The sequence below is a fragment of the Nicotiana tomentosiformis genome, chromosome 9, assembly GCF_000390325.3.
Source record: "Nicotiana tomentosiformis chromosome 9, ASM39032v3, whole genome shotgun sequence".
Taxonomy (NCBI): Eukaryota; Viridiplantae; Streptophyta; class Magnoliopsida; order Solanales; family Solanaceae; genus Nicotiana; species Nicotiana tomentosiformis.
The window spans coordinates 35,236,778-35,380,956 of record NC_090820.1 but is presented as its reverse complement, the minus strand read 5'-3'; the positions used below and the strand labels follow the sequence as shown (position 1 = coordinate 35,380,956).

The 144,179-nt window shown below is 36.6% G+C and overlaps 9 protein-coding genes and 1 non-coding gene across 23 annotated transcripts; 5 read left to right on the top strand and 5 right to left on the bottom strand.

Annotated features, from left to right (window-relative positions):
- The first annotated feature begins 10,098 nt into the window (after positions 1 to 10,098).
- Positions 10,099 to 10,213, top strand: LOC117280167 (small nucleolar RNA snoR97). Its single transcript, XR_004510654.1, has one exon. It is a non-coding gene; the product is annotated as a small nucleolar RNA snoR97 (small nucleolar RNA).
- A 1,551-nt stretch (positions 10,214 to 11,764) lies between these two features.
- On the top strand, positions 11,765 to 15,636 carry LOC104110712 (mediator-associated protein 2). Of its 3 annotated transcripts, none has more exons than XM_070186133.1 (5): positions 11,765 to 11,887; positions 12,773 to 12,973; positions 13,811 to 13,890; positions 14,023 to 14,105; positions 15,053 to 15,636. In XM_070186133.1, the coding sequence occupies exons 2-5, from the start codon at positions 12,845 to 12,847 to the stop codon at positions 15,445 to 15,447; spliced, it is 687 nt and encodes a 228-aa protein (XP_070042234.1). In that variant the 5' UTR covers positions 11,765 to 11,887; positions 12,773 to 12,844; the 3' UTR covers positions 15,448 to 15,636. The 3 variants fall into 3 exon arrangements, with proteins under 3 accessions (XP_070042234.1, XP_070042235.1, XP_070042236.1); XM_070186134.1 differs by having other exon boundaries at positions 13,811 to 13,893; positions 14,022 to 14,105; XM_070186135.1 differs by lacking the exon at positions 13,811 to 13,890 and having other exon boundaries at positions 14,022 to 14,105.
- A 955-nt stretch (positions 15,637 to 16,591) lies between these two features.
- LOC104110713 (translocase of chloroplast 159, chloroplastic) lies at positions 16,592 to 21,219 on the top strand. The gene has a single exon (XM_009620253.4). The coding sequence runs from the start codon at positions 16,931 to 16,933 to the stop codon at positions 21,062 to 21,064; it is 4,134 nt and encodes a 1,377-aa protein (XP_009618548.1). The 5' UTR covers positions 16,592 to 16,930; the 3' UTR covers positions 21,065 to 21,219.
- A 24,396-nt stretch (positions 21,220 to 45,615) lies between these two features.
- On the bottom strand, positions 45,616 to 55,404 carry LOC104120491 (F-box/kelch-repeat protein At3g06240-like). 4 transcript variants are annotated; one of them, XM_070186130.1, is made up of 2 exons: positions 54,138 to 55,404; positions 45,616 to 46,436 (listed from the first exon to the last, which is right to left on the bottom strand). In XM_070186130.1, the coding sequence occupies exon 1, from the start codon at positions 55,283 to 55,285 to the stop codon at positions 54,191 to 54,193; it is 1,095 nt and encodes a 364-aa protein (XP_070042231.1). In that variant the 5' UTR covers positions 55,286 to 55,404; the 3' UTR covers positions 45,616 to 46,436; positions 54,138 to 54,190. The 4 variants fall into 4 exon arrangements, with proteins under 4 accessions (XP_070042231.1, XP_070042232.1, XP_009630550.1 ...); XM_070186131.1 differs by lacking the exon at positions 45,616 to 46,436 and adding an exon at positions 52,770 to 52,785; XM_009632255.4 differs by lacking the exon at positions 45,616 to 46,436 and adding an exon at positions 52,999 to 54,052.
- An 11,259-nt stretch (positions 55,405 to 66,663) lies between these two features.
- LOC138898592 (uncharacterized) lies at positions 66,664 to 69,125 on the top strand. The gene is made up of 6 exons (XM_070184668.1): positions 66,664 to 67,115; positions 67,278 to 67,650; positions 67,719 to 67,842; positions 67,906 to 68,246; positions 68,307 to 68,380; positions 68,516 to 69,125. Exons 1-6 carry the CDS (start codon positions 66,664 to 66,666, stop codon positions 69,123 to 69,125), a joined length of 1,974 nt encoding a protein of 657 aa, XP_070040769.1.
- Positions 69,126 to 75,679: 6,554 nt separating this feature from the next.
- Positions 75,680 to 79,609, bottom strand: LOC104120492 (F-box/kelch-repeat protein At3g06240-like). Of its 4 annotated transcripts, none has more exons than XM_070186132.1 (2): positions 78,335 to 79,609; positions 75,680 to 77,124 (listed from the first exon to the last, which is right to left on the bottom strand). In XM_070186132.1, the coding sequence occupies exon 1, from the start codon at positions 79,454 to 79,456 to the stop codon at positions 78,371 to 78,373; it is 1,086 nt and encodes a 361-aa protein (XP_070042233.1). In that variant the 5' UTR covers positions 79,457 to 79,609; the 3' UTR covers positions 75,680 to 77,124; positions 78,335 to 78,370. The 4 variants fall into 4 exon arrangements, with proteins under 4 accessions (XP_070042233.1, XP_009630553.1, XP_009630552.1 ...); XM_009632258.4 differs by having other exon boundaries at positions 75,680 to 76,058; XM_009632257.4 differs by having other exon boundaries at positions 75,680 to 75,996.
- LOC138898591 (uncharacterized) lies at positions 77,305 to 77,685 on the top strand. The gene has a single exon (XM_070184667.1). It carries the CDS (start codon positions 77,305 to 77,307, stop codon positions 77,683 to 77,685), a length of 381 nt encoding a protein of 126 aa, XP_070040768.1.
- Positions 79,610 to 80,700: 1,091 nt separating the features above from the next.
- On the bottom strand, positions 80,701 to 89,606 carry LOC104120494 (F-box/kelch-repeat protein At3g06240-like). 6 transcript variants are annotated; one of them, XR_011411285.1, is made up of 3 exons: positions 87,179 to 89,606; positions 84,289 to 84,673; positions 80,701 to 81,154 (listed from the first exon to the last, which is right to left on the bottom strand). XR_011411285.1 is itself a non-coding variant. In XM_009632261.4 (2 exons), the coding sequence occupies exon 1, from the start codon at positions 88,323 to 88,325 to the stop codon at positions 87,222 to 87,224; it is 1,104 nt and encodes a 367-aa protein (XP_009630556.1). In that variant the 5' UTR covers positions 88,326 to 89,605; the 3' UTR covers positions 80,701 to 81,154; positions 87,179 to 87,221. The 6 variants fall into 6 exon arrangements, 2 of the variants coding, with proteins under 2 accessions (XP_009630556.1, XP_009630557.1); XR_011411284.1 differs by having other exon boundaries at positions 84,289 to 89,341; positions 89,434 to 89,605; XR_691674.4 differs by having other exon boundaries at positions 84,289 to 89,605.
- A 2,413-nt stretch (positions 89,607 to 92,019) lies between these two features.
- LOC104120495 (F-box/kelch-repeat protein At3g06240-like) lies at positions 92,020 to 97,006 on the bottom strand. The gene is made up of 2 exons (XM_009632264.4): positions 95,720 to 97,006; positions 92,020 to 92,486 (listed from the first exon to the last, which is right to left on the bottom strand). The coding sequence occupies exon 1, from the start codon at positions 96,878 to 96,880 to the stop codon at positions 95,777 to 95,779; it is 1,104 nt and encodes a 367-aa protein (XP_009630559.1). The 5' UTR covers positions 96,881 to 97,006; the 3' UTR covers positions 92,020 to 92,486; positions 95,720 to 95,776.
- Positions 97,007 to 98,230: 1,224 nt separating this feature from the next.
- LOC104120496 (uncharacterized) lies at positions 98,231 to 102,701 on the bottom strand. The gene is made up of 5 exons (XM_009632265.4): positions 102,487 to 102,701; positions 101,283 to 101,901; positions 100,342 to 100,748; positions 100,106 to 100,204; positions 98,231 to 98,655 (listed from the first exon to the last, which is right to left on the bottom strand). The coding sequence occupies exons 1-5, from the start codon at positions 102,615 to 102,617 to the stop codon at positions 98,442 to 98,444; spliced, it is 1,470 nt and encodes a 489-aa protein (XP_009630560.1). The 5' UTR covers positions 102,618 to 102,701; the 3' UTR covers positions 98,231 to 98,441.
- Between the last annotated feature and the right edge of the window lie 41,478 nt (positions 102,702 to 144,179).

The window sequence follows — 144,179 nt, the reverse complement described above, 5'->3', positions numbered from 1 at the left end:
CCACATTTGCGCCATCGCAGATGCGGAAGAAGTCTCGCACCTACGGGCACTGCCCAGCTCACCCAAAACCGCTTCTACGACCCTCCTGGCCACTTCAGCAGCTCCGCACCTGTGGCCAAAACCTCGCAGGTGCGGTTACACCATATACTAGATGCCTTAGCATTTTCCTTAGTCAAAAAATCGATCCGTTAAGCATCCGAAACTCACCCGAGGTTCCCAGGACCCCATCCAATCACACCAACCAGTCCAATAACATAACACGGACCTGCTCGAGGTCTCAAATCACATCCTCCAACATCGAAATCATGAATCGCACCCCAATTGAAGCTTAATGAACTTTACAACTTCAAATTTATATATTCGATGGTGAAACCTATCAAATCACATCTGATTGACCTCAAATTTTGCACACAAGTCACATTCGATATTACATACCTGCTCCAACTTCCAGAATCGAAATCCGACCCCGATATCAAAAAGTCCACTCCCGATCAAACTTTCCAAAAACCTTCAAATTTTCATTTTCGCCAAAAGACCCTGAAACGACCTAAATCCTGGGGAGACAGATAGTGCCATACACTGCGAAACTCAAGCACAACTAAGGTGCAATAAATGACTTGTATCTTGAGAGCCTTCCTACTTTCACAACATCACAAATTTCCCAGGATCTCAATACGGGTGCGAGTAATCAAACCACCTCACAACCCACTTGGCATAATATAGATTACACGGAATAGCTGACGACAGAAATAACATCCAAGGCCCGAAGACCCCTCCGAAAACAACGCTATGCTGAAATGAACACATACGACCTGATATAGGGCCCATATTCACATTTATATCCATCCACGGACCTCAAACCAATTCTGATCATACCATGCTTGGCTAAATAGCCCTTCAAGGGCCCACAATGACCTATTCACGACACATAAGAACAACCGTCAAATTTGAAACAAACTCACATGGTCCACATCCCAAGGAATACAATGCCTCTCAAGCATAAACTCTCGTACTTGTGATATTACCATGACCTACATATTCGGTCTCAATCTTTAACAATCAAGTGACTGACATGTCACACTTATACAAATATCCCTGTGGAGCATGCTCCCACGACCATTCCACTCAGGTAATAAGTCTGCACCTTTATACTGGCGGCCAAATTAATGTTGTAAAGCAAATCAAGAATCCGCAAATCAGTACACAGAGCCTCTTACACAGGACACCGATTTCAGGTGACGCTAAAGACAATACCAGCTTACTCTAAACATCTGAATTCTTTCCTGTTCGTTCGAGCTCGTGACATTCTTGTCAACACCGAACTGCAACCTTGATCCTCAGCTTTCGATTTCCATACTGCTTACTGCATCTAACACGACAATACGTGAGAGTATAAGACTTTCATCATAACTCCTGAACCACTGGTAGGATACACACTTCATCGTATATCAACATTTCACTCAACTCATTTCGGGAGAACCATAACAACACATGACCGAGTGCTCATAGCCGTAGGAAATACAACCCCAAGTAGTGGTCTAAACCATAGTGTCCCTTCCGGGATCCATCTACACATAACAAGCCATAATACTCGAATGCCTCCAAATAAAATCAATTACGGTGGTCGTCAAGCCTAGCACGCACTGCCACAAATTACATGTATAACTTAACATGCTGAAGGAACTGATCATTGCCACCATCATGCCAATTCAACCATTGTTAACCAATCAGACTTCTAGTTTACTCTGAACTTGCCTTAGGAATAATGATAGCTCCATTCAAAGCATCATGAACCCAATTCCGCACTCATCCCGAGTGACTTTATTTCACGAGACCACGTTGTCTCAAAACTCACGAACCATCTCATACCCTCACGGTGCGCATATTCACATCTTCAACAGGTATACCTATTCCGATAATTCCTCTATGAATCCGAAGTTACTTTCCCCTATTCCTCCAATGCTACACCGCAGACCGAAGATAACGTAGAACATTCCCATCCCCTTTCATAATCCACTGCAAAACTCGATACTTAACCATACTACGGACTCGAAATCCTGAGGCACGGCACTTTAACTTTTGAATCCACTAGGACCGTTGTTGAGATTTACCCACTCTGGCTTGGTCCCGAATATAACCAACTCCAAGGCTCTGCTAGCACGTGTACACCCTCTCAAAGAAGCAACCGACTAAATTCCTTTTCCTTGTACATCATATCCCCACGAAGCATAAACTCTGAGTCTTCCCAAAACCTGAACATGAATTACAACACACATTCCTCAAATCCTTTGCTAAATTACCACTGATGTTCTCTTTTCTTAGTCATGATAACCCGCCGATACACCGATAACTAGAAACCGCACAAGTTAACAACTACGCAATCCAATCATAGACGGTGGGGCTCTCCCACTTAGCTTGAAGCTACCATTGCATAACTCTGGAACCCACCAAGATTCCTTATCCCCTATTGACATGATCTCGCACAACCAACCTCCCAAATTCCTCAAAATCCTTATGTTAAACATTTCATGAACATTCTGAATTACTAGCCACATTCACATATTCGACCTCTTACTGGATAGCCAGTAAAATACTTCGTAGAAGCTTCATAAACACCACACAACCGCTAACCTGCTCACAGGAGATAACCCATATGTGGAAATTACATGCCGACATCTTCCAACAATGCTGTACCGAGTACAATTACTATGAAATCATAAACCACCCTGAATCTGTGCTCATTCACCATCTGTACAAGTCCGTTCACTCCCCATTGACATCAACTAAAGGAGCGACGATACATTTCAATCAAAAGTCATGTTGCATCCCTCTTCATATTAAGCAAATCCCTCCCGTCGCACCCAATCTTCCTCAATATAGCAGCCAATATCCCAAATTAAGCACGCAGACCTAGTCACTGTCCACCATGAATCCCAAATCACTCTAACTTCCCCCAAGGCGTGTGGTTATCCTACCATAGAACTCGTATGCTACTCTGCCATTCTCCCACTTTGGTCAAATCCTCTTCTTTAAGCAACTACTCGACTTTTGTTTCCTTGTACTTGGCCTTCTGGAAGTTTAACCACCGCAAGACACCTCCCACATGTCCTTCCTCACCCTTCGCTACCCTAGTTGTTGCCTTAACTCAACATTCATCGCTGTAGCACCCGAACCAATAGATCACCGCCAACCCTAAACCTCCCCGAAGATCATCCTCCTTGAGCCACCAACAATAGGATTACCGATTCGATTCTGCACCATAACACACTGCGATATTTGACAGTCGCTTCCCCGACACCATTCATACTACTCTGCCCCAAAGGCGATTTGAAGAAGGCCATAACACCCGCGAACCTAAAACATTCAATCAAGGACGGCATCACCATATCTCGGATGAAGCTTCCACCACACTCGAAAATACCAAGCCTCGTTACTCCATCAATCCAACCTGAACATTCTTAGTCCGATTGCCTTTCCTCTGCTGAAAATAAAACACTGAACCTCTGAATCACGCATTGAGAAAAAACCTCATTTCAATTCATTCACTGCCCCTACATTTAGACAAATACCCTACCATTACCTAAGTACTGTGCGATAACAACTCATGAACATCATAGCAATTGGTGCATAGCCCCAAAACCATCAGAAATACAACTACTGAGCTGAGATGACAGAACATCCTTCCACAAGGCGACGACATTAGCCCAATCGAATACGCATGGAGAAACATCCTGCTCTACATCAGTAGTGCCATTAAAATTCCTCGATTCTAAATTTATAACAAGCGCTTCTCGTCGCATAAGATTGAATAGGAAGGAAACGAAGGCATAAGCCTCAAAGGAATCAAATCGCAAGATGAGGAATCAAGAAGAGAAGTGCTCCTATCAGCCGGTAGCCTCTCGAAGATAAGTACAGACGTCTGTGTACCGATCCGCAAGACTCTACTAGACTCGCTCATGACTCGTGAGACCTAAGTGAACCTCGTGCTCTGATACCATATTGTCACGACTCAAATTCTATTAGAGGTCGTGATGGCGTCTAACACCGCTGTCAGGCCAACCAACAATAATTGATTAACTTAATTACTTATTTTAGTATTTGAAATCACGATTTCCTTCAATTTAATAATAAAAGGTGGACTTTACAAAGTAAATAAAAATATTTTTACAATTTCAATACCAAACAACCCTTAATCACCCCAAAAACCGGTGTCATGAGCATCTGTCCGGAATACAAATTGGACAGGAAAAATATAAATACTCTGAAGGAGATTCTGCTGGCTGCGGATCGTGGTATAGAGTGCAGCTCTCCTAAGTCTCCGCAATAACCGTGTCTATATGCCCACAAGGCCACTAGACATATATGTACCTACACAAAGATGTGCAGCAAGTATAACATGGGTACGTAAATCAACGCGTACCCAGTAAGTATTCCGCCTAACCTCGAAGAAGTAGTGACGAGAGGTCGACTTCGATACTTACTATGGGCTATAAATAAAATACCAATGGTATAAATTAACTATGGATTACGTAGAACGGACGTAAGCTCAATATCATGAAATAAGTAAAAATATCTTTTGTTAATAAGAAATTTCTAAATTTATTTTTCATCGTTTAACAATTTCTTTTTTTGTATCTCAGGCCAATGAAGCAGTATCAATTATCATAAATTCCAAAGAAAACAGTTCAATCATGCGCAAATCATGCCGAAGTCATACGGTCCGATCCAACATAAATATTTAAACTGGGTACTGCCGAGGGTCGAACGACGCGAAGCATAGATGCATTTATCTGCTACTGAGGCGTTCAGTCCGCTCCACAAAAGTGAAAACACATTAAACAACCAATTCAAGATTTATTAAGGGGCAAATATTCCAAGAATTACAAATTCCCATTTAACGGTCAAGTAAATGAGGTTTAACCTTTCTACAATTCCGTTATCAACTTTCTAAATATTTTAAACAATTAAATTAACAAGTAGGGCGCAACATCGCAAGTATAACATGATATGGGTCCTAGACTACCCAGACATAAGTATATTAGTAGCTACGCACTGAATCTCGTCACTTCGTGCGTACGTAACCCCCACAAATAGAAGCACATAATGATTTGATTCACCTGTGGGGTTAATTCCCTCTTACAAGGTTAGAAAGGAGACTTACCTCGCTCCGAAATTCCATAACCGGCTCCCAAGCCCTTCCAATAACTCAAACTGACGCCATCGCTCCAAAACTAGTTAATAAATATGCAAATCCATAAATATACACTCTAATACTCATTATAATTCAATTTACAATAATTCCCAACTTCGCTCGAAAAGTCGATAAATTCACGGGCCCACGTGCCCGAATTCCAATTTTTTTTGAAGATAAACATTACCCATAACCCCACGAACTCAAATATATAATTTATTTTCAATTCACGTCCAAATTCGTGGTCAAAATCCAAAAATACCCATTTTTAGATTTTCTACCAAAATCTCAAATTTCTACAAATTTTCATGCCTAAATCCATGTATAAACCATGTATTTAACTCACAATATATGGGAATTACTTACCTCATGAAGTATGACTAAATGGCACTTCAAAATCGCACCTAAAACCGGCTCCAACGAGAGAAAAGAGGTGAAATGAGCCAAAACCCGATTTGGCTAACTTATACATTCTGCCCAGGCGACTTTCGCACATGCGAAGCCAAAGGCTGCTTCTGCGGTACCAAGACCGCTTCTGCGAAAAACATTGGAGGCCACCCCTTCGCACCTGCGGGCAATGTCCCGCTCCTGCGACATCGCAGGTGCGCAAATGCACCTCGCTCATGCGCTCCACTCCGCTTCTGCACTCCAAGAGGCCGCATCTGAGCCATCGCAGATGCGTAAGAAGTCTTGCACCTGCGGGCACTGCCCAGCTCGCCTAAAACCTCTTATGCGACCCTCTTGGCCGCTTCTGCGGCTCCGCACCTGCGGCCAAAACCTTGCAGGTGAAGTTACACCAGTTACCAGCTGCCTTAGCATTTTCCTTAGTCCAAAAACAATCCGTTAAGCATCCGAAACTCACCCGAGGCCCCTGGGACCCCGTCCATCACACCAACTAGTCCAATAACATAACACGGGCATGTTCGAGGACTCAAATCATATCCAACAACATCGAAATCATGAATCACACCCCAATTCAAGTTTAATAAACTTTAGAACTTCAAACTTTTATATTCGATGCCGAAACCTATCAAATCACGTCCGATTGACCTTAAATTTTGCACACAAGTCACATATGACATTATGAACCTATTCCAACTTCCGGAATCAAAATCCAATTCCGATATCAAAAAGTCCACTCTTGGTCAAACTTTCCAAAAACCTTCAAATTTTTATTTTCGCCAAAAGACCCCGAAAGGATCTACAAACCTCCAAATCCACTTCCGGACGCGCTCCCAAGTCCAGAATCACCATACGGAGCTATTCACATGCTCGGAATCCCAATCGGATATCGATAACATTGAAATGCACTTCAGCCCAAATTTATGAAATCCTTCCAAAATGCCAACTTTCCACAATAGGCGTCGAAACGCTCCCGGATCATCCAAAATCCGATCCGGACACAAGCTCAAGTCCAAAATCATTATACGAACCTGTTGGAACCTTCGAATCCTGATTCTGAGGTCGTTTACTAAAAAATCACGCCTTAGTAAATTCTTCCAACTTAAAGCTTCTGAAATGTGAATTTTCTTTCTAAATCAACTCCAGATTTCCCGAAATTCAATTCCGACCACACGTACAAGTCATAATACCTGAAGTGAAGCTACTCAAGGTTTCAAACCGCCGAACGATGTGCTAGGGATCAAAACGACCGGTTGGGTCGTTACATGTAGTAATAATATTATTTATATTAGTAAACAATAATTTGAATAAATAAAATATTAGGCATGTATTTACAATATAATTCCTTTGATATTGTTGTAAAAAAAATTATATTTACCAATATAAAAATATAAGTAGTTTAATTCAAGGTTCTAAAGTATTTTACTGTTAAAGAATATACAATCTCTTTTTCTTTCTTTTTTATAAAATTTTGTATACTTTTTTTTTCCTGCAAACTTTAATATCGTCTAAGCTAAAATAAAATCATAAAATTCACTATTAAAATTTTTTTGAGCCCCAAAATCTCGAGGACCTAAATCAAGGTTTTACTAGGCTCCCTCCTGAGCCACAATCCATTCTTAACATTCTCAATTAAATTTTATAAAGTTCCAATTAAGATAAGACAACAATGACAAGAACACTAAAGACAACGAATGTGCCATTCAGTTAACAAATGCGAATGAAGTTGGTTGAACAACATGTTCGTGCGACAATGGTCTCAATGAAATTAATGAAATTGGTGGCTAAAATTAAAATATATCAAAAGACCCTCGAACTGTTTTCATAAAATTCATAGAATAATAAGACTATAAAATGGCCTAATATGAGAGCGCAACGCATACGCATGATGTGTCGGATAGACGCACGTCATGATATTAAATTCTCCTTTATATAAAAATATGGTATTAAGTGAAAATAATAAAGAGGTGAGCGCATTACTCATCTAGTTTTTTTTAACATGGCGACACTTGCCTCGAAAATTACTTAGTTAAAAAAAGAGACACAAAAGAACTTGCTTTTTGACGTATGAATGTGCCCAAAAGGAATAGCTAATTTAGAGAATCTGAGGTAAAATTAGAAAGTAAAATCGGGAGAAATATGAAAAAAGTATACGTAGAAGAAAAGTAAATTGATAAAAAGGTAAATATATTGTTTAATTTAATGAGAGAAAAGATTTATCATATTACTTCCTCCGTCCACTTTATTTGATTTTTGACCATTTTTTTGTGGTTCAAAATATTTAATTTTTTCATATTTCAAGAGTGAATTTTTTTTCTTCAAAATTGCCCTTGGAGTAAATAGTGTTGGAGTATGTGTTATATTTATTTCATCCATCTCATATTGGCGTTTCACTTCTCTAGTAGTCCACAAACTACTTGTTATAAAATCTGATAATCATTTCATCTCCTACAATTCATGTTAATTATTTTTGTAAAATAAAACTGGAGAGGAAATGTTGAAATTTTTAATGAATTAAACCCACACTCAAAGGAGGACCACAAGCTCGGGGCTCGACAAAATAGAAAGTTTCAGCATGTTGAAACTTCTTAGGGTTAGCAGTGAAAGAAAGAGCCCGACATTCATTTCTTCATAAATATTCATAGTTGAGTCTACTAAAAGAGGAATCAGCCTCGCCGTGGTAATTAGAGGACACCTCTGATCGTTCCCTCTGATGTGACACGTTTCCTCCCGTTTATACGATTAACGGAATCAGTCGGCTAGAGAGCGGGGCTATTCTTCTTCCGGGTAGCCAAGCTTACTGCTAGCCTATCGGTTAGAGCCAAGCTTCGACCGTGGCTGACCGCCTTATTCCGTCACTCGAGATCCAATTCAGCACCAACAAAGATTTGCCCCATTTTATAGTTCGTTGACGTTTTTTAAATTGAAATTACATGACAAATTGAGATTTCTTATTGAAAATTTGAAATAGTCTTTGATGCTCACAAAGTTTTCAATGCGTTCTGCCGGTTGCTTCGAGTAGTGGGAGTTGCTAATCATCACATCCCAAATCTCAAAATGGTATTATGTCAAATATTTTAAAAAAAAAAAAAATGTAAAGAGATAGTATAGGTAAATATAGTCAATTTCATTGCTAATTTATCTATACTATATTAAAAGTACGAAAATACTTAACAAAATGTCGTTCGCCTTTTTTACCCTTTAAAAGTAGAGGTCACACTGGATAAAATAGTCCCTTGCTTATTTTTCTAATATTACAAAATAGTCATTTAATTAATTCCCTAACATTTAGGAGTTTGTATAATAAATTTTTTCCTTATTTGAACTGCATTAACTAATATGACATTTAGAACATTAATATCATTAATATTTTACCTTATATAAAATTTACACTTAAATTATTTATAAATAATAAATAAAATAAATAAAGCAGAGAATAAGAACATTAAAGAAAGAGGAAGTGCGTTTGGCTTTGGATAACATGGAAGTGGTCCAACTTTTTAAAAACCTTTATACGTTCTGATTTATATGAAATTCTTGTATATTAGAATATTTAAAAATATATAGAAGTCTATTCCACTAATAATAGTATTCTATATTATAATTTTAGTTTTCAAATCTTTTAAATTAGCAATTACAATTATTTGGAATATTGAACAGAAATCAATAACAAACTCCAAAATTATCAATTATTCTAACAAGATAATTTATGAGATCTTTTAACTTCTCTAGGTTGTATTAAATTTAGCTAAATATAAGCGACTTTCTTGACTATAATTATGGCTTCTAAAAGGGTATTTCAATTGTAGACTTCATTTATGATATAAAGTGATTCTTAAATTTTTTAGATTTACAAAGAATTTTCATTTGCTTTTTTTGGAACATGTCATGATTTTTCACCTAATCGATTTTTTACTATTTGAAAAAGAATTCTTATCGAATAAAAATATAATTGCAATTAAATACCTAAAATTTGGTATGAGATAGCTAGTTAATATTATTTAAATACTAATCTCACTTAAATAATAAAACTTCCAAATTAAATAAACACTTTCCATTCTAACTTTAGTCATTCTTTGAAAGCATTTAAAGCTGAATATTGAGTATTTTCGTGGAGCACTTTTATTTTTTATTAGTTATACAACATTCATTATTTTTAAGAGCTTATATTTTTATTTTATAACTCAACGATAAATCTTAAATAAATTTTTCATTGAGTTAGGTACGCGCGCAAAGCGCGTATACTAAGACTAGTACTATATTAAAAATACGAAACCCTTAGTGAAATGTCGTTCATTCTTTTTACCCTTTAAAAATAGAGTTCACACTAGATAAAATTATAATTATAATATAATTATTTTTCTAATATTTAGGACTTTAAAAGTAACTAAATTTTATTTATTAAATGATTCCTTATTTAAACTAGGCAAAAACTCCTAATACGTAGGAATCTAAAATTGAATAAGATTTTACTTATAAATTTTTCCTTATTAAAATTGTGTAACTATTTTTCTTTAGTCTTACTTTCATTAAATTTCATAAAGTTAGTGTTGTTAATTGTTATCAGCTTCTTCTCTTGAATACCCAACGAGATTGGAGTTAAATCATAGCATTACATGTAAAAGGAAAGAAAAAAGTTTTTGAGACGTTAGGAATTATTATGTAATGAAAACTATTTCCCAAGTTTTTGTCTTCATCTTAATTTTGTAGAATTAAACACCTAAGACCATTAAGAATGTTTTCAAATTCTAATTTGTTTTTTTTGGGACCATGTGAGTAATACAAATTCTAATTTTTCACGTATGCATAAAAAGCGTAAGGTGGCCAATTTATTTGCTATTTTAATATAAAACATTTAATCATTAATGATGGATAACACGAATCATCATTAAATAGTTTTTAATATTTTTAAAACTTTAAAATTAACTAAAAATATTTTATTAATATTTTCTTATTTGATCTATTTGTAGGAACTCCTACAAAGAATAAGTAAGAACTAATTGATACTAAAATCGATAATATTAGTCGACACTCCTTTTATATTCAAGGATATTTTAGGTTCTCAAACTCTATTTTTCTTTATTGATATATATGATGCTTAAATCTCATTTTAGATAATACTTTCACGGTACTAGCATTTTAAAATTCATTGTAATATTATTTAATAACCAAAAACATAAAAGAGAATATGCTTTTTCTGAAAGAAAAAGAAGAACACTTTTTCTGAAATTATTATATGAAGGGATACTTGAGGAAGAATTTAATTGTTTCAGAAAAAAAAAATGCTATATTGCAAGATAAGTTTGGGCAAATGTCAGATAAATATGAAAATTGTTTATTCTTTAAAATTTGGTTCAGCTAACAAACTCAAACACAAACTAAAGTTAGAACACTTTTTCGTGAATGGCGATAATAGTTCATTGACCATAACTAATAAAATGGTGTATTTAAAAAGCTCGATATAATTATTAGAAAAGAAAAATAACTAAGACAATCTTATTTTATTGTACTAATATTTAAGTTTTAGCTTATAATGATCTTTGAATTCAACTAGAGTTGTGTCCACTTAAGATTTTGATAAATTGATGATGAACTATATTTCTTGATATACAAATTGATTATCAATTTGATAAACTTGGCATTCTTGTGAGACGACGAAGAAGCTAGATCAAAGTATGGGTAAAATATATGTGTTATTTGAATTTATTTTTATATTAATATTTTATTATCAGTGTTCGCATTATATGTTTGAGGATTATATGGCACAATTTCTTCCTCTATTGACCTATCTAAATACAATCAACATTAATCATTTTCAAAAACTCATACTTTTTAATTTTATTTTGTAACTAAAATATACTCCTATTATTTAATAATATTCCTTTAATTGAATACTCATTGATATACATATACGCGCAAAGCGCATTGCTAAATGCCGTTCGCCTTTTAAATTGAAAAAAACAAAGTTAAATTAAATTTTTATATAATTTTAAAAATTTATAATTATCGAGATAGAATACACGCGCAACAAGTATATCCTATATATAGTTAATTAAAAAATAAATTTTTTAATATGTGTGAAAAAAATAAAAAAAATAAGGTGGATGGGATGGAGTAGCTCATTCAAACCTATCTCTATCAAATTTTAAAAAATATTTATATATTATTATAAATTATATATTATATATTTTTGGTCCTTAAATATTTGGGGGCCTAAGGCGGTTTCGCCTACCTTACCCTAGAGCCGCCCTTGCCTCGCTCCGCCACCCGGTTGCTCTCCAATCTCCGGCGCAGGTAATCTCTCTTTCTCTCTCTCTTTAATATATGTAATAGTGTACAAAGTGGAAACCATAAGCATGTTGCTCCAAAAGCATTTTAGTGTCTGCTTCTGCATATAATAGAAAAGCATTGCTTCTAAATTGTAGTGGCTGCTTTACTGGACTCCTCCTATTTGCTAGTTTTATCATTTCTATTTGTGAATGAGAGTACATCATTTGGGGAAAAGAAACAGTATGTGAATAGGGTAATAAATCATTGGCAGTACCTCTATTTGGATGATGATTTATTTCGCTATCCTGTTATTTAGAACAAGAATCATATTAAGGTAAATAGAAAAGCTGAACAATCCAAACCATGTAATGATTTTAACAAGGATTACCCCAGTGAGTCAAGGAAACTGAACTTAGTTAATCAGACAGAAAGTACAAAGTAGCCTGGGGCGTAGGTGACTTGGATTACCAGAGGCGGATTTCAGGATTTTAACTTGATGGGTTGTCCTTATGGTCTTATCAGTAAACCCGTTGCACTTTTAAAATTTATGGGTTCAAAACGTGATATTAATTGAAATTTTAAAGATTTTTACATATATATCTGAACTCTGTATAAAAATTACTGGGTTCATAGCTTGGTAGCTACATCCACCACTGGGGATTGCCCTCATCCAATATTCTAAAATTAATTAGTAGAAGTTTGTGTTTCGAAGTTCAAGTGATTGGAGCATCCGATAGGCTTGTGCCTGTGCAACTCTTTTCAAATTTAACCCGCTGCAGTTTTGATAGTCTTAGTAAGTTTACGATTGGATTGTTTATTTTATTGCTATGTTCAAAGATCTATTTCTCCAATTATTTTCCAATTCTGAGCTATCTTATGCTGAATTGCTGATTTTGCTTTTCTGTGCAGGCCTGTGGTTAAGGAGGTGCTTGGTCTGCAATCTTCGAGAATAAACGTTCTTATTGATTATATTTCATTATTATGGATCCTCCGAAAGAACTTAACTACAAACCTCCCCCAGAATTTGAGGAGGTCAAAAAGGATTCACTAATTAATCTTAACTTAGCAGACTCAACCGAGCTCTGGCTTATCCAATGGCCCTTAAATCAAGTAAGATTCACTAGGATGTAATAAGGTGCATGTTTTTTTTTTTAATCATTCAATTCATAATTGGATAATAGGAGATCAAGGTACTTTCAATATCTATATACATTTAGTCACATTATCATAGTCTAATGTACATTATTCGTCTCTGTTTCAATCTTAGTTCTCTTCTTCACCCATGTATGCATCTCCTTGATGCCTTTGCTCATCTATGAGGTCTTATTTTAATATGAAAAGGAAAAAAAAACAAAGAATTTCTTTCATCATCTAGAAGATAATTTTCTAATCCTTAAATTGATGTTTTGTCTGGAAATTGGGAAGGAAGGGGTAAAGAGTGGAAAATGATTAAGAAATTGAGACATTTTCTCTTCTTCGTGTGGTTAGGGAGCAAAGAAGAGATTTCAGGGAGGAAAATCAGCTGCTGAAGTCTCTAAGTGAATATTTGGTTGGCTAAAGATAAAAAAATTACTTTATCAGGATAAAGGAAAAAAGAAGATTATTCAAATTAATAATTTCCCTCACTTTAGTGAAAAATACCCAATGAATCGAGAGATTTTCTGTCTCTGTTTCTTCTCTGAACTAGCAACAACAAGGGATTCCCATCCTTCCCTAGTTTCCAAACAGAGTGAGCTTACTTGAGAGGATTGGTGATGGGACATAGTAGAACATGAATTTTGACTTTCATGCACTGAAGTTACCATGGTCTGTGAGTTGACTAATTATGATTTGCTTAGTAATTGAATTTGAACAGAATCACTCTTAATGTAGGACGTGTTAGTATATTTTCAGTCACTATCACTTATATCAGTTCTGTGTTATTGCATTTCCAATTGGCTATTCCAGCATCCAGATTTTGATGGGAGGGAAGTTTCGTTGAAGCTCCATCATGATGGGCATATGGGCAGCTTTGAGGAGTCATCTGGAAAGTATAGTCTTAAGAATAACATTTATATCTAATTGTGGTCATCTCCCCACCTCAGTGTCTAGCGTTCATATAGGCTTTTTAGGATAATGAAAGATTCTTTCCTAACATTTTGCTCAATGATTGTAACAGGTAAATCGTATGAAGTGGTCAGTTGTAGAGCGCTGGACCCAGATGCGACGGTCTTTCTATCTTCTGAGTCTGAGACAAAAATTGGTAACTCCTACTCGGCATTTTCTTTCATAATACAAAGTTCCTTTGCATATTGCTATACATATATCTGCTTATTCACTCGTATAATCTCACAACACTCGAAACGTGTAATGTCCCTTTGGATATGGCATCTCTATCTATATGTTCTTTTGTGATGTTGTTCAAGCCAAAGCTATTCTATTGACAGATGAGGCTTCATGCTTCATAATCTTATTTTTCTCTGTTACGGCGTGGAATTAATTTCTGAGTAGGGCGGACCATTATGTTCTGCCGCGCATTGTTGTCATGTGAGTACTGAAGCTAATGTGACTCAGTATCTTTGATGATTTCAATTTGCTGTACTATGTTAATATGACTTGCTCTTTTTGTTTCAAATTTTATTGCTCTCTCTTAATTGCGTGGAACTCGTACTGTCTTACACGATCCAACTACTTGTGCTCCGCTTTTGTTTAATTTTTGGTAAAACTTATTGTTGGTTCCGTAGTGTGAACCTCTACATGATCCAACCGCTGCTAATTCCCAGATAAACAGCGAAAAGGCTTTGAGCAGATTTTGATGGTGAATTTGTTTTTGAAGTAGTTTTGCGGACCAGTATAAAGAACTTCAACTGGTCAATTCTAAGATATTTGCTCCTAGATTGTACCTGTGACTCCAGTTTTTATTTGTCAAGGAAATTCTTCTTGGAAAGAGACTGCATAGTGTGGACTGCATTCAAATAGTATAATCTAGTCAATTAGTGCCCACTTCTTCAAGACCGTCTCTGATGTTAAGTATAACGCTTTTTCTGTGCATGACTACATCTTTTATATGAAACTATTGTATGATCTTTTTACTTGGGGAATAAACTATTTGTCTCATATGCACATGAGGTTCCTTCAGATGCATCTTTTCCCCCCTCACTGTGAATTGGTTAGGCACACCAATTCTGATGCTTTTGCATGTTTTGGCAGCTGGGAAAATTTCACGGCGTGTTTCCCTTATCCGTTACCCAGAGCCAAGTGAGCTTAAACAGAACAGCATAAACTTGAAGCAGATGGCTCAGAGGTCGTCTGCTACTACATTGACCAATTCATCTCGTCGCTTTGCAACTCCTACTCAAAGTAACAGGACCCGAAGTATGCGAACAGCGAGTGGCTATACTCCTTCCAATAGCAGAAACAGAAGTTCTCTGTCTGAGGCAGGGGAACCATCAAAGTCTACCAAGAGGAAACACCGTGATGGCCCTGCGAAATCCAATGACCAATCTGCTCAAGATTCAGGAAGGGATCATAGTGCATTGACTTCAGGGTCCTTGGATCAATCTCAAGAACAAAAATCAAAGAAGAAAAGGAAAATTGATGGTTGAAGTGTTGGCTTATGGTTTTTCTGTGACGTTGATTTCTCTCTGGCATTAGTTGTAAAACAAATATGAGGTTCTTGCCCCACAAATGGTGTCCCGTGTAATGATTTTTAGGTTTCACATTTTGTGCTGCTCATTTTATGAGGTGAATCCCCACTGAATTTCCATTGACAAGAAAGCTTTTTGTTTACCAAACACAGGAAACTAGAAATTCTGTGCAAGTTCATATAAAGGAACAAATACTACATCGAACGTCGAAAAGAGCTCTTTTCGTTTTTAGGCTTTTTGTGTCTTCGTTCCAAATATGTAGTGGTCTCTGATCAGGTTAGGAACCAATTTGAATTTGAGCTTTAATACATCGGTAGTTTTTTACTGTAAATTTAATGCAAATCGTTTTAACTATAGACATTTTGCCAAGAACTGTATTATCAATTAGGTTGGGGTGGTTTGTTCTTGTGCATTCTTTGGATTAAGGTAAATTTGAAACTTTGTCCTTCTACCTTTATGGAATTCCTAGCTTTCTTTCTTACTGCTAGTGTATTATTCTTACCGTGGGAATATCTCATCTTTTTTACATGAGATCTAAGTGGTGATTATTCTTTCACACTTTTTTCTTTAACAGCTAGCATATAAAGGGCAGGAAAGCTTCATACGAGGGAGAGAAAATGAGAAATTCTCACAGTAGTACCCTACATGTGCAACACATTTGCCATGCCATATTCATTGATTGTTTTAATCAATTTACAAAATTTTCAAGAATTAACATCTAAAATCAAAATCATTAATGATTCTTTCTTTTTCTTTTCCTTTCTGTCAGTTAACTATATATCGAGAAGTCAAAATTATACAACCTCATAACTTGTTATCGGTTAATTCATTCATCACTAATAAAAATAACAACAAAAACAATGTTACCATTTTCGAACAAATAGCAACAATGACAACTTAAAATCTATTAAAAAGGAAGTGACAAATAATATAAGAAGAACTTGCACAAAATTTAGCAATTGAAGTAGAGAAAAGAAGTTACAATCCACGTTCGTTTTTTAGAAAGTTTTGGAAGGAAATTAAAGGAGACACGTGACCCGCACGTGTATGATTATTATACAATATACGCATGCAATAAAACACAAAAAGAAGGTTTCAACTTTCAAATGAGCCGAAAAGACCTCCAAGAAAATTACAACCCCCAGCCTTATCTATGTTCATGTGTAAGCTTCTCCTCTAACCACTATACCTACCAAATACCCCAAAAAACCAATTATGAGCCCCAAAAACACCAACAACAACAAACACAAAACACCAATCTTGAAATACCCCAAAAAACAAACCCTAACCTAACCCCATATATCACCATCTTTTCCAAAGCCCCAAGATTCAATCTTTTTCAAATTTTCTTGATACTCCTTTTCTACTTTTTTGTGTTCTTGTGTATGTTTTTATATAAAGAAAGGTAGGGACTAAAGAAAAGAAAATATTGTTTGTGACAATGGACTCAAAGATTTATGGTGTTCCACTTTCCACAATACAAGGGACCCCACCTCCTGCAAAGGTCCCTCTTTTTACAGGTATTAGAGCTCCTCTTACTGTTGATGATTCTGACTTTGAATACTCTAATGGACAAAAGAATACTAGTTCCACAAGCAGTTATTATGGTAGTGACACTGGTTTTGAGTCTGAAGGTTTTGTTAGCGGTGAGGATGATTTTGAGACTGCTTCTGAGAGGCTATTTTTGTCTGACCCTGATGAGCAAAATCTTGAAAAAACTCATTTTGTTAACCAATTTGTTGTTTCTAGACCATTTGTGAAAACCCCAGATGAAGGAACTGGTAGCAGTGTGGGTGAATATGATGACTCTAGGTCTTCTTTAACTGACCCTTATGCAGAAACCATTGAGGGACTAGATAGTAATGGCGAATATATTGATAGACCTTTTGTAAAAGATAGGGAAATTGTTGAAGGACTTGATAGTATTGATGAATATAGTGATAGGCCTTTTGTTGTGGATGGGGAGAATGAGGTGGTAGCTACAGGAACATCATTGGAGGGGTCTGATAAAGATGTTTCCTTTGCTGGAACTGCTGTTGTTGATAGTGCGATTCCTTTGATTCCAACTCGAGGCATTCGTGCACAGTTGTCTTGGGACAGTGAAGATGAGTACTTGAGCACCGGTTTGCCGGAAGAGAATGATGTTCTTGGTGCCATTAGAATTCCAAATGCTTTGGTGTTGGAGAGGTTAGATTGTGCCCCTAAAGTTAGAATCTCAGATGTTTCGGATGGCGAGGAGGGTGAATTAGAGCTTGCAAATGTGATAAAATCTGGAATGGCAGAGGACTTGATCTTGACTAAAGCAGAGGATAAAGCTGAAAGTGACACTGTTCAGAATCTTATAACGGAGGGAGGTGATGCCGATGGTACTTTTGAAGGAGGAGAAGTTGTGTATCAGGTTGCAAGTAAAGTATCTATTTTGTTGGAACAAGAGTTAGACAATGACGAAAAGCTTTTGACAGAAGCAAGTCAAATTCTTGATAGTAATGCAGAGCCAAAAAGTGCAGATTTGTTTCGTGATGTTAAGCCTTTTGATACTACTTACAACAGCCCAAGGGAAGAAAATAGAGTATCAAACTTTGAAGCTGATGAATTGAACTGTGGAAACAGCGTTGTCTTGCTTACTGGAGCTTCGGGGAACAGTCAGAATTTAGCGAGTAAGGAGGAAGAGATTTATCAAGGAAGTGATCGTCAGGATATTGCCACTAAAACTGAAACTGAAGCTGAATCTTATCATAAACCCACTGAGAATAGTGAAGTAGAGAGCTTGGAATGCACTGAAACTTCTGTACCACCGGCACCTGAAGAACAGGTATATTCTAGTCCTAGCTCTTCATCAGATGTAACTTGGTCCTCCACAGTGGAAGATGACGTGACAAAGTTATCAGATAAAGCACAGCACACAGAGGATTGTTTAAATCCAGACTACTTAGAAACCAGCTGCAAAGACTTTGATCCTGTCAAATTGTTCAAAAATGAAGAAGTCTCACTCTTACGTGAAAATGATGAATGTTTGACCTTTGAACGATCAGATGATATGAAACTTATCATTGATCAGTTGGACCAACGAATAGCCACGGCCGACTATGATGGAGAGGTGTCTCGGGGTCATTTACCAAAGGTTGATGGTGAGATTGTGACAGACTCAGATGAGGAGGTAGACACAGGCAGAGAAAGTGAAGGGAAAGAGATGTTTGATGCAGAAGCACTGGCAGCGCTGCTGATGGCTGCTGCCGGTGTTGGACCTGAAGGTAGAAATGTTACAATTCCATCTGCTGATGGTACACGGGTTTTTTCTCTGGAGCTACCTAGGAGCTCGGGATCCACATTTCACTCATCTCGACCTGCTCAGCCAACCAATGCAGATAGTCTCACCCTATCCGAGAATAAGACTGAAGGTATATCAGAAGAAATTTTGAGTGAAGAAGAAACAAAGAAACTTGAGAAATTACAACAGTTAAGAGTGAAATATTTGCGGCTCATCCACAAGCTAAACCGGTCTCCTGAAGATTCTGTATCTGCACAGGTCTTATACCAGTTAGTTCATGCGGCAGGGAAGTCAGCCTCTCAAGCATATAGCCTTGCCTCGGCCGAGAAGGTAGCAATGGAGTTAGAAGCAGAGGATCCAGACAGTTTGAACTTTTCTCTGAATATCCTTGTTATTGGTAAAACTGGAGTTGGTAAGAGTTCTACAATAAACTCTATCTTTGGTGAAGCCAAAGCAATAGTAGATGCATTTGTGCCTGCAACTACAAATGTGAAGGAGATAATTGGACAACTGAATGGAGTTACATTGAACATCTTAGATACTCCTGGTCTCAGTTCTTCCCTGCCGGAACAATCCATTAACCGTAGAACTTTGCTGTCCATAAAGAAATATATGAAGAAACGCAGTCCTGATGTAGTCCTTTATGTTGACCGCATTGACACACAATCTAGAGATCTTGGTGATGTACCATTATTGAAGTCCGTCAGTAATTATCTTGGTCCATCAATATGGCGTAATGCCATAGTTACCCTTACACATGCTGCTTCAAGTCCTCCAGATGGACCCGCGGGGTATCCTGTAAGCTATGAATTATTTGTTGCTCAGCGCTCACGTATCATTAAACAGTTAATTAATCACTCCATTGGTGATTCACACACGATGGATGCTGGGTTGACGAGCCGTCCATTTTCACTTGTTGAAAACCACCCACTCAGTCCAAAGAATGAAAAAGGAGAAATATTGCTCCCAAATGGAGAAAACTGGAGATCACAGCTACTGCTTTTGTGTTACTCGATGAAGATTTTGTCAGAGGTAGATTCTATCATGAAAGATCAGGATTTTCCTGACCACAGAAAGCTTTTTGGCTTCCGCATGCGTTCACTTCCTTTACCTTACTTTTTATCTTCACTGTTACAATCAAATGTTCATCCTAAAATGTCTAGCAATCAAGGTGGTGACGATATGGACTCAGACATTGAGCTGGAATATACATCTGATACCGACCAAGAAGTTGAAGAAGAGTATGATAACCTTCCACCTTTCAGACCTTTGAGGAAATCTCAGATTGCAAAGCTAAGCAAGGAGCAAAAGAGAGCATATTTTGACGAGTATGATTACCGTGTGAAGCTACTTCAGAAGAAGCAATGGAGGGAGGAGTTAAAAAGGCTTAGGGACAGGAAGAAGAAAGGCAAAACAGAGATAGGTGATTACATGGAAGAAGGTGCTGACCAGGAAACAGGGAGCGTGGCAGGAGTAGCAATCCCATTACCTGACATGGCGCTCCCATATTCTTTTGATGGGGACAATCCGGCTTATAGATACCGGTCTTTAGAACCTTCGTCTCAACTTCTTGCTAGGCCTGTTATGGACTCCCAGGGCTGGGACCACGATTGTGGATATGATGGCGTGAGCATTGAGGATCACCTCGCCATTGCAGGTCAGTTTCCTGCAGTAATAGCTCTTCAGCTCACAAAAGACAAGAAAGAGTTCAACATCCACTTGGATTCATCTGTTTCAGCAAAGACTTGGGAGAAAGGATCAACTATGGTGGGGTTCGATATTCAAACTGTAGGAAAGCAACTTGCCTACATTTTGAAGGGAGAAACAAAAGTGAAAAATCTGAAAACAAATAAAACAGCTGCGGGGGTATCCGTTACTTTATTGGACGATAATTTGGTGACCGGGTTGAAGTTGGAGGACCAGTTCGCCATTGGTAAGCAGTTAGTTGTGGTGGGAAGTACGGGCACCATCAGGTCTCAGGGTAATTCAGCGTATGGAGCTAACTTAGAGTTGCGTCTGAGAGAGAAAGATTACCCCGTCGGCCAGGACCAAAGTTCACTTGGCCTTTCTTTGATGAAATGGAGAAATGACATCATATGGGGATGCAACTTGCAATCTCAGTTCTCCATAGGAAGGAATTCCAAGATGGCTGTTAGGGCTGGATTAAACAGCAAAAAAAGCGGGCAAATAACAGTTAGGACAAGCACCTCAGATCAGCAACAGATTTCTATTTTAGGACTTCTGCCAATTGCTATAGCGACAGTGAGGGCGCTCTTCCCGCAGACAAGTGAAAATAACTTAATATAGTTGTTGTATCTTAGACGAAGTGCCAGTTTGCACCTCAACTTTTTAATGTTTTTAGTGCCAGTTTTCTTCTATTTTGTCCAAGCCATTCTCAGAAGTTATTAGTACAATTGTGGTACTTGTCATCATATATTATGAGTTCTTTTTGGTTCATTCAACTCTATTTGCAATCTGTATGTGAATTGAGAGTTTGACTCAACATAATTAGTTTGCCCAATTCCTTGCTAAAATAAGTCTTGAATCCATTCTAAGTTGGATAGCCAGACTTTGATGGACCTAAAATTCTACTCTATAGAAATGTGTTAATATATAATCCGACATGCTGTCTAATATAATGTCAAAAGCATGAACAAAATACAAAATGCTACATAGACCAAACATTAAGATAAAGAATTCCCACTTCGAAAATTTGAGCCTAGTTTTTCACCCTCTGAGCCGAGGGTCTCCCGGAAACAACTTCTCTACCTCTTCAGGGTAGGGGTAAGGTCTGCGTACACTCTACCCTCCCCAGACCTCACTAGTGGGATTCTACTGGGTGATTGTTGTTGTTGTTGCCTGCTTCGAAAATTTGAACCTAGTTTTTCACCCTCTGAGCGAGAGTCTCCCGGAAATAACCTCTCTACAAAATGCTAAGATAAAGAATTCCCGCTTCGAAAATTTGAGCCTAGTTTTTCACCCTCTGAACCGAGGGTCTCCCGAAACAGCCTCTCTATCCCTCTGGGGTAGGGGTAAGGTCTGCGTACACTCTACCCTCCCCATACCTCACTAGCTCAAGTGAGATTCTACTAGGTTGTTGTTATTGTTGCAGCTATTGGGGTCATTCCAATTCAAAGAATTAAAAAACTTAGAAATGTTAATACAAAGTTAGAACGACAATGAACCGAAGACATAAAGAAGCATAGTGGAACAGAACGCCTTCTTTCAGGGAGCAGACTTAGAAGAAGCTGGACAAAGAATAACTTGAACTAAGAAGAGGTGAAGTAATACTTGGCCAATAGATACTCCCAAAATCATTGACCTTACATGCACTTAGCTTGTCGCCATGCACAGAGTTCAATAGACTTCTTCCCTTAGAATTAAACAAGGTTTCAAATGAGAAATCCCATTGCAAGAACCAGCTATTTCTTTCTTGGATGAGACTAAGAATATTCTTTAAAAATACTTTTATTCTTCGGGTAATAAAAATTCCTTAAATCAGATCAAACCATAGACAAATATTTTATAAATTTGATTACATACTACAGTTAACATGATATGTGTTTACCCGTAAAATCATACAATTGAATTTGTAACGTGGTTTATAAACACGTAAATTAAATTGATATGAGAAAATAAAATAATGAAGAGAAAATTGAATAAAATAAGAATAATTAAAGAAAAGACGAATCTGGGCCTTGAATTGAACTTCTCCGGAAACAAGAACAATATCAAAAACTAAATTGTAGCAGAACATGTTTAGCAGAATAAGAGAGTAATAATAGCCATTTTCATACAAGTATTTCAAGTCCTTCAACGAGTACAAATTTCTTTATTTATAGTTAAATACGGGAGACAAGATCCCCAAATCAAGCTCATTTTTAAAGTGAATAAAGACCCCTCTTGATAGCAATTGAGTGTAAATGCTAGGATTCTTTACAACAACTGCTCCTTTAATGTTGCCTTCTTTAACCGGTATTTTACTTTCAAATTCTCCCCTCCAGTTTCAATGTCTTCGGAACTCATACAAATTGTCTGGTGTCAGCTATTTGCAGACTCATATTCTACATGTCTTTACTGTCATGTGTCAACTCGACGAACGTCCATCTGTCATTCCTTAATTTTACCCCATACAGATAGTCATCTACTTTCCAATGACTCAACTTGATGTGACCGAGAAATAGATTAGTCCTCTTTTCTTGGCGGAAAAGTTCTTGAATGGTTTATGACACTTGAAAAGACGCACGTCTCTTTGCATTTAATAAGACGAGCACGTGTTGTCCCGTGATTCGACAAGTATTTTCTCTAATTACCTAGGTAATGATGTCCTTGCATTCTGTCGCCTATAAACTTCTTCCATTTTCACCACTTTCATCTTTCACTTTCATAATTTTCTTCTCCGAGTCTTCCTAAAGCTTTAATGCAACTCTCCTTTTCTCAGTAAAAACTTTACAAATTCATACTTTCCATCATTATATTTTCTGCTTTTTCTTCCTTCGATTACACAAGGACTTGCATCGGTGGCGGTCCATCCAAGAAGAAAAAGTCTAAGAAACCCAAAGTCGGTTCTCCCTCTACTAACACGATCATCCCTTCTCAGTTGTCTTGCAAAATGAATCTCCATATTCAAAAGGAATCTTCTGACCCCGACAACGACAGAAACAAAGCTGTTGGTGAATATCCATCTTTTATTCGTCTGACCAGTATTCCTGTCGTAAAAAAAGATTGTGGCTGGAAGAATATTCGGGTTTTAGCTCCCCAGTGAAGTGGAGAGAATTACGTTCAGCAAACCAGGGTACATTTACGTTTACACGTAACCTTTCACAGTAAGACTTGGCAATAAAATATACCCAATCATCTTGGAGTCTTGCTGCAACTACCGAGTTTGTTTGGTTCAAGTAGGATAAGCAATATGGCACACAGTGGCTTGTCTTCAGTTCCTATGTTTTCGGGCTCAGGAAAACCTTACTCTTGCTCATATGATCAACCTCTATGCGCCTAAGATTTTCCGTGGAGGCATGATCAAACACAATAAACGCGGTCACCATACCACCGTCATCAGTATTGATGACGATAATGACCGTGATTGAATGGAGAGGTTTATTGTTGTCTCTCCGAGGACATTTTACCGGTGTCAGCATCTCCTATCCCCGAATCTTAGAACTACACTTGTAAGCTTTCTTAATATCCTTCTTTATTGTGTTAAAGAAATTTTCCCTCTTAATTAAACTTTCTTTTCTCTCATTTTAGCCACCATTTGGGTTCCTCCAGCAGTTGAGAACCTAACCCAACGGGTTCAGAAAATTCTAGATACTTCCACACCGGACTCCCGTACGTGGAAGAAAATTTCAATTAAGTTTATCTGGAAGGCCTTGAACCATGGTGAGAAAAAACTTTCCCTTTCCTTTCTTAACTTTTAACTTTATGTAATAAATAATTTTTTACTTCTTTTAACAACATGTAGGCCTTCCGAAAGGATCTTCTGTCTGTCCCACTATTGTAGTTTCACATGACCCGAAGATGGCCCAACAACAGATTCAAGAAGGTCTTGACCTGAAGAGGGATCGTGATACCGCTCTTGCTTCTGTTGAAGGCACATCTTCCCTAAGTCCCCAGACTAAGGGGAAAAAATAAAAAAAGAAAGCATATCTCTAAGGCTTAGGCAAAGGAGAAGCCTCAGGTCACAGAAGAGATCCCAGAAGGACCGTCCAATGTGGTCCTTGATGAAGATGAAACCGAGGATGATGATGAAGTTGTTTCTCTTCAGAGAAGAAGAAAAAGAAGAGCTCCATCAGGTCAACCGGAGGATGTAGAAGAACTCTTTACAGAGCTTGACTTGGTTAAAAATGCTGAATCCCGCTTCCGGTCTCTAGTTGTTGCCTTCGTTCAGAAGGGTTCTGCTTCTGATGCTCCTCCAACATCTATTTCATCACCAGATCCTTCCTCACCGCCAATCCTAACTAAACAAGAGGAAGATATGAGTTCCTCCGATCATACGATCAAGGGAACATAGAAAACGCCTTCTTGGCATCCGTCCGGAACCCTAACAACGCAATGTTACCTTTTTGATGTCGGATGAATGCCATTTGCCTTTTAAACCGGTGGGAGTAGCCAACTTTGTGAAGCATTTGGCTTTGGATAAGGACTGGAGAAAAATGGATGGTCTCTCTGCAGAATGTTTAATCAAAAACAACATGCATCTTGCTACTCATGTATCATCTCATTCTTCTCTTTTTCCTATACACTTGCTAACCATCATCTTTGGCAACTCTAATCTTTGACTTCACAAGCTAACCTCCTTTCCTTCGAGGGCTTAAAGAAGTTGATCCTGGATAAAGATGCACTTTCTGCTGAGCAGGACCAAATTATTGTTGAACATGATCAACCCGCTGAGCGCCTCCCAGCTTTAGAGGCAAGTCTTGCTCATATGGGCGAACACAAAGCCCGGTTGGAGCAAACTGAGCAAGAAAAAATAGCCTATATCTAAGAGGCTACTTAGTTGCATGCTGAGCTTGCTGAGTTGAAGGTCAAGTGGGCTGAGTTACAGGATGTTGCGACTTTGGAAAATGAATGTGAGTCTCCTTCCATGGAAAAAAATCAACAATCTAAAGTAAACTTACATTCCAAAACCGAGGAAGCTTCTGCGGTCGAGGAGAAGAGGACAAGAATGAAGGAAAGGCTCAAAAGGGTCACGGAGAAAAATCACAAACATGTGAAGACCAATATTGACCTTTCCCAGATCTATGACATTTTGAAGGTTGATAACGAGCGATTGCAGTCAAAAATCCAAAGGCTCTAAGCCAAACTCCGAGATCAAGAGGATTCTTTCTTACTTGAAAAAACTCATGCAGTTTATCACGTAAGAAGGAAAAAAAATGAGAAGATGCCAAAGAAGGCATTTCAAACATAGATGAGTGCATTGCTGAAGCCCTTGACTTGGAGACAACTGCCTTCGTGAACATTCCTGCGTGACCTACTGCTTCACGATCCTCGAGCATTTGCTCTGATTCCTCGGAGATCGAGGCCGAAAATGAAGATGACGATGAAGATAAGGGTGAAGGTGCCGAACCCGATGCTGATCTATCTTCATCTATGAAAGATGCAGCGAAGACTTCTCATCCTCCGAACTCTGCTGATAAAGCAAATTAATATATTTTATTTTTTTTCTTTTTTGAAATTATGCCGCAACCTCTATGGGACGGGCGTTTTTGGAATAAAAGACATCTTTTTCACTTAACTTCTGTGCAAAATACATCTTTTAATTTTCTATTGATAAAGCCCACAAATTTTTACATCCGATTAAATTTAATACCAGGTATTCATACTTTTGGTTTATACCCTTTAATTATGAGGGTTTCATAATAGATACCCTTATGTTTACGGTATTCTTGAAAATGACGTCTCATGTTCGTTCCGCCACTTGCATTTGAAGTTTAAGTAGTATTCAAATGAAGGGAAAAACTATTTTATTTGGACAAGAAATAAGATATAACAATAAAAAGACTTTATTTATTCCTTATCTTTCAAAAGTGCATTTACATAAGCCAAAAACTTTGTACACTCACTTAAGTAAATAAAGTTGTCAATATATGTGGCTAACTTGTACTACTTATTTTTACGGGACTGGTCATATAGTCCCCGGTCCTGACTCGAGGTTTTTCATAGCAACTGAATTTTTAAGTTCAAGATATTGTTCCCGGTTCTAGCGCTCCTTGATTTCATTGACACTTTTAGTGCTTTAATATACAATAGTTTTCTCTTTCCCAGTATTCAGATGCAAAGTATAAGAATTCGAACACTGGAGTTTTTATTGTTGTTGATGATCCTTCTTTGGAGTACACTTTACGTTGTTGCCTCATAAAAAATCTTGCTAGAAAAATCCATTTTAGACAAAAACTAGACGAAAGAAAAAAGAGTGCAGCGCATACTTTCAGTACCATCAAGGATCTTCAACAGTAATACCTTTTGAGGTGAGTCTTGTTCTAGTTGCTTGATAATTTTACTCCATCTTGATTTTCCAGTTGATATGAACCTTTACCGATTATTGCTTAAATCTGATAAGGTCTTTCGCAGGTAAGTACCAACTTCCTAGCATTGACTTCCCGGGTATTATGAGTTACCTTTCGTAAAACCAAGTCTCTGATTTTGAAATAGTGAAGATTTGCTTTGCGATTGTAGTATCTTTCCATCCTTTGCTTTTGTGACACAATTCTTACATAAGCCAAGTTCTGATGCTCTTTAAGCAAGTCCAACTTAATCAACATTTCTTTATCATTCTCCTACTTGCTTTCTAGGGAATATCTCATGGTCGGTTCACCTATATCCACCGGAATTAAAATCTTCTGCATTGTACATACGGAAAAAAGGCATTTCTCCAATGTTCAACTTTTCTGTTGTTCGATACGCCCAAAATACTCCTGACAACACTTTTGGCACCTGCCTTTAGCATCCTTTTTTTTGAGGTATTGAATTATCACTTTGCTAGTTGACTCTTCTTGACCGTTAGCACTTGGGTGGTATGGAGAGGACGCGATCTTTTTAATCTTCAATCCTTTTAGGAATTTTGAAATCTTAAAACCTATAAATTGTGGCTCATTGTCATAAAATATTTCTTTTGGTACTCCAAACCGGCAAATGATATGATCCCAAATGAAAGCAATCACTTCTCATTCTCCAACCTTTTTGAAAGCACCTACGCCAACCCATTTAGTGAAATAATCAGTCAAAACTAAAAGAAATTTTACCTGCCTCGGCCCTTGAGGCAGAGGACCAACTATATTTATCCCCTATTTCATGAATGGACACGGTGACGCTACAGAATGCAAAAGTTTTGCTGGCTAATGTATCGGTGGAGCATGACGTTGGCTTATCACACTTTTGTATAAACGGCTTTGCATCTTGCTCCATCCGGGGCCAATAATAACTGCATCTCAATAATTTGAGCATCAATGTATCCACACGGGAGTGATTTTCACAAACTCATTCGTGAACTTCCCTTATCACACAATTATCTTTTGATGGTCCTAAACACCGAGCCAACAGATATTGAAAGACCTTCGGTATAATTTTTCAATGCAACTTTTGTTCGTAATACTCGGGAGTCTTTACAATCACGAGGAAATTTTTCATGCCTTAAATATTTTAAAAAACTTGTTTCTTTAATTCCAAATTAGGTTGGTTCATTTAAATTTGTAATAGTCATCCACGTGTAGGATCAAATGCAATAGATGAACAACTGCATCGGAATTAGTTCCTTTCATTTCCGTGGATGAACCAAAGTTGGCCAACGCGTCTGCTTCCATATTTTCTTCTCTTGGAATATGGATGTCACTCCCCAATCTCGGGGAGCACGACCGGCACTCAACCGAGTGAACCCGGTCGAGCAAGCCTATTAAACCTTTCCTGCCCGACTCATTCATAATCCAAAAAGGGATCGCATCACCATTTATAAAACAGGGGAGAGATTAGTTATATAAATATATAAACGTTGCTAGTTCATTTTTCCTTATATACATTATGCCATAGTTGAGTTCCCAAAATACAACTTGATCCAACGACCACCCCAACATACATACATAACCCACATAAATATCTACGGAGCCTCTAAGAGTACAAAAGAACAACATGACAATGCCGGCAACAAGATCCCGGCTATACCTCAAAATATGAAAACTTATACAAAAGAAGAACTACATGACCCCTGGGAGAAATGGGGCTTACCAAGACTGCTGTGAGGAGAGAAAGAGAGCACCCCTATCTGCGATTGATTCTATTTGCGATGGAACCACCTACATCCATTTAAAGATGTAGCGCCCCCGACAAAATGGATGTTAGTACTGTCGAATAGTACTGGTATGTAAGGTAAACACCAATCTTAGTAGAATGAACAATGAAATAAAGAGAAGACAATCATAATAATCAATAAGAGCTTCATAGAAATACAAAGAAAACACCAAGTAAGGGTCACATAATTTCCAATTCAATCTTTCCATCTTTTTAGATTAATAATCTTTAGTGCCAAAGCCACAACTCACAATGCCACCGTATTTTTACACGGAGTCCGGTCTCGGCCCGATCAGCTAAGCCATCTCAAGTGAGACATATTCATATCCACAATGTAAATCAATAATTCCAACACAAATTCCACCATGTGTACAACATGGAGTCCGATCTCGGCCCGATCGGCTAAGCTATCTCACTTGAGACATAACCTCTTTTAATTGTTCACTAGATTCACATTTCTTTCCCATCTTTCGTTACATGGCACAAACAGCCTCATTTATTAAGTAGTTCTTGGCACTTGGGAATATTTTACAATTCAAGTCTTTCCCTTTTTATTCGTCCAAATAATATCATCATTCATGTCGATAAGTACCATCGCATAAGGCATTTCACACATAAGGGAAAGAGCTTGGAAAAAAACATAATTACGTTCTTAAATAACATGATGACATGGTAACCATCTAAAATAATTAGGGAACATGAATCTTTCAATCAAACACACTAAGGCAAACAATTCTAGTATAATCAAGTTGGAACTTACACCAATTATTCGGACACCAAGAGTTCGATTCTAAGAAGAAGAGAGTTAGCCTTACATACTTCAATTGCGCTTCTTTAGACTCTATAATTATCCGGAACCTTTAGCAATCTCAATTTATTTTAGCAATATCCAAATTGAACCCAGAATTAGGAAAACATTCATGGTTCTAGCTCACTTTTTTCACACTCTTTATCATACATGCATGCAAGATAAACCACCCTTATTCCCATGAAGTATCACACTAGTACCCCATTATAGCTATGTTTGAAATTAAGAGTTGGGGTGACAAAGTCTTACCCTTTTGGATGAAGAATTTGGTGCTCTACTTGAATATTTCCAAATCTTTAAGTGATGATTGAAGATCAATTTGATGAAAACTTAGGCCCTCCCTCTTAAACCCTCTCTCTCACACTCTAAAAATATCAGAAAATGAACTCAAAATAGACCTAAGGGGTATTTTAACGGAATGAGGGTCGGGTTTTAAATTAAGAAAAATGGTGCCCCGACAAAATGGCCCTCAGGGGCCTAAACTTTCGGCTCAGGTATGCGACCAGTATGCGGTCTGCATACTGGTTCTGCGGTCGCATAATGCACCACAAAACTCCCTTCGCAGAAACCCAAGAGGAAATATGCGTTCGATATGCGGTCTGCATATCGATTATGCGGTCGCATAATCGACCGCAAAATTGACCTCAAGTTGTCCAAACTTACTGCTTCACTCTGCGGCCATTATGCGGTCCGCATAGCGATTATGTGGCCGCATAATGGGCCGCAAAAACGTGTTCTTCTGCGAAACATTTTCCTCTCAGTTCGTAGGGTATTGTTCAATCCAAAAAGTCCGAACCGCAGCTCGCAAGCTCGCCGCGAAGAATTTCTAATATAATAACGCAGGAATCTATCTTGGCACCACGAAAACCCGAGTTTTTTTTTTGGTTAAAATTTTTACGGGTCCTTACAATGGATCACTAACTACTCCCTGAACCGAGATAGTATATTTTGTACTTCGTTCAAATATTGTGCATGCACTCTTCCTTGGCATCAAAGATCCCATATATCTTATTTACCGCTAGCTGGGAATCACACTTTACTTCGATCACTTCGAAGTCAAGTCTCCGAACTAATTCAAGTCCTGTAACCATAGCTTCATACCCGACTTCGTTATTAGTCAACAAAATAGTCCGAGTGACTTGTCTCAGGATTTTTTCCGAAGGAGTGATTAATACTATCCCAAGACCGGAACCTTTTACTTTGGATGCGCTATCTGTATACAAGGTTCACACACTGAAGGCAATTCATGATACCAGAATCGTTTCCTTTGTAGCTAAAGACATTATCCCCGGCTAAAATTAGCCAAAAAGTCGACCAAAACTTGTGACTTAATCGCAATCCGAGGTTTATGTTTAATATCAAATTCACTAATTTTAACTGTCCATTTGGCCAATTGACCCGATAATTTAGGTTTATGAAGGAAGTTCCTCAGGGAAAAAGTCGTCACAACGGCTATTGGGTGACGTTGAAAGTAATGTCTAAGTTTTCGAGAGGCGACTACGAGAGCTAGAACCAACTTCTCCGTATGCGGATAACGTGTTTCCGCACCTGACAGTATCTTACTAACAAAATGTATAGAAAATTACGTACCTTCTTCCTTCCAGACTAGAACTGCACTCACCGCAACTTCCGATACAGTTAAATAAAAATAATAATATAGTATTTAATAGATCAAATATATTGTGATTGTCATTTAATATACCAGTTTTACAATATACAATGATTCAATAGTATTCACGGTATATTAAATATATATCAATATACTATTGACATATTATGAATATCATTTATTATACCAGTAAGCACAATATAACATGACCTTATTTAAGATATACTAAATAGTGTACTATTGAATAAACATAAATCAAAAGTATATTGGTATATTAAATAGTATAATATTTATTAAATTTAATAACATATTTTTTTTTCTTCTTGTAATACTAACATTATATTCTTTGTTAAATATACTATATATTCTTAAAATATTTCCTGATTATAAAAATAAAAAATAAAAAATTGAACAAGCGCAAGAATAAAAAGGAGAGGTGAAACGATAAGGACATAACAAGCATAGCATTTCCACTATGCACCACCAAATGAGACTAAATTTCATGGATGGTCATTCAACTTTGGGTTCATTAAGTAAAAGTTACATTTCTTTTTCTTGTTACGTAAAAGTCATTCAAATTTACGTTTATCACCTAAAAGTCACTTTTCTTTGTTTAGTTACACAAAATTTATTTTACTATGCTCTAGTAATCACGATAATCACTTTGACAAGCTTTTATCTACCTGAAAAGTCTATTATACTCTTGACATTATAAATCCTCCAATTTACAATTTATAATATTCTATATTCTATATTATATTATATATTTTTACCTAGGTATTTTACTTATAATTATTTTATGTTATTTTATTTATTATTTTAATAATATATTAGTACGTTTAATTTTTCCATGATACTGAATTTGTTTAATCATATTCGAGGATGAACATATTTTCAAATATGAAAATGACAAAAAAATAGTTATTTGAAATAGAAAAACAAATTTGTTTAACAAATGATAGTTTTTTATAGTCAATAAAACTTTTAATTTTTTAAAAAGATATTTGAGTTTAATATAAAATTTGTAGGTTTTATCTGTTGAAATTATTTATTTAAAAGTGTTAATATGTTGTGTGAGTTTACTAAATATGAGTATTTTATTTATTGGATCAACGAATATGGCTTGACTGATAAATTTTTGAGCTTTGATTTTATAATTCTTATTAAAAATATTTCATTAGGCAATTTAAGAATGTTGACTTGAGATTTGTTCATAGTAAAGTTACTGACAAATTTAATAACGCTACCAATATATCTTGAAAATTACGTTAAAAAGGTTTTAATATATTATAAAAATAATAAATAAAATAATATTAAGCTATTTTAGTTATAAATAAAATATATAGGTAAAAGTATATTATATAGTATATAATATAGAAGGTATTACATAAATAGGAGGATTTATATAATATGAAGGACATCATTGAGTTTTCAAGTAAAAATATTTTAAAATCTGATCAAGATGACTTTTATAATAACTAGAGCAAAGTAAAATATTTTTTGTGTAACAAAAGAAAGAAAAATGACTTTTGAGTAATGAACACAAAATTAAATAATTTTTACGTAAAAAAAAAAAATTAGGTAAGGATCACAAAATTAAATGACTATCAATAAAATTTAGTCATCAAATCGTAACAAGTGTTTGCTTCTTCTACCCAAGCTATTTTTTGTCGCTTACCGCAACTGTTACTAACTACAGTCCTTGAAAGTATCACTATCGACATCATACATATATATTTTTCTTGAAAAATGTACTGATACGGTCACACCTGAATTTAAGATTTGACACCTAAAGTTCGCGATTTATCACAACTAATGTTATTTTGGGTAATAGAGAGGGTACTAAAATTATCTTTGAATATGAGTTTAATAAATAAATAAAAATAGTAAAAGTTAAAAATTCTAAGTGAAAGTCGGTATTTCACATAAAATACACCTTCAAGCTTATATTCAATATCTTATTTAAAGATGAAATAAGTTCAAAATTTAATATACTGAATTAGTAAGTAGTTTAACATTTTTATGTCCAATTATTATATAGTATTTACTTATTTCTCTTCCTGTTTTGTTCCCTAGCTACCGAGAAAAATGCAAAAGAAAAAGAACAAAAGAGCGCACATGGGTTGAATTAAGGGACATGCTAGAAAGTAACCCTTATGTAGTAGACAAAGGAATATGAGGTAATTTGGGAGTAGCAAAATATGGGACAACGACGGAGCAGCGGTTGGAATTTGAGTATTTGGGGGTAGGTCGGGTAATTAAGTGGGTGTTTGGCTAAACTTATAAGCTGATTTAATTGGCTTATAAATACATTTTGGCTTACCTACAAGTTTGATAAATATTCAAAGTGCTTGGCTTATAAGCGAGAATCAGCCATAAGTAATAAGTTGGTCACCCTCATCTTATGGTTTTTTAGCTTATAAGAACTTTTAATTTGACCAGAACTTTTACTAGGTTATCCTTAGTAATATTTTTTAATTCACAAAAGATTTTTTCCAAAATAAATTTTTTAACTTTCCCTTCATTTCATATCCGTTGTTCATTCTTTTTTTTTACAAAGAAACTTTTTAATTTATAATCTTTTGTAAAGTATTTAAGGGTAGTTTAGTCATTTTAACAAACTAATAGTTTATCTTCACTTTTTACCAAACACATCAACTACTTATTATCAGTTTCAGGACGTCTATCCAAATATATAAATGCTTATTTAAAAAAATCAGTTTCAGCACTAAAAAATATTTTTCAACACTTCAATCTTATCAACTATTTATAATTAGCTGCTCCAAACGGGCTCTGACTATCCAAATATTGCAGGTCCAGATTGTGAAGCCCATGCTAAAATTAACAAATGACATCATGTTGCTAAGATTATGAAATGCAAATTCAAATTCTCATCTATTAATTTTTCCAAGATTTAATCAGCCATGTACAGACTACAGCGAAGCAAGTGAAAAACTATAAGAGTGTCAGAAACTGAAAGGTTATTATTTCCTTCACTAACTTCTTCACAAATAGGAACAATTTTAACCCAAATTATAACTCTAATACAAAAGGTAAACCTTATTCTCTACTACAACCAGGGGCGGGTTCCGCTTTGTCTAAAAATAGTACTGCATTCATGAGTAATTTATGTTTAAAACAGGAATTTAGGTCGAATTTGAACCTGCATAACTCAATCGCTACGTCTGTAAACGCCGTCATGTGGATTCAAAGCATCTGAGTGGTCATGTGCTCGAATCTCATGTTCCCTCTGAGCCTATTTTGTTGCCTATCTATTAATCAAGTCAAACTAACCACAACTAGCCTAGTAAATTTACGAATAATTAACCCAAATAGTCGTTCACCCAGTTGCTTAAGTAATTATATGAATAATTTATGTATTATATGTATATAACTATATATAATCACTGTATAATTTATGTATATGACTAAAACCATTTCAATACATTTTCTATGTAGGCAGATTAATGAACAAAAATCTCGTTTGCCAAATGTTCAATTTGCAAACCGAAACATAATTTTGTCTTTCTGAGATCTTTCATCTCGAATTCCTTGTTTAAATAATCAATCGCCTTTTGGAGTTTTATAGTAATTCCAATAAGGTTTATGTCATCAACATATTCGGCAGGTACAACAAACTCCGATGTTGTTTTCTTTATAAAAATACATGAACAAATGACATCATATAACCTTCATTTAATAAATACTCACTAAGGTGGTTATACCACATTCGTCCTGATTGCTTTAGACTATATAAAGATCTTTGCAATTTGATTAAAAATATTTTTCGGCACTTTGAATTATGTGCGTCACGAATTTTAAATCATTCGGGAATTTTCATGCGTATCTCATTATCAAGTGAGCCATAAAGGTAGGTTGTAATTACATCCATTAAATGCATGTCAAGCTTTTCATGGACAACAAAACTAATAAGATAATGGAACGTTATTGCATCCATAACATGAGAATATGTCTCTTCATAATCGATCAGGCCTTTGTGAAAAACCTTGTGCAACAAGGCGTGCCTTATATCTTTAAACCACATTTTTCACATTCCTCTTATGTACAAAGACTTATTTATAGCCAATAGGCTTAACACCACTAGGTGTTTGAACTACATGCCCAAAAATTTCACGTTTCGCAAGTGAATTCAACTCTGATTGAATTGCTTCTTGCCATTTTGGCCAATCACGTCTTTGTCGACATTCTCCAACAGATTGAGGTTCAAGGTCTTCAATATCTTGTATAATGCTAGATGCAATATTATATGCAAAAACATAATCCACCACTATATCCAATCGATTTAAATTTGTCTCAATATTGATTGGATATATTGATAGCTCCTTATTTTCTTGAGTCTCGGGATCAGTGAGTTCCTCATGAATCTAAGGATTGGTTAAATCATGAATTTCTTTATGAGACTCTTTCGTAATATCATCTTGATCATTTCTTTTTCTTTTTTTAGGATTTCGATCCTTAGAATCCAATGGTCTACCACGCTTCAGGCGTGCTTTCGACTCGTTAACTATGACATTAGACGATTGCCCAACATAAACATCAATAGGGATTGGAAAATTCTCTATAGAGATATGTGATTTTGTTATCCTTTTCAGATCCGTAAATGCGCTTGGTATTTGATTTATTTTTTCTGTAAATGAATAATCTTTTGCACCTCTTTTTCACAAATAGAGGCACTTGGATCAAGATGAGACAATGATGGATGTTTTCACAAAGTTTCCCGTTTGGTTTCACTATTTTCTTCCCCTAATTTGGGGAAAAATATCTCATCGAATCGACAATCTACAAATCGAATAGTGAACAAATCTCTCATTAATGTTTCGAGATAGTGAATAATGGAGGGCGATTCAAACCCAACATATATTCTTAACCTTCTTCGGAGACCCATCTTGGTGCGATATGTCTGTGCTACGGGCACATATGCTGCGCACTCAAAAATTCTTAAATGAGATATATTTTGTTCATGACCCAAAACTAATTACAATGGATAATATTTATGATAATTTGCTGGTCTTAAACGAACTAGCATTGTTGCATGCAATAATACATAAAGTTGGGAAGAGTGGCATTGGTTGTAAGGCCCTGTAAAATTTCACAAAGGAATTTAAGGTTTCGTGATGCAGAGGTAGGCTTACGTATTTGAGGATTGTAGGCTCGGACTTTTTGGGTTGAACAATGCGCTGGAGAGTAAAGGAAAGAATTTTGGCAGAAAAAGACATTTCTGCGGCCTACTATGCGGTAGCAGAATCACTCTACGGACTGCAGAAATGGCCGCATAGTGAAGCAGTGATGGGGCAAGTTTGGAGAAAGGTCTGCGGTGCATTATGCAACCGCAGAATAGGTTTGCGGGCTGCAGAACCGCTACAGACCCAACCTGTATTTTCCAGTTCAGGGGCACCAAATTGTGCGGCCGGTTTGCGGACCGCATACCCATTTTGCGGGTCACTCTGCGATCGCAGATTGTGTTTCAGAGCTTCATTTTTCTGATTTTTGTAACCCGGCCCCATTTTGATAAATATCCTTTGAGAGTTATTTTTAAGGGTTTCATCTGATATTTTTAGAGAGAGGTAAGAGCATCTTAGAGAGAGAAAGAGAATACCTAGTCATTTGTTCATCAATTCTTGCTCAAGGCTTGAAAATTTCACAAAGATCTTGTTAGGGCTTCAAAGAGGTAAGAATTTCTTTCCCCAATTCTTCAATTTCGAGTTTGGAGTAAAAGATGAGTGATTAGGAGTATGATTCTTAGGTGTAAAAGTATTAATTATACATGTTTGTACTAATAAGGTTTGTGGAAAGATTGTTGAGCTCAAATAAGTAAAGATTGGGTTGTGGAATGAAGGAAATCTTGTAGAAGAACCTTGTAGCCAAATTTGCACACCTAGTGTTTGATAAAATACTCAAATAGGCTGAAACTATGAATATCCTCCTAATTTGTATTCAATTTTATTATGTCTCAAAATAGATTGGGATTGCCAGAATTTTCGGAACGTTGTAGTAATTTAAGAAAAGTTTAAATCGAGGTATGTTGGCTAAACTCCTCTTCTAGAATTGAATCCCATGATATTCATGTAATTTATGTAAGTCCCGAGTGGTTCATTATACTATTCCGAATAAGTTTGTGTTTAAAGATATATGTATACCAAATGCTATTATTATGTTATGTTATCATATGAGAATGTACTCAAAGTATGGGTTGTGCTTTAACAATGTTTCGACTTCAAGACAAGTTCAAACGAAGGCTATTATGCCAAATTTTGTGAAAAATCTCTATGTGCCTAAAACTCTTAATTGCTCACATGTGTACTAAAAATCTTGATTTGTAATGCCTTATTGTTGTTGATGATGATAATGTTTGAAATTGAAAAAGATGAGCATGGAATACTAATTACGGTCGAAATGCCAAGAATGATTTTATAATTATGGCCACTAGTGCCAATAGAATGAAAAAATGTGAAAGAAGCATAAAACGAGATGATTGGTATAAAAGGATGATGTGTCGAATGAGGCAGCCTAGCTGATCAGGTCGTGATCGGACGTCATACCTCACACATGGTGGTGATTGTGCTGGAAATTATAATTGAAATTGTGATTATAGTTGATGTCTCGAATGAGACGGCCTAACCAATTGGGTCGTGATCGGACTCCATGCTAAAAGTATGGTGGTATTGATATTGTAAACGGTGGCATATTGGTACTAAAGATCTCCCAACTTAAAATATAAAAATCTATTTGATTATTGTCTTGGTCCTAACTTGAGGTTTGATGTTGTTTGAGGCTTCCACTGATATTATGATTGTTCTTGCTTGTATTATTTATCATTTTATTGGGAGGGTATTTTGTCATTCATACTAGTACTATTCCATATGTACTAATGTCCCTTTTGCCGGGGCGTTGCATCTTCAATGGATGCAGGTAGTTCCACAGTAGGAGACATTGATTAGTGATAGTGGTACACCCTCTTCCCGGTTGACTTGGTGAGCCCCAGTTTATTGCGAGGTCATGTATCTTTTGTTCCTTGTGTATTGTGTTTGAGGTATAGTCGAGGCTAGGGTGTTAGTTGGTCGGTACGGTACGGTATTTAGACATTTCGATTCGGTATTTTCGGTATTCGGATTCTTAAAATGCTATACCAATATCGTACCTAATTAAATTCGGTATGATTCGGTTTTCTCCTTTCGGTTTATTCGGTTCGATAACTTCAGTTTATTCGGTTTGAATACTAACTGGTATGTAGAGTCAAAGACCGTAATATTCTTAATTAAAGTACTCAAAATTACAAAACTAAAAATGTTCGTTGACAAAAAATTTGTCCAAAATCAACAAATGTCAACCCAGAGAGAGAAATCTGTACATAAAAGAATAAATTTGATCATTAGAAATGTCTTGTTACTTCCTTAGAGTTAATTGATGAACTTATAGAATAAAGGAAAGCAAAATTTTAGATTTTTTTATATTTATGTTATAATTAAAAATATGTGTATTGTGCAATATAATATATATTTTGATTAATTATCGGTATTTCGGTATTTTATTTTAAAATACCAAATACCATACCTAATACCAATTATTTTAAAATTAAACCAAATACCATACCGAATACCAAAATATCGAATACCAAATACTAAAATTTTTGATTTCGGTACGGTAATTCGATATTTACCAAATTATGCATAGCCCTAGTCAGGGCCTTGTTGCCTGCATTATCATAATACTCTTTTGTATCTATTAGAGGCTTCGTAGACATAGTGTGGGTTGTATTGGTATTGGAAAAGTCAAGATAGTAATGTTATATGTGTGTTACATCTTCCGCTTAAAACTATGAAAGTGTGTGTAATTTGAGATTTTAAAATAAAGTAACTACTGGTAATGAACTGGTATTGTACACATGATCTCTTTATGATCTAATTAACGAAAAGATGCATTATCTTTATTCATAAGTGAGTTTGGGTAGAAAGTATCTAACATGCTTGCTTGACCGGGTTCACTCAGTTGAGCGTCGGTCTCATGAATGATCATAAGGAGTTCGGGGCATGACATTAGTAGAGTTAGATTTAGATGTGATGTTGAATATCATTTTGTGTGTTTGATATCAAAGGATATAAGAGCAAAAGATTTTAAAATCAAGACTATGAAAGATGATCATAATTGTGTTCCAGCATATAAGAATAGAAGAGCTACTCCACAAATATTGGTACACCATTTCAAGAACAGAGTCCAAAATAATTCTAAGTATAAAGTCAAATACATGAGAGTGGACCTGGAGAATAAATTCAGACTTAATATTAGTTATTCAAAGATGAAGAGGGTTAAGAGACTTGTCTTAGAGAAATTGGAGGGTAGCTACATTGATGATTACAATAGGCTAAAGGCATATGCTCAAGAATTAAAGGACAGTAACCCAAGCTCTGATATGATTATAAATATATCTAAAAATGATTTCACGGAAGGAAAAAATAAATTTCTTAGAATGTATGTGTGCTTCCAAAATTTGAAGAGTGGATGTAAAACTAATTTGAGACTAATAAGTTTGGATGGCACATTTTTGAAAGGAAGTGCAGGGAAATTTTACTGGTTGCTATAGCTCAAAATTCAGTAAAATACTTTTACCCACTTGCTTGGACAGTGATGGATAAAGAAACATGTAGAACTTGAAAGTGGTTTATGGAACTATTGAGATCTTCTTTAGACCTAGGAGGTGGTAAATGAGTGACATTTATGTCATATATGCAGAAGGTACAAGATATATAATTTTGATTTTTACTGTTAGCTTACATTATGTACTAATAAACTTTCTTTAATATTGCAGGGTTTGCTGGATGTTGTATTTACTGTGGTGCCTAAATCAAATCATAGATGGTGTGTTAACCATATTGAAGCTAACTGGAGTAAGAATTGGAGAGTTGTAAAGATGAAAAAATTGGTATGGTAGTGTGCTTGGAGATCTTATGAAGATGAATTCAAGGATCATTTGAAGACAATGGGTGATATTTCTATAAATGCTACTAAAGGTATCATGTGGTACCCACCACAAAACTGACGTAGGACTTATTTTGACACCACATGCAAGAACTACATGGTTGATAATAACTTTACGGAATTATTCAACAAATGGATTCTAGAGCCTGGACAAAAGCCCATTATCAATGTTGGAAGATATTAGAGTCAAGGTAAATTTGAAAGAGTTTTTTATATGTTTTGTCACTGTTTTTATACACTGTTTGACTATGATTTTTTCCTTATTTGGAAGGTAATGACTATGTTGAAAGATCGTGGAAAGGAATGTAGAACTTGGAGAGTAGAATTCAGTCCATAACTCCATATGCCATGGAGTTGCTGAATAATTTTACAAAGAATGTACAAGGATGTGAAGTTATTTTTAATGGAGACCATAAATATGAAGTTGTTGAAGGTGCAGGCAAGCATACAATCAATCTTCTACAAAAGAAGTGTGTATGTAGGACATGTGACTTGTCATGAATACCACGTCCTCATGCCATCAAAGCTTTAAATTATAACAAAGAAGATCCATTGAGTGAAGTGCATTGGTGATATTCAAAAGAAGCTTACATATTAGTGTGTATGCATAAAATACAACAAGTAAGAAGTGATAAATTTTAGAAAGTTGAGCCATCCCATGCAATGAATCCACCAGAAGTACATAGGATGGTTGGTAGGCCAAGAGTAAAGAAAAAGAGAAAAAGGGATGAGGCAAGGAAGAGAGATGGAGTTTGGTAAGCGCCAAGAAAGGGGCTTGTGATGACATGTGGGTACTATGGCAACAAAGATCACAATATCACAAAATGTTATTTGATAAGTATAATTTTCTCTCTGTTTCTTAACTGAAAACATACATGAATAAAAAATTTCATAACTGAAAAAATATCATTACTGCTATTGTAGGTTGGAGGATCTTCTCAACAAGTACGGGATGTGCCTCTAACAGCACCTCAGGACAGTCAAATTCAGAGTATGCATTTATGCCTACTCCTGAAATGAGGAGGTTTACCGGTCAAGAAAACAATACACATGAAGCATCTCAAGAAAGATCTTCCATTTTACCAGGAAACTAGCACACACAAAAATTTGTTGCACCTCAAATTAAACTTCAACAACCTGCTCCACCTCAAAGCAAACATCAACAATCTGCTCCATGTTCAAACATTATTGATAATGAAAGTGAATATGAAGATGATGAAGATCCACTTCTGAGGTCTAAAGTAATATCTGAAGCTAAGACTAGACTTCAATATAAGAAGTTGTTACAAAAAACAACTAAACTGGGAAGATTAACTTCAAAAGAGATGAAACTGGTGTCAATATGTGTGATGACACAAAAGGTCATCTTTAAATTTAATAATTAATTCTGTATTTTAAGACATCAAAAAGTATTATTTATCATTTCTCGACTTGCGTGCGCAGTTCGTATAGTTTTTCAGAAATTTTATATGTGAAAAATTGATTAAAATGTGAAATAGAGCTTTAAAACTCAAGTGGGTTGACTTTCGATTCTGGGCATACGCCCAATTTCCAAATTATGATACGGGTAGGATCAGTGTTTTAATAGTTCAGATAGGTCCGCATCGTGATTTAGGACTTGGGCGTATCCCCGGAATCGAATTCGGAGGTCCCTAGCTCGAGTTATCGCATGTTGTCGAAATTTTTAAGTTTAAATGTTTAATGACTTAGAGATTTGACTAATGTTTGACTTTGTTGATACGGGTCCGTATTTAGTTCTGAAACTCGGTATAGCTCCATTACTATATTTATGACTTGTCTGCCAAATTTGGTAAAAACGAAGCTGGTTTGACTTGATTCGGACGTCCGGTTGTTAAAATAGAAATTTTAAAATTTTCTTAGAAATCTCACTTGATTTGGCATCCGATTCGTAATTCTAGGCGTTAAATTGGTGTTTTGATCGCGTGAGCGAGTTCGTATGGTATTTTTGGATTTGTGTGCATGTTTGGTTTGGAGCCCCGAGGGCTCGGGTGAGTTTCGGACGAGCCTTGGACCATTTTTGTTCAAGAACAGATGGCTGGAAATCTGGTATTTCCCAGTTCTGGTTTCCTACTATGCGATCGCGTGGCTTCATCCGCGATCGCAAAGGTTTATTGAGCACTGATGAAAATTTATACTATGCAATCGCATAGTATTATCCGCGATCGCACAATTGGAGAAGCTAAGGCATCGCGAATGCGTAGGCAAAGCCGCGTTCACGAAGAAGGAGTGAGGCACAAGCTGTAGCACGCGATTTGTGCTATGCGATCGCATTCAGCCGTCCGCAATCGCATAAGGCTGGGAAATGGTTCTTCGCGTTCATATAAGCTCTTCTGTGTTCGCGAAGATCAAAATTTGGCATATGTGCAATTGTGTTATGCGATCGTGAAGGAATTTCTGCGATCGCATAGGGTAAAAACCTGGGCAAACAGAACTTAAGTTCTGTAAATGGGATCTCGCCCCATTTTCTACCATTTTCGATTTTGAGCTCGGGTAAGACGATTTTTGGGGGATTGTTACGGAAAAACATTGGGGAAGTGTTCCTTATCCTATATTGATTATATTTCATGATTCCATACTCATTTCCATTATGAATCCGTGAATTTAGGGAGGAAAAATCAGATTTCATAAAATTTTCTAAAAATGTAAAATTAAGATTTGAAGGTTAATCCGATGTAGGAATTCGATAATTTTTGTATGGTTGAACTCGTATCGGAACGGGTGTTCGGATTTTGTGAGTTTTTTCGGGATTCGAGATGTGGGTCCCACTGTCGATTCTTTAGATAAATTTCGGATTTTAATCCGAAAAATTAGTAAATTCATATGGAATTAATTCCTACGATTTGTATTGAGTATATTGAATTGTTTATGACTAGATTTGAGGATTTCGGACACGAATTCGCAAGGCAAAGGTTTATTGGAATCTTGAGTTGGCTGCAAAGCGAGGTAAGTGTCGTGGTTAACCTTGACTTGAGGGAGTAAGACTTATTTGTCTATTTGCTACGTAACTTAATGTGCGGGTACAATGTATATGTGAGGTGACGAGTACTTATGCGTTGTGGTTGAGTCAAAGCATGCGCGTGGAATTTGTTTATCAAGAATAATTGCCTATTTAATTAAGATATTCCTGCTTGGGTTTATTATTGATTATTTGATCATTATTCATGAAATTATTATTCATTTAATTATTGTTAAATATTTTAGAAGGTGAAGTCGGTATTCTGGTACTGAATTGATTGATGAGTATATATCCCCGTATTTAAATACTCTTCCGAATTTATATTATTATTTTCATGGTAAGGAAGAGTGTAAAAGCACGAAGGGTGATGCCGTGCTATTTTTATTATTTATACTATCATTGTCATGGTGAGAAAGAGGAAATTTTGGCACGTGACAATGTGCCTATCAACTTGCCCTATTCACCAAAGAAAATCACTTGGAAAGGCAAATCAGCAATGACCTCTAATCACTTGGTGGTAGAAAAGGAAAAAAGTTGGTAAACTAAAGGCTAAGAGGGGCAAAGTTTAGGGAAGATGATAATTACTTGGGAAAAAGACTGTTTTTTGTAATGAATGATTCAAGACTATTGGTTTTTTGTTGTTTTTGTGGTGAATAAGTTGTGAAAATTGTTATATTGCTTCGCTCCAAAAATCTTTTGGTGTGCTTAATGTAGGGTGAAACACTATATTGACAGCTTACTTATGTTTATGGTTGGCTATATATGACAATGCTCAACTTAATTATCTATGATAATTTGTTAGCTAAGCATATTTGAATTGTAGAACTTAACAAGCATTCAACCAAAACAATACATATTTGAATTGCAAAATTTAACAAGCATTTAACAAAAACTACATATTTTGTTCATTAAAAGTTAAAACCCCAACTAATATGGAGTACATTACATAGAACCTGCAGATTAGGTAGATTCTTGGAATTACATTAGATAAAAATTACGCATTAAAATAGTCGACATATACAGAATAATACCCGAAGCACTAGAACACTAATCTGCAAATTACCTAGAAACTACTAAAACTAGATCAACCAACACTAATAACCAAAACAAATACCACTACATCTACTATTAAAACACTAATCTTCTCTTCTCTTCACTTAACAACTCATCCAACATCGACACAAATAACCAAAATAATAACTACTTGACATAAAAAAAAATAGAAATATACAGAATCTTGTAATACTTCATCAACAGTTGCCACCAACTTCTCAATCCATCATCTTAACCGCGGCAAAAAATACAATAGTAGCCCATAACCATAGCAGTAATTTTCTCAATCAATTCACCTTTAATTCCGAATTGGAACCTTTCTCCTCCAAGGTAGATACTTTGTCATATCAGCTACAATATGCTTCAACTTGTTCCTTTCTTGACGAAGGGCATCCAACGAATGTTTTTGATTATGGATAAACATTGACACATGAGGTAGAAATTTTTTATCGCGCCATTCCCAATAACGATTTTTCTCAGAATGACAATATTTTGTAGAATCTACGACCATCATTCATAGGTGTTATAGCAGTAAAATGGTTGGCAATTAATCTACAATAACATATACGAGACTCACTTTGGTCAAGAGAAGAAGCAGAAGAGGATTTCAGACTTTTGAAGCTAAAGGAAGAATAATTATTAATGTAAATTTTAGAAGAAGATACAAAGTTGGGAGGTAGGAGATGGGAGATGGAGATGGAGAATTTGAAGAACCCTAATGAAAAGAAGAAAAAAAAAAAAGAAGTTGTTGCGTCTTTAAAGAATAAAGGATTTGGGTTAAAACGATTAAAGGTTAGGGGCGGGTCGGTAATGGGGCTGGTTACGGGTGGGTTAGTATATTAGGGCTGGTCTTTAAGTTCAGCCAATAAAAAGCTGACACGTGAAATATACATAAAAAAAATTAAATAAAGGGTCGTTAGAGATAGGGGCATGGCTGTGCCAAAATATAAATAGTAGGTGCACTTTTATTTGAAAAGGTGGAAGAAGGATATTATTGTACCAAATCCGATACTTCAGGGGTAGGTTTAGCCCTTTTTCGATAAAAAGTATTACATAGAAATTTAATCTATTGCACATGATACTCACCTTTTTTATTTTGGATTTTCAACTTACACATAATATATAATAGTTATTTCTTTCTTTTAAATAACCTTATAGTGTATAAATTTTTAAACTTTAAGCATACATAAGTTAAATCGGCTTATTGCATAGTTTACTCTTTCCAATTTGATTGCACTTCACATTATGTAAAGAAAGGTATATGTGTTAGGTATGTGCTAATATATATATATATATAAATTGTAGGTTCATTGAAGTTCAATAGTATCTAATAAGTTGAGCTTTATGATGGTCATATAGAACACTAGCATTTTGAAAAGGCTTGAAATCAGTTATTTTATTTGGGGGGCGAGAGTGGGGTTGATAATTGATATGTTCAGTGAAAGGAAATTAAGGATTGATATGTTCAGTGAAAGGAAATTAAGGAATGAAACACGCATCTAAATAGTTGGCTTAACTTAAGTTGCTACGTTTTAAATATTTTTTACTAAGTGGTAGCCCCTTAAATGACACTGTGCAAATAGGTAATCCCATGAAATTTCTACCTCAAAATTTAAACTACATACTCTATATCATTAAGTGCGCTACTATCCTGCTCCCATTTATTTCTCAAATTTTATGTTCAGTTAAACAACATTACTATATAAATGAAACAAAGATCTGCCATGAAACCTCATTAATTATATCCTTGCTTTTCTAGCTATCCAAGACACAGCTGAAACTAGTATTTTGTCCAAAAAATGGAGAAAAATTTGGGCCATGCTTTTAAATCTGGTGTTGAACAAGCTCTTTTGCAATAAATTAGCAGTAAACTATTTCTATATTATATTAGTAGTACTTACACTCTACCACCTTACAATGGAAGAAAATACACCTATTCACCTTAACTGTGAACTTTGTAGATGCGATGCAGGTCATTACCAACTGAATAGAAGAGTCAAATCTCACTCTGAACTGTCTTGTTTTCGGCACGGAGTATATATATATATGTGTGGGTGGAGGGGGAGGGTGAAAATTACTAAAATTTCAAAAAGAATATAATTTTGAACTTATAATTATAAAAGCAGTGGGGTCATGGTAAGAGATTAAAGTTAAACCAGTCAAATATAAATTCTAGATCCACCTCTTCACAATAGTGCACCCGTCCTCTTAAAATTCTGGATCCGCCTCTGAATTTGTAATGTCTTAGCAGATCATGGCAAATCAGAACATTATGCACCAGTGATCTCCCCTCCAAAAAAGTTGCCTGGTTCTCTGCTACTATTGTAATTGCTTTCTTCAATCTCTTACAAATCATCTTAGAAATGTATTTATAGATAACATTACAACATACGATAGGTCTGAATTGAGCTGCTTTCTGAGGCACAACCATATACCACACTTGGAAAGCAAGAAACTGGAAACAGTTTAAGGAGACAACTGTTAATACAGAGTTAGTTATACCACAGATTCAACAGGAGATCAAAGAAAGGATAGATCATTTCAAGTATTCAAAGAAAGCTTGTAGGAGTAATTTTTTGATTCAGAAATTTTGTTACTAGTATGTTCTGTTGGAGGCTTGAAAGATGTCAAGACCCTTCCTAGAAGGTGGTTACATGTTTTAAGTGCTCTTTAGGTGTATTATTTTGGTTTTTTGCTGGTAATATCTTCACAGTTTATTAAACTAAAGAAATCTTAGGTTCCTTCTCAATATAGGAGGAAGTTGTTGAAAACGGTTAGTTGTTGGGGAAGCCATCATTGCTTTCAAGCTTCTTTTTTTCACACATTCGCATGAATCTTTAATTTATCAAGAATCTGAGGAGTCATTTATTGAGAAAATATATGAATTTGAAGTGGACAGCATAATGTCAACATCAATGTATTTTTCTTTTCCTGTCAATGCAGATAAAATTCATTAATTATATGTTATCATTCCATCATATAATGTAACTAAAATGCTAGCCATTGTCATCCAGTATTATCCAAGATTCAAGGTAGCCAATTGCATGTTAAGTCTTTACCCTGTTCTAGTGCTCTGTAACATTAGACAGTTATTTCTGATAAACTAAAACATAGCAAAAATTTAACTTTTGGTACTCAGTACAAAGGGCAATATTGCTGCTTTCATAAACTAAAACTGGGAAATTTCAAACTCAAGCCACCTGTGCTGCCTCAAACATAGCAAAAATACAACTTTTGATACTCAGTACAAAGGGCAATATTGCTGCTTTCATAACATAAAACTGGGAAATTTCAAAGTAACTAGGATCCCCTGCTTAAACAAATGCTGCAATCCCACAATCACAACTAAAACTACGAATCGAACACTAACAAGCATGAATTTCAAAATATAGTTCAAGAATTTCTAAAGTTACAACTAAACATCCGAATCCTATCAAATCTAACTCCAAACGACACCAAATTTTGCATACAAGTTCTAAATACCATATCAGACCTATTCCAAGTCCCAAAATCAAATTCCGAGCTCGAGAGCTAAAAGTCAACCTACTGTCACACTTTTCAACTTCAAATTGCCAAATTTCGGCAAATCAATACAATTCAACCTACGGACTTCCAAAATCAATTCCGGGCATACGTCCAAGTCTGAAATCACGATAAGAAGCTATCGGGGCCATAAAAACACAATTCCGGGATCGTTTTCACAAAAGTCAAAGTTTGGTCAATATTTTCTAATTTAAACTTCTAAGTCAAGAATCAAGAGTCCCAATCAACCCGAAAATCTACGTTATAATAGAAAAACATAACGTAAACCCTCTCGTAAAATGAGCCTACAAATAGCTACTCAGATCATTCGAATGTTGAGAAACTCAACTGAGGTTAAACAGTCAACAAATAAATCTCAAGTATGAGGGTTTGCTCAAAAGGAAACTTTTCTCCTGCCGGTGCAGCAGTACTGTGTACTTCACCATATACAAACCACAAATGCAAGTCTACTGTGGAAGCAAATTTTGTTCCTATGCAAGCATAAGAACAGTGTCAATTCGGTTATATGTGGCATAACAAGAAAGTGATATAAAGCCATGAAATGCTTCCCTTTACCCTTGACGATTAATTCTAATTAATTAAACCAATTTTTCAGGGGAGTTGGGAGGAGGCAGGGGAATTCTTCAGGCCAAAGGTTCATACACTATGTTTTATAAAATATGATAGCAGCTTGAGAAAGAGGACAAAGGTGCATCATTGATACTACTGCAGAAATAGTTACTTATCAGAATTGCAAGCATAGTTTCTCTAGACGAACCAAATACAGCGGCTTTTGAATAATCTACAGGAGAAAGAGGACAAAGGTGCATCATTGATACTACTGCAGAAATAGTTACTTATCAGAATTGCAAGCATAGTTTCTCTAGACGAACCAACTACAGCGGCTTTTGAATAATCTACAGGAGAAAGAGGACAAAGGTGCATCATTGATACTACTGCAGAAATAGTTACTTATCAGAATTGCAAGCATAGTTTCTCTAGACGAACCAAATACAGCGGCTTTTGAATAATCTACAGGAGAAAGAGGACAAAGGTGCATCATTGATACTACTGCAGAAATAGTTACTTATCAGAATTGCAAGCATAGTTTCTCTAGACGAACCAACTACAGCGGCTTTTGAATAATCTACAGGAGAAAGAGGACAAAGGTGCATCATTGATACTACTGCAGAAATAGTTACTTATCAGAATTGCAAGCATAGTTTCTCTAGACGAACCAAATACAGCGGCTTTTGAATAATCTACAGGAGAAAGAGGACAAAGGTGCATCATTGATACTACTGCAGAAATAGTTACTTATCAGAATTGCAAGCATAGTTTCTCTAGACGAACCAACTACAGCGGCTTTTGAATAATCTACAGGAGAAAGAGGACAAAGGTGCATCATTGATACTACTGCAGAAATAGTTACTTATCAGAATTGCAAGCATAGTTTCTCTAGACGAACCAACTACAGCGGCTTTTGAATAATCTACAGGAGAAAGAGGACAAAGGTGCATCATTGATACTACTGCAGAAATAGTTACTTATCAGAATTGCAAGCATAGTTTCTCTAGACGAACCAACTACAGCGGCTTTTGAATAATCTACAGGAGAAAGAGGATAAAGGTGGATAATACAGCAGACAATTCACTCCTACTGTAGCAAATAAGTTAAAACCTGAAATTAACAGCATATTTCTGCATCAAGAGACAAGAATTCAGTAAGTATACTCTGTAATAGTTACCTTCTTAAATACCAAATCCTGATCTATAAAGTCTTTAGAGTCAAAATCAAGGAGATAGACAATATAAACTTCTTCTCCAGAATTTAAAGTAGCTAGATAGCAGTTTTACCCCCTCACATTGCTTAAAATGTAAAGCACAGAAGATGAGCAAATAATAATTCTAGATGAGTTACTTTATTCTCGGATTAGCTCATGATTCAGAGAAGAGATGAAACATTTAACACTTCCTTTCGAGACAGCATATGCTCAAAGTTAAATTACTCTTCTTATACTTCTCATTACAAATCTAATAAACTGGAAAACAAGGATTATTTTGCGAACCACTGTATATTTTCAGATAAAGTAATCAATGTATATTTTCTCCAGGAAGGAAGAATTTTCATTCACAAAACACTACGGGCCAGTAGCATTCATTTTACTGAATCATACATATGGGGGACCAAATTCAAAAATCACACTAAAGATTATCAAAAATGAACAAGAAAACGTGAAAATGTTTTTGTAATAACTGGATGCAGACAAGCATTATCCAGACAATCATTTCGCGCATCAAGCATTATATTGACCCTGAGTTCCATTACAAAGGAAGGACAGAAAAGACTTTCTATGAAGGTTCGAGCTTTATTCAAAGCAAAACTTACATCAACCATCAGATCCCACAACTCATTCTCTTTCATATTGTAGAGAAGTAACTTTTCTTCGACATCCATTACTATATCATCATCGGTCATTGAACACAATGGTGTCCAAAAAGAATCATGTAAATTCGGTGCCGTAAGCCTAAATGTGGTCCAAGACTCCTTAACCCCATAGTCTTCCATCAAACAGATTGTGATTGTGTCTACGGTTAAATTGGGGAACATACAAAGACACCCTCTAAGAGCCACAAGTTCAAACAAAGAGTAATTGTAATCCATGGCAGGTACTGGCACCTACAAGAATGTCTCATCACTTAAATGAAAAGCAGCAATTACACACGACGCATCAGAAGTTTTCTTACTAGCGAACCAATGCAAAGCCCCATTTACCAAAACCCCAGAAGCAAGGTCAGTTACTGAATGATCATAAGGAGAAATCTCAACTCTCCTCCAAAGACCCTTTCTCACAGAGTAGATATCCACAAAAAAGTGTCAACTATAACAGTTTCATCCACATCATTATAATAAGAAATCACAACCACCTTATAATCAACACTAATAACATCGTATCCCAAACCATACATGCTAAAGCTACAAGGCACGGGAAGAGCCAAATCAAAATTTGGAATTTTATGGTACTTTAAGGTAGTGGGGTTGATCAAATATTTAACCCCTTCTCTATTTAATCGCCAAGACCAAGCCATTACATGAGCCATCATCACTTACCCAGTTGTCTGAGAGCTGCTGAAAATCAAGCTTTCTTGATATGGCATCAAAATTATCTCGGGGATTGTGGGTAAAGGTGATAGTGTGAAGAGAGCAATCAACAACAATGAGCTTATCTTCTTCATGTTTATGGGAATGGAGAGCGAGGTGAGCTTTGATGAATTGTGGGTCTGAGAGAAACTTGCGCCATTGCTTTGACACGCACCTACATTGGCCTATGAACTTTGCAGGCAGCCACAAAAATATGTCAAACATGATTTTTTCAGGTATTTTTGCAGCGTTGTTCCTTGCCATAGTTGGGTGAATATGGAGGAGAAACTACGGAGTCTCTGAAGTTTGGACTAGGGTTTTTGTCTATATGGTTTTGCTCCAGGGCTGACTTCATTAGGAAGTGTTCGGCCCTCGATTTGTGATTGCAAGAGTAAACTTACTTTCAAAATTTTGGAAACGCCAGATATCTAAATTGACAATTTTACTTGTCCCAATTTTTAAAGTCGCCACTCAAATATTTTTATTTTATTTAAAAATAGTTGAAGGAGACTTAAATAAAATGCATTTTTCTTTTTCTTTATTTATGAGAATCATGAGATAGTATCAGCAACAGTCAATGGGAACATTGTGGCAAACATTGGTTATACGCCATATTGACATGTTTTCCCAAATCAATTCTCTTCATAGTCATCACTTGTAAATGATAAACTAGTCTATGGGTATAGAAAATACATTATAATAAAATCCTTCTATGTGTGTCAGGTTCTAGTGGTGGTGATGGTGCATAGAGACAAACACATACCCAGTGTATTTTCACCGGTCGGAAGGTAGTATGTATGTAGACCTTACCCCTATTTTGTGAAGGTAGATATGATATTTTCGGTAGACCTTCGGCTTAATAAAAACAAAATCACAACAGTTATGACAAAGAATTACAGAAAGAGAAGCATTAACAAAAACGACAACAAAAATTACATAGCCAAAAGCAAAAAAAACACAAGGTAGCAGTAGAGATCTAAAAAATAGGGAATACGAGGATAACACTAGTACTAAAAAAAGTATAGGTTTGAAAAAGAAATACACCCGACTACTTACTAAATTACTACCTCAATCCTAGACCTCCACACCCTGCTATCAAGGGTCATATCCTCGGTAAGCTAAAGATGTGTCATGTTCTGCCCGATCACCTCTCCCTAATACTTCTTCGGCCTACCTCTATCTTTCCTTGGATCAGCCATAGCCAACCTCTCACACCTCCTCACTAGGACATCTGTGTCTTTCCTTTTCACATGACCGAACCATTTCAGCCTCGCTTCCTACTTCTTGTCCACCACACAGGCTACTCCCACCTTGTCCCAGATATCTTCATTCCTTTAACTTATCTCTTCTAGTATGCTCACACATCCATCTCAGCATCCTCATTTTCGCTACTTTCATCTTTTGAATATGAGAGGTCTTGACTGGACAACACTCAGCTCCGTATAACATAGCCGGTCTAACCACCACTCTGTAGAACTTACCTTTAAGTCTTGGTGGTACATTCTTGTTGCACAAGACGCCGGAGAGAATGACTCGAATTATATAGAGTAGTTAGACTTATGGGACGAGAACTTGCTCGTTTTATATCCCGTTGTTGACCAAACAAGGTTGCTTTAAGACTGAGAACACTAATAAAAGACTTTCTTACCCCCATTGACCAGCTAATGTGCACTTACGCCCTGTCTCCACATTGGATCAAGAATAAGATCAGAAATATCAAAATACCTAATTCATACAAAGCTGTTGAATCAGTCAGACCCGCAATTAAAGATGTATGCATTATATGAATATAAAGCAACCAATCAGGATCATTCAATATAATGGTATAAAGCACAATACTAAGGCAAACTCATTGAAAGACTTAGTCGGACATTAAAAATAAAAATACACCAAAGGTGCATAATGGAAGCATAATGGCTACAGGTTCATAGACAATGTTTTGTAACATGATAGCAACTTGAGAAAGAGGACAAAGGTGCATCCTTGATACTATAGCAGAAATAGTTACTTCTCAGAATTGCAAGCATAGTTTCTCTAGACGAAGCAAATACAGCGGCTTTTGAATAATTTATAGGAGAAAGAGGATAAAGGTGGATAATACAAAAGACAATTCACTCATAATGTAGCAAATAAGTTAAAACCTGAAATTAACAGCATATTTCTGCATCAAGAATCCAGCAAGTATTTGCTTCATAGTTACCTTCTTAAACGATAAGTACTACCAAATCCTGATCTATAAAGTCTTTAGAGTCAAAATCAAGGAGATAGACAATATAAACTTCTTCTCCAGAATTTAAAGTAGCTAGATAGCAGTTTTACCCCCTCACATTGCTTAAAATGTAAAGCACAGAAGATGAGCAAATAATAATTCTAGATGAGTTACTTTATTCTCGGATTAGCTCATGATTCAGAGAAGAGATGAAACATTTAACACTTCCTTTCGAGACAGCATATGCTCAAAGTTAAATTACTCTTCTTATACTTCTCATTAAAAATCTAATAAACCGGAAAAAAAAATGGATTATTTTGAGAACCAGTGTATATTTTCAGATAAAGTAATCACTGTATATTTTCTCCATGAAGGAAGAATTTCCATTCACAAAAATCTATGGGCCAGTAGCATTCATTTTATTGAATCAAATATGGGGACCAATAGGTCACGAGTTCCGTGTGACCTATAGGTCACGGGTTTGAAGGGGAACCTTCGAGCTTGTTTCCGTTCAGAGTCATGGAAGCAACTACCTGCTGCTTGTGGCGCCGCAGATGAAGCCACGACTAGAAGAAAGAGATCTTTCTATTGATAGGAACGAAACTTCTTAGAAAAGCTGCGAAGACGGGACTAGTTTCAAGCAGAATCCGAATAAAGAAAAAGGCATTTGGGCTTGACTATTGTGGGATGTGCTCAGCCACCTCCAACTCTTACTGTGGGTTAGACAACTTCCTTAGGTCAGCAGACATCATATTGATCTCTACTGCTCCCGCAAACGGTGATGTCTCGATTCCCATTGGTCGGCCTGCTATCCGGAACAAACCTTTGTCAAAGTAATCTTGAATCAGATTCCTGAAATTTACACAATTATTTGTAGAGTGAGTCCATTTCTCGTGACATTTACAATAATGTTTTCCTTTTCTTTATTCTTCTTTAGGTATCGCACTATTTCTCCCCACTAAAAAGAGCGATTGAGAATCTCGAGAACCTTTCCAAACGTCTGTCTTCGCGGGGCGATTGGAAAAGAAAGGAGTATTTAATTCTTTTACTGCCTTCCATTCCACTATTCTGATCGAATTAATTGCTCCTTAGGGGAGACCATTCGAATGGTTGAATTGATGACAGGGTACCCCTTAGGGTGTGCCCTTTCCCTTACCCTAGGTGAATGCAGGATGCCTTGTACACCGGGCTGCCCTGCACTTTTAAAGACGGGTACCAAATTCAAAAATCACAACAAAGATTATCAAAAATGAACAAGAAAACGTGAAAATGTTTTTGTAGTACCTGGATACAGACAAGCATTATACAGACAAGCATTTCGCGCATCAAGCATCATATTAACCCTCGGTTCCATTGCCAAAGGAAGGACAGACAAGACTTTCTATCAAGGTTCGAGCTTTATCCAAAGCAGGACTTACATCAACCATCAGATCCCACAACTCATTCTCTTTCATATTGTAAAGAACCAACTTTTCTTCGACATCCATTACTATATCATCATCGGTCATTGAACACAATGGTGTCCAAAAATAATCATGTAAACTCGGTGCCATAAGCCTAAATATGGTCCAGGACTCCTTAACCCCATTGTCTTCCATCAAACAGATTGTTATTGTGTCTACAGTTAAATTGGTGAACATACAAAGACGCCCTCTAAGAGCCACAAGTTCAAACAAAGAGTAATTGTAATCCATAGAAGGTACTGGCACCTCCAAGAATTTCTCATCACTTAAATGAAAAGCAGCAATTACACATGACTCATCAGAAGTTTTACTACTAGCCAACCAATGCAAAGCCCCATTTACCAAAACCCCAGAAGCAAGGTCAGTTACTGAATGATCATAAGGAGAAATCTCAAGTCTCCTCCAAAGTCCCTTTCTTACAGAGTAGATATCCACAAAAGTGTCAACTATAACAGTCTCATCCACAGCATTATAATAAGAAAGAGCAACCACCTTATAATCATCACTAACAACATCGTACCCAAAACCATACATGCTAAAACTACCAGGCACAGGAAGAGCCAAATGAAAATTTGGAATTTTATGGTACTTTAAGGTAGTGGGGTTGATCAAATATTTAACCCTTTCCCTATTAATCGCCAAGATCAAGCCATTACATGAGCCATCAACACTTACCCAATTGTCTGAGAGATGCTGAAAATCAAGCTTTCTTGATATGGCATCAAAATCATCTTTGGGATTGTGGGTAAAGGTGATAGTGTGAAGAGAACAATCAACAACAATGAGCTTATCTTCTTCATGTTTGTGGGAACGGAGAGCGAGGTGAGCTTTGATGAATTGTGGGTCTGAGAGAAACTTGCGCCATTGCTTTGATACGCACCTACATTGGCCTATGAACTTTGCAGGCAGACACAAAAGTATGTCAAATATGATTTCTTCAGGTATTTTTGCAGCGTTGCTCCTTGCCATAGTTTGGTGAATTTGGAGGAGAAACTACGGAGTCTCTCAAGTTTGGACTAGGGTTTTGTCTATATGCTTTTGCTCATTCGACCCTCGATTTGTGACTCACTTTCAAAATTTTGGAAAGGCCAGAATATAAATTGCCAATTTTACTTGTTCAGATCTTTTAAGTCGCCACCCAAAATATTTTTGTTTTTATTTAAAAACTAGTGAAATTCTCGGCGCTTCCCGCGGGTATACTAATTTTATACTACCTCCGATCCACAATAAATAATTTTTTGGCCTTTTTTTGTGGTCCAAAATAAGTGATTTTTTCAGATTTTAAAAATAAATTAATTATTTTTTTCCTACACTGCCTTTGGAGTAAATAGTGTTGAAGTATGTATTAAGAGTGTTTATGTGAAGAGATAGTAAAGGTTAATATGGTCAATTTTATTGCTAATTAATGTTAAAAGGTGAATTTCTTAATGTGTTAAAACAATCAAAAAATCACTTATTGTGGACTGGAGTGAGTAAATATTATTTTTTGAATTTACTTATATATATATATATATATATATATATATATATATATATATATATATATTGATTATATCACAAATATATTATTTTATCATCATGAATAACTTCGGCAATTAGAGGATGTGTTACTACTTCCATTATTGTAAAACAATTGAGTATTGGCTTAGCAAATGAAGTTTCTAACCTCCTTAGTTGTCTTTTGTTTATAACTTTTCAATCAAATTCATATATGAAAACATTGGAGAAGAGAAGATGAGAAAAAGTATTTAGAGACTTCTGGAGAGAGAGAGAAAAAAATGTCACGTTAAATTCTCTTGCATTTCATTACGTCTAAATGTTGTTTATAAATAATATATATTATTTATTATATTATTATTATTATAATAATAGTAGTAGTAATAGTTATTATTAAATTTTTTATTTACTCTTGCGTTTTGATGAAGATAAAACTTTACATCACTTGTTAGACCTGCAATAAAAATCTCAGCTTCAACACAAGTTGGGGTTAAATATATCAATATTTTAGATGAATCAAAATCAGAAAATTACCTTGAGTAATAGACGTATATAGAAAACAAAATGAAGATAATAAAGTTTTTCCCTGAAATAAAGTACTCTAAAATTCAAGTGCAAGGAAAGATGAAACGACAATAATTTTCTTAGAATATATCCACTTTTTCCACGAGAGCTACATCAAGATGTTCTTCAAATTGAAAAATATGTTCTCACGATTCCGTAGACATATCATAAAAAGTTATATTACCATTTACAATGTTATTACAGAAAAAGGAAAAAAGAAGAAGAAGATTAATTAACTATAGAGAAAGTATTAATTCAATGTATAAGAACTACCGTGGCACAATCTTTACATCTCCAAATCGCCACAACTTTTCTGTTCATTGCGCAACTGCTCCTAATAATAATTAAATATTTAGAACCCAAGTATTTAAAGCAAAACCAAAAAAAAATTAAAATAGAGCAAAAGACAAAAAGGCATCCCCGATAGTATAAATCACATAATTGTACAGCTTTTATTTTATTCGAAAGCACCAAAAAACCATACCTTTCGAGAGAACTCATAGAAGTGTTTGCTATGCTAACCTTCATTCCTAAATTTGCTTGTGTAGGCTGGTAATGGGTGCCTAAATATATAATCCAAATAAGCACAAAACATCAGATGTTAATATATCAATTAATAAGCAATTATAGGGGAAGAGGAGAGGCTTGAAACGGTAGAATAAGGTTTAAGAAGTTGACTTTTGGAGTTTTTAAACGGGATGGTTTAAAGAGTACAATAAAAATGGGCAATCAAAGAGATTCAATTCATTGTTGAGCTAATTTACTTAAATAAAAATAAGAGAAAAAGGCAAAAAAAAAAGGAGAAAAAAGATAAATAGTATCTCGGCCAAAGAGAGGTGTTAAGTCACCTTATCTATTTTCACTTTTATATAGATATATAAATATACGAAGAAGATTTGCATTTTTCTTTATACGCCATATTGACATGTTTTCCCAGATCAATTCTCTTCATAGTCATAACATGTAAATGATAAACTAGTCAAGGGGTATAGAAAATACATTATAGTAAGGTCGTTCTAAGACTAAGAACACTAACAAATCACTCTCTTGACCCCACTGACTAGCTACTGTGCACCAAGTCTAGAGACGGATCCAAAATTTTGGCAGGATGTATGCACTATTAAAAAGAAGTGGATCCAGAATATAAATTTTACGGGTTTAACCTTTAGTTCTTACTATTGTGCACCCATTACACTTTTGGAATTATAAGTTTAAAATTAATTTTTTCTTTAAAAATAGTAATTTTCTTACATCTATTTCTATTTTCCATCTTGAAAATATTGGGATCAGTTGAACCCATTGATTATATGCTACATCATACACTATTGCTAGTTTTAAAATACATATTTTATTTAATCATATAAGATTTTACAACGACAAAAGAAAGAATAAGAATTTTAATGTTTGAAAATTTTGAAAGACAAAACCAAACAATTAAAGAAATAAAAAGAAAAAGTACTTAATTACTATCCAAAAAGAGACACCAGACACGTCCATCCCCGTGGGCATCTAGTTCTAGAGGAAAAAAAATAAGATTGACATAAGATTTAAAGTCACAACCTCACCTAGAGAGGTACGCCTAATAATCATCACATCATATAATACTTTGAGCATTGGTGCACACACATATATTTAAATATTTTTGAAAATATATAACATTACTATACATAATTTAGGGAGGGGAGCATGGGTTCACGTTTCCCATGGAAACCCCATAGATACGCCCCTAGCACTAAGGCCCTGTCTCCATATTGAATCAAGAATAAGACCAGAAGTATCAAAATAGCTAATTCAAACAGAGCCATCGAATCGGCCCAATCAACAATCAGAGATATATGTATTATATGAACTTAAAGCAACCGATCAAGTGTATTAGTGAAAAATAGACTCGTCATGTTGGTCTATTAAATGGCGACACGTGTCAACAAAATTATGAGAAAAATGAAGAATGACATGTAAAACACCCTCGGGACTAAACATACTTGTACCGTGCCTATTACTCTCGAAACTATTATAGTATAGCCCGAATCCAGGCACAGGATTGACTCAACGGGTATGGGATTGACTCAATAGGTACGGGATTGACTCGTCAGTTACGGAATTAACTCATTTAGTTACGGAATTAATTCATCAATTACGAAATTCTAGTATTTACTCAGTTGTTACAAGTCATCCAAAAGTAACGGATGAATTGAGTAAATGCTCATAATAGACCCATAATTCAAGAAGAATAGTTACTTAGATTTAGCCCTATAAATAGACACACTTTACCTCCATTATAATCATCTAATTTTCTTCTCTATAGTTCTATACATTGCAATTCATAGCAACTTGCTCCCAAGTTTACCGTAGTTTGGCTCCTCAAGCTCTGTTCGGCTCATCATCCTATGAAGGATCATCCAATGAGAATTATTTCCTCTCTGCTTTATTTTTATTCGTTGCCGTTGAATTTATTTTCACTTATCTATCACATTGTATTAACAAAAATTTATATCTTTCGGATCGAATCGATTGTCGGTGATCCGTCATATAAAATTAATTATTTTGACCTTAAAAATTATTATTATTTAGGTTAACAGTTTGGCTCAGTTACGGAAAACTAAAGAAAATTTGCTATTCATCCAAAGATACTAAATTTTTTATTAATCTTCGCTTGTTTTCAGTTTAAACCTTCTTCATCACCAAAATTTGTCAATCAACACAGTTGAGGACAACCGAGTCGGAGATGAGTTTACAAGGCAAAATGAAAATGGAAAAACAACTATGATAATGATAGGTAAGTAACAATCAGAGAAAAATAGAGAATGTACAATGGCATATTGGTAATGTAACTATTAGTACCGAAATTGATTATAACGGATCTGCGTCAAACAGTTTCGGAACAGGAGGTTCAGATACACCAGGGAATTTTAATTTGTAAAATTTATTTCCGTCACGGCCCGAAATTTCCCACCGACGGGACTGTGATGTCGCCTAATATTTCACTTGCTAGGCAAGCCAACGTCATAGAATTATTAAACCATTTCTTTATTCCCATTCAGTAATTAACAATAATTAACTAAGATAAAATATAGTGAGTGCGGAATAATATCAAAATTTTATTAACTACTATCACCCGGATCTTGAGTCGCAATTCACGAGCATTCTAGAATTCACTACAAGTAATAGTCTGAAAGAAATACAACTGTCTGAATGAAAGAAACAGTAGAACAGAAAAGATAGACGGGGACTTCAAGGTCTGTAAACGCCGACAGATCTACCTTGAGTCTCCGGATAGCGGTCCAATAGCAAAATCTTGATCAACACGAGTCGGTACCAAAATCTGCACAGAAAGTGCCGAGTGCAATATCAGTACAACCGACCCCATGTACTGGTAAGTGTCGAGCCTAACCTCGACGAAGTAGTGACGAGACTAATGCAAGGCACCTACAAATCAACTTGTACAATTTAAGAGTGTATATACAAATAACAGTAATGAAGAGCTAGACAGAAAATATTGGGACGGGAAAAATATGCTGGGGGAAATACAAGATAAGGAACTACTGCAAAATGAAAATCGGAACAACCAATATACTATGAATCAACAGAAACGACGAATACAATAAAGGAAAAGTACACGGCATCACCCTTCATACTTTTACTCTCAATCTCACCATTAAACAATAGAAACGATACGACATCACCCTTCGTGCATTAACTCTCATCTCATGGCACGGCATCACCCTTCGTGCATTAACACTCACAATATGGCACGGCATCACCCTTCGTGCATTAACACTCACAATATGGCACGCCATCACCCTTCGTGCATTAACACTCTCCATTACCATAATGCAACATTGAAGTACAAGCCTTACTTCAACATTTGGTTCCACAATATCAATCTCAACTTTGAAATAAATACTCAATTATCACTAGAGAATCCATAAGCATGATAAGAACGATCAATTTAACAACACTAGTCTAAACACGTAACAATTAGGCATAGGAAAGAGACAATATAAGAAAAATGGGAGAAAACATAGAAAACAGGTAAATTGGCGGCGCATAAGTACTCATCACCTCACATATACACCGCTCACATGAATTTCACATAGCAAATAATCTAAGGTTCCTAATTCCCTCAAGTCAGGGTTAGACACAACACTTACTTTGCTCCAAAGGCCACTTAATTCTCAATCACAACTTTTCCTCTATAATTCACCTCCAAACCACTCGTATCTATTCAAAAATGACTCAATAATATCAAATATTGCTAAAGAAATCAATTATATTGCATAAATTAAATTTCTCAAATTTTCCTCCAAAAAGTCAAAAAATCGACCCCGGACCCGCTTGGTCAAAACTCGAGGTTCGGACCAAAATCCATTTACCCATTCATCCCCGAGCCCGAATATATAATTGGTTTTGGAATCCAACATCAAATTGAGGTTTAAATCCCCAAATTTCCGAAATTTCTAGTTTCTACCCTAACCCCTAATTCTACCATGAAAACTCTAGATTTTAGGTTGAAAATTCAAGAAATGTAATGGGTAATTGAAAGAAAATGGTTTAGAATCACTTACCAACACTTTGGAGAAGAAATGACTCTTGAAAAATCGCCTCACACCGTTTGGTTTTTGAGAAAAATAAATTTTTGGCTAAATCCCGTGTTTGGATTCGGTTAAATGCTGAGCGACAGTGTTCATCGCATTCGCAAGAGCACTGTCGCTTTTGCAAAGAGTATAGGCTGCCAAGCCTTCACGTTCGCGAGACAGTGCTCGTGTTCACGTAGGCTACCCTTCCCTGGTCTTCGCGTTCGCGAGACAGTGTTCGCGTTCGCGATGAATAAAAGGTTGACTTCCCCTCCCTAGTGCCTAACACTACGCGTTCGCGATGGGCTTGTCGCGTTCGCGAAGGGTAACGCCACCATCGCTTCGCATTCGTGACCAAGCTTTCGCGTTCGCAAAGAAGAAATCCCTGCCTCATCAGTTTACACTTCGCATTCGCGAGAGGACCTTCGCGAACGCGAAGAAGGACATGCTAGAACCCAGACTCTGCAGATAATAACCAGATTTCCAAAGTTCAAAACATCCCGTGGCCTATCCGAAACTCACCCGAGCCCTCGGGGCCCCAAACCAAATATGCACACAAGTCTAAAAATATCATACGGACCTGCTCGCACGAGCAAATATCCAAAATAACACCTAGAACTCTAAATTTAGCACCAAATCAAATTAAATTCTCAAGAACACTTTAAAGTTACTATTTTCTCAAATGGACGTCCGAATCACGTCAAATCAACTCTGTTTCTCACCAAATTTCACAGATAAGTCTTAAATATCATAATGAACCTGTACCAAACTCCGAAACTAAAATACGGATCCGGTACTAACAATACCAAACATCAATTAATTCTTAAAAATAAATAATTTCCACACTTTTAATTTTTATCAAAAATTCATAACTTGAGTTAGGGACCTCCGAATTCGATTCCGGGCATACGCTCAGGTCCCATAATTCGATACGGACCCACCGGGGCCATCAAAAATGGATCCGGGCCTGTTTACCAAAACTATTGACCGAAATCAACTAAAATCAACTTTTAAGGCATAAATTCTTATTTTTATCAATTTTCAACATAAAAGCTTTTCGAAAATATGTCCGGACTGCGCACACAAATCGAGGAAGGTAAAAATAAGATTTTTAAGGCTTACGAGCGCAGATTCGAATTCTAAAACATAAGATGACCTTTTAGGTCATCACAATTTCTAACCTTACAGAAACAGATCAAGGAACAGAACAAGTGGATAGAACACCTCCGGGAATTCCCATATCTATCCTACAAGAATAATATGCATAAGTGTTACAGCACCCATTACAGCACATGGCTTCAAACAGAAGAATACACGATAAGTCGAATCGACACTAATAAGATGTCCAAAAAAAGGTTCGAAAACCAAACAGAGGTAATTCCAGATCTAATTGAAGGAGTTAGAAGAATAACGCCGGACCTTCCCGAAACTGAGGAATAAAATTTACTACTGAAATAATATGAAGCTCCGAATAGAGGAATGCATGAAGGTTCAATCGAAATTCAAAAATAGGTTCGGATACAAACAGAGGTGGTTCCTGGGAGATCCGAATCTGAATGCAAAAATCTAAAAATAGGTTTTAGCAAAGTGATACGAGATTGAGGTGGTTCCTGCGAGATCCGAATCTAAAAGCAAGAATCTAAAAAAATATGTCCGAGCAAAGAGATACAGAATTTCCTTCACGTGCTGGAAAATATCTGGACCTTCCCGAACATGTAAGGAATCACCTTGCTAAATTGTAAAATTTCACAGGGCCCTCAATTGAAGGAAGCTCGAACATAGATGAACAATTAGATAAATATTTTCGAAAATAATTATTGAACAGAAAAAATTAGAAGCCACGAGGTCAATTGATGAAGAACTAGAACTATCATTGACTTCCCAAATGGTAAGGTTTACATTGGCCAAGACTAGACACCAAACTTAAAGATAAGTTGATTGAATTTTTACGTGCTAACGTAAATTACTTTTCTTGACCTCATGCTAACATAACAAATATACCACATGAGTTAATGTCTTATATGCTCAATATTGACTCCTTTATAATCTGGTCAAGCAAAAGAAGAAATCAGAGTCAAATAAAAAAATAAAGTTATCAAACTTTGAAAGGTCGGTTTAGTCCGTGAGGTCGAATCATTCAGACTCACTAGCTAACATCAACCCATCATTGCTTTCAAAATTCCAAGGAGAAAGATGGTCTATATATCAAATTGTCTCGGAGGTCTTTGTAAATACAATCTTAATTCAAGAAGATAAAAGTACACAATATCTTATCTAGCATAAAATACTATTAGACATGAAAATTAGATATCTACGTTTAGAGAAGATGGCATTAATAGCAGTTACCCTAAATCTAAGGCTTTAGTTTGAATGTCACCCAATTTTCATAGTCACTATGTTTTCATTACATAATATTTTGCATCAACATGAACTGTCAGGAAGACTACCTAAATGGGTAGTCGAACTTAGTGAATATAATATTATTTATCAGCCACTATAAAATCTATTTCATGATGAATTTTAGTGAACATATTACGTGAAGCTGAAAAGAAAATACATGTTTCTTCTGGGATAGTTATCGGATTTGGACCTTCTACACAATTAGGTCCACAAGTATTAAAAGTTCCAAATTAGGGATAATGCTTAATGCATATATCGGAGAAGTAGTTAGACAATTCATAAAAGTTATATTATTACTAACAACGAAGCCGAATATGAAGCATATATTATAGGGCCCGAATTAGTCGGGGACTTAGAGCGAAAATGTTGATTTAACGATTGATCAAATTCGAAAAAACTATGTTGCCCGAGAAAATTGAGTCATATGTGCTAGTCTCAGGTCTAAAGCTGATATCACTGCCTCTGGAAACAACTTCAGGCTCTTATTAAAAAATATCATTTCTGGGTCAAACCGTTTAGGGATCGGGTCATTCCTTATTCGGGCGATCCTCGATCTATCATCAATTAGAATGAAAATAAAGTAAGCTCGACTAATTTAATTTAGAACTGGCATAATAAATTCATTGATTACTTGCAGAATGGGACTTTATCCAAAGACAAGTATGCATTGTCTCATCCCGTACTGCCTTTTGTTGAAGGTAGGGGTGGGCGTTTGGTACTTTGGTATAGTATTAAGAACTGCGATTCGATACTTCGATATTCGGTAAATCAATTGTACATATCAAATATTGTGCCAAAGTAGTTCGGTGCAGTTCGGTATTTCTTGTTTGGTTCAGTACGTTTTCGGTAGCCAACCCAGCTAAACTAAAATAATTTTTGCATTAGTATAAAACGTGAAACATAGCTTGCCTTAACAGTTTTCAACATTTCATTTTTTGTTTTTGCTAAAAACGTTTTCAAACATCAACACTTGAAATAGGAAAGCATTGTTATGGTCCTTAGGGAACAGTCTGTACTTTGCAACACTTGAAATAGGTTACTTTCTCCTTTGAACGTATCATGACTGCAGGAATGAAACGTATGAAGCCTAAGATGTAAAATCCGTGACAATTCGGAATAACAGTTAGAAAATTCTCAAAACTTGAGATTTTCTCCTTGTAATTGGATATATTGTTCATGGATTAGGTTCTATATATTGGAGGAGAGGTAGACATCCGAGTCTTTGTTTTGTCAAGAAAAGTAGAAAACTGTATTCATCACATGCTTAGTGTTTTGCTAGAGTACACTCATCAATCAAATAATTCGATTTTTCGGTATATCAAAATATCGAAACATCAATATTGAGGATCGTACTATCGAATTATACCGAAATACCAAATAAACCGATACCGAATAAATTCGGTCCAGTTCGAAATTTAATTTTTCGGATTTTTTGCCCACCCTTAGTTGAAGGAGAATTATATTTAAGAATATTCAAGGTCCCGAAAGGTAAAACTCCAAGGTCCCACACAAACAGAATATATGATTTACTCCGATAATAAGGCTTTAAATCGAAAACTCATCAAAGCGAGTATGACTAGCTCAAATCAAAATATGATATGATGCCTGATAAAATTTTGGAACCTCCGTAGTTCCCGGCTGATGGTAGGCTATAATCTTGTGTTTTAGTCGCTTATTACATTCCAATTTACTTAACTTAATTGAGTTTGAGCGTTAATTGCTATTGCTTTGTACTAATTGTGTATTTTATGCCTTGTAGGAGTGATTCCGAGCTATTTAGATGTTATGAAACTAATTCGAGCTAATTGGAGGTTTGAAATCTGAGTAAAAGGCCAAAGGAATAAGCCGGAGTCGTGTTCACGGGTCGAGGATCAATTCTGGGCGTCAAAATTCAAGGAAGAATAATCTGCTGAAAAAATACACTGGTGCAGTGCACTGGGAGACGCACAGTGTGATGCATCAGTGTAAAAATTTATCATAAAATAGCAAACTTCAGAGACTAGGTTTTTGGGGTCTATCGGGAAAAAGCACTAATGCTACGCACAGTGCAACGCATGAAAAGCAATAAGTTTGCAAGTTTTTCTATTTCGGCTAGAAAATAGTAATTTCGTTTGGGCCCGACCCTACTTGGAATAAATACATGAAAAATTATATTTTCTGGAATTTTGACACATATAAGACCTAAGGAGGCTAGAGAGAAGGTGGAGACGCCAAAGCACAAGGAATTCATCATTCAATCCTCACTCAAGACAAGAGTTTGAATTGTTTAATTCTTTTCTTTATATTTGTAATGAATTACTCCATATCTATGGAGTAGTTCTCTTTTGGGATTGATGGATTTGGTGTTTTGATGATTGTTTATGGATATTAACTCTAGTTTTTATGTATTGAATTATTTTGGGTGATTTAATTATTGCATCTATATTCACATGTTCATGTAATCGAGAGAGACATAACTTGTGATGTTTTTGCATCATCTTGTTGGTTGAATTCATTATTTTTTCTTAGTAATCGAAAGAGGTTAGTTGAATTATTGTTTAGACCTAGTTAGGAGGATAATCGAAAGAGGTTCTCCTAAAGACCAATCCACTACGAATTCGTGCATATCCTCACCGAGCATAAATTAGTTTATATTGTGAGATTGAGACTTAATCGAGAGAGGAGTTTTTACTAAACGTTTGAACTAATAATTGAGTAAATTCGAGAGACTCACTTGAATATTAGAAGTGAATTAACGAGATTTAAATCAAGACAATTATCTTGCACCTATCCAATCAACTTCTATTTTCTCCTATTGATATCTTTTTTGCTTAATTTTATTCAATTGTCATTAGTCAATTAGATCTAGAGTCTTAGTTAATTTTAGTTCTTAATCATATAATCTCAATTGTTGATCATCTTGGATAGCAATAAAACTATAAACTACGATAATAATTGTTTAACTCCAATCCCTGTGGATACGATATTTTAAATTACTATATTCGACTAGCGAGTATATTTTAGTGTGTGTTTTGCGCTCGTCAAATTTTGGCACCGTAGCCAGGGATTGGCAATCAATAGTGTTTGAAATAGTTTGTAGTGCTAATTCAGGAATTTTAATTTTTATTTTTATTTTTATTTTATTTTTCCCTTTTTACTGTTGGTGTTCTTTGAATGTGCATAGGTTGCAGGTTAGATTAGTGCATGACCCGATCTTCTGGGAAGGAATTGCTACCATACGAGCCGGAAATTGAAAAACAACTACGACAATTAAGGAAGGAAAGAAATCTTACCGAGACGTTAGAAAAGAATGAGCAATCCTTAACCAAAGATATGGCTGGAAACGGGGAAGATAATGTTGATTTGGCTGCGAGAGAGGCAACCCAACTTATCGGAAACACAACTCCCGATGCTGGGAGACCACTTGGTGATTACGCTAGACCGGTCTACAACCAAGGCTTATCAAGTGTGAGACCTACTCCAGTCGCAGCCAACAATTTTGAATTGAAGCAAGGGTTGCTCCAAACTCTCCAAAATAGTTGCGTCTTCAGAGAAAAGATGAATGAACATCCAAACAATCATCTAATGGACTTCGAGAAGATAATGAACACCTTTCAATACAATGGTGTGTCGCAAGATGCAGTTTATCTAAGGGCATTCCCCTTCACACTTAAAGATGATGCAAAGCACTGGCTTCAAAGCTTGCCTAATGGATCGATTAGAACATGGGATGAGATGTCCAGAAAATTTCTTGACAAATATTTCTCATCAGCTAAGACGGGAAAGTTTAGAAGGGAAATCCACAACTTATGTCAGAATGAGACCTAAACGGTATTTGAAGGTTGGGAGAGGTTCAAAGAAATAATGCATAAGTACCAGCATAGTGGAATAGAACTCTGAATTCAACTCTAGGATTTTTGGGATGGATTGACACCAACTTCACGCAGGACATTGAGCAATGCAGCTGGAGACACGTTGATGAAAAAGACTCCAGAGGAGATAGTTACAATTCTAGATGAGTTGTCTGAGGATGCAAATCAGTGGCCCTCTGAAGTTGCTGAAAGAAGAAGAACAATGGGTGTTTACCAAGTTGATGCTAACACATCTATGCAGGTACAACTTGATGCCATGGCAAAGGAAATAAGGAAGCTAACTTTATCTTCAACACACAGTGAGCCCCTTGCAACATGTGACATATGTGGAAGAGGACACCCTACTCATGAGTGTCAAGTCTCGATCGAGGAAGTTAATGTTGTTGGTAATTACAACTTCAATGCAATGGGTCAGAAGCACCCAGATTTTTCATGGAGTTCACCTGGGGTACAACAAATGCATGGCAACAAAATAACTCCATATTTCAAGGAGCTCCTGGTTTCGTAAATCAACAGAGGCCACAGTTTCAGCCTCAACAGCCAATTCAATCTGGGTTAGAAGGTTTGATGAAGTCATTCATTGTCAAGACATATGAGATATTAGATGCTCATAGTGCAGCTATTAAAGAACTTGGGACAGGTTTGTGAAGATTGGAGAGACAAGTGGGACAAATTATAACTATATTATTCGAGAGAATTCCAGGTACTCTGCCAGATGATACTGAAAAGAATCCCAAAGAAACGGTAAATGTTGTGACCTTGAGAAGCAGACAAGTGTTGAAAGATCCCACTCCAATTCGCAAAGAAGATGCGCCTGAAAAAGAAAGTGGTAAGGAGCTGAAAATTAAAGATGATGATAAAAAGACTGAGAAGAAGAAAAGCAAGAAGGGAGATGAGAAAAAGAAAAAGGAGGAAATTTCAAGAAGGGAGGAATCCAATGAAGAGAGCAAGCACATGCCTGCTTTACCTTTTCCCCAAAAGCTCTATAGAAAAAAGCTGGATAAGCGGTTTAAGAGATTTCTAGATATGCTGAGACATGTTAATGTAAATTTTTCATTCACGAAAGTTCTCTCACAAATGCCAGCTTAAACAAAATTCTTGAAGGAGATCCTTACAAAGAAAAGGAAGGTCGAGGAGACATCAATGGTCAAACTCACAGAGCATTGCAGTGCTATCTTGTAAAATAAACTCCCACAAAAACGTGAAGATCCAAGGAGTTTTACTATACCTTGCTCCTTAGGCACTCTTAACTTTGATAAATCTTTATGTGACTCTAGTGCCTCAATTAATCTAATGCCATTGTTTATTTACAGAAAACTGGAGAAGGAGATTGGAGAGATAAAGTCGGTGCCAATATCTTTGCAGCTGGCAGACCAAACGATTATAACACCCGAGGGGATAGTAGAAGATGTTTTGGTGCGGGTGGATAAGTTCGTGTTTCCTGTAGATTTTATAGTGGTGAATATGGAGGAGAACAAGGAGGTCCCCATCATCCTAGGAAGACCATTTTTAGCAATGGGTAGAGCTGTACTGGATATATATGATAGAAAACGCATGCTTAGAGTGGGTGAGGAAACGATGACTTTTGAGATGAATATAGCAACTGGAGTGAAAAGGGAGAAGACAACTGCAAGTGTTGAGTGGAAGCTGAAGAGTTCAAAAGAGAAGGCTCCAGTGATTGAGAAAGACAAGTGTGGGGTTTACCCCAAGAAGGCTGAGAAGAAGTTGTCTGCGTGGATGTGTGCACTAGTTCAGGCGTGTGGAATGGAGCCCGGCTTCAACTCAAACCTCGACTTAAAATTCAGGGAAGTTTTCTTTACCTTATGTTTTTTAATTGTGTATCATGGGGACACGCCACAACTTAAAGTGCGGGGTAGGGGGATATTTGTATGTTGTATGTATATGTATTTTAGTGTTTGTTAAATTTAGTAGTTAGAGATAGAAAAAATTGGGAAAAAACATAAAAAATTTAAACTTTTCGACTTTTACCGACGAATATATATCATTCGACAGGTTTCTTGAGAGATTTAAGTCGAAAGAAAAAGACAACAAGATTTTCTTTTGTTATATAGTGTAATAATCCTCCCTTGATTTTTCTTTGTGTCGCGGTTCTTTTCCAAGGGTATTGTTTGAACCGGTGTAGTTAGTTTTTGTTTATACAAGTAGGAAATCTTGTACTATGATTTGAATTGGAAGCAATATATCTTGACTTTATTATGCCTTGAGAATAGTGAGTGCTTTAGTTGTGACACTTAGGCTCAATTTTTTACTCTTGCATAAACACCTTATATTGTATAAGTTTAACTTTGCTTAACTGCTTTGACTAGAGTCTTGATCATCCAATCTTGAGTGAGTTATGTGCCATGTGTGTGTGAGGTTTTTGTATTATTTTGTGCATTACATTTGTTGTCTAGAACTTGCCCCCGTGTGTTTGCAAAGCGAAATAGTAGTTTTGTTCAGTCTAGGAAGTGATATACGCATTTCTTTGTTGAGCCAGTTATATGCTTTTTTTTACCTAATTTTTATGTATCTTAGTTAACCCCGTTGGGACTGCAATCCTGTTTCTTTTGGCAACCACATTACAAGCCTTACCCATTTATTTGAATTGACCATCTATTTGAACCATTTACCTCTTGTGAACACTTGGATTTGGTATGAACTTTGTAAAAGTTAAAGTGTGGGGTGTTGGTTGGGATTTCGAGTGGAACTATTGAAATAAGGAAAAAGGTGCACTGTTTTGAAAAAGTAAGAGCCACTTGAATTGAAAAAAAATAAAAAAAAGAAAGAGATTAATTGTGCTATCGTGAAAAATATTCCTTGATAGTGGTTACTTATGATGTAATTGTGCTTAAATAAGCTGAGAGTTAATGTATATTTATGTGAAAGTGGAGTTATGATTTGACATAAGTGTGAGATTTCGTACAATGAAATGTATGTATTAAAGTGCTTAAGGAGGTGTAGTCACTCTTATATCTAAATGTATCTTACCCGCCCCGCAGCTTACATTATAACCAATGAAAATCCTATTTGATCCTTGACTGAATGGGCTCTATTAGTTGAGTAGTACACTACGGACAAGCCTATGGTGCATTTTTTGTGGCATATGAATATTGTTTTTGAGAGTGAATAAATTCTTTCTATCTTGAGTTCCTAATTGTTCTTAACTTTTATTGTGTATGGAACTACTCTCTATTATTGTGAGGGCACTTGATTCATGAAGGAAAAGCAAGGTTGTTGACCTCTATATTAGAGTAAGTAAGTGAGTTGTAAATAGTGCATGGTGCTTTTGAGGCAATTCTTGAGGTGAAGATGTTACACTATTGTGCTTAGTCTATTTTAAATATTCTTGGTGTAATGAGTTAGGAGAGTTGCTTAGTAAGGTTGTGTCTATATAAAGTGTGGTGTGATTGCTCAAGGACGAGCAATGGTTTAAGTGTGGGGTGTTGATGGTCGGCTATAATCTTGTATTTTAGTTGCTTATTACATTCCAATTTACTGTACTTTAATTGAGTTTGAGCGTTAATTGCTAGTGTTTTGCACTAATTATGTGTTTTATACCTTGTAGGAGTAATTTCGAGCTATGTAGATGTTATGAAACTAATTCGAGCTAATTGGAGGTTTGAAGTCTGAGTAAAAGCCCAAAGGAATAAGCCGAAATCGTGTTCTGGGGTCGAGGATCATTTCTGGGCGTCAAAATTCAAGGAAGAATAATCTGCTAAAAAAATACACTGGTGCGGCGCACTGGGCGACGCACAGTGCGACACATCAATGTAAAAATCTGTCAGAAAATAGCAAACTTCAGAGACTGGGTTGTTGGGGTCTGTCAGGAAAAAGCACTAATGCTACGCACCCTGCTACGCATGAAAAGCAATAAGTTTACAAGTTTTTCTATTTCGACTAGAAAAAGGGTGATTTCATTTGGGCCCGACCCTACTTGGTATAAATACATGAAAAATAGTATTTTCTGGACTTTTGACACATATAAGACCTAAGGAGGCTAGAGAGAAGGTGGAGAAGCCAAAACACAATGAATTCATCATTCAATCCTAACTCAAGACAAGAGTTTGGATCATTTAATTCTTTTCTTTATATTTGTAATGAATTACTCCATATATATGGAGTAGTTCTCTTTTGGGATTGATGGATTTGGTGTTTTGATGATTGTTTATGGATATTAACTCTAGTTTTTATGTATTTAATTATTTTGGGTAATTTAATTATTGCATCTATATTCACATGTTCATATAATCGAGAGAGGCATAACTTGTGATATTTTTGCATCATCTTGTTGGTTGAATCCATTGATTTTTCTTAGTAATCGAAAGAGGCTAGTTGAATTATTGTTTAGACCTAGTTAGGGGGATAATCGAAAGAGGTTTTTCTAAAGACCAATCCACTACGAATTCGTGCATATCTTCACCGAGCATAAATTAGTTCATATTGTGAGGTTGAGACTTAATCGAGAGAGGAGTTTCTACTAAACATTTGAACTAATAATTGAGTGAATTTGAGAGACTCACTTAAACATTAGAAGTGAATTAATGAGAGTTAAATCCCAAATATTTATCTTGCACCTATCCAATCAACTCTTACTCTCTCCTATTGATATCTTCTTTGCTTAATTTTGTTCAGTTATTAGTCAATTAGATCTAGAGTCTTAGTTAATTTTAGCTCTTAATCATATAATCTCAATTGTTGATTATATTGGATAGCAATAAAACTATAAACTACGATAATAACTGTTTAACTTCAATCCATATAGATACGATATTTTAAATTACTATATTCGAATAGCGAGCATATTTTAATGTGTATTTTGCGCTCATCACCGGCCAGGGTAAAAAAGAACTTCGGTATCGTCCATATGTTAGAACTGGACCATTTGAAAGTCCATCAACATCGGAACTAAATATCCTACCAGAGACTATTAAACTAGGGACTATCAAATTATGATTCTAGTGTTTGAGTTTCTCATACCTCAAAACTCGAACACTATGGGGACTACTCATGCTGGAAGATTAGTCAATTTGACTTGACATTATAAGAAGTCATACAAACAGTCAATTGCCTTGGGGGATAAAATTTCTAAGAGTATTCCAACATCATTTACCACCATGTTAATTCAGTTAGTTGCCTTATTCATATCAAGCACATACACTTCAAATAGTGTTGCACCAATTCTTCTAAAATACATATACTACACGTGCACAAAAAGGATTGAGACTTTCATGTTAAAGTCAAAAACCCCACGATAATAAAAAGATGAAAGTTTTATGTCTGAGTCGAGAATGAAACTTTCCTAAGATTAATATACGCAAATATACCACCATAATAAAGTTCACTTTGAACAAACACGTGGCTTATATTCGGTCCAGCGACGATCATTCAAGTTAAACATATAAGCATTTCTTAAGGGCTCATTGTATTATGTCTCAGATATATTATCCCATTTCGTTAGTAAATGACTTACTATTTGGCATTATACTCGGATCACTTATCCCGTATATATTAATGAAAATGTCAATTATCATTTTCGGACATGTGTCCCCTTCTACTTGGAAGTATGTTCATATACTCCAATTCAGATCAACATCTAATCGGACTAAATGTCTATTTGAGATAAATTTACTGAGATATATATTTATCCGGGATCAATATTTCCTTAGACTCAATGTCTTACCGGGATCAATATTCCCCTAAATCTTATTGGGGTCAATATTTTCATAAATTCTATCAGGATTAATACCTCCTCAAACTAAAAGTCTACGCGGATCAATCGATCCAACTTTACTCCTAAGTGAAAAGGAGACGTCCTCTTCACAACACTTAAAATATATAAAATGGCCCTTTTTTATTTAAAAGTTAGACAACCAAAGGTGCAACTTTAAGACATTGCACATGAAATGATGCATCCAAATATATATATTTCAAGTCTATAAGACTAAATATGAGCACTCAAATAAATTTTTAAAGTGTCAAGAAAACTTAGCACTCGGATAATTCCCTACAGTACCAAATAATATCTAGACAAGAGTGATTACAGTACTTATATTTGTAGTACCTATATCTTTCTCAAATTAGAGAATTCTCTCTATCATTCGTCATGATAGTGGAAATATCATCTAGCTTGGAGACGAAAGTGAGTAGGCTCGGGATTGGTTTGGGGATTACCCTAACTATACTCGAAAAACTTTTTCCTTCCCCTGTCAAATCTTTTCTTTGGAAGGCATGCAAGGATACTCTCCAGATAAGTACCCATAGTACTCTTCTTCTAAAGCCATCCAATCAAATGGCTAATGGTCGAATGCTTTGTTTCTCGATCGTAAAATTGACCGGATGCATTAAATTTTTGGACTTTATCAAAACCAGAAGTATAAAATTCTTGGTTATTAACATCCATGGTCTCTAAGGATGTGAGATTATAAAAATTTAAAATTTTAAAAGTTTAAAAGAAGAGTCAAAACTCAAAGTTTAAAAGTTTCAGATGAACATTAAAAACCTGAGATCAAGCTTTCTGTGGTAGTGATACTTTTTCAGCACCTGCCGATCATTGACGAAAGAAAAATAAGTGGCAGGGTTTTCATCTAAATCCCTAAGTTCTCCATTATTTTTTCTTTGTCTGGTTTTTGTCCCTATTGGATTTTTCCGTCAAGGTTTTTAGTGAGGCAGAGGTGAGGGAGGAAAAGATAAAATCTTTCACTTCCCGGTCACATCACAGTGGGTAACCAGAAAGTGGGGGTACTATCTGTATTAGTGAAAAATAGACTCTTGGGTCTATTAAATGGCGAAACGTGTCAGAAAAATTATGAGAAAAGTGAAGAATGACATATAAAGATGATACGTGAAATACCCTCGGGACAAAACATACTCATATCGTGTCTGTTAGTCTAGGAACTGATATAGTATAGCCCTGGATCAGGTACGGGAGAATTGCTCATAATTACACATAAGAAAAAAATTAATTAATCTCGAATTACATGAGATTTATCATCATTACACCATAAGTTATAAATCAATTATGTAACGTACAATAAATGCAATAAAATGGTTGTAACGGGCAGAACAAGTTAACCAATTACGAAATTGACTCAACAGGCACGAGATTGGCTTAACAGGTACACGATTGACTCAACATGCACGGACTGACTCATCAGTTACGGAATTAACTCATCAGTTACAGAATTTCAACATTTACTCAGTTGTTACAAGTCTTCCAAAATTAACAGATGGATTGAGTAAATGCTTATAATGGACCCATAAAACAAGGAGAATGGTTACTTAGATTTAATCCTATAAATAAACACACGTTACCTTTATTATAATCATCTAATTTTCTTCTCTACAGTTCTGCACATTGTAATTCATAGCAATTTGCTCCCAAGTTTGCCATAGTTCGGCTCCTCAAGCTCTGTTCCGCTCATCATCCTATCAAGGATCATCCAATAAGAATTATTTATTTTCTGCTTTATTTTTATTATATTATCTGCCATTGAATTTATTTTTCACTTCTCTATCACATTGTATTAACAAAAAATTATATCTTTCGGATCTAATCGATTGTTTGTGCCCCGTCATATCAAATTAATTGTTTTGACCTTAAAAATTATTTTTGGGTTAAACATTAGGATCACTCAATACAACGGTACAGACATGATACCAAGCAAACTCATTAAAAGACTAAGTCGGACATTGAAAATAAAAACACAACAAAAGACTTTCGCAACTTTGTTATATTGAAATCAAGTGGCTTTTTCTTGTTGAACTCATTCCTTTTTGTTCCAAAGTAACTCTAACAAGTTAAGGTAAGGTAGATATGCCTGAAAGAGAGCTTGCTTGTAGTTTTGAGAATGTACCAAATTTCTTTCTCATCAAATGTTTTATCTACAGAATTTTCCGTTAGCCTCAATAAGTTGCCCCATTATTATTGATAATGATGTCATTTTATCAACATCTTTCAGTATGTGTTCAATTATGTTAAGCAGCGCCATGTCGTCGGCTGCCTATCATAGCTTCAAGTTTTGGGAAAGGCAAAATAGACGGAGAACATGTCTATTTTCGAAAGTTGGAGGAGAATTTTTTATTGTTAACACAAAGCTGGAGGGCGCAAATGATTTCACCCTTTAGATTTGGGTTTATAAACCTAAATAACCTCATACTCCCTCCTTTCTACTTCATATGACTCTCTCTTTATCGTTGGTTAAAAATGCCATCTGTTTATATTTGGAACTCAATAGTTTTAAACCTTTTATTTTACTTTAATTACTACATGATTCTATAGCTATACAAAAATTAATAATCTCACGACATATTTAAAACTACAAGTACTAACGCTAGTTTTGGTACGCATCATCCCCAAAAAAATGGGGAGTACTATCCAAGATTCAAGGTAGCCAATTGCATGTAAGTTTTTACTCTGATAGTGGCAACAGCAAACCAGAAAACAGGTGATTTGTAACATTTTGCACCAACAACAGAAAGAAAAGAATTAGACACAGTTATTTTTAATAAGCTAAAACATAACAAAGTTAGAAATTTTGGTCATGCAGATCATTCTAATGTAAAATCCTCGTCAGAGAAGCATACAAAAGTCGCGCAGATCATACTAATGTTGAGAAACTTAACGGAGATATAAACATTCAACAAACAAATCTCAAGTTTGCTCAACGTTTCTCCAGATGGTGCTGCGGTGCTTGTACTTCACCAGATACAAACCATAAATGCAAAGTCTTCCTTGAAAACTCTCCTACAGAAGAAGCAACACCCTTGAGATAAAATTATTTAGAGATTGTGGCCTCTGCACAAACACAACATTGCATTCAATAGAAGCACCAGGACATGTGCGCAGAAACTTAATTCCTATGCAAGCATCAAAACAGTGTCAATTCGGTTATATGTGTCAATTCAAGAAACCAATGTAAAGCCATGAAATGATGCCCTTTATCCTCGACTATTAATTCTAGTTAATTAAACCAATTTTTGCAGGGGGCATGGGGGTTTTGTTTGGGGGGGGGGGGGTGTTCTTTAGGCTACACGTTCATAAACTATGTTTTGTAACATGTAGCAGCTTGAGAAAAATATGAAAACCAGAAATGTATGGTAAGAGATTAGCTTTGTCATGTGTGGGTTAGGCACATGTCACTGGTTAGAACCCACCTGCAGACAAAAGCCTGATATTTAAGTGGAAAAAGGTAGAGGGACGGGCCTATTATCCACTAAGTTTTGGGCCATGAGGGCCACCCTCAAGGATTTCCCGGTTACCCAAAAAAGGCAATTGATTTCGCTCAAGGTGCATCCTTGATACTACTGCAGAAATAGTTTACTTATCAGAATTGCAAGCATAGTTTCTCTAGACAAAGCAAATACAAAGGCATTTGATTAATCTATAGAAGAAAGAGGATAAAGGTGGATAATACAGCGGACAATTAACTCCTATTGTAGCAAGTAAATTAAAACCTGAAATTAACAACATATTTCTGTATAAAGAGTTCAGCAAGTATTCACTTTGTCATAATTACCTTTATAAACGATAATTACTACCAAATCTCGATCTATAGTCTTTAGGGTCAAAATCAAGGAGATAGACTATATAAACTACTTCTCCAGAATTTAAAGCAGCTAGATAGCAGTTTTACCCTCACATTGCTTAAAAATGTAAAGCACAGAAGATGAGTTACTTTATTCTCAGATTAGCTCATGATTCAGAGAAGAGACGGAGCATTTAACACTTCCTTTCGAGGCAGCATATGTGCCACCAATAAGAGAGTGTTCCCTTGGTGTTCTCGTGCGACCTTGTGCTTGGTCAACAAGGGATCAAAATGAGTGAGTTCTCGTCCCATACTCAAGTCTGATTTTGATCATCGTCTCCCCTCTGCGCAAGATGGATTTGGCTTCGGCGATTCACCATTTGAAAGACAAGAGAACGCTATTGGCACAAAACCAACAAAGTCCGATTATGTTTCAACCGTAGGTTTTATTGAATGAATAAAGAAGGTAGGTGTATATAAATAAATTCATTAAGTCTTAATGCCAATGTCGGCCAATAGGCTTAAAAACAAAAAGAAAATGGAAATGGAAGTTCTATAGACAGGTTATTAAACTAATTATGTCATATGAGGCAGAGTATTGGCCAGTTAAGAACTCACACGTTCAGAAGATAAAAGTAACGGAAATGAGGATGCTTAGATGGATGTGCGTGCATACTAGGAGAGATAAGATTAGGAACAAAGATATACGGGACAAAGTGGGAGTGGTCTCCGTGGTGGACAAGATGCGGGAAGTGAGGCTGAAATGGTTCTGGCAAGTAAAGAGGAGAAGCACAAATATCCCAATGAGGAGGTGCGAGAGGTTGCCAGTGATAGATCTAAGAAGAGGTAGAGGTATACCGAGCAAAAATTGGAGAAAAGTGATTAGACAGAACATGACAGATCTTCAGCTCACCAAGGACAATAACCCTAAATATGAGAGCATAGACGTTGAAGATTAGCATAGAAGGTTAGTAGGTAGTCGAGCAATTTCTCTCTTTTCTATGGGAGAGCTTGGTCCTAGTTTAGAGCACCTTATATGCTCCCTATTCTCCTTATCAGTATTATTATTAATCAATTATTATCTTATTATTCAATTTTATTACTATTGTTGTTTCTTTTAATTTGGTTATCTTTACTATATTTACTATCAATATTTTTCTTTTCTTCAGTAATTTCATCATATACTTTTTACTCTTGCATTTTCAAACTTGTTTTGAAAACAGTTTTCTTGAGCCAAGGGTTTATTGGAAACAACTTTTATACCTCATACAAGGTAGGGGTAAGCCTCGCCAGACCCCACTCGTAAATCACATTGGGTATGTTGTTGTTGTTGTTTCGAGACAACATATACTCAAAGTTGAATTATTCTTCTTACACTTCTCATTACAAAATCTAAAAACCCGGAGAAAAGATGGATTATTTTGTGAACCATCATATTTTCAGATAAAGTAATCACTGTATATCTTCTCCGGGAAAGAAGAATTGCCATTCACAAAATTATATGGGCCAGTAGCATTCATTTTATTGAATCAAATATGGGGACCAAATTCAAAAATCTCTATAAAGACTAAAAATGAATAAGAAAACGGGAAAATGTTTTTGTAATACCTGTACAGACAACCATTTCGCGCATCAAGCATTATTTTAATCCTCGGTTCCATTGCCAAAGGAAGGACAGACAAGACTTTCTATGAAGGTTCGAGCTGTATTCATATCAGATCTAACATCAACCGCCATATCCCACAAATCATCCTCTTTCATATTGTAGACAACCAACTTTTCGTCAACCTCCATTATAATATCATCATCGGTCATTGAACACAATGGTGTACAAAGAGAATCATGTAAACTTGGTACCGTAAGCCTAAATACGGTCCAAGACATGTTAACCCCATAGTCTTCCATCAAACAGATTGTTATTGTGTCTATACTTCTGGTGAACATACAAAGACGCCCTCTAAGAGCCACAAGTTCAAAAAAAGAGTAATTGTAATCAGTAGGAGGTACTGGCACCTCCAAGAATGTCTCATCACTTAAATCAAAAGCAACAAGTACACATGGATGATCAGAAATTTTAGCCAACCAATGCAAAGCCCCATTTACCAAAACCCCAGACGCAGGGTCAGTAAGTGAATGATCATAAGGGGAACTCCCAAGTCTCTTCCAAAGACCCTTTCTCACAGAGTAAATATCCACAAAAGTGTCAACTATATCAGGCTCATCTATATCATAGTAAGAAAGAGCAACCACCTTATAATCATCAGTAACAACATCGTACCCAAAACCATACATGCTACAGCTATCTGATACAGGAAGAGCCAAATCAAAATTTGGAATTTTATGGTACTTTAAGGTAGTGGGGTTGATCAAATATTTAGCGTCTTCCCTACGAATCGCCAAGACCAAGCCATTACATGAGCCATCAACACTTACCCAGTGGTCTGAGAGCTGCTGAAAATCAAGCTTTCTTGATATGACATCAATTTCACCTTGGACGTCGTGGGTAAAGGTGATAGTGTGAAGAAAATGACCAGCAACAATGAGCTTATCTACTAAATGTTTGTGGGAATGGAGAGTGAGGTGAGTTTTGATGAATTTTGGTTCTGAGAGAAGAGAACACCACTGCTTTGATACACACCTAAATTGACCTATGGACTTAGCAGGCAGCCGGGTAAAGATGTCATATATGATTTCTTCAGGTATTTTTGCAGCAGCATTGCTGTTTGCCATAGTTGGGTTTGGAGGAGAAACTGTAGAGACACCTAAAGTGGCTTTCTTTGACGACTAGGGCATTTTTCTGCTCCTGGGCTGACATCAATGAAAATTGGGAGTGTTCGGCCCGCGATTTCTGATTGCAAGGGTACCCATTCAAAATTTAGGAAAGGCCAATTATCTAAATTGATACTAGTACTACTTGTTAGGTCTTGGGTTCCAGTGACGCGGAGGGGAAGCGTGAAACACTATACATACTCCTAATTTGGGAGGGTTTAAAAAAAAATACTACTACTTGTTCAAAGTCCGAAGATGAGTTTTATTTTTAAAGTAAATTTGAAAAATGTGAATGATTTTCTCCCTTTGAGAATTAAAATGATACAGTTTGGATTTCGAGAGTTAAGCTTTTTAATTTTGACCGTTAATTCGGACATAGAATTATTAAGTTTTTGAAATAAAATTTATAGAGTTAGAACTACATAAAAAGTATTACAAATCACAATAATTAACAATTCAAATTTTAATAATAAGAAACTTATTTGACTCCTGATATCCAAAAAGTATCATTCTTTTTGGGACAGACTGAACTCACGGAGCTCCCTTCGCTTTGTCTCGAGATCGACTCAATCAATGAGAACCACAGCGAAATGCTTCTGGCATGCCAAAGCAAGGTAAGCTATCGATTCTCTTTCCCAAAGTCAAATGTTATTGTACTGAGCCTAACACATTAGCGTCCACATCAAATAAGTGTCATATATTTTTATTTTATTTACAAATATACTCCAAAATCACACCGATCCCATCTCGATTTTTGACCGTCATCCTTCCTCCTATTTTAGCCATATCAGTGTGAAATCCACGCCTTTTAGCTATATCGCCTAAACAAATGTATGGATGATTAACGGTTAGAGATGTTTACAAATACTCATTTTGTCAAGTAAAGATGTTAAAATGGGAAAACGAGAGCTAAGAGTCGAACCAACTTTCCAGACATTTGCTTTGCATTCACGTCTCAATCTATGCAACTATTCTATTGACTTGCATTGATTTGAAATTGCTTGTCATTTTTGCTTTATCGAGCACAGTTATGTACAACAGCAACAACAAACCTAGTGTAATGCCACAAGTGGGGTGTGGGGAGGGTAGTGTGTACGCAGACCTTACCATTACCTTACAAAGATAGACAGGTTGTTTCCGGTAGACTCTCGGCTCAAGAAACAGTGAAACTAAAGCCAGAGCACAGTTATATCTGATAAGCAATAAAACATACAACAGAGCTAGAAATTTTGATACTGCCACACAAAGGACAATGTTGCTGCTTTAACATGTTTGGAAACATTAAAACACCTCTTGTCAAATGAGTATGCAAATACTTAGATCATCTACTCATCTAATGTCGAGAAACTCAACTGAGATATAGACAGTCAACAAAACAAAACTCAAGTATGAGGGGTTTTCTCAAAAGGGGACTTCTCTTTTCTGTAGTACTGCTTTTGTGTACTATACCAGATACAAATCATAAGTGCAAGTTTTCCTCGAATACTCTTCTTCTATCATGGTGATTTGTCTTCAGTTTTGAAATTGTAACGGTTGCAACAGCATAATGAAAGAGTAACACCCTTGGGATTAAAGTATATAGAGATTCCGGCCTCTGCACATACACAACATTCCAATCAATAGAAGCACCAGAACATGTCCATGGAAGCAGATTAATTCCTGTGCAAGCAACAGTAACAAAATCAATTTGGTATTAAGTGGCATTACAAGAAATCGATGTATGATAAGCTTGATTAAGAGTTCATTATAAACCCTTTTTATGCCAGACTCAGGTAATTTTTTCACTTGATAGTGCTAGTTTCCTTGCAAGTTTATGTTACTTTGATGACAGGCTGAAACAAAAAGAGAGAAAAGAAGAACAGGTTCAAGGTTCACGAAAGACTCACAAATTTGGGAGTTTCTCTTCAATGGTTTAAATTATCCTTGCCTTGTAACAATGAGTTTTTGTAGTTTAAATATTACTTTTATTGGATTAAAAAGGCCAATGATTTGGCTAAAGGTGCATCTTTGATACTTAGAATTGCAAGCATAGTTTTCCCTATAGTCCTAAACAAAGCCAAAAACAACAGCTTTTGAATAATCTTGAGGAGAAAGATGACAAAGGTGGATACTACTACCAACAATCCACTCCTACTGTAGCAAATAAATTAAAACCTGATATTTCTGCATGAAGAGTCCAGTAAGCATTCGCTCCGTCTATAGTTACCTTCTTAAGCGATAAGTACTGCCAAATCTCGATCTTTAGAGTCTCGGTATTCATAATCAAGGAGATAGATGATATAAACTCTTTTCCAGAATTTAGAGCAGCTACATAATAGTTTACCCTCACATTGCTTAAAATGTAAAGCACAGAAGATGAACCGAAAATAATTCAAGTTGAGTTCACTCTGAGAGATTAGCTTATGATTCAGAGAAGAGCCTAAACATTTAAAACTTTCTTTCAAGACTGCATATGCTCAAAGTTCACTATTTTTCTTCCTTAAAGCAGCAGCATCCTATATTGCTGAATTGACACCAATTCAAGTATGATATGCATGTGTGACTCCTTTTACGTAATACAGTTTACCACTGTATATTTTCTGATGAATTAATCACTGTATCTTCTTCAGGTTCACAAGACTCTATGGGTCAGTAGCAATCATTTTAGTGAATCAAATATGGGGACCAAATTCAAAAATCACTACAGAAAGAAAATTAAAAAGTTAACACTAAAACCCGAGAATGTTTAAAGATGAGGAAGTACTTGATGTCATTAACCAGTGTGCCTGGGATAAAGCTCCAGGCCGAGGTGGATACACCATGGGTTTCTTCCAAAAATGTTGGTCAATTGTGAAGAAGATATTCTGAAGGCGATTTAGTATTTCATAAACAAGAGAAGTTTGAATAGAGTTTTAAGGCTACATCATTGCTCTTATCCCCAAAAGGAAGGCAGCCAGGGAGTTGAAAGATTTTTTAGACCAATTGGCCTAGTAGGAAGCTTCTACAAAGTTGTGGCTAAGTTACGAGGCACAGGAAGAGGAAGAGCCAAATGAAAGTTTGGAACCGTATGGTGCTTTAAGGTTGTGGGTTTGATTAAAACATTAATAGTTTTGTTATTCACCACAAAGACCAAGCCATAACATGAGAGAGCAACACTTACCCAGTTGACACGAAGCTATATTGGCAGATGAACTTTGCAGGCAGTCGGCAAGTAAGTTATAATTTCTTGGGGTGCGATTTCAGCTTTGCTCATTGCCATATAGTTGGATTTAGAGGAGAAACTACTAGGATAATCCTGAAGTGGATTTGTTAAACTAGGGTATGTTCTTGAATCAATGAATCCAAAGGGTCCTTAGGTTTACAGGCTAGTTATACATAAATTACAATATAAATATATGGATTGTGTAATAATAACATAGGGATTGTTATGCCTTAGATTCTTGAAGGCCTTTTCTCATTGTTAGTTACTCTTATCAATGTATTGTTAACACAGATATCTATCTTGAGAGTCTTTATTGTAATAGAAAATACGATGAATAACTAACCAGCAGGGTGGTTAGCTTCTTAAGCTGTGATACTACCCAATAGATCTATTTTAAGAGTCTCTTTAGTGATAGATCTTGACAAATAACAATCAAGGAGGTAAACGGCTTACCAATATCCATCTTAAGAGTCTTTGTAGTGATAGATCTTGACAATTATAATCAAGGAGGTAGACAGCTACCAATATCTATCTTAAGAGTCTTTGTAGTAATAGATCTTAACAATTATAATCAAGAAGGTAGATAGCTACCAATATCTATTTTAAGAGTCTTTGTAGTGATAGATCTCGACAATTATAATCAAGGAGGTAGACAGCTACCAATATCTATCTTAGAGTCTTTGTAGTGATAGATCTTGACAATTATACAATCAAGAAGGTAGACAACTTAACTTTTTAATTTTTTTTTTTTGAGTTTCTAGAGCAGCTAGATCACAGTTTTACCGTCGGTATTGCTTAAAACAGTATCCAACAGAGTGGCCAACAATAATTTTAAATGAGTTAATCATGATTCAAAGAAGAGTCAAAACGTCTAAAACTATTACTTTTCAAGACTGCATGTGCTCAAAATTGAACTATTCTTTCCCCTTAAATAGCCCCCATTCTATGATGTTGAATTGAAGCAAGTTACAATTCCAAGCATTTCCATTTTTATATGATACAACCAATGAGCCAATCATTGTATATTTTCTTCAGGACATAAGAATTACCATCACAAAGCTCTATGCTAAGTTGCTTGGACTCGGGTGCGGGTATCCAATATGGGTGCGGATCTAGAGGTCGGATCCTTCATGATCTAAATTTAAGATTTAGGGGTACAGATACGGGTGCGGACTTGGCAATATCTAAAAGTAAAGCTACAAAAATATGCCTAAATATGAAACATTATGTTGAAAACTTATATTAGCTTGTAGAGTGCAATAACTCAATCTTTTGTTCTCAAGTTGTAGGTAATCATCTAGAAATCTACAGTAGCTTTTGTCTTGAGAAATCAAAATGCCAAATCTTATCTCTAATTTCTAAGTAGTTTGTGGTCAAAGTACTCAATGTTGATTGACCAGATCCGGAACGTATCCCACACCCATACTAGTGTCGGCGTCGTGTCGACACGGGTGCAACACCACAAATGAAGAGTCCACGCAATTTAGGCTTTATGAGGAAAGAATTACCATTCACGATACTCTATGGGGTTTATTATCGAATTAAATACGGGGACCAAATTAAATAAAATACACCAAATGAATGAGAGATCGTGAAAATGTCTGGGTAATACCTGAATACAACATCATCTCAGAATTTTGCATCAAGTAATGAAGTAACCTTCAATGTCCTTGTCAAACGTAGGAGAGACAAGACTTCCCATGAAGGTTCTAGTTCCTTCAAACATAGTAGTTATTCATATACCTCCATTGATCCTCTTTCGCATTGTAGACAATCAACTTGTCTCCATACACATCCAATACAACATCATCATCACTCGTTAAACACAAGGGACGGCAAAGACTCATACCATAATCTATATTAGGTCCTGTAATCTTAAATCTGGTCGAGGACTGGATACTCTCTCATCATTCAGATATCAATGTTGATTTATTGCGTCCAAGCGAACATACAAAGACAACCTCTAAGACCCACAAACTTAATCCACGCATAATTACCTTTATCAAGAGTAGTAGGTAATGGCAAATCCAATAATTTCTCATCAATTAAATTAAAAGCAACAATTATATATGAATGATTAGGAGTTTTTCTAGTCAACCAATGCAAAGCAACATTTACCAAAATCACAGAATAGCGGAAAGGAACTTCATGGTCATAAGTTAAACTCTGAGATCTCCTCCATACACCCATTCTTTTAGATATCCATAAAAGTGTCCAAATTTTCATGCTCAATATCAGTATAATAAAAAGAAAGAGTAACCACCTTATAATCATCACTAGCAAAATCATAGCCTAGACCAGACATGTTATAGCTACCAGGAATGGGAAGATCAAAATGAAAAATTGGAATTCTACGGTACTCTACGGTTGTGGGCTTGATTAAATTCTATGAAAAATTGCCAATTGCTAGAGCGATAATGAGGGCGCTCTTTCCAAAGACAAGTGAAAAGAACTTCATATGTTGGTTGTTTCTTAAGCAAGTGCTAGTTTTCAGTCCTGTTTTGGATGTTTTTAGTGGCAGTTCCTGTCAGTCTCTGAAGTTTATAATTTAGTGGCAGATAGATTTTAGAAGAAATTTGAGTGATTGGGAACTAGAGGATTTTTATCAGATACTCTAGCAGGTGAACTCAGTCCAGATCAATCAAAGTCAGGTGGATTCCTTGATTTGGACAGCTAGTAAAGATAAATTATTCTCAGTTAAAAGTTGTTACAGCATGTTGTTAGAGGAGTTAGGTCATTGGGATGATATTTGGCATTGGAAGATGATTTGGAAAACAAAAGCTCCAGTTAAGGTAGCATGTTTGGGAAGGACTGCAGCCTAGAGAGCATGTCTAACTCAAAATAACTTACAGAAGAGGGTTTTTTCTCTGTGCAATAGATGCTACTTATGTGAGGAAGATCAGGAAACAGTTGATCATCTATTCCTTCATTGCAAATTCTCTAAACACTGTTGGGAATTTTTTTCTGAACATGTGTGGTATCTTATTGGTAATGACTAATGCCTAAAGATGTAAGGGGATTATTAGAAAGTTGGCAGTATCAAAGGGTTTCCAAAGGCTGAAGCACATATGGAGGACCATCCCACTTTGCATCTTCTGGACCTTATGGATGGAGAGGAACAAAGCTTGCTTTGAAGGGCATAGATTTCATATTTCTAGAGTCAAAAATATATGTTTGCATTATCATTATTTTCTGGTGTAAACGCAATCTATTAGTTAGCCTGGACCAATACATGGATTTTTTAGAGTTGTTAGGAAGGAAAGAGTAGCAGCTTGTCTGGTTGGTCTTTGCATGAATTCTGTTTTCTTTTCTACCAGCTTGGTACAAATATTACCTTATCAGGGAAAAAGAGGTACTTCCTTTCAGCTCATGAGTTGTAATATATTTTGTGTTATCTGTCCTCAAATATTGTGGGATTTTTTGTTCATTTAACACTTTTTGGAACCTATCTGTGAATTCAGCATTTATCTCAACATAACTAGTTTGCTAAGTGCTCAACTAAAATGGGTCTTGAACCCACTCAAGCATAAAATGGCAAGATTCTAAAGGACTTAGACCTGGAAAAAGAGATGAACGACTCGACTCAATTCTCTTTTTTTTTTCAGGTAAAAGTAATTTAATTTATGACAGTACCAAGAAGCAATGACTTGACTCAACTCTTCTTTAGACAAATATGTCCTAATATATAATCTGACATGAAGCATAGAAAAATGCCAAAAGCAATGAACAAAAGACAAAAAGCTATATACACGCAACATTAAGACAAGAATTCTCACATCCAAATATTCTATCCATCACATCCCTTGCGGAAAATTAAGACATACTACCCTCAACAAAGTTCTCATATCCAAAAGTGACCTTAGTTTTTTACATTGTTTTCGTTGTAAGGTACTGAATTTACAATGACATTTCACTTCAAATAATTAACAAATCTTTGAATTCTCAATTCTCTACGACGTCAAAATGACAATGAACCAAGACATGAGGAAGTGCAATGCAAAAGAATGCCTTCTTTCTGGAGGCCTCAAACAGTGAATAATGAACAATCTTTAAGAAACAGCTTGAACTAAGAGGAAGCAGTTTAATTCCTGTGCATGCATCAGAACAATGTGAATTTGATTTATCAATATAAGAATCTAGATGATTACTAACTATTCAACAAATTTGATTGGTCGATACGAGTTGATATCCTGTTACGGCAAATTGATGAAAGGTATTATGCAGCATTACAATAAACTGATGTAAAGCCATGAAATGTTGTAATTTACACTTTAGGCTACATCCTATACGTTTATAGACTAATTTGTAACATGATAGCAGCTTGAGAAAAATAAAAAACTGGCAATACTCCTTAGAAAGACTGGCAATACTCCTTAGAAAGGCAACTTAGTTGGCTAAAGGTGCATCCTTGATAGTACTGTTGAAATACAACCGCTTTTGAATAATCTAATGGAGAAAGAGGATAAAGGTGGATAATACAGCGGAAAATGTTCTCGTAATACCTGTATACAGCATCATCTCGCGCATCAAACAATACATTAGACCTCAGTTTCCCTGGCTAAAGTAAGGAGAGACAAGACTATCCATAAAGGTTCGAGCTTCATACATAATAGGAGATGCATCAACCATCAGATCCCTACGTTGATTCTCTTTCATATTGTATACAACCAACTCTTCTTCAACATCCAATAGAACATCATCATCAGTCACTGAACACAATAGTGTACACATAAATCTATCTAAATTCGGTTCTGTAATCGTAAATTTGGTCCAAGACTCCTTAACCCCATACTCTTTCATCATCCAAAATGTAACTGTGTCCATGTCTTTACCTATACTGGTGAATATACAAAGACAACCTCTAAGAACCACAAGATTACACAGTGAGTAATTACTACCAAGACCAGTAGGTCCTGCTACCTCCAAGAATTTCTCATCACTTAAATGAAAAGCAGCAATTACAAATGAATACTGAGAAGTTTTACAGGCCAACCAATGCAAAACCCCATTCACCAAAACCCCAGAAGCACGGTCACTAAGTGGATGATCATAAGGAGAACTCTCAAGTCTCTTCCAAAGACCCTTTCTCAGAGAGTAAATATCCACAAAAGTCTCCGTAATTGCAGGATCATTTTCATCAAATGAATCATAATAAGAAAGAGTTACCACCTTATAATCATCGCTAAGAGTATCGTACCCAAAACCATACATGCTACAGCTACCTGGCACAGGAAGAGCCAAATCAAAATTTGGAATTCTATGGTACTCTAAGGTAGTGGGGTTGATCAAATATTTAGCCTCTTCCCTCTTAATCACCAAGACCAAGCCATTGCATGAGCCAGCAACACTTACCCAGCTGTTTGAAAGCTGCTGCAAATTAAGCGTCCTTGAGATGATATCGATTCCATTTTGGGGGTTGTGGTTAAACGTGATAGTTTGAAGTTCGCGATACCAAGAGACATAGATGAGTTTCTCTTCTCCTTTATGGGCATGGATGGTTTGGTGAGATTTGATGAATTGTGGGTCTGAGAGAAGGTTACACCACTGCTTTGACACGCACCTATATTGGCCTATAAACTTTGCAGGTAGGAGGGAAAGTATGTCAATTATGATTTCTTCGGGTAGTTTTGCAGCTTTGCTCATCGCCATAGTTGGATTTGGAGGAGAGATATCTTTGACTAGGGTATTTTCTATACGTCTTTGCTCTGGAGCTGATTTCAAATTTCAGAGGAAGTCTGGGAAAAGGGTCAAATTCTCCATTGTTCTTTCACAAATGGTTCAAATTCGCCTCCGTTAATATTTGGGTCAAATGTATTTTTTGTCTTATCTAAATATGTCACAATGGAGGCTGAGATGGTTCGAACGTGTGAATTGAAATGTCTGATGCCCCAGTGAGATTGATAATTGTGGGTATGAGGAGATATAGAATTAAACCGAACAAGTATTTGGATGTGGTAATTAGGCGGGACATGACAAGGTTAGTAGGCAATCGAGCATCTTTTTTCTCATACCAGTAATGGTAGTGTTAATCTTGTATTTCGGTGGGATTGATTATGGTTGGTATGAGGAGACATCCAAATAAACCGAACAAGTATTTGGATGAGGTAATTAGGCGGGATATGACAAGGTTAGTAGGCAATCGAGCATCTTTTCTCTCATACCAGTAATGGTAGTGTTAATCTTGTATTTCGGTGGGATTGATTATGGTGGGTATGAGGAGACATCCAAATAAACGGAACAAGTATTTGGATGAGGTAATTAGGCGGGATATGACAAGGTTAGTAGGCAATCGAGTATTTTTTCTCTCATACCAGTAATGGTAGTGTTAATCTTGTATTTCGGTGGAATTGATTATGGCGGGTATGAGGAGACATCCAAATAAACCGAACAAATATTTGGATGAGGTTATTTGCAAAAATCAATTTGCAAAAATTCACAAAAAGATGTTCAATTCATTCATCCAATTAAGTCAAAAAATACGCAAAATCCCAAATACGAAAAATATGTAACAAACAAAAAGCATAAAACCAAAAATCCAACAGAAGGAATTAAAGAAGAGAAGAAGAAGAAGAAGAAGAAAGAAGAAGAAGAAGAAGAGGAGACAAACACATCATATATATTAAACTACTGGTGATGAATTCTTCCAAAATCTTTCTCCAAAATACCTAAAAACAACACAAATACTCTCACTCATTAGCAAAAGTTATGAAAAAATCACATAAAATTGAATCTTAAACTAATTGAAAAAGAATCTAACTTGCTGAACTGGAAACAGAATCTCTTGTCAATCCGGAATGGGAGAAACTCGGAAGCTAAAGAACCAAAAAAAATGGATCTATGAGAGAAATGATTCAAAGGGGCTTTAATAATTTGAAGAGACTCTAAGAACTGCAGTGAAATTTCTGAAAAAGAATGAGAAAAAGAATTGATCAATGGGAATTAATAAGAGAAGGTAACGTGATCACCCGCCATGTCACCGTGCCATATAGTTACCATTTGGCATATATTAATACCATGTGGAAGCTTACATAGGAGGAAAGCTAATATTTGTGAGAAGATTGTAGAGAAGTATTGGAAGATCCTAAATGCTTATGGATTTACTAGGAAAGTCCTTGGAATCTTCTAGGTTTGTAGAAAATTCTAGAAAAAGCACTTATCTTGTAAATATTAAGAACTTGTGTAACAATTAATATTTACACTCTAACCCCTAGGAGACTAGTATATAAAGGGGGTCATTCATTTGTAATTTATCAAGCAAACAATTCAAGTTCTCTCTAATACAAAATATTCTTTAACAATTCTCTTGTGTTCATTCTACCATTCTCTTAGCGATCTTGAGTGTGGTAAGACTGACTTGGCATAGCAAGAACGTAAGCAAGTTGTGCAAGATGGTGAGCGAGTTATCACGTGTAGCACGTGTACTTAATTAACAACTAAGGACGTAACAGTACGCTGAAAAAGCTACAATTTATTACTAATAAAGAGTAAGATAAAATTCACACATTACATGAAAAGGCTACACGACATACTTGACATATCAAAAGGTTGGGAGTAATTATGAGAAGATGAAAAGCTCTTCCATTTAAGCAGCAAGAGCTCAAATTAATCATTTAATGGGAGGTAATTTTACTTTTAGATAGAGGGTAAATTAGTCGTTTAACTTTTGAAAGATATTTTAGTAAATTAACTTTACACTAAAGAGCTTTTCGCTTATAATATAGTGTATATATATATATATATATATATATATATATATATATATATATATATATATATATATATATATGATGATGTTCTAAAAAAATTATGAATGGAAACTTGGGGTGTGTTTGGTATGGAGGGAAATATTTTTTCAATTTTTCCATGTTTGATTGGTTTAAATGTTTTGGAAAATATTTTCCTCGCGAACTCATTTTCCTCCAATTGGATGAAAATATTTTTCTCCAATTGGAGAAAAATATTTTCCCTATCAAGAGAAGGAAAAACATTTTCCAAAATACTTTCAACCTTCCCCAATCTATTCCCCATCCCACCAACCCCCAACCCCACCTATCCACCCCACTCCATATTTACAGCCCCACTTGCACCCTAAATAGAAATATGGATAGAATACTTTTTTTTCATTTCAACAAATGAGTATTTTTTTTTATGATATAAAAAAGATTTTTTTTTTTATTTTAACAAAAAAAAAGTACTTTTTTTTCATGATGTAGAAAACGTATTTTCTTTGATTTCAACAAAATGATATAGTAAAAAGTATTTTCTTTCATTTCAACAAAAAGAGTATTTTTTTCATGATGTAGAAAAAGTATTTTCCTTCATTTCAACAAAATCAGTATTTTCTTTTCATGATGTAGAAAAAGTATTTTATTTTATTTCAATAAAATAAGTACTTTATTTTCATGTTGTAGAAAGAGTACTTTATTTTCAACCAAAAAAAGAGTATTTTCTTTTTAGTTATGGAGCACAAATTTCAACGTTGGTTTTGTGTAAAAACAAAGTAAAGCAGCACATTAGTTCCTTTGGGTTTGTGTGAATGTTTAGAAGAATAATTAAATTCTTGAAGAAAATACAATCCTGAAAATGTTAGTTTTTTTTTTTTAAAAATATTTTTTGAAAAAAGTTGCACATGAAATATGGAGAATTCAGGGAAGGGGATGAGTAGAGTAGCATAAAAAATTATTTTTCTAAAATATATTTTTTTACTCTCTAACCAAACACAAAAAAATATTTTTTGAAAAAAGTTGCACATGAAATATGGAGAATTCAGGGAAGGGGATGAGTAGAGTAGCATAAAAAATTATTTTCCTAAAATATATTTTTTTACTCTCTAACCAAACACAAAAAAATATTTTTTGAAAAAAGTTTTTCACTCACCAACCAAACAAGGGAAAATAAGTGATAATATCACTCATTTTCCATGAAAAATATTTTTCTTCCTATCAAACACACCCTTGAGATCGGTTATAATCAAAATTTGAAAAATGGTAAAGCAAAGACGTTATTAGATAAAATAGTTAGAGAACTTTACCTAGTCATGCGACATTATAAATCTATTTACACCCGCTAGACTGGTTTTCACTTAATTACTTTTAACTGCATAGGTTTCTTGCTACTTGGGGTTATGCATATAAACGATTCCAATCTCTAGTAAGTTGATGAAGTAAATCATACCCCCCCCCCCCCCCCTTATGTAGGTAACTTCATTTATTTCATGTTCATGTTCTATCATTGGATGTCATTAAAATGCTCAGCATCGATCATCTAGCCAATTGAATGGGCAACTTTTGACTCGATAGATTGTGCCAGCTTTAGTTGTTCAACCATATTTTAGCGGTGATACTGATAGGCAAATTTGTACTATATTTCCAGCCACATACTGAAAGGACAGTATAAGCACAGTGTTTCTTGTATATGCTAATAGAAGGCAAAGCTAGAATATTATACAAACTTAATGTATACCCTCTTGTTATATGGGCAAATAGAATAGTTAGTCAGATCATCTATATGATCTATTCACCTGAAAGTTGAGAAACTCAACTGAGATATAAACTCTCAACAAACAAAATCACATTAGTGGATTTGCTCAAAAGGCCCCCTTTCTCCTAGCACTGCAACAGTGATGTCTTTACATAACGGCAACGTACAAATCAAAGTGCAAGTGTCCATCAAAAACTCTCCCATCATAGTTTACCGAGTAGCACCATTGGGTTATAAATATATAAAGATCCATGCTTCTTGAAAACATGCAGTTCTCTTGACATTCCATTTCATAGGCACCGGGAAAATGTTCAAGAAGTAGATTAATTCCTGTGCAAGCATCAGAACAGTGTCAATTTGGCATTAATCGCATTACAATAAGACGTAAATCCATGAAATGCTACTCTGCACCATATACAATCTATTCTTCAATTAATGAAATCTCTTTTCCGTTTTTGAAGGGGAGCCTTGGCGTAGCTGGTAAAGTTGTTGCCATGTAACCAGGAGGTCACAGGTTCGAGTCGTGGAAATAACCTATTGCAGAAATGCAAGGTAAGGCTGTGTATAATAGATTCTTGTGGTACGACCCTTCCCTTCACCCCGCGCATAGCGGGAGCTTAGTGTGTTGGGCTGCCCTTTAGTTCTTTTCCATTTTTGGAAGGGGAGCGGGATTAGGGAGGTGGGAAGATTCTTTAGCCTGTCCATAGATTATATTTTATAACAGGACAGAAAACTTGAGAAAATTGAGAATAAATATGAAAAACAGCAATGTTTCTTAAAATTTACAAGGCACATTATCCTTCATAATACTGCTGAAATAGTTACTACTAGGCAAAGAAAATGCAGTGGTATAATCCATAAGAAAAAGAGGACAAACAAATAAATAACAACCAAAACGTAACAATCTTTTCGCATCAAGAGTTCATAGGAGCTTCTTAGAAATTTTGTATCTTATGGTCTTAGTGAAGATAGAAAATAAGCTGAACCAGTAACCAGCAAGTTGCCCATGTTCAGAGGCAGAACTACGTTGTGGGTTGAGGGGTCACGGGACCTCGTTAGCCTCGGCCAAAACCTTGTATATATATGTTATATATATTTGTACATATATATATGGAACCCTTAAATATTTTGCTTGTGCCCCCAAACACAAAAAGGCTGACAGGAGAAGTGGTTACGTTGGACGCACAAGTTCCCTTCCTTAATAGCAAATTGCTTTATTTTTTTATATTTTTTTTATAAGGTTAATAGCAAATTGCTTTATTTTTTACATTTATCTTTTTTTTAATTCAATTATAGTTTAGCGATGGAGGAAGACAAGGAGGATCTTATGGTTTGGACAGCAAGCAATGATTTGCGATATTCTATCAAAAGCTGTTATAATCTTCTCCAGGAACAAAATGATCAATATGAATCTAATTGGCCATGGAAAATGTTATGGAGAACCAAAGCACCTATTAAAGTGGCTTGTTTTGGGTGGGTTGCTACTAGAGAAGCCAATTTAACTCAAGATAATTTACAAAAAAGGGGATTCTGCCTAAGTAACAGATGCTACTTATGTGAAGAAGGGTTGGAAACTGTTAATCATCTATTTATCCATTGTAAAATTGCTAAACAGTGCTGGGAGCTTTTTTTGAATCTGTGTGGTGTTTCGTGGACTATGCCTCCAGACATAAGATCTTTACTGGTCAGCTGGCAAGGGCAGAAGGTATCAAGGAATCAGAAGCAACTATGGTGGACCATCCCTCTATGCATTTTCTGGACCATCTGGTAAGAAAGGAACAATGTTTGCTTTGAGGACAAGAGGAATAACATTGCTAGAATAAAAAATACTTGTCTTCAAAATCTATTTTTTTGGTGTAAGAAATGTTTTGTTGAAAGTCTAGATTAATATATGGAGTTTTTGGATGTGTTAAGCAACTTGTAACTGATAGTATGTTATTATAGGTGTTGTCTGATCCTGGTGTAATCTTATGTACCATCTTGGTACTTTTATCAATAAAACCTTTACCTTATCAAAAAATATAGTTTAGTACTAACACATAATAGTCAACTTAATTAATTTTTCTTTTTCAAATCCCTCCCTTATAATTAAAACGCCCAAATTGCAGCTTATCGCTCCACAAATAGAAAAATATAAATTCTTCTGCCAGAACCTTCTTCAACAATCACTTTGACTCCGACTCGACAATGGCAACTAAGAGTTTGAGACTCTTCTTACGTTCTTTGACTATTAACATACCATTAATCTTGATTTCTTGAGTAAGTTTGAGATAATTTAAAGTTTGAATGCCCATTTGATCACTAACCCCCTTTTTTATTGATAAACTAGAAATTTTAAAGTGTGAAACATGCTTAATCAAACACCTTCCTTTCCTATAGCATCTAGTTTGCGAAGAAATCTCTCTTTCTGTTTGGTGCTTTCATTTTCTTTAGAACTTCTTTTGTTTATACTTGGATGATAAGTCATCAAAATCATTAAGTTTTCAAAGAGTTGCACGCCGAATTTTATCGCTAGTGATTAGTATATAATGGTGCCCCGCCGTGCTCATATCCTGGGTCCGCCTCAGCCCATGTTTATGGTTGCCTTCTTAAGCTATGAGTACTACCCAATATCTATCTCCAAAGTCTTTGTAGTCATAGATCTTGAATCAAAAGATAGATTGGGAGGGAATGGCCTATTAATCATGACCTTCGCTTGAACCAGTCAGGGAGCTCTTCTCAACTGAGTTGTTTAGGTTCTCGAACTTCATCTCTAGTTGGGGGTGCCTAGAGGACGGGCGGGGACGCAGTAAAACGGAGACAGGGGAGAGGGTTCCCCACTGGAAGGGGGGAGGAGACGGCCATCTCAAGGTACATGACGACCTACATGTAACACCGGCAAGACTTGGAAAGGCAACACAATTGGGTGTTACTACATCCGTATGGACGAGATGCGACAAAGTGTTTAGATCATTGTGCAATGTCTTAATCAAATGCCTAGTGGCACGACGAAAGCCGGTGACTATAAGTTATGCCCTGCATCACGACCTTGAATGATTCCTTTCATTTAGAACGGACAACGGCATTTGGACAATCTCCAAGATTGCATCAAGTGATACAATAAAGGAGGTACACAACATAATAACTGTTTTTTCTGTAGTTCAGACTTCAGAGCAGCTAGATAGCAGCCAGTTTTATCCTCGGATTGCTTAAAATTATTATGCACAGAAATGGCGGGCAATTATTTTACATGAGTTCATTTGAGATTTACTCGTGATTCGAAGAAGAGTATAAACAACTACAACTATTCCATTCTAGAATGCATATACTCAAACTTGAATTATTCTTTTTTCCTTTAAAGCACCACCAATCTGTAATGAGCCTAGCTTTTCTTTTTCCTGTAATACAATTAATCATTATATATTTTCTTCAAGCAGGACGAATTACCACCACTAAACTCTATGAGGACCAAAGAATTACCATGTCAATACAATTCATTTTTAAGGAATCAAATATAGGACCAAATTAACAGTACAAGATATAATAAAAACTGAATAAGAAATTGTGAAAAAATCATTTAATACCTGTACGCAACATCATCTCAGAATAGTGCATCAAGAAATATAGTAACTCTGAGCTCCTTAGCCAAATGTAGGCGAAGCAAGACTCTCCCTAAAGATTGCAGTTCCGGCATTCTCACACATGGTAGGAATCCCATCAACCATCATATTCCTCCACCGATCCTCTCTCATACTGTAGACAATCAACTTTCCATCCGCATCTAGTAAAACATCATCCTCACTCATGAAACACAATGGTATCAGATCAGTCACCGAGTCCGGTCCTTTAACTACAAATTTGGTCCAAGACGCCTCAACCCCATAGTCTTTCATCATCCAAACATCAATTTCATCCTCATGTGTATTAGTGAACATACAAAGACACCCTCTAAGATCCACAAGCTTATTAAACACAAAATTACCTTTATCAAGAGTAGTAGGTGCTGGCACCTCCAAGAATTTATCATCACTTAAATCAAAAGCAACAATTACTGATGAATAACCGAAAGTTTTACTACTAGCTAACCAATGCAAAGCCCCATTTACCAAAACACCAGAAGCAAGTTGAGGAACTGCATGATCATAAGGAGAACTCTCAAGTCTCCTCCAAATATCCTTTCTCACATAGTAAACATCCACAAAAGTATAATCGATATCTGGCTCATATTCATTATCCGTATCGTAATAAGAAAGAGTAACCACCTTATAATCATCACTAACAACATCATACCCTAAACCATACATGCTAAAACTACCAGGCACAGGAAGAGCCAAATTAAATTTTGGAATTTCAAAGTACTCTAAGGTTGTGGGGTTGATCAAAAATTTGATTTCCTCATCATTTACCCCCAAGACCAAGCCACTACATGAGCCAGCAACACTTACCCAGTTGTCTTCAAGTTGCTGAAAATTAAGCTTTCTTGAAATGGCATCGATTGTTCCATTTTGGGGGTCGTGGTTAAAAGTGATAGTGTGAAGAGAGTGAGAATCAGAAACAAGAATGAGGTTTTCTTCTTCTTTGTGGGAATTTATAGTGAGGTGAGCTGAGATGAATTGGGGGTCTGATAGAAGAGAGCACCACTGCTTTGATATACACCTGAATTGACCTATGGACTTTGCAGGAAGACGGGATAGTATGTCAACTATGATTTCTTGGGGTAGTTTTTCAGCTTTGCTCAGTGCCATAGTTCGATTTGGCCTAGCGCTGACTTCAAATATAGCTAAAGATTCGTGTTTGATTCTTGATTCTAATTGTAAGGAACACTTCCTTTCTAAATCGAATAGACCCCAAATCTATCAATTATAAAAATGTTATTTTTCAGTTTTTTCTTTCAAAGTTTGAATTTCTTTTTTCTTTTTACCATTAAGGTTTATAGTGAAATGCATACATCTTGCCGCCTTAAATATGGAGCTTTTAAAGAGCATTACGCAACATGAATCGAATTAATCAGAGCTTCAATGTGGGGAAAAAAATTTCTTTGTTAAAGTTTGAAAATCTGAAAAAGTTTACAACCATAAAATTATGAGAAATGTTATGAATACAATGACCTAAAGTGGCTGTCCATTTAATTTTTACATCACATACATGAATAACTTGTATTCATATGTATCTATATTTTAGGATGAACCTTTGTAACTATAAATTAACTATAAATAGAACACTTTTGACTCATGGACGAGATACTTGAAATAAGAAGAAAAGTCCAACCAAACGTCAACGATCGTCTACTTTAAAAAAGAATGATTGTTTTTTACCTCAAAACATCTAATCTTAGCTGTAACTTTAGACAATAACTATTCAAAACTTTTAATAAAATTAACTGAATGGCGAAAATTTAAAAATCATAATTAATTAACAAACCTATTGTTTTTTTATTTTTAACAAAAAAATATTTGAGTATAAATAATAACAATGAATGGTACCTTTGAGCAACAATAAAATTATCTCCTTATTTTTTAATAATAATGATTTGTAAAAAGAGATACTGTATATGAAAAATATTGTAATATACTGACGCTTTCGAACTTGTATTTTTGGTATAAACGCCTTTGAACAATCTATGAAAAGATATGGGCTTCATTTTGAGAAAAAGAGGAAGAAAAAAGGAAAAAGGGGGAAAAGCAGAAGAAATCAAAATATCATTTTTCCTTCGTTTTCTTTTCTTTTCGTTTAAAGAGACAGTAATGTAAAAAAAAAGTAGAATCAGAAAAAAAAAAAATTAGTATCAGAAAAATTCAATGAAAATTTGTGATATATTGCCTTTTCAACATTTTCCTAGTTCGAATTCTTCTAATCGAAAGAGAACAATAATATACTGGTATACAAATTTTCGTGTGCTCCCCAATCTCTACTATATCGTTTCTCACATAGCAAAATAAAAATTCTACAAATTTCATCTCATTAGATATATGACAAGTTCTTTAGTCAAAATAATTTCCTACATTTTTTAGTGAATTGATGAAGGGCATCGCTGTAGAGAACATTCCACACATGACTCATGAGCTTGAATAATTGCAAACCAAGAAATAATAACCAATGTTGAAATGGGATACCGAATTGGTTATAGATTAAAAACCATATAGAAACAATGAAAAGCTACCAATGTGAACTACAACAAGATACACAAAAACCTGCAGATAAAAGATTCCTTGTCCTTGCACAAAATTCACATTAGCCTGATTGGTAAATGCAGCTCAGCCTCCATTATCACAAGTTTGCTAGGAATTAGGATCCATAGACACCAACTTAAGATGCTGTCCAGATATAGATCTGCCCACCGCTTGTAGCCCCTGCGAGCATTCCAACTTTTTCCTGGTGTGCATCAAACCGGCATGGAATAGCAGTCATGTGTTCGCTTCGTAAGGTAAAATCAAGTTTCTTGTCAGCTACTGAGATGACATCGACTCCTCTTTGCATATTGCCAATGTATATGTAGGAATCATCCCAACCCCATATTCCTCTGCTTCCCCAAGTGCACATAGAAATATTGTTAGTCTATGATGTCCAAGCATGCATAAGTGAGAAGTTGAATGTAAATAATAGCCACATTAACTTCTGGAAATATGCACACAGCCAACTGCCTATCTAACCAACACAAAATGTAACAGATTACGAGTAAACATCTGCTCTATTCGGAATAAAGTAAATAAATGTACATCTGTTCTAGTTAGCTACATGCACCTTAACCATTAAACATAAGTCCATTGGAGTCCCAACTATAATGTTTATAGCAATCCAACACTTGGAAAGTAGAACGGCAAAAAGAACAACAGGGAATACTTGCTCTTCTTTCGTTCCTACATGCTCATGAAAATATGAAAGACTTGGGCCTTCTCCACTACTTTCTTGGTATGGCAGTGTATCGGCAGGGGCACATTCTTATCCTTCGTCAGCAGAAATATGCCCTAGATCTCTTGACTCGCACCCACTAACTAACAACACATGTATACGAAAGTACCTTACCACTTAAAGTATGACAAGATGGAAACAGAGAAGAAAAAAAGCAAGACAAACAGGCAACGAGCTCTTAGGCCAATGACAATTAGACTCTTTTAAGCTTCTTATGGTTCCACTCCCACAGCCCCTACCTCATTTAGCAATATCCAAAAGAAAAAAGAACAAGAAAGTACCAATCAAGTGGAACTTAATATTTTGTGACTCAACAATCCTCTCATGGTTAATGTCAAAGACAGCATAGTCTGAATAAAAGATCGGGAGGAAAGATCAAAAGTAGCCCTCGTTGGTCATAGATAGAGAACCAAGCTGGCATGTAGTCAAATACCCGGGGGGGGGGGGGGTGAAGAATCAGGAGTAAAGAACAAAACTTATCTATGAGAGTCAAATGTGCTTAGGCTTGTAGTCAGATACTCAAATCGGAAATGTACATGGTTCAAGCTTAAAGCATGTTATAGAAGCTGTCAAATAACATGCTTCTACGTAAAGCTCAGAAAATAATTACTTCTTTATAGAGTTTGAGGTAAAGAATGTGCTTTCATCATTTCAGTAAGTTCAGGAAGTCTGTTGCTTCAGTCTTGTCCCTCAAAAGATACTGTTACTTGTATTTACGGTCTTCTGTAAAAAAAAGAATCCCGCTACAAGCAGGTCATATACAAGGGACTGATGCGAACCTATGCAATTAAACACAAGGTATTATCTCAACAAAAAAAAAGAATAAGCTTGTACTAATTCTGTCCCATAAACTAGATGCTCAAAGGCCAAGAACTTATATAGCTTCTCACAAATTATCTCAACTTCACACAAAGCTAAAAAAGAAACTAGAATAAATATGAACGATAGCTTCTGCATTTTCAAAATTAAAAAACAACAACATTTAATGCATAGAGGAGATGGTTATGAAATTCATAAGATAGAAGAAAATGTTAAATTGGCAATTAAGGGACTAGCTATACCTGAATGAGGAAATCCATCTGTTTGTGTGGTTATAATGAGAGATCATAGATGTATCTTCATAATTAGCGCCACTCAACAAACCAACTTTATCATCAATACTGCACGAACCGAAAGAAAAAGAAAAAGAAAAAGAATTAGCCATGCTAACATCGGAGAAATTAAGATATATTGAATGCTAAGCTTTCAATTTTCTCACACCATCCACAATATAATTTATAATTATGGCTTAAAGTACCTTGTTGTGGCAAGAAACCTTCCAGAAGGTGAGAAGTAAGCCGAGTGCACAGCTCTTTTGTGGAAGACAGTTTGCAAAGATTTTGGTTTATGTGCACTAACTTTTCTCAAATCCCAAATGCATGCACTACCATCTGTAGAACTTGTCGCCATAATATTACAGTTTTCTGAGGTAAAATCTATTGTGTTAATCCTTTCGTCATGCAGATTCCACGATGCTGAAGATTTTCCTGCCCTGAGATCCCAAATACCAAGTTCTCCACTGCCTTCGCCATAATATATAGATTTCATATCATGTGGCCGCTGTGATATGGAAAATATGGAATGCTCGCTCAAATATACTAAATCAAACATTTCCTTTTCAATATCCATCATCCTGATAAATCCATCATAGCAAGAAGTGAACATCTGCAAAAGAAAAAGAAAGTGTAACTTAAAAAGACATATCTAGATCTGTTCTTCACTCATTACAGCTTATCCAGACCTGTAAAACCAAAATGCCTAGTAGTCAAGAATCCTTTTCCATATTTATCCTCTTAAGGGTACTGGTTAGCATTGAAAGAAGCCCTGCCTAGCATAATGCAAGTAATGAATGCAAGACAGTAAAATGCATCATTGCATAAACCACACCATGGAATACAATCATAAACTTGTAAAGGTAATAAAGACAAATTAAACACCTAAGTAATTTTATAAGTCAGTTTGCTTTTTTACAGTATGCATTTCCACCAAAACACTTTGGCCCTCTACAAGTTTCCTTTTAACATGAAGGCGCTATGCCTAGCTATAAGAAAGAAAAGGTCAATATAAGAAACAAAGGTAAATCTGCTTTTTCGAGCACATATGTTCTAATTACTGTATCTGGAAAGAAATGGCTGTCCAAGTTAGAAAATTCCAAGATTAGTAGAAGTTTATCACTCTTGAAATGCAAATTAACCATACCTTTGACACAGAAAAAGGGTTCATAATTATTCCTGAAACTGGCCCTGAATGAGCATGGTACAAATAAATCCCATCTCCATCCTCTTGTGGAGCATCAACATTCCAGAAACCTATATTGCCAAATTTGTTCCCTACAGCAACCATTCGGACATTGTTGGTGGGGAAAAACCGCACATTTAATATTCTTCCTGGCACAACCCGTGCTATGTTGTCTGGTTCCAATCTCAGTGATTCCAAATGAACTGTACCAGAGGCCTTTCTTTTCTCTGTCCAGTCACCTAAAACAGTATCTTGATCCACGCCCTCATTTGCATCGTCAATTGTGCGAGAGAAACCCTTAATTGTTTCAATCAACTTCTGATTTGAGACATCAAAGTCGCCACTATATGCATCCCTCATACTTATTGGTGTAGGTTCTCGAGGCGACTTTTTGGTTGTGGGTTGTGAGCTCTTGTTAGGTGATATCCTACTTGGAAGATCATCAAAATCATCTTTTAGCCCACCAGCTGTAGAAGAATCCGGTGCCATACCTTGAGTCCTGAGAGACCGCCGCAACACAACTGGTGATTTAGACCTCTGTTTCTTCTGTGGACTCGCCTGATATGATTTACTTTGAGCTCTGCCACGTCGAACAAAATGGCTAATTTACTTGCGCACGCGAATAAAAACACACTCATTTGACATATGCATTAATACAAAGATAAGAAGAGTTATTATTATACACATACTTCCCTATACCTCATTCAGAAGGGTTAAAGAACCACATAAATTGCACCGGAACAGCATATAGACTACTCTAACAGATATAGAATCATACAAACAAACATGAATATTGTCTTCCTTCAATCCAGTTCAATGCCCCCACCCCTTTTCAATAAAAGTTGGAAACTTTTTCCTCTTGTCTCGAAAAGATACCATCTTACACTTACTATTATATACGAATAGACACACAGTATTATTTTTATATACGAATAGACACACACACACACACACACACATACACAGAGAGAGAGACCCAGAATAAAGCTTACAGTACTATACAAGTTGACAACTTTTTCCCTTTCAAAGTACAAGAAAAAGAAAACATGCCAGTAAAAATTTCAATAGTAAGTTGATTAAGAAAAGAGTCACACTTAGTAGGATAAAATTATTCAACTAGCACACCCCAGAAATACAGATTTAGAACAAAGAGAAGAGATATTACTTTGGACGCTTGGTGACGGCGGAAAGTTGAGAAAGTCGGGACTGAATCTTAAGGGAGGCGAGCATTTCTTCATTGCGCTTTATATTCTCAAGCCTCCGCCGCTCGTACTCTGTCATTTTCTCCGGCGCCATTCCAATTTCTGATTTATTCGGGTTGGTTATCAAATGGGTCGGAAATTGGGAAAGTGGTTTGGTTTTTGCATTGAAATGTGGGTTACCGACTTTACTTATATAGTGACGGTCTGATTTAGGCGGGAGAAATACAGTGGCGGGAAGTAATCTCGTAATCTACGTGGTGCATTTGTTGCCGTGGATTTCGTGTATATGTATACCAAAAACAAAGCAAAAAAATTACTACTATATAAATAAATTAAATTACAAATATAAAATTATTTTATTCAAATTAGAGTTTTAAAATGTGAGTTCACACTTATTTTAAGTGTGAACTAAAATAAAGTTACTAAGAAACAGCAAAAACAAACTTGTATTCGGTTTTATTTCAAACCAAACTAAGATTAAGTGTTAAAAATAATAATATATTTTAAGTAATTATAATTTAGTATAAAATATATTTATGAAGATATATGCCATGTATTTATTGAATATGCATAAATACCGAGTACGATTAATTTTTTTACCTTGAGAAACAGTCATATAATATATATACATCACTCAAAAACTAATTACCCAGTTAACTTGGAAAAATTTTGGTATAACACTTCAGTATGACCAATTTCACGTACAATCATGCTAAAACTACAATCACGTTTGTCATTCACCTTAAATCAAACATCTGTTATTTAGTAAATTGAAATTTATTGATCAAAATCTTTAACAATATCTTTAACCGTTTTTATAAATTAATTACCCCAAATAATATTCTAAATATAAAATATTACAAAATTTAAGATAATAGATTTTAAATTGTATTTAAATTTTTTAAAGTTAATTGAAGTTTATCAATCCATTATTTTCAAATTTCACCTTGAAGCCACGGAGAAGCATGTGAATGTGTCACGACCCAATTTTACCTATAGATCGTGATGACGCCCAACACTACAGCTAGGCAAGCCAACTAATAAATTAAACATATATTGATTAAACTTTGAATCCAGGAAAAATAATAAAATACCAAATTCTACCAATGTGTGTGTCAAGACCTGATGTCATAAGTGTATGAGTATCTACTAGATTATACAAAACTCTAAATATTGTCTGAAATGGAATAGACAGAATATAAATATAAGAAGAGACACTGGTAGCTGCAGAACGGCTCAGAAAGGCAGCTCACCACTATGCCTCGGGATGACGTGGATAAGTGATGATAGGTCCTCCACTAGTACATGTCTCAAATCCTGCACAAAAAGTGCAGCAAGTGTAGTATGAGTACGTAAACAACGTGTACCCAGTAAGTATCAAGTCTAATCTCGAAGTGGTAGAGATGAGATGGACGACTTTGACACTCACTATGGGTCAATAATAAAGCTTGAAATAAAACTAGAATATCTAAATCAGCATGATTCACAGAATTTACAATAATTTATTTAACCAGCAGAAATAATTAAATTCATTTAAATGCAACAATCCTCAATATATTAATTAAATTTCTTCAATTCCAATAAATTTTTAATTTATCAATTAGCGTCGCAAGCTGAAATAAACTATCAAAGTATCGTGTAATTATTATCATTAAGCACGATTTCTGTCGAGGTCGTTCGGCCCGATCTAGAGTATTGTGTACACTGCCGAGGGACGTGCGGCACAATCCATAGATGCATCTATCCTGCCGAGGCGTTCGGCCCGCTCCACAAGCAAGGAGGACATTTTCTTATGTACCTCGGGAATGAGAGTATATTTATTATAAGATAAATTCACGAGGAAGAACAATTTTTCTTAACAATTAATTAATTTAAACAGAAAATCAAGTATATGAGATTTCCATCCTTTAATATTTTTAGCTAACAATTCACAATATATATATATATATATATATATATATATATATATATATATATATATATATATATATATATATATATATATATTATATATATATCAAGTAATATTAATTAAACAAGGAATACAATTTAGTCAAGTAATTCATGCTTTGAGTCCTAAACTACTCGGACTTTAGCATTAATAGTAGCTACGCACGAACTCTCGTCACCTCGTGCGTACGTAGCCCCCCACAATTAGCAACAATTATTTAATTTTAATCACCTATGAGGTAATTTCCCCTCACAAGATTAGACAAGAGACTTACCTCGTCTTGCTCCAATTTAATCCACTAGAAGGCCTTTTCCATGATTATCCAACTATGTCTGGCTCGAATCTAGCCAAAATAATTCGATACAATCACTAAAAATTATAGGAATCAATTCTATAAGAAAATACTACATTTTTAATAAAAAATCCAAAATTAATTAAATTTTTGTCTGTGGGGCCCACGTCTCGGAATCCGGCGAAAGTTACGAAATCCGATAACCCATTCAATTACGAGTCCAACCATACCAGTTTCACTCAAATCTGACTCCGAATCGATACTGAAATCTCAAAAAATCGTTTTCTATGAGATTTCTAAATATTTCCCAAATTTCAATCTCAAAACACTAATTAAATGATGAGAACAATGATATATTTGTGTTTATAGACCAAATCCGAGTTAGAATCACTTACCCCAATGTCTTTTATTAAAAATCTATCCAAAATTGCCTCTGCTCAAGTTTCAATTTGTTAAAAATGGCGAATGAGACGAATGCCCTCTTTTTATAAAACTGCCTAGAGAGCCTTCGGAACTGGGCCTCGAATGGGGCCTCGATTGTGGCTTCGATCATGGCCCTCGAGCCTAGGCCTCGATCGTGGCTTCGATCACAGGCTCGATCCTAGACCTCGGTCATGGCCTCGATTATGGCATCGAGCCTGATCCTTCGATCATAGACTCAATCATGGCATCGAGCTTGAGCCTTCGATTGTGACCCTCGATCTTGGGTCTCGATCCTGGCCCTCGAGCTGGACCTTCGATCATGGCTTCGATACACAAGCTCGAGCCTGAGCCTCGTCAACCCTGGGATTGATATCTGGGCTCGATACCTAGGCTCGATATCTGGGCTCGATCACAGCCCAGAATGTCCAACAGAAGAGGAAAAATTGCAGCACCTTTTTAAGTTCAATTTTTGATCTATTAGCCATCCGAAACTCACCCGAGGCCCTCGAGACCTCAACCAAATATACCAACAAGTCCTAAAACATCATACGAACTTATTTGAAACCTCAAATCACATAAAACGACGCTAAAATCACGAATCATGCTCAAATTCAAGCTTAATGAAACTTAAAATTTCCAATTTCTACATTCGATGTCGAAATCTATCAAATCAAGTCCGATTGATCTCAAAATTTGCACACAAGTCATAAATGACATAACGAAGCTATAAAAAATTTCAGAACTGGATTCCGACTCCGGTATCAAAAAGTCAACTCCCCGGTCAAACTTCCAAATTTAAATTCTTGTTTTAGCCATTTCAAGCCTAATTTCACTACGGACTTCCAAATAAAATTCCGATCACGCTCCTAAGTCCAAAAATCACCATACGGAGCTGTTGGAATCATCAAAATTCTATTCCGGAGTCGTTTGAACATAATTCGACATCCGGTCGCTATTTGAACTTAAACTTTTAATTTTTCATCAAAATTCCATATCTCGGGCTAGGGACCTCGGAATTTGATTTCGGGCATACGCCCAAGTCCCAAATCACGATATAGACCTACCAGAACTGTCAAAATACTGATCCGAGTCCATTTGCTCAAAATGTTGACCAAAGTCAACTCAGTTGAGTTTTAAAGCTCTAATTCACATTTTATTCCATTTTTCACATAAAAACTTTCCAGAAAATTTTACGGATTGCACACGCAAGTGGAGGAATGATAAATAGTGCTTTTTGAGATCTTAGAATACAGAATATATTATTAAATTTAAAGATGGTATTTTTGGGTCATCGCATTCTCCACCTCTCAAACAAACGTTCGTCCTCGAACGGTTTTAGAATAATACCTGGAGTGCCAAATAAGTGTGGATATCTGCTCCGCATGTTTTTCTCGGCCTCCCAAGTCACTTCCTCGATTGGTTGGCCCCTCCACTGGACTTTTACTACAGAAATCCTCTTGGACCTCAACTGGCGAACCTGTTTATCAACAATGGAAACTGGCTCCTCTTCATAACCCAAGCTATTATCTAGTTGAACTGTGTTGAAGTCTAACACATGTGATAGGTCAGCATGATACTTCCGGAGCCTAGATACATGAAAAATAGGATGAAATCCCGATAGACTGGGTGGCAATGCAAGCTCATAAGCAACCTCCCCATCTCGTCTCAACACCTCAAATGGGCCTATAAACCTTGGGCTTAATTTTCCTTTTTCCCAAATCTCATGATTCCCTTCATCGGCGAAATTTTCAAGAGAACTTTTTCACCTACCATAAATGATAAATCAGGCGCTTTCTGATCCGCGTAACTCTTCTGTCTGGATTGTGCTGTACTAAGTCGCTCCTGAATCAACTTTACCTTTTCCAAGACTTCCTTTACCAACCCAATACCATATAACTTAGCTTCACCGGGCTCAAACCACCCGATGGGCGAACGACATCGCCGACCATATAAAGCCTCAAATGGAGCCATCTCGATGCTGGATAGGTAACTGTTATTATAAGAGAACTCGGCCAAAGGCAAGAAACGATCCCACCGACCTACAAAGACAACCACACATGCCCTGAGCATATCCTCCAAAATCTGAATTGCCCGCTCTGACTGCCCGTCGGTCTGCGGATAAAAGGTTGTCCTGAGCTCTACACGGGTCCACAACTCACTCTGTACCGCTCTCTAGAAATGTGAAGTAAACTGAGGGCCTCTATTTGATATGATAGAAATTAGCATACCGTGCAACCGAACTATATCCTGAATATAAATTTGGGCCAACCTCCCTGAAGTATACGTAGTCACAACAGGAATAAAGTTTGCCGACTTGGTCAACCTGTCAACAATGACCCAATCTGTATCAAACTTCCGCAAGGTCCGCGACAATCTAACTACAAAGTCCATAGTAATGCGTTCCCATTTCCACTCCGGTATAGTCATCTGCTGGAGTAGGCCACCTGGCCTCTGGTGCTTATATTTAACCTGGTGACAATTCAGACACCTAGCTACATACTCAACTATGTCCTTTTTCATTCGCCGCCACCAATAATGCTGCCTCAAATCACGATACATCTTCGTAGCACCCGGATGAATAGAATACCTGGAACTGTGTGCCTTCTCTAGGATCTTTTTCCTCAGTCCATCCACATTAGGAACACATAGACGACCCTGGAGTCACAGAACACCATCCACACCAATATTAACTTCCTTGGCACCACCTCGTAGTACCGTTTCTCGAAGAACCATCAAGTGTGGGTCATCATACTGGCGAGCCTTGATCTGCTCAAATAGTGAATATTGGGCCACAACACATGCAAGAACTCGGTTGGGCTCTGAAATATCCAGCCTCACAAGTCTGTTAGCCAAGGACTGAATATCCGAAGCCAACGGCCTCTACTCTGCTGAAATGAAAGCCAAACTACCCATACTCTCTGCCTTTCTACTCAAGGCGTCTGCAACCACATTTGCTTTGCCCGGATGATATAGGATAGTAATATCATAATCTTTCAGTAACTCCATCCATCTACGCTGTCTCAAATTTAGGTCCCTCTGCTTGAACAAATATTGCAAACTACGATGATCAGTGTAAACTTCACAAGAAAACCCATAAAGATAATGCCTCCAAATCTTAAGAGCGTGAACAATCGCAGCTAACTCCAAATCATGTACTTGATAATTCTTTTCGTAGGGCTTCAGCTGACGTAAGGCATATGCAATAACTCGCCTTTCCTGCATCAATACACAACCCAAACCAATGCATGAAGCATCACAATACACTGTGTACATCCCCGAACCGGAAGGCAACACTAATAATTGTGTTGTAGTCAATGATGCCTTGAGCTTCTGAAAGCTCACTTCACAATCATCGGACCATTGGAACGGAGCACCCTTCTGGGTTAATTTGGTCAAAGGTGCTGCAATAGACGAAAAACCTTCCACGAACCGATGATAATAACTTGCTAAACCTAGAAAACTCATGATCTCAGTCGCCGAAGTGGGACGATGCCAATTTTGAACCGCCTCAATCTTTTTGGGATCAACTTTAATGCCCTCACCCGATACAATATGACCCAAAAATGCTACAGACTCTAGCCAAAACTCACATTTAGAGAATTTAGCATATATCTTTTGTTCCCGCAACGTATAAAGCACTACTCTCATATGTTGATTGTGCTCTTCCTTACTGCGCGGGTAGATCAAGATGTCATCAATGAAAACAATGACAAACGAATCAATATATGTCATGACTACCCTATTAATCAAATCCATAAACGCTGTCGGGGCATTAGTTAAACTGAAGGACATCACCAGAAACTCATAATGACCATATCTAGTCTGAAAAGCAGCCTTCGGAACATTCGAATTTCGAATCTTCAACTGATGGTACCCCGACCTTAAGTCGATCTTAGAGAACACCCTAGCACCCTGCAACTGGTCAAAAAGATCATCAATACGCGTCAACGGGTACTTGTTCTTAATAGTGACTTTGTTCAATTAGCGATAATTAATACACATCCGCATTGTTCCATCCTTCTTCTTCACAAATAATACTGGTGCACCCCAAGGCGATACACTCGGCCTGACGAACCCTTTGGTTAGTAACTCCTCAAGCTGCTCTTTCAATTTTTTCAATTCTTTCGGAGCCATGCGATACGGTGGGATAGATATAGGCTGGGTATCTAGAGCCAAGTCAATACAGAAGGCAATATCACGATCAGGTGGCATACCTGGAAGATCTGAAGGAAATACATCGGAGAACTTCCGAACTACAGGCACTGAATCAATAGTCGGAGTCTCTGCTGTAGTATCCCGAACATAGGATAGATAAGCCAAACAACCCTTCTCAACCATGTGTTGAGCCTTTATAAAAGAAATAACTCAATTAAATGAACTAACAAACGAACCCTTCCACTCCAACTTAGGCAATGCTGGAATAGCCAAGGTAACAGTCTTGGCATGGCAATCTAGAATAGCATGATATGGAGATAACCAATCCATGCCCAGAATAGTTTCAAAATCGGCCATCTCAAGCAATAATAGATGTGCTATAGTTTCATAACCACAGAATGTAATAATACAGGACCGGTAGATTCAGTTCACAACAACATAATCGCCTACAGGAGTGGACACATAAACATGAGTACTCAATGATTCACAAGAAACACCCAGGAATGGAGCAAATAGAGATGACACATATAAATACGTGGATCCTGGATCAAATAATATTGAGTCATCCTTTCCGCAAATAGAAATAATACCTGTAATCACAACATCTAAGGCCTCTGCATCTGGTCTGGCCGAAAAAACATAGAATCGAGCTGGACTGCCAACTAGCTGGCCTCCACCTGGCTGACCTCCACCTCTAGGACGACCTCTACACACATGTCCTCCATATCTAAGTGATCGAATGATTGGTGGAGAAATTAGGGCGGTAATCATAGGTTGCTGACCCTGCTGCACTAGTCTACCCCACAGCCTGGGGCAGAATCTCCATATGTGATTGGGATCCCCGCACTCGTAACAACTCTGCGGTGCAATAAGCCGCTGACTAGAAGTCTAGCCCTGGGGACCTGAATACCCACTGGAAGAACCCTGAATAGCTGGTAGGCGATAAGAACTATCTAGTATAACACTGAAATAAGGTCGTACTGGAGCACCTCGAGGAGGTGGTGGTGATGGTTATGGCGTCCTGCTAGGCTGCCCTCTTATGAGCTGACCTCTGCCCCCAGACGGAGCACCTATGAACTCTCCAGAATACCTGAACCACTTATTTCTCATACCCTGCTCTCGGCTCCGCTGACGTACACCCTCAATCCTACGGGCTATCCCCACGACTAGCTCATAAGAAGTACCCATCTCAACCTCTCGAGCCACAGTGGCCTGAATGCTAGTATGTAAACCCGCAACAAACCTCCGCACTCTCTCCGCCTCAGTAGGGAGTATCATAAGTGCATGGCGAGATAACTCAGAAAACCTCGCCTCATAATCGGTCACTGACATATGACCCTGTTGGAGCTGCTCAAACTGAAACCTCAACTCTTCCCTCTGGGAGGGTGGAATATACCTGTCCAGGAAGATACGGGTGAACCTGTCCCAAGTCAAGGGAGGAGAATCTGCTGGTCTGCTAAGAATATAAGACTACCACCATCTACGGGCTCTGCCCTCTAGCTGAAAAGTAGCAAAGTCTACCCCATGAGACTCCAATATCCTTATTTTGTACAGTCTATCCTTGCACCGATCAATGAAATTGTGGGGATCCTCATGTCTCTCACCCGCAAAGATAGGAGGATGTAGTCTAGTCCATCTGTCCAATAGTTTCTTAGGATCGACGGCTACAGCTGGCCTGGGCTCAGGTGTAGCTGTTGCCACTGGCTAGGCTCCACGCACGGGTAGTGCACCCTGGGTCTGATATATAGTAGCTGCCTGTCCATGATCCTGTGCGGTCGGAGTCTGTGCTCCCCCGCCCGCCTGAGATGTGGCAGGGTCTGCCGGAAATAAACCGGCCTGAGTCATATTGTCCATGAACTGCAGCATACGACCAATGACATCCTGATATCCCGGTGCAGATGTGAAATCCACCGGAGCTGGCTCTGCCACAGGCACCTCACCCTACTCCTCAATAATGGGATTCTCTGCTGGACCCACTGGCAGCATAACTGGAACTGTTCTGGGACGTCCTCGCCCTCTACCACGGGCTGGAGCCCTTCCTCGGCTTCTGCCTTGGCCTCTAGCAACTGGGGGAGTAGCTCTTCCCTGGTGTGGAACCTCATTAGAGCGTGTTCTCACCATCTGAGAGAGAATAAGAAAAGGATATTTAGAACTACATCAAATGCACAATGGAATACTACAACTATAGGTTGTGATGTCACCCAACACTACAGCTAGGCAAGCCAACTAATAAATTAAACATATATTGATTAAACTTTGAATCGAGGAAAAATAATAAAATACCAAATTCTACCAATGTGTGTGCCAAGACCTGGTGTCACAAGTGTATGAGCATCTAGTAGATTATACAAAACTCCAAATACTGTCTAAAATAGAATAGACAGAATGTAAATATAAGAAGATACACTGGTAGATGCAGAACGGCTCAGAAAGGCAGCTCACCACTATGCCTCGGGATAACGTGGATAAGTGATGATAGGTCCTCCACCAGTACCTGTCTCAAATCCTACACAAAAAGTGCAGCAAGTGTAGTATGAGTACGTAAACAACGTGTACCTAGTAAGTATCAAGCCTTATCTCGAAGTGGTAGAGATGAGATGGACAACTTTGACACTCACTATGGGTCAATAATAAAACTTGAAATAAAACTAGAATATCTAAATCAGCATGATTCAATGAATTTACAATAATTTATTTAACCAACAGAAATAATTAAATTCATTTAAATGCAACAATCCTCAATATATTAATTAAATTCCTTCAACTCCAATAAATTTCCAATTTATCAATTAGCTTCGCAAGCTGAAATAAACTATCAAAGTATCGTGTAATTATTATCATTAAGCACGATTTCTGCCGAGGTCATTCGGCCCAATTCAGAGTATTGTGTACACTGCCGAGGGACATGCGGCGCGATCCATAGATGCATCTATCCTGCCGAGGCGTTCGGCCCGCTCCACAAGAAAGGAGAACATTTTTTATGTACCTCCGGAATGAGAGTATATTTATTATAAGATAAATTCACGAGGAGGAAATATATATATATATATATATATATATATATATATATATATATATATATATATATATATATATATATATATATATATATATATATATATATATATATATATCAAGTAATATTAATTAAACAAGGAATACAATTTACACAAGTAATTCATACTTTGAGTCCTAAACTACCCGGACTTTAGCATTAATAATAGCTACGCACGGACTCTCGTCACCTCGTACGTACGTAGCCCCCCGCAATTAGCAACAATTATTTAATTTTAATCACCTATGAGGTAATTTTCTCCTCACAAGATTAGACAAGAGACTTACCTCGTCTTGCTCCAATTTAATCCACTAGAAGGCTTTTTCCACGATTATCCAACTCTGTCTCGCTCGAATCTAGCCAAAATAATTCGATACAATCACTAAAAATTATAGGAATCAATTCTATAAGAAAATACTACATTTTAAATAAAAAATCCGAAATTAATTAAAATTTTATCCATGGGGTCCACATCTCAAAATCTGGCGAAAGTTACGAAATCCAACAACCCATTCAATTACGAGTCCAACCACACTAGTTTCACTCAAATCCGACTCCGAATTGATACCGAAATCTCAAAAAATTGTTTCCATGAGATTTCTAAAAAATTTCCAAATTTCAATCTCAAAACACTAATTAAATGATGAGAATAATGATATATTTATGTTTATAGACCAAATCTGAGTTAGAATCACTTACCCCAATGTCTTTCCTTAAAAATCTATTCAAAATCGCATCTGCTCAAGCTCCAATTTGTTAAAAATAGCGAATGGGACGAATGCCCTCTTTTTATAAAACTGCCTAGACAACCTTCAGAACTGGGCCTCGATCGTGACTTCGATCATGGCCCTCGAGCCTAGGCCTCGATCGTGGCTTTGATCACAGGCTCGAGCCTGGACCTCGGTCATGGGTTCGATTAAGGCATCGAGCCTGGTCCTTCGATCATAGCCTCAATCATGGCATCGAGCTTGAGCCTTCGATTGTGACCCTCGATCTTGGGTCTCGATCTTGGCCCTCGGGCCTTGCCTTCGATCATGGCCCTCGAGCTGGACCTTCGATCATGGTTTCGATACACAAGCTCGAGCCTGAGCCTCGTCAACCCTGGGCTCGATACCTGGGGTCGATATCTGGCTCGATATCTGGGCTCGATCACAGCCCAGAATGTCCAACACAAGAGGAGAAATTACAGCAGCTTTTTAAGTCCAACTTTTGATCCGTTAGCCATCCGAAACTCACCCGAAGCCCTTGGGACCTCAACCAAATATACCAACAAGTCCTAAAACATTATACAAACTTATTTGAAATCTCAAATCATATAAAACGACGCTAAAATCACGAATCATACTCCAATTCAAGCTTAATGAAACTTAAAATTTCCAGCTTCTACATTCGATGTCGAAACCTATCAAATCAAGTCCGATTGATCTCAAATTTTGCACACAAGTCATAAATGACATAACGGAGCTATGAAAATTTTCAGAACTGGATTCCGACTCCGGTATCAAAAAGTCAACTCCCCGGTCAAACTTCCAAATTTAAATTCTTGTTTTAGCCATTTCAAGCCTAATTTCACTACGAACTTCCAAATAAAAATTCGATCACGCTCCTAAGTCCAAAAATCACCATATTGAGATGTTGGAATCATCAAAATTCTATTCCGGGGCCGTTTGAACATAATTCGACATCATGTCACTATTTGAACTTAAACTTTTAATTTTTCATCAAAATTCCATATCTCGGACTAGGGACCTCGGAATTTGATTCCGGACATACGCTCAAGTCCCAAATCATGACATAGACCTATCAGAACTATTAAAATACTGATCCGAGTCCGTTTGCTCAAAATATTGACCAAAGTCAACTCAGTTGAGTTTTAAAGCTCTAATTCATATTTTAATCTATTTTTCATATAAAAATTTTCCAAAAATTTTTACGGATTGCACACGTAAATCGAGGAATGGTAAATAGTACTTTTTGAGGTCTTAAAATACAGAATTAATTATTAAATTTAAAAATAATATTTTTGGGTCATCACAGAATGTTTCCAATAATACGGATGTAAAGCAAACAACTAATGACATTTAAGCAAGCAGTGATGGTAGAGAATATTGGTAAAGTTTTTTAACCTAATGTGCAAAAAAAATTAGGGATTGGAGGGCTTAGACTCGTATATCTATTTATATCTATATCTATATATATATATATTTATATTATTATAAAAGTACGAATAATTTATGTTAAATGTTGAACGACTATAATAACCTTGAAATATTGATCGACTTTTATGGCCTTAATTATTCGTATAATTTAAGGATATAATTATAAATTACCTGAGGCTGATTTTTCTTTTCATTTAAACTACACATACATTAATGCTACATAGCTGACTTTGGGTCAAATTCTTTTTCTTTGCGGCATACTTTTTCTTTCTTACTTTTTGTTGGACAATATATGGCCTACTTTTTGTTGGATATATGGCCGATTTGGTTTTTACGTAGCTCAACTTTTTTTTTTGTAGCCTTTTTTTTTTTTTTTTTTTACAACAATAGTTTTTCTTATTTAATCTTCTCCCATAGAATTCAGCTTACTCACCACCAACTTTTTTTTTGGTAGCCTTTTCCTTTTTTGACAACAATATTTTTTCTTATTTAATCTTCTCCCATAGAATTCAGCTTAATTGCACGAATCCATGTAGGAAAAGAATAAGCGAGTTATTCCTATAAAAGATGATATTGTTCCACATTGTTCATTGTTCTCTAAAGGCTTTGGTGTAGAACGAAGCAATTTTCTCCAAAGGTATTATTAGGTCTCTCTATTGTTTCCGTTTTTCGTAATTGAGTAATGCTTTAGGATCATGTATATGAATTAGAGAGAAAAACAATGACATCTTAACTTTTATTGTAATTGTTTTTGTGTCATACTTCTTTATTTTTTGGCGTAGTTTTTAGTTTTATATATCAAAGTTTTTTACATTGACGTAGTATTATATTTAAATTGTATTTCTTTAGAGATTAATAGTTTGTGTTATTTCAACTAATGTTAGTATAAGAATATTAATTTCAAGCTATTACATAATATTTTGCAGCTTTTACTTATATATTGCAGATATTTCACGCAATGTAATCGAATCGGATTTGGACACATGTGCCAAAAGTAATAAACAAATTAATTTAAGTCAATACACAAGAAATACACAAGAAAAAAAATCTAAGAAACACGCAACATAAGTTTCACATATTAACTATATGAGACCAAATATTTCTCCTCCTTCGTATAGTTAAAAGACACAAAACGAAGCAAATTTTCATGATTCAATCTATTAAGTCTTCTCATGTGCATGAAAGTCTTCCTTGTCCATTTTCTCCATTTAATTAAGAAAAATATAGTGATAAGAAAATGAATTAGCTAATAGCATCAATCTTTTGTATCATAAGGTGCATGGCATTAACACTTTCCTGGTAATCAGTATATTCACAAATTTTATGTTAGTTATTACGTACGCCTATTGTTACACGTGCGAGATACGTACATAGAAACTAGTTATATTAAAAGTACGAAGGCCCATGGTGAAATGTTGTTTGCCTTTTTTACCCTTTAAAAATAGAGATCACACTGAACTTAATTGTAATTTAGTTATTTTCCTAACTTTTAGGACTTTAAAATCTGCTAAAATTTTGGTTATCAAATCTTTCCTTATTTAAAATATACTATATCTCTTTGCGTAATGATATTAAATGCACGAAATTTGCTTTTAATATTCTCAAACAATTCGCCACAACTTCTATTCCCAAGCAAAGAGAGTTCAACTTTATTTTTATAGTCTATATACGAATGAAACAAAGTTTAAAGTCTATGGAACTTCAAAGTATATGGCTTCCTGAAACCCTAAGAAATCTATGGAACTTCAAAGTATATGGCTTCCTGAAACCCTAAGAAATCTGGTGGCAACTAGAATTCCAACACAATAATTTTACTTCACGTTCCAAAGCAATCTGGTGGCAACTAGAATTCCAACACAATAATTTTACTTCACGTTCCAAAGCAAATATGGAGGAACATGCAAAGAATATGTAAGTCAAAACTCTTTATCGTCTTACTTGTCCCATGGGCCATGAGCCATTGGTAACTTAATTTTCTCTAGAAAATATCCATCTTTTTGCAGAAATTGATTTTTCTTATGTCAACAGTCAAGATGTTGATTCATAAAGTAAAATTTGTATTGATTGTTAATAACTTCAAATGTTTGCATCCTTTCTCATGCTTGAGCCAAATGAGGATCAGAAAAAAGATATGAACTAGAGATTTCTATATTTTGATGAAGCGGACGCCATTTTGTTTTCAAACATGAAGGTGACACCATTCATGATTACAAGATGTTTATAACTATGCTAATAAGTTATAATTTTGTGGTGCTGTGTTGTTTTCATGTTCATGTTCGTTATGTTCACTTACTTACCACTTTATATTGCAATCCTAGAGGGGAATAAGGGTGTAGTTTTGGAATTTTAGATAAGCTTTTAGGGATGATATTAATTTTTTATGGCTAATTGTTGTCTCCATACCTATTCACTGCTTATTATAGTGGTTATTTAGCTGTTATTATTGAAGGAGAGGGATGGATAATGACGCTTAAAAATGCTAGCCGATTTCATGCACTTTTCCAACGAGATACTATATAATTGCTCTTCTTAGCAGGTGAGTCCTTTAAATATTTTGTGAGACATTTAGTTTTAATTTCCTTCTCTTTATTATATATGTCGCTTTTTTAAGAAACTAGCAATTTTGAAGTTTGCTCCCCTTGCATACGCCTGCTCAAAATGGTTGTATAAGCTTAATTGGCATGTTGAAGTAACCTTTATTAATTCAGATATAATCCAAGTTTTAGTCATTGATTATGTTTTTTCACAACATTATTCAGATGTAGAGTATTTATATATATCGTTCTCAGTCAATTTTCAGTTGTCTAAAAAAATTTTGAGATAAAAAGAACCGAGTTACTCAAAAAAAGGGAAGAAAATTGGTGTTGCATGGCATGTATACGACTCTTGAAATACATGTCACTTCATATGACTTATCTTTTTCCTTTTTATTAGCATGTATTTGAGGAAAACTGAATTTCATCAAATTATGAGAGGGATTTATGCATATGAATAATTGGAGAAAAGCTTAATTAATTATCCGATTCGTTATTTAGATTTATTTTTCTTATGTGTGCTCTGTTTTGTTTACAATGTAGAAAACGCGGTTAGCACCGATGATGCTCCCTTTATGGTACGTAATGTTTCGGTATTTGAAACAATTTACATTTAATTTTCACATAATATTTCTTTTTACGACCTTTAGATGCAAATTTTCACTAGCAAGATTGCTGAATAAATGGATTGTTATTAAAAATAATGTTCTAATTATAAAATAAAAAGTCTAAACTCTTGAAATTCTCTCTCTCTCTCTCTCTCTCTCTCTCTCTCTCTCTCTCTCTCTCTCTCTCTATATATATATATATATATATATATATATATATATATATATATATATATATATATATATATATATATATATATATATATATATTCAAGATTTTAGACTTTTTATTATATAATTCGAACATTATTTTTAATATAATATTTCTATGTTTTCTTGAAAAGATTTACTCACTTAGACGGGATACACGCGCAACGCGCGTATATTAAATGCACGTAGGCCCTTATGGAATTGCCGTTTGCCTTTTTACCCTTTAATAATATATATCATATTGGACAAAATTATAATTTGAGTTATTTTTCTAATATTTAAGAATTCAAAATCAATTAAAATCTTATTTATTAAATCATTCCTTATTTGAATCAAGTACAAAGTCCTAATATTTAGGATATTAAAATTTTCTTTATATAAATCGTTAAAAAGGAAAAGGGAAAACTATCGACAATCTAAAAATATGAACTAAAACACAAAATCATAAAAGCATATACGTAAAAATAATCTATATATCACCTTTTCCAACAACGAAACTCCACAATAATTTGTGTGTTTTTTGTCCTTTTATTTCAATCCTACAAGGTCAAGTTTGCATCTATATTTCCTTTCATATCAACTATTGGCCATTTTAAAATTTCAATTGATAAGTATTTTATATAAAAGCTTGGTAATAATAGCAATAACAATAATAATAATTATTATTACATAATATTCAAAAACACCGATCATTATTGAACAAATCACTAACAAAATATTTAAGTGGTTGACAAGAGTCAAGTACATTAATGATTTTACAAACACAAATCCAAAAAGTTAAATATCAAATTATTTTTTTTACTCTTTGATAATTTAATTAAGATGATAGTATAATTATAATTAATTATTTAAAAATGGATGAGCTAATATGAAGGATTTAATTAACAAAAAATTATTATTTACTTTAATGTTGCGAACAAATAATTAAGCCTTTGAATTAACTAATTAACAAGAATTAATTTAATTGTTTTTCGTATTCATCATATAAGATTATCTTCAAAAAAAAAACGAATAGGATATATAAATTTGTTTTGATAAGAATAGCATTAGCATATGGAAAAATTGGTTATAATAGTATTAAGTGTCAAATTCGTAAAAAAACAAACTTGAAGCAATCAAGAGGAAACAATGGAATACAAACTATATTCTAAAGGAATTGTCATTTATTATTATTATTATTATTATTATTATTATTATTATTATTATTTATTTTTATTTTATTTATACAAATGACAACTTCCCTTATGTTTCTATATTAAATGTTTGATGTAAAAAATATAAGTCATTAAACATTATGTTTCCTCTTATCAATTTTTTCTATGAGTATAACTCCAACCTCTTCATTCCGAAAATGGCAGAGAAATTCATTTTTTTAAAATTTATTTTATTTGACAAATCTTTGTTGGTAATAGTATTTATATATATATTTTTTGTATTAGATCATAGAAATAATAATATTCTTTCATAAGATATTTGTATAGAAGTCCTCATAAACTATAATAAGGCATCTAAGAATTTTTATATAAAGAATTCTTTTTTCATTGAGCCAGCTAAATAAAATATTTAGTAGTCATCATTTTCAAGAACTTATACATTTTTTATTAATTTTTATTTTAAATCAAACACATAGTTTACTAATTTTTTTAGTAATTTTTTAAAAAAGTATATTTTATTGATGTAAGATACACGCGCAAAGTGCGTACCCTAAGAATAGTTAAAAACAAAAGTCTTCAAATATTCATACAACAAATTTTATAATACTAACGTTCAATTCACATACAATTCTAGAATTATCGCCATCAAATGGATGACAAATTGACAATAATTTCAGTTGGAGAACATAATTACTGTTTTACTTAATAACAAACTATAAACTCCTTATGCATGGAAATTGTTTCTTTTTTTCTTGTGTTGGATTTTGCATTTGTTAATGCTATAGTTTTTTCTAGAATAATTACTTGTTTAGTAAGAGTCTAAAATTTTATGTCACGACCCAAAACCCAACCAGTCGTGATGCGCCTAACACGCTTGCTAGGCAAGCCGGACATAACAATAAAGAACCAATAAAGTAGAATTTATAGAAATAACATAAGTCTAAAACCTTAACATAGCATAATAATACCAATATATGATAAACTCCCCCCACAACTGATAATACAGAGTCATGAGCTCTAATACGGAAATACAAGTCTGAAATGACAGATACAATATTGTATGAAATAAAGACAACAGTAAATAAGAAAAGAGACGCCAAGATTGCGGTCGAGAATGCAGATCTACCTCGTCTCTCGGCGATCAACTCTGCCACAAGACTCAGCTACTAATGATTGGGTCCGACACCTGGATCTGTATAATTAAGTGTAGCATGAGTACAACCGACCCAATGTACTCAACAAGTATCATAACTAACCTCGGCAAGTGTGATGACTCAAAATGTTATCTTTAAATTTAATAATTAATTCTGTATTCTAAAATCTCAAAAAGTACTATTTATTATTCCTCGGCTTGCGTGCGCAGTCTGTAAAATTTTTCAAAAAGTTTTTATATGAAAAATGGATTAAAATGTGAAATAGAGCTTTAAAACTCAACTGAGTTGACTTTGGTCAATATTTTGAGCAAACAGACTCGGATCAGTGTTTTGATAGTTCCGGTAGGTCCGTATCGTGATTTGGGACTTGGGCGTATACCCGAAATCGAATTCCGAGGTCCCTAGCCCGAGATATGAAATTTTGATAAAAAATTAAATGTTTGAAAGTTTAATAATTTTTAAGAATTTACTGATGTTGGATTTATTGACATCGGGTCAGTATTTTGGTTCTGGAGCCCGGATCCCCGAGGGCTCGGGTCAGTTTCGGATAGGCTACGGGATAATTTCGAACTTGAAAAATCTGATTTTCTTCAAACTTCAGGCTTTTGGTATGTTCTTCTTCGCGTTCGCGAAGGTACTCTCGCGAACGCGAAGAGCAAATTGGGTTGGCACGTTTTGTGCTTCACGTTCGCGATAGAGGGAATGCGTTTGCGAAGGGTCGAGGTGCAAAACTTCGCGTTCGCGATCGAAGCCTCGCGTTCGTGAAGGGAAAAAGGCTGGCCAGGAAAATTTGCCTTCACGTTCACAAAGGGCATCTCGCGTTCGCGAAGGCCAAGCTAGGCAAGCATCGTGTTCGCGAAGTAGCCCTCACGTTCGCGAAGAGTAAAATTTGGACAACACAAATTGTGCTTCGCGAACGCGAGGCACTGACCGCGTTCGTGAAGGGTGTAAATCCGAGAAACAGAACTTAAGTTCTGGAAAATGGGATTCGTCCCATTTTCAACCATTTTCCATTTTTGAGCTTAAGTAAGGCGATTCTTGGACGATTTTTACGGAAAAATATTGGGGTAAGTATTCCTTATCCTATATTGATTATATTTCATGATTCCTTTATCACGACCCAAACCGATGAGAGGCGACGGGCCCGGTACCTTACTCAATCGAGTATCAACGTAACATATCTTTCGTATCATACTATCATAGGTAAATGAGTCAGAGAGGATGTCGTGAGATAAGTAGAATAAAATATGAGGAAATACTCAATAGGGTGACCCAACTTGATATACCGACTTATACATATGACGTGCTGGCCTATAAGGCCACACCAGTATCCGTATACATGACATCTGTCTATAAGCCTTTAAGAGTACATAAATATCATAAAGGTCGGGATAGAGCCCTGCTATATCAATCAATACATATTCAAATCATACTGACCAAATAGGAAACTTCGAAGCAAGTGAAGTGCACAAACACCTTCTGCTGAGCTGATAGCCTACTAGGAGAACTCTCAACATGTCTATCGGGACCGGCGGGCATGAAACGCAGCGTCCCCAGGCAAAAGGGACGTCAGTACAAATAAAGTATCGAGTATGTAAGCCATGACAGTAGTATATAAAAGACATGAAAGAAACATGGAGTAAAGAACTCAACCTGTAATTCTGAATAGCTCTGTGAATCATGAAAATTTATAATGTCATGCATGTGTGTATAAATGCCATACCATGCATAGGTATATGCGTACATAATATCATCAAGTCTCTGAGGGCATCCCATCATATCATCTCAGCCACTGTGGGCAAAATCATCAATGTATACCAGCTGATCAGGTGGTGGTGCGTATATAACGCCATAACCTTTTCCCATATCCCATATACATATAATATGCGTGTATATAACGCCATCTGGTCATGGGTCAGTGTACATGTATACATGAATAAAATGCATAAGAAGTACGTTAATAAGATTTCTCAAAATGTCATAAGATCACTATGCCTTTGATTAATATCATGAAATAAACTTTATCAACTTGCGTATTTTTCTGAGACCCATGAACATATGATAGAATCATAAGATACATGGGGAATCAAGATTATAGACAACCTTATCTCCATCACAATATATCACAAAATAACCCACATACCCTAATCACTTCATACATAAAACGAAAACCAAAGTAGTGTCAAACAACTAAAAAAAATGTAACGACGAACGACCATACCACCATTCCTTCATTATGTGGTGTTTCTCCAAATCATTTATTCTCCAAAACTCCATTAAACAGTAGAAAAATATACAGACCAAAGGCATCAAGAAACAGCCCACAAAACAGTCCACTATAAGTCAAATAACTCGAACTCATGGCTTCCGATCACCGTCCCGTGAGTTCTAACTATTAGGAAATGAATTTATCAACATTCCTTGATATTTAAACACTTAAATACAGAAATTACACGTTTTCTTAACTATGAAGTACCTTCTAAAACTCAAACTACAAAGAAAAAGAGAGGCGATATAGCGATACTTATGTCATAGGGATCGTTTTAATGTTAGCGCTTCTTGATTTCATTCCAGGGGTGATAATCTTGTTTGAAGCTCTTGCAGAGAGCTTAAGAGTAAGATTAGGGGGTGTTATTTTGGTGTGTTATCTGGAAAATGGAGAAAGAGACGAGATGGGATGTAAAAATCCTATTTATTTAAAAGTCAAAAAGGTGCTACTTAGCCCTATATGATTGGCCCTTCTTTCAATGCTTATAACTTTTTATCCGAGGGTCGTATGAACAAACGGTTAAGTGAGTTGGAAACTACATTCCAATACCTTCAATTTGGTATATAATATGTCCCAAAAGACCTCATATAGTACACGAAATATATTTTTCAAAAAGCTTTGTTACAAGGAAAATCTTTAGTCGGTTTTTCCGCAACTTCAATCTGATTTTTCCCAAACTTTATATTTTCTATCCAAAGATCATATATAGCCATATTATGACTTTAAAATCATTTAAATTATGATTAACAAGTCTCATATTCATTACGTCACCTTGAGAGACGCATGGTGTAACAATCTCCCCCCTTAGAAACATTCGTCCTCGAATGTTAAACTCCTAGAAATCTATAGAAATTTTGGCAAAGTCTCCTCTGTAACGGTACTACTACCAACTTGCCACACAGAAAACCCATCAATACAAAGCCACACAGGGCCACAATCATCAATAACACCAATGGACCTCACACGAACAATAACATAAGAATCAAGTACCATATACGTACCTAAAGGTTGTGATGTCTTAGTCTGATCCTTCTCCGGAAGTAGAAACAAGTGAGGATACCTAGTCTTCATTTCTTCTTCAGCTTCCCAAGTCATCTCCTCCACATTACTGTTAATCCAAAGTACTTTAACTGAAGCTACATCCTTAGTTCTTAATCTCCAAACTTGTCTATCTAGTATAGTAATGGGAGCTTCCTCATATAATAGTTGCTATGTAACCTGAACAACGTCAACTGGAATGACTTTAGAGGGATCTCCAATACACCTACGGAGCATATACACATGAAATACTGGACGTACATACTCCAATTTGGAAGGCAAGTCTAACTCATATGCTACCTGGCCTACTCTCCGTATAATCTTATAAGATCCAATGTACCGAGGGCTAAGCTTTCCTTTCTTACCGAATCTCATAACGCCTTTCATTGGTGATACCTTTAGGAATACCCAGTCATCTACCTGAAACTTCAAGTCTCGTCGTCGATTATCTGCATATGACTTATGACGACTCTGAGCCGCTAATAGCCTTTCCCGTATAAGCTTAATCTTCTCAACTGCATGTTGTACCAACACTGATCCTACTAACTTAGTTTCCCCAACCTCGAACCATCCGATAGGTGACCTACATTTCCGTCCGTACAGAGTTTCGTATGGAGCCATGTGATTGCTGGAATGATAACTATTATTATATGCGAACTCAATAAGTGGAATATGATCATCCCAGTTACCCCTGAAGTCCATCACACAAGCCCGTAGCATATTCTCCAGTGTCAGAATAGTACGCTCAGCCTGACCGTCTGTATGGGGATGAAATATTATACTAAGACTTACCTGAGTTCACAATCCTTTTGTAAGGACCTCCAGAAATTAGCTGTAAACTGAGAACCTCTATTTGAGATAATAGATATAGGGACACCATGAAGTCGTACTATCTCCCTAATGTAAAGCCTTGCATAATTCTCTACTGAATAAGTAGTACTGACAGACAGAAAATGGGTTGCTTTTGTAAGTCTATCGACAATAACCCATATAGAATCGAACTTACATTGGGTACGAGGTAAGCCTATGATGAAATCCATATTAATCACTTCCCATTTCCAAGTCGGAATCTCTATCGCCTGTAATAATCCACCGGATTTCTGATGCTCAATCTTAACCTGGTGACAATTAGGGCACTAAGCAACAAACTCTGCTATATCCTTCTTCATTCTGTCCCACCAGTATATTCCTCTGATATCATAATACATCTTCGTCGCTCCTGGATGAATAGAATAACGAGAATAATGAGCTTCTCCCATAACCTGTTGGCGCAACCCTGCCATATTAGGAACACATAATCGACCTCGATATTTGAGGTCTCCATCTCCTGTACTTTCAAATTGTGTATTCTCCTTTGAGGGGATGTATCTATGTAATGAGGTAGCACAAGATCCTCATACTGACGTTCCTTCACTTCAGTTACTAAAGAGGATGTTGCCGTGTCCTGAATAGTAACTCTGGTATCACCTGAGTCCAGTAATCGAACTCTAAGACTAGCTAGCTGATGAATCTCATGGTCTATCACACACTTCTCTGGCTGTAAATATAACAGGCTACCCATAGATCTATGGCTGAGGGCATCGACTACTACATTTGCCTTCCCCAGATGGTATAAAATATCAACGTTGTAGTCTTTCAGTAGCTCCAACCATCTCCTTTGGCGTAAATTCAATTCCCTTTTGATTGAAGATATATTGAAAGCTCTTATGATCCGTATAGATATCAACATGAATGCCATACAAATAGTGCGTCCACATCTTTAGTGCATGAATCACCGCTAACTCTAAATCGTGGGTCTGATAATTCTTTTGTGCTTTCTTAGTTTTAAACATAAGCAATTACTTTTCATGGTTGTTCTGCCACTTGTTGCATGAATACATGGCTTATCTCATTGCCCACAAATACTGGAATTTCCTGTAACTCATATGATCTCAAATATTATCTTTTGATTTTTTTTCTTCTTCCCGTTCATTAGCCACGATAGGTGCTACTTTCTTATGGAGTGCATACAATGTTGTTGTGAGACTGTTGGTACAAGACCATTTCTTCCTTATGTCACTATGCTTAAGTTGAAGCCTTCTTCCTTATTCCCTTAGCTAGTCTTTCTTTGTGGTACTTAAGAGAGACCCTTTGACTTTTGTAAAGCTGCGAGCTTATTACATCGCATACCCGAAAGAATTTTTGATGTTCTTACTCACCTATAATTATCCTTAATTACTTACCTCCGCGCCCTTGCACTCGTAAGGTTGATTCTGAACTGAAATTTTTTGACTGTCTTCTCAGTGGCACCATTTTTTTTTCGTAACATTTATGCGGTACCTTTAACAACCCCAACTCCTATCTGAATATTTCTCAAGGATTACGATGTCATCATATTTGCGAGACTGAATTCCCTATGTTATGTTTTGCTATGTTTCTCTTGCACAACCTGCTGATTTGTCGGTACCCTCTTGTTTAGCCATGGCTAGGCTCTTCCTGAATCAACTACTAACTACACGTTAGTCCATTATCATATCTATATTCTGCATAATCTCTAATGGGTTATATCCTTTGTCTTAAGTTACCCCGCACACTGGCTCCTTATGTATCAAGTGTTCATTTGCACTTATTTATCAATAACATCTAGTGATGGAACCCTTACTGCCTCTCCCCGTCGTCATGCTTACATAATATTCTGGAGTCGTATCATATCCGTAGGATCTGAATAAATGCAATCTTATTCCTTTCACCTTTCTACCACCTTCTTCCTTTACTATTCCATAATTACCTTAACCACATAACTCCGACTTAATACCATATCACACCATCTTCCCCCTTTAGGGGAGTACTAACATTTATTGCTATGAAGATTTACCTATAAATATTCCACCTCTTCATATTTGGCGTCTTTTCACATCTTCACGGACTCTTACTTGCCTTGCGGTAACCCTTATGTACCGGGGATAATTAATTTCTTACACACAAAGGTGACACCTAGTGTAACTGGCACACTTAGTCCCTTAAGCTTAACTCTGCTCACAACGCTTGTTTCAGGGAAACGTATTCCTAAATGACCTTTAAAAGTTATTCTTCTGTTGTCCATTCAATTATCGCCCGGAATGCGATCTCTGAAATTCTCACGATGTCAACTATTACCAAATCCTTCGGTCCCGAATTCATGTTCAGTTTATCTTATTCACTAGCCCATACTAATTTCTATTACTCCGGGGGTCTAACTTTTCCTTCTGGTAATCACGTATGAGTCACCAACTCATTTCTCGAAATGGGGACATGACTTTATGGCTTATACTCTTTTATTGTCTCAAGGCATGTAACTTCTTATTTTTTCCTTCACTTGACTATAGAATTTGTAGTCCTGTCATATTTTGATTTACCGTTATCATCCATTTATCACATCTTACTCATAATGTTTCATTTACTTTCTTCTTATTCTCCTGCTAATATTTCTGTATATCACCTTATTATGAAAACTTCTTAAAAACATTCTTTCACTTTTAGCCCCTCTTGATTCAACTCACTGGCTCTTCGGGTCGCCTAACACTCTCTCTTTACTAGGGACGAGAGCCATACAAAGGTAAATATTTATCCCTTCTAGGATTCCAATGCCAATCTTCTGAAATTTCTGAACATTCTAGTATTCATATCTGATTGTACTATTCTAGAGTGCACCATCTGGGTGTCTCATAAGGAGAACCATTACCACGTTTGCAATATCCCTCGGAAATGTGAGCTAATGATAACAATCTATCCACAATTTTTGGGTTACTCTAAGCCCAGCTGGATGCTGATATCTCATCCTTCTCTTAAATTATATATGTTAGCTCCCACAGGGCATGACTGAAATGGGTGCTGTCAAGTGAATATATCTTTGTTATTGTTGAAAGTAACTCAGAATGCTTATATTTCTCTGCCTGAATTGTAAATACAAATAATCTTCACTAACTGGGTACCTCGTATCCTTCTTCACCTAGCTTCTTTTACTTGTTGAAACTTATATCTACCTTCTGATTCTCTCGTTACTTTTTACCATAGGGGTAGATAGATATTCATGCCGTAGGGCTCCTTATCAAGAGGATCACACGTCGTAGTACACACGTATCTACTGAAGGCCTTACATTTACTCATCATAAGCATGACGCAAAATCGAGTTCCTCTGACTCAACTCTTCCACAGCCACATTCAATCTCTTACCAACTATCTTTCTGAATGTAGATGTCATTGTATAACGAATAAAATAGAATTTAGGAATTTGAATTTCTTACAACTGAGCTCTACCACACGATCTAGAGTAAGAAGAAAGGGTGACAATCCTAAATGCCATGTAGCCTCCTGCTTACAAGTGTGGTGCACAACACACCCATAAACAAGACTCTACTAGACACGACTTGTAGACTCCCTAGGATAGAACTGTTCCGATACTACTTTTGTCACGACCCAAACCGATGGGAGGCGACTGGCACCCGGTACCTTACTCAACCGAGTACCAATGCAACGTATCTTTCGTATCATACTATTATAGGAAATGAGCCATAGATGTTGTCGTGAGATAAGTAGAATAAAACATGAGAAAATACTCAATATAGGGTGACCCAACTTGATATACCGACTTATACATACGACGTACTGGCCAATAAGGCCATACCAGTATCTGTATACATGACATCTATCTACACGCCTCTAAGAGTACATAAATATCATAAAGGTCGGGACAAAGCCCCGCCATACCAATCAATACATATTCAAATCATACTGACCAAATAGGCAACGCCGGAGCAAGTGGAGTACACAAACACCTTCTGCTGAGCTGATAGCCTACTAGGATAACTCTCAACATGTCTATCGGGACCTGCGGGCATGAAACGCAGTGTCCCCAGGCAAAAGGGACGTCAGTACAAATAAAGTACCAAGTATGTAAGGCATGACAGTAGTATATAAAAGATATGAAAGAAACATGGAGTAAAGAACTCAACTTATAATTCTGAATAGCTCTGTGAATCATGAAAATTTATAATGTCATGCATGTACGTATAAATGCCATACCATGCATAGGTATATGCGTACATAACATCATCAAGCCTCTGAGGGCATCCCATCATATTATCTCAGCCACTGTGGGCAAAATCATCAACGTATACCAACTGATCAGGTGGTGGTGCGTATATAACGCCATAACTTTTTTCCATATCCCATATACAAATAATATGCGCGTATATAATTCCATCCGGTCATGGGTCAATGTACATGTATACATGAATGAAATGCATACGAAGTACGTTAATAAGATTTCTTAAAATGTCATACGATCACTATGCCTTTGATTAATATCATGAAATAAACTTTATCAACTTGCATATTTTTCCGAGACCCATGAACAGATGATAGAATAATAAGACACACGGGGAATCAAGAATATAGATGTCCCTAGTATTTCTATGAATAGAGTCATTTATAAAAGTTGCGTATTTGCTAGTTTCGTTTGTATCGTACGGATCATGCCAAAAGGAAAGGAGGGATAGCCTTAACATACCTTAACTCCGTTGAGTCCTTAATACCTTCCAAGAAAATCTTCAAACAACTCAACCCAATCTACCATATCATAAGGAGATTCAAAATCAGTGCTGAGTAAAGGCTAAGTCTGCGACTTAAACTAGTAGCTCGTTTACGTAAATTTGGGCAGCATCTCCCCTGTAACTAGGCCCTCCTCCAATACCATATACCAACAACAACAAGAACACAAAAATAACAACATGTAAGCACCGTTTTCCAACCTTATTTCCATCACAATATACCACAAAACAGCCCACACACCCTAATCACTTCATACATAAAACGACAACCAAAGTAGTGTCAAACAACTAAAAAACATATAACGACGAATGACCAGCTCACCATTCCGTCATTATGTGGTGTTTCTCCAAACCATTTGTTCTCCAAAACTCCATTAAACAGTAGAAAAATATACATACCAAAGGCATCACGAAACAGCCCATAAAACAGTCAACTATAAGTCAAATAACTCGAAATCACGGCTTCCGATCACCGTCCCGTGAGTTCTAACTATTAGGAAACGAATTTATCAACATTTCTTGATATTTAAACACTTAAATGCAGAAAGTACACATTTTCTTAACTATGAATTACCTTCCAAAACTCAAACTACAAAAAAAAAGAGATGCGATATAGCGATACTTTCGTCATAGGGATCGTTTTAATGTTAACGCTTCTTGATTCCGTGCCCGGGATGATAATCTTGTTTGAAGCTCTTGCAGAGAGCTTAAGAGTAAAGTTAAGGGTGTTATTTGGGTGTGTTCTATGGAAAAATGGAGAAAGATATGAGATGGGATGTAAAAATCCCATTTATTTAAAAGTCAAAAAGGTGCTACTTGGCACCCTATGATTGTCCCTTCTTCCAACGCTTATAACATTTTATCCGGGTGTCGTATGAACGAACGGTTAAGTGAGTTGGAAACTACATTCCAAGACCTTCAATTTGGTATATAATATATCCCAAAAAGACCTCATATAGTACACAAAATATATTTCTCAAAAAGCTTTATTACAAGGCAAATCCTTAGTCGGTTTTTCCGCAACTTTAATCCGACTTTTTCCAAACTTCATATTTTCTATCCAAACATCATATATAGCCATATTATGACTTTAAAATTATTTAAATCATGATTAACAAGTCTCATATTCATTACGTCACCTTGAGACGCACATGGTGTAACATCCCATTTATATAATGAATCCGTGAAATTTTGGGAGAAAAATGAGATTTTTATAAAATCTTCCAAAAACGAAAATTTAAGATTTGAAGGTCCATTTGACATCGGAATTTGATAATTTTTGTATGGTTGGACTCTTCTGGGAAAGGGTGTTTGAATTTCGTAAGTTTTTTTGAGATTTGAGATGTGGGCCCCAGTGTTAATTTTTGAAGTGAATTTCAGATTTTATCCGGAAAATTAGCAAAATTCATATGGAATTAATTCCTATGATTTGTATTGAGTATATAGAATTGTTTGTGAATAGATTTGACGCTTTGGAGACAAATTCAAAAGGAAAAGTTGTGGTCGAGTAATTGATTGAAATTGCAAAGCGAGGTAGGTGTCGTGGTTAACCTTGACTCGAGGGAATAGAACCCTTAAATTATTTGTTATGTGAGATACATGTGAATCACGTATAGGCAAGGTGATGAGTGTCTATACGTAGTCAAATTAATTATTTGCATAATTACTTGAAAAAATCATAAATCGTTTTAAATCATGAATAAATTATTATATTAATTATTTCACTCATATTCCTTGTCAAATATTATTTCTTGAATTCATGCAATAATTGTTACATGCTTATTTGACTTATGTGTCTTAATTTCTATTTGACATTTAGTATATAAAATATTAAACTGCCTATTTTTTCTATGATTTTCACAATTAATTGCTAATTGTCATTGTTTGTTCATAAATAAATTATAATTATTGTGTGCCTTGATGCTTAATAGTTTCTCATTGAACGTGGTATTTAGACTCCGTTATTTTTATGGATTATTTACTACATTCAGACTTTACTTCCGCATTGGCTTCTTTGTTATTAATTAATTTAAAATTATTTAAAGATGGCTAATATTATTCTAACATTGGATTGCCTAGCAAGTGAAATGTTAGGCGCCATCACGGTCCCGAAGGTGGGAATTTCGGGTCGTGAAAGTTGGTATCAGAGCACTAGGTTACATAGGTCTCACGAGTCAAGAGCAAGGTTAGTAGAGTTTGAAGGATCGGTACGGAGACGTCTGTACTTATCTCTCATAGGCTATGAAGTTTAGGAACAATATCACTTCCTTCTTATTTTGTCATGCGAATTTATTCTATCATCGATGATTGAACCATTCTACTCTTATTCTCTCGCAGATGGTAAGAACACGTAATACATCTACCGATGGACAGGGACTAGAGCCCCCAGTGGCAACTATGGCCAGGGGTAGAGGTCGAGGCTGAGGTCGCGCTAGAGGCAGGGGCCGAGGCAGAGGTAGAGCTCAGTCTAGAGCTGGAGCAGCTGCACCTGTTGTAGAACCTCAGGTGGATCTTCAGGAGGAGATTCCAGTTCAGAATGTACCAGTTGGACCAGTTCAGGTCCCGGAAGGGTTCATAGCTACTCCAGTGCTTCAGGACGCTCTAGTTCGTTTGGTGAGTCTTATGGAGGGCGTGGCCCAGAATGGTACATTTCCAATGGCACCAGCCGTTTCACAGGCTGGGGGAGGAGCACAAACTCCCACTACTCCCACTCCGGAATAGATGGCTCCCCAGAATCATGCTCCAGCAGCCCCGCCAATTGGGGTAGTTCAGCCAGTTGTTGCGCCATAGACCGGTGATAGGCCCGCCATGTATTTTAAGGCCTTATTGAGACTGGATAAGTTTACTAAGCTCTTTCCAGTTCACTTTAGTGGTACACCTCCTCAGGACCCACAGGATTATCTTGATCGTTGCCATGAGGTGCTGCGGAATATGGGTATGGTTGAGACCAATGGGGTTGATTTTGCTGTATTTCAGATGACGGGTTCTGCCAAGAAATGGTGGAGAGATTATACATTGACTAGACCAGTTGGATCGCCTGCACTTACCTAGGAGCAGTTCTCTCAGCTATTTCTGGAGAAATTCCTTCCTATCACACTGAGAGAGGATTACCGCAAGCAATTTGAGCGTTTACAGCATGGCAATATGACTGTTATTCAGTATGAGTCTCGTTTTGTGGATTTGGATCGTCATGCTCTCCTTTTACTATCTACTGAATGAGAGAGAGTGAGGAGGTTTATTGAGGGACTCACTCACCCTATCAGGCTTCAGATGGCCAAGGAGACCGGAAGTGAGATTTCTTTTCAGGCGGCTGCTAATGTCGCGAGAAGGATCGAGATGGTTCTTGCACAGGAGAGATGGCAGAGGTCTGATAAGAGGCCTCATCAGTTCGGTGGTTTCAGTGATGCCTCGTCTGGAGGTAGGGGTAATTTTGGTAGGGGTCATCCTCCCAGACTGTTTCATTCAGCGCTTCAGGCATCTCACAGTGCTTCGGGGAGTCACGGTTCTATTATGCCTTTCTCTGGGCAGCCAACATTTAGTGCACATTCAGCTCTTATCAGTGCACCACCACTCCAGAGTCACTACAACGGTTATCCGGCCCATTCAGGTCAGCTTCAACTTCAGGAGCCACGACATCAGGATGGGTGTTATGAGTGTGGGAACATTGGTCACATCAAGAGACATTTCCCTAGGTTGTTGAGTAATAAATCTCGGCAGGATTCTCGTACCATCATACCGGCACCGGTTGCTTCACTGCCTACTCATCCAGCTAGAGGTGGAGGTCAGGCTATTAGAGGTGGAGGTCAGACAGTTAGAGGAGGAGGCCATCCAGTTGAGGCCGTCCCAGGGACGCGGTTCAGAGTGGTGGGGCTCAGCCCCAATTTTATGTTTTTCCAACTAGGCCTGAGGCCGAGTCATCTGATGCTGTGATCACAGGTATTATTTCAGTTTGCCATAGAGATGCTTCAGTTCTATTTGATCTAGGATCTACTTATTCCTATGTGTCCTCCTATTTTGCTTCATATTTGGTTGTGCCTTGTGATTCTCTGAGTGCTTATGTGTGTGTATCTATACCGGTAGGAGTCTCTGTTGTAGTAGATCATGTCTATCATTCGTGTGTGGTTACTATTGGTAGACTTGAGACTAGTATGGATCTTCTACTTCTTGATATGGTAGATTTTGATGTCATCTTGTGTATGGATTGACTGTCCCCTTATCATGCTATATTGGATTGTCATGCCAAGACAGTGACCCTAGCCATGCCGGGGTTACCTCAGTTAGAGTGGAAAGGAACTCCTGGTCATTCTGCTAGCAGGGTTATTTCTTATATGAAAGTTGGACGTATGGTAGAGAAAGGGTGTCTAGCCTATTTGTCTTATATTCGCGATCCCATTGCGGTTGTTCCTTCTATGGACTCAGTACCAGTTTTTCGTGAATTTCCAGAAGTATTTCCTGCAAATTTGCCGAGGATGCCACCCGACAAGGATATTGACTTCTTTTTTGATTTGGCTCCGGGCACTCAGCCCATTTCTATTCCACCCTACCATATGGCCCCGCCGGAGTTGAAAGAATTGAAGGACCAGTTACAAGAACTGCTTGATCAGGGATTCATTAGACCTAGTGTCTCACCCTGGGGTGCACCGGTACTATTTGTAAAGAAGAAAGAATGCTCTATGCGGATGTGTATAGATTATCGGCAGTTGAACAAAGCTACTATTCAAAACAAATATCCGCTGCCAAGAATTGATGACTTATTTGATCAGCTTCAGGGTGCCAAGGTATTTTCGAAGATCGATTTGAGGTCTGGTTACCATCAGTTAAATATCAGGGCATCTGATGTCCCTAAAACAGCTTTTCGGACTCGGTATGGGCATTACGAATTCCTAGTGATGTCATTTAAGTTGACAAATGGCCCAGTAACATTTATAGATTTGATGAATTGGGTGTTCAAGTCCTATTTGGATTCTTTTGTGGTTGTATTCATTGATGATATCTTGATTTACTCTAGCAGTCGAGAGGAGCATGAGCAACATCTTCGGAGTGTGTTTCAGACTTTGAAGAATAATCAGTTATATGCCAAATTTTCAAAATGTGAGTTTTGGTTAGGTTTAGTTGCCTTTTTGGGGCATGTTGTATCGACAGAAGGCATAAAGGTGGATCCTAAGAAGATTGAGGTTGCTCAGAATTGGCCTAGACCTACTTCAGTTATAGAGATCCGGAGTTTCCTAGGTTTAGCAGGTTATTATCGTCGGGTCGTGGAAGGGTTTTCATCTATAGCAAGCCTATTGACCAGACTGACCCAAAAAGATGTCCCATTCAGATAGTCAAACGAGTGTGAGTTGAGCTTTCAGAAACTCAAGACTGCTTTGACTACGGCGCCAGTGTTGGTATTACCCACAGGTTCAGGATCGTATATGGTATATTGTGACGCATCTCACATAGGGCTTGGTGCAGTATTAATGCAAGATGGCAAGGTTATTGCATATGCGCCGCGGCAGTTGAAAGTTCATGAGAAGAATTATCCTGTTCATGACTTAGAACCGGCAGCATTGTTCATGCGCTGAAGATTTGGAGGCATTACCTTTACGGTGTCTCGTGTGAGGTATTTACTGATCATCGTAGCCTTCAGTATTTGTTCAAACAAAAAGATCTTAATTTAAGGCAGAGAATATGGTTGGAGTTGTTGAAAGACTATGATATCACCATTTTGTATCACCCCATAAAGGCTAATGTGGTGGCCGATACTTTGAGTAGAAAGGTTGTGAGTATGGGCAGTCTTGCATATATTCCGGTTGGTGAGAGGCCATTAGCTGCAGATGTTCAGACTTTGGCTAATCAGTTTGTGAGGTTAGATGTTTTAGAACCCAATCGGGTTCTAGCTTGCACAGTCGCTTGGTCTTCTTTATATGAGCGCATCAGAGAGAGGCAGTATGATGATCCTTATTTACTTGTCCTTAAGGACACGGTGCGGCACGGTGATGCCAAACAGGTTGTTGTGGGGAAAGATGGAGTTCTACGAATGCAGGGTCGTATTTGTGTGCCTAATATTGACGGGCTTAGTGAATTAATCCTTGAAGAGGCACACAGTTCCAGGTATTCTATTCATCTATGTACCGCCAAAATATATCAAGATTTGCGGCAACATTATTGGTGGAGGATAATGAAAAAGGATATAGTTGATATGTAGCTCGGTATCTGAATTGTCAGCAAGTTAAGTACGAGCATCAGAGACCTGGTGGTTTGTTTTAGAAGTTAGATGTTCCTGAGTGGAAGTGGGAGCGTATCACTATGGTTTTTGTTGTTGGGCTCCCACGGACTTAGAGAAAATTTGACGCAGTTTGGGTCATTGTGGACAGGTTGACCAAGTCAGCACATTTCATTCCAGTGGCAGTTACCTATTCTTCAGAGCGGTTAGCTGAAATTTACATTCGTGAGATTGTCCGCCTTCATGGTGTGCCAGTGTCTATTATTTCAGATCGAGGTACGCAATTTACCTCACACTTGTGGAGGGCTGTACAGCGTGAATTAGGCATACGAGTTGAGTTGAGTACAACATTTTATCCACAGACAGACAGACAGTCAGAGCGTACTATTCAGATATTGGAAGATATGCTTCGCGCTTGTGTTATAGACTTTGGAGTTTCTTGGGATTAGTTCTTGCCACTTACTGAGTTTGCTTATAATAATAGCTATCAGTCGAGCATTCAGATGGCTCCATATGAGACATTATATGGAAGGCAATGCCGATTGCCAGTTGGTTGGTTTGAACCGGGAGAGGCTCGGTTGTTGGGTACCGATTTTGTACAGGATGCTTTGGATAAGGTCAAAGTTATTCAGAATTGACTTCGTACAGCTCAGTCTAGGCAAAAGAGTTATGTCGATCGTAAAGTTCGTGATGTTGCATTCATGGTTGGAGAAAGAATATTGCTCCGGGTTTCACCTATGAAAGGTGTAATGAGGTTCGGAAAGAAGGGCTAGTTGAGCCCTAGGTATATTGGACCCTTTGAAATTCTTCAAAAGGGTGGTGAAGTGGCTTACATGCTTGCATTACCACCTAGTTTATCAGCGGTTCATCCGGTGTTCCATGTGTCTATGCTCCGGAAATATCATGGTGATCCGTCACATGTTTTAGATTTCAGCTCAGTCCAATTGGACAAAGATTTGACTTATTAGGAGGAGCTGGTAGCTATTCTAGCCCGGCAGGTCTGACAGTTGAGGTCTAAGAGTTATTCTTCAGTTCGGGTATGATGGAGAGGTCAGCCGGTAGAGGCATCTAGCTGGGAGTCCGATTCGGATGTGTGGAGTAAATATCCACACTTATTCACCAGCTCAGGTACTTTTTCTAACTTCGTTCGAGGACGAACGTTTGTTTTAAAGGTGGAGAATGTGATGACCCAAAATGCCATCTTTAAACTTAATAATTAATTATGTGTTCTAAGACGTCGAAAAGCACTATTTATCATTCCTCGACTTGTGTGTGCAGTCCGTAAAATTTTCCGAAAATTTTTTATGTGAAAAATAGATTAAAATGTGAAATAGCTCTTTAAAACTCAACTGAGTTGACTTTGGTCAACATTTTGAGCAAATGGACTCGGATCAGTGTTTTGACAGTTCCGGTAGGTCCGTATTGTGATTTGGGACTTGGGCATATGCCCGAACTCGAATTCCGACGTCCCTTGCCCGAGATATGGAATTTTAATGAAAAATTAAATGTTTGAAAGCTTAATGATTTTAAGAATTTGCTGGTGTTGGATTTATTGACACCGGGTCCGTATTTTTATTTCGGAGCCCGGTATAGGTCCACTATCATATTTATGACTTGTGTGCCGAATTTGGCGAGAAACAGAGTTGATTTGATATGATTCGGTCGTCCGGTTGTGAAAATATAAGTTTTAAAGTTTTCTTGATAATTTTCTTTGATTTGGTGGCTGATTCGCAGTTCTAGGTATTATTTTGGCGATTTGATCACGCAGGCAAGTTCGTATGATGTTTTAGGACTTGGGTGCATGATTGGTTTGGATCCCCGAGGGCTCGGATCAGTTTCGGATAGGCTGCGGAATGATTTTAAACTTGGAAAAATATGGTTTTCTACAAACTTCAGGCTTCTGGTGTGTTATTTTTTGCGTTCGCAAAGGTACTCTCGCGAACGAGAAGAGCAAATTGGGCTGGCACGTTTTGTGCTTCAGGTTCGCGATAGAGGGAATGCGTTCGCAAAGGGTCGAGGTGCAAAGCTTCGCGTTCGCGAAGGGAAAGAGGCTGGCCAGGAAAATTTGCCTTCGCGTTCGCGAAAGGCATCTCGCCTTCGCGAAGGCCAAGCCAGGCAAGCATCGCGTTCGCGAAGTAGCCCTTCGCGAAGAGTAAAATTTGGACAGCACAAATTGTGCTTCGCGAATGCGAGGCACTGACCGCGTTCGCGAAGGGTAAAAATCCGAGAAACATAACTTAAGTTCTGGAAAATGGGATTCGTCCCATTTTCAACCATTTTTCATTTTTGAGCTCGGATAAGGCGATTCTTGGGCGATTTTCACGGAAAAATATTGGAGTAAGTGTTACTTATCCTATATTGATTATATTTCATGATTCCATACTCATTTATATCATGAATCCGTGAAATTTTGGGAGAAAAATCATATTTTTATAAAATCTTCCAAAAACGAAAATTTATGATTTGAAGGTCCATTTGACATTAGAATTTGATAATTTTTGTATGGTTGGACTTGTCTTGGAATGGGAATTTCGGGTCGTGATAGCGAGGCATCACGGTCCCGAAGGTGAGAATTTCGGGTCGTGACAGCGAGGCAAAAGAAGCAAGAATTATCAACAATACTTGCTATAACTTGTACAGTTTCATAAATTCAACAAGTACAGAACAATAATGTGTTCAAGTCATGAAGCACAGAAATGAAACATATGTGTGTGACAATTACTCAAGTTCTCTGCTTAGTTAATGATGCAACATATAAAGATAATATGCAAATTAATCAGGTAATTAACCACGAAAATTTGCAAGTAAAGATGAAATGCAAAATCCAAAACAAACACTGGCCAGATGTTCCTCAATTTTTCCATATCCGTATCAAACCATTGATCAATATTCTCAAATCCGTATGTACATCATTAAGAAGTCACTTGAGAGGGTGACCCTAGGGGATGAATCTATATCCACATGAAGCACGACCAATTCAATGTGCTATCAGCCCGGCGTGGTCATTGACTCAATATCAAAATCCGACTGGCGTGATAACAGGCATAACAAGACAATCCGCCCGGCGTGGTCACATGCATAACAACACAATTCGTTTGCGCATGGTGTGATGACCTCATAGGTCGTTCAGAGTGTTAGCCCTTATTTTCGTATTTCGAGACCTTTATTAGCCTCATTTGATATATTTTTATTTACGTGCACAACCCGTTTTTTTTCTAAAAATTTTTACATAAAATTTGAAGAAAATATGATTTTTGGCTTTAAAAATAACTTGAGTTTACTACGGCCAATTTTTTGTGTAAATGATCCTGGATCAGTATTTTAATGATTTCGGTACGTATTGTGATTTTGAACTTGGGCACATGCTCAGAATTTAATTCAGAGGTTTGGAATTTGACTTGTTTTGTCATAGATTGATTTGACTTGTTTTGCCGAAAGTTAGCAATTTGAAAGTTTGGAAATTTCCTAGGTTTGATCGCAGGTTGACTTTATAATTAACGGGTTTGGATTTTGGTTTTGAGACTTGGAATAGGTCAGCTTTGCTATTTCAAACTTATCTGCAAAATTTAGTGCAAATCGGAGTTAGTTTGATAGGATTCGGACGCTTAGTTGTGATTCAAGTTGTTCTTGAGTTTTCCATTGAAATTTCATTTGTTTTGATATTTGATTTGTAGTTATATGTTATTTTGGTATTTTTATTGCGCGAACGAGTTTGTACGATCTTATTACACTTGTGTGCATATTTTATTTAGAGCCCGAGGGGCTCAGGTGAGTTTCAAACACGTTTGAGATAAGTTTAGATAGTGTAAGGACTGCTTGTGCAGAGTTAGCTTCTAGTGTCCGATGTAGATCTCGTAATTGCGATGTCTCGCTTGCATTTGTGAGCCTCATTTTTGCGAACAAAAGTTCGCATTTGCGAGCTGTAATGACGTGGCCGGTCGTTTCGAGAGTTATTGCCCAGTTTTCCCCATTTCTACTTCTTTTTGTGTTATTCAGATATATTATATTATATCGGGTTAGTTGGTTCGGGACCAGAGTGGTTTCAGAGTGAATTGAGACACTTAGTCTCTTAAGTAGAAACTTAAGTTGAAAAAGTGAATCGGATATTGACCTATGTTTAAACGATCTCTGATTTGAATTCTAATGGTTCCGTTAGCTCAGTTAGGTAATTTTGTACTTAGGAGTGCATCCGGAATGTGATTTGGAGGTCCATGGTAGAATTAGGCTTGAATTGGCGAAATTAGAAATTTGGTGATTTCGATCGGTAGTGAAAAATTTGATATCGGGGTCGGAATGAAATTTCGGAAGTTGGAGTACGTTCGTAGTGTCATTTGTGACGTGTGTGCAAAAATTGAGGTCATTCGGACGTGGTTTGGTTGGTTTCGGCATCGGTTGACGAATTTGGAAATTTAGAAGTTCTTAGGCTTGAATCCGAGGGTAATTTAGTGTTTGGGTGTTGTTTTGAGTGATTCGAATGTTCGACTAAGTTTGTATGTTGATATGTGACTTGTTGGTATTTTTGGTTGAGGTCCCGAGGGCCTCGGGGTGATTTCGGGTGGTTAACGGATTTGTCGAATTTGGAAAATGCAGCTGAAGCTGCTGCTACTGCTATTTTCACACCTGCGGAAGAAAGCCTTTATTTTCGCACCTGCTATTTTCACCATTTCTATTCGGTTCTTGGAGCTTTTGGGAGAGATTCGAAGAGGGAATCAAGGGGGTTTCGTTGCGATAGGTTACTTGAGCCCTAATACATGTATATATGGTGATTTTCCGTTGTTTAATCATTGTAATTAGTGAAAATGAGGGGTTAGGGCTTGGAATTTTTGGAGAGTAATTTAAGGATTTAAAGGACCGAACAATGTCGGATTTTGGTGAATTTGGTATGGTTAGATTCGTGAGTGAATGAGCTTTCTAGTTTTGTAAATTTTGTCGGATTTTGAGACGTGGGCCCCGGGGGTCGGGTTTGAGCAAATTTCAGATTTTGGTCTAATTTTGTAGCTTTTCTTGTGGAATTCATTCCATTAGTGTATATTGATGGAATTGTACTGATTGTGGATAGATTTGGAGTATATGGAGGCCGAGTCCAGAGGCAAGAGCATTGTGGGGTAGAGATTTAACCGATTTGAGGTAAGTAACGATTGTAAATCTAGTCCTGAGGGTATGAAACCCCAAATTTTTGTATCATTCTACTATTTTTAGTGACGCACATGCTAGGTCACAGGCGTGTAGGCGTGCACTATTGGGGATTGTGACTTGGTCTGTTCCGTAGTAACTGTAAAGTTGCATACTTTGTTGAAACTATATGATACTTATATGTTTTAGAAAAAGTTTTTTGTAAATTGGGCTGAATGCCAGGTTTGGGCCTTGCGCTAGTGCTGTTTGGACCCTTAAGGGCTTTTTCTTACTATCCTCTCATTGTCTTCGATTGAAAATCTATAACTCAGTTTTATGACTCTATTTTGATGCATATAAATATTTTGGGCCGAATGCCCTACGGAGTCTGTACACACCCCCAGTGAGCGCATGTACCTACTGAGTGCGAGTGCTGAGTGACTGGGAGGCATGAGTGATTGTGAGGTATGCCCGAGTGGCAAAAGTGATTGTGAGGTATGTCCGAGTGGCACGAGTGACTTGAGGTTTGCCCGATGGGCTATTTATGATTTCATCATTTTTGCTCACCTTTGCATTTTTCTCTGTTTGAAAACTGTTGAAAAATATCTTTAAATGATTTTTACTGGAACTGGGTTTAAACGAGATGTTTTGATTCAAATCCTGATTTTAAAAAGTATGTGGTATGTTACTGAGATTTTCTGATATGAACGTTATATGCTTTATTACTCGTCACTACTGCCCAGTCTTTATTTATTGTTGTTACTTATAGAGTTGGCGTACTCACGTTACTCCCTGTACCTTGTGTTCAGATTCAGGTGTAGCTGGACACGGTAGCGGTTATTGATTGTTCTGGTTGCAGATTTTCTTGGAGATAGCAAGGTAGTTGTTTGACGATCGCAGCCCCTGCTCTTCTCCCTCTTATCTTCCTCTAGTTGTATTTAGCTATTTTCCAGGCTAAGTTAGCCTTGATATTGTTAGACAGATTGTAGATGCTCATGACTACTGACACCCCGATGTCGGGCTTTTCCTTCTGCACTTTTATTTTGATTTGAACTCCTTTACGAAGGTTTTTATGTTAAATAACATTGAAATTATCTTTGAAATGAAAATATCGGTTTGTTTTGGAAATGAGTCCGCTTGCCTAGTTCCACGATAGGGGCCATCACGACAGGGGTTAGTTTGGGTCGTGATAGATTGGTGTCAGAGCCTAGGTTACATAGGTCTCACGAGTCATGAGCAGGTTTAGTAGAGTCTTGCGGTTCGGTACGGAGACGTCTGTACTTATCTTTGAGAGTCTGCATAACCTTTAAAAAACTTCACATTCTTGAATTCTTGTCATGCGAATTTGTTGATTCTAGTAACTAAACACTTGTTGTTTCATTCTCTAACAGATGGTGAGGACTTGTGCTACTGGTTAGGAGGGCCAGCCACCAGTACCACCAGCCATGGCCGCGGTAGAGGCCATGGTAAGGGCAGAGGTGCAGCCTGTACAACAGCTGGGGCAGTACCTGCAGATCCACCGGTTGTCCCAGATCAGGACCAGGTTCTAGTTGTTGATGCACCAGCTCAGACACTACCTGTGCCTATTGTGATTCCAGGCCTTCAGGAGGCCCTAATTCAGATTCTGACAGCGTGTACTGGCCTTGCTCAGGCGGTCTCTATTTCGACGGCCGCAACCACTTCTTAGGCCAGGGGAGGCACTCAGACTCCCGTTGCTCGCACACTCGAGCAGGTTATTCAGTGACTTTAGACACCGGAGGCACCACCAGCCCAGTCGGTTGTAGTTGCTCAGGATTATATGGTTCCTGCTTTGCCTGAGGATGATCAGCGTAGGTTGGAGATGTTTGGGAGACTCCAGCCACCACCTTTCAGTGGAATAGAGAGAGAGGATGCTCAGGACTTTTTGGACAGGTGTCAGAGGATACTCCGTACATCTGGTATTCTGGAGACTTGTGGGGTCTCATTCACTACCTTTCAGTTTTCTGGGGCTGCACTCATATGGTGGGAGACTTACGAGAGGCGTATGCCTGTTAGCGCAGCACCCCTTACTTGGCAACAGTTCTCCGTGGTCTTTTTGGAAAAGTTCGTGCCTCGATCCCGCAGAGAGGAGTTGCGCAGACAGTTTGAGTGGCTTCGCCAGGGTGATATGTTTGTGACACAGTATGAGATATGGTTCTCTGAGTTGGCCCGTAATGCGATCTGGTTGGTTCCTACAGACAGGGAAGGATCATGAGGTTTATTGATGGTCTCACTTATCAGCTACAGTTGCTCATGAACAAAGAGAGGGTTTTGGGTGCCATTTTTGATGAGGTTGTCGACATTGCTTGGCAGATTGAGATGGTTCGCGGTTAGGAGAGGGCTGAGAGGGAGGCCAAAAGGCCTCATGGTCAGGGTGGATTCAGCAGTGCTCCTTTGGGGGGGTCAGTTCCAGCACGGTAGAGGTCGTCATTTCAGACAGGCTCAGTCAGCTCGGCCATTTCATCGGGGTACATCATCTGGCCATGGTTCTCACAGTTCTCATTAGGGACACTCATCACTTAGTTCCCTTCCATCTCAGAGTTTGCCTCGTGCTCCACCTGTTCAGGGCTTTTCCATGCCAGGTTCTTCTACCACTCATCCTGGTGCTAGGGGTTCCCTTCAGTTTTCGCCACCAGCACCAGGGATTTATTTTGAGTGTGTGGAGCTTGGGCATATGTGGAGGCAGTGTCCTCGTCATCATGGAGGTCTATCTCAGCAGAGGAGTCAACCTCCGACTACAGCACCAGTTACCTCACCACCCGCCCAGTCAGTTCGGGGTGGAGGTCAGTCAGCTAGGGGTCGCCCTAGAGGGGGAGGCAGATCAGGGGGTGGTCAGGCCCGTTTCTATGCTCTCCCTGCCAGACCATATGCTATTGCTTCAGATGCTGTGATTACAGGTATTGTCTCAGTTTTTCACAGAGATACCTCAATATTATTTGACCCTGGTTCCACGTATTCATATGTTTCCTCGTATTTCGCCCATTTTCTGGATATGCCCTGTGAGTCTCTAGTTTCTTCTGTTCATGTATCTACTCTTGTGGGCGATACTATTATTGTGGACCGTATATATTGGTCATGTGTGGTGACTATTGGGGGTTTGGAGACCCGAGTGGATATATTGTTGCTCAGTATGGTTGATTTTGATGTGATATTGGGTATGGATTGGTTATCTCCATGTCATGTTGTTCTAGATTGTCACGCTAAGACGGTGACGTTGGCTATGCCGGGAATTCTGAGGGTTGAGTGGAGTGGTTCTGTAGATTATGTACCAAGTAGGGTGATTTCATATTTGAAGGCTCAGTGCATGGTTGAGAAGGGTTGCCTATCTTATTTGGCTTTTGTGAGGGATGTTAGTGCCGAGACTCCTGTCATTGATTCTGTTCCGGTGGTACGTGATTTTCTGGATGTGTTTCCTGCAGACCTGCCGGACATACTGCCTGACAGGGATATTGACTTTGGTATTGATTTGGTGCCGGGCACTCAGCCCATTTCTATTCCACCGTATCGTATAGCACCAGTAGAGTTGAAGGAATTGAAAGAACAGCTTCAGGAACTCCTTGATAAGGGGTTTATTCGGCCTAGTATGTCACCTTTGTGAAGAAGAAGGATGGTTCCATGAGAATGTGTATTGATTACAAGCAGTTGAACAAGGTCACAGTCAAGAGCAAGTATCCTTTGCCTCGTATTGATGATTTATTCGACCAGCTTCAGGGAGCGAGGGTGTTCTCCAAGATTGATTTGAGGTCTGGTTA

Bases quoted from the DNA above. Each gene is read 5' to 3' on its own strand.
- LOC104110712 (XM_070186133.1), top strand. From the start codon at position 12,845: ATGGATCCTCCGAAAGAACTTAACTACAAACCTCCCCCAGAATTTGAG. The intron at 13,891-14,022 runs AAAGTATAGTCT...GATTGTAACAGG, and splicing joins AGCTTTGAGGAGTCATCTGG to TAAATCGTATGAAGTGGTCA. The intron at 14,106-15,052 runs GTAACTCCTACT...ATGTTTTGGCAG, and splicing joins TGAGTCTGAGACAAAAATTG to CTGGGAAAATTTCACGGCGT.
- LOC104110713 (XM_009620253.4), top strand. From the start codon at position 16,931: ATGGACTCAAAGATTTATGGTGTTCCACTTTCCACAATACAAGGGACC.
- LOC104120491 (XM_070186130.1), bottom strand. From the start codon at position 55,285: ATGGCAAGGAGCAACGCTGCAAAAATACCTGAAGAAATCATATTTGAC.
- LOC138898592 (XM_070184668.1), top strand. From the start codon at position 66,664: ATGGCTGGAAACGGGGAAGATAATGTTGATTTGGCTGCGAGAGAGGCA. The intron at 67,651-67,718 runs GTACAACAAATG...GTAAATCAACAG, and splicing joins TTTCATGGAGTTCACCTGGG to AGGCCACAGTTTCAGCCTCA. The intron at 68,247-68,306 runs GTAAATTTTTCA...AAATTCTTGAAG, and splicing joins ATATGCTGAGACATGTTAAT to GAGATCCTTACAAAGAAAAG.
- LOC138898591 (XM_070184667.1), top strand. From the start codon at position 77,305: ATGTCATATGAGGCAGAGTATTGGCCAGTTAAGAACTCACACGTTCAG.
- LOC104120492 (XM_070186132.1), bottom strand. From the start codon at position 79,456: ATGGCAAACAGCAATGCTGCTGCAAAAATACCTGAAGAAATCATATAT.
- LOC104120494 (XM_009632261.4), bottom strand. From the start codon at position 88,325: ATGGCGATGAGCAAAGCTGCAAAACTACCCGAAGAAATCATAATTGAC.
- LOC104120495 (XM_009632264.4), bottom strand. From the start codon at position 96,880: ATGGCACTGAGCAAAGCTGAAAAACTACCCCAAGAAATCATAGTTGAC.
- LOC104120496 (XM_009632265.4), bottom strand. From the start codon at position 102,617: ATGGCGCCGGAGAAAATGACAGAGTACGAGCGGCGGAGGCTTGAGAAT. The intron at 100,749-101,282 runs GTATGGTTAATT...TTTCTTTTGCAG, and splicing joins ACCCTTTTTCTGTGTCAAAG to ATGTTCACTTCTTGCTATGA. The intron at 100,205-100,341 runs GTACTTTAAGCC...CGGTTCGTGCAG, and splicing joins AGGTTTCTTGCCACAACAAG to TATTGATGATAAAGTTGGTT.